The sequence below is a fragment of the Danio aesculapii genome, chromosome 9 (assembly GCF_903798145.1).
Source record: "Danio aesculapii chromosome 9, fDanAes4.1, whole genome shotgun sequence".
NCBI lineage: Eukaryota > Metazoa > Chordata > Actinopteri > Cypriniformes > Danionidae > Danio > Danio aesculapii.
This window is the reverse complement of record NC_079443.1, coordinates 40,088,458-40,232,636: the sequence shown is the minus strand read 5'-3', so window position 1 is coordinate 40,232,636 and position 144,179 is coordinate 40,088,458. Positions and strand designations below refer to the sequence as shown.

Sequence of the window (144,179 nt, the reverse complement as noted above, 5' to 3'; positions counted from 1 at the left end):
AAATATGTTAAAGCAACATGAAAATGTTTGTTGTCTTGACTTTGTCGATATTTTTTTACAGTGTAGTATAACTGATACCAATTTATAAAATACTAAATGTTACCAGGTGCAAGATTTTACATCTGAGTAAAGAATTACATGAGTTGATTTAGATTTAGAATTACAAGATAATAAAATTTTTCATTTTGTGTTCTCTTATTGTAAAGCACGTTGTGACTCAATGCTTGGGTTTTGCTATATAAATAAACCTTTACTTATTCAAATACTCATAGTAAAAACTTTTATGAAAAAAAAATTATACTTTAATTAACTATGCATATATGCACTGTAAATGTGATTTATTTAAATAACTTTAAAGTGAGTAAACCTGTTGACATAAAAGGGATAAGTTAATTTTACGTAAACATGAGTAAACCCATTGTAACTGTGTAAGTTAACTTAATTTTTATACTTTTTCCACATTGTTACTTAATAATTTTAAAGCAATGGGTTTACCTATTTTAAGTAAAGTTAATCAATCGCTTTAAAAGCTTTAAATTTACTATTATTATTTCCTTTTAACCTATTATTATCACTTTTATAAGGAGTTCAAACACAGTTGTGTGGCAACCGTCTGTGAATATTACCAGCTCCTAATTGTACAAATTTATTTACATTTTTTTTATATAATCAGCAGAAACACTTTGACATTCTCCCTTTGTATGTATCATCAGAGGGGGAAAGCCCTGAGTGACAATCTCTCTCTCTCTCATTAGCATAGCACATTAGTCTTGTTTTTAAACCTGCCACTATACTAACACACAGGTGTTTGTAGCTCCGCCCTCCTTTGTAAAGACCACAGTCTCATTTGAATTTAGCAGCGGTAACCAAAATGCCACAATTTGGATCAAAACCAAAAAGGGGCAGTTCAAAAAAGTTATAAAACATTAATTGTGGGGTATTTTGAGCTGAAACGTCACATACACACTCTAGGGACATCAGAGACTTATTTTACATCTTTTAAAAAGGTGCATAACAGGACCCCCTTAAGTAAAGTCAACTAATCTCTTTTTACAATGTGGTTTAACACCCTATGAAACGTTAATAGCATGTATTGAATTTATCCACCACCAGCAATGTAACATTTTAAATGCTTTTAATCCAAACAGGAAGTCTGTTTTCACTTCAAGATCCTGTGCATTGTTGAAAACTATAAGCACAAATGTGAGCTTAACCACGCTGCTGATGGAATACTAATCACTTCTCTTTTAGTCATGTCTAATTATTCATATTTTAAATAAAACAAGGGATGTAATACTACAGGCAGTTTGTCATATGAATGCAAAATGGCTCATTTTGGCTTTTTTTTTTTTTTTTGAGTCTTCACAGAAAATATAAGAGGGAAATTGTTGAGTAACATTTCTGGTTTTCCGAGACAAGGTGTGACTAATTAGGGTTTAAAATTCTTCAGAAGAGACGGTAATTTTGAACAGTCATTTGAGATAAGAGCGCAGAGAGAATAAGAAGTGAATTAGAAAGCGGACAGGAATGAAACCAAGCTGTGAGCGCCATTCATTTACAATAAGAGCCTTGCGTTTGTGTGGCTCTACAGTGATTTAAAGACACTCACATACAGCTGTCTCTGGCTTGTTTGTCTACATCAGTATCTATTGTGGGTTATATTGCACAGGATAAAATGCTTGACGTTCTCTTTCAAGACTGATTGCTCCTATTTATGGTATTATGAACAGCACGTTATTCATCTGAAAGGAAAAAAGATCCTTTGAAGACTAAAGTGATCATATTAAATTCAGTTTCAAATCAATTCTTTCTTTGAGCAGTTGATCAGGTTTTAAACTGATTAGTTGATCTGATTATAAATGCATTTGATTAACTGTAGATGGATATGTATAGTAATAAATACAATAATAGTCGTAATAATGAAGTAACCACTGAAAGGATTTCAAAAATTAAATCTTTTCAACTCAATATTAAATGATTTCTTACCATGTTAAAATGTTTTACAGCAGGAATAAAATCTGTTGAAAAGGAGAAGACTTTTTGTGCTGACTGGGAATCTAGATTGAAGAAAAGGCTGTGGAAAGTTTTGCTCAAAGTAAGACAGCGGCCCCTGAGTAAGGATAATGTTGCGCTATTACATAACATATAAAAATATATATGTTTTTCCTCACATTGTGTTCCAGTATTGACCACATGTGGGCCCACTCTCCACACTACTAATCAATATATGTGCCACACACATTTTAGAATATAGTACAAATGTCTGACACAAAAAACAGGCCTAAATATAATATAATATAATAAAATATAATATAATATAATATAATATAATATAATATAATAAGCTCAATTTTACAAGTTATTATTAATATGATTATTCAGAATTAGCTTGGTTAATTTAACAAAATAAATATAACAATGACTTCGCCTGCTCGTCTGAATAGACTCTTTAATTGTTTATTTATTTAAAAATAGAATTATACTTCTTGTGGAGTAGATGAATATTTTTATTAAACTATTAATAAAGTTGGTAGCAAGGAATCTTTTTTCGTTAAAGTGACTGTTTCTGTGAGGAAATACAAAGACAATCCAACATGGTTATAAAATTGCTTAATGACTAGCCTAACACAAAACAAACAAATAGTACTGTACCTAAAACACAGAAAAGCAAGGAAAATAGAGAATTTAGATAAAATAATGGCACGTTTCACTCATATCCATATGACTAATAAGAACCACTAAGTATTGATAAACACCTTAAAAGAGTCACAGCTTAAAACGCATTTAAGAAAATACTTGCATTACTCTCTCGTGTTGGACCAGTTTCTTTGATGCGTTGAAGATGGAGTCTTTTAAGAAGTCCTTTTGTCGTGCTTGGGTTCACAGTGCAGATGGGAGGATCCAGCATGGCGCAAACTTTTAAACTAAGTTTATGATTGCCAGAAAAAGAACAAAAAAAAGAAAACATGGACTCAGGCGAGTCATCCGGGTACAGAAACACGGTCCTCCCTGGAGGTGTTCTTTCAGGGACCTTCTTTTCAATTCAATTCAACTCACCTTTATTTGTATAGCGCTTATACAATGTAGATTGTGTCAAAGCGGCTTCACATAAAAGGTCACAGTAAATAGAAACAGTGTAGTTCAGTTTGTAGTGTTTAAGTTAAGTTCAGTTTAGCTCAGTTCAGTGTGGTTTAATAATCACTACTGAGAGTCCAAATATTGAAGAGCAAATCCAACGATGCGCAGCTCTATAGATCCTAAACCATGCAAGCCAGTGGCGACAGCGGAGAGGGAAAAAAACTTCACTAATGGCGGAAGTGAAGAAAAAACCCTTGACAGAAACCAGGCTCAGTTGGGCATGATCATTTTAATTTCTCCGCTGGCCAAACGTCTTGTGCAGAGCTGCAGTCTCAGTGGTTCGTACAGACCTTCTGTACGGTTTGTTTGCGTGGGTCAAATTTTACAGCAGGGCTGTCCAAACTCTGTCTGTTGTTTTGGTCACACCTATTCTCTGACCAGTGATGTGAGTGGAAAAGTATGAGCAGGAGATTTTCTTTGTCTCTGGACCACTTATATGCATAATGAGAATCCACCCTGACGAGACAGATAAACTTTAACTTTAAAGAATGTAAGGTGTAAGGGTCATTATCATGCGTTCTGCATCATGTGTTGTGAAGTAAAAGGAGGAGAACATTGATACCAAACATGACACTTTACAATTGCTACATTATATAAGACCATAAGAGGTCTGTTGGTGCATACGTATAATATTTTGACTACTTTTGCTATAGAACAGAACATATAGATTGCAAACAAACACATTATGTACATTTTGGAATGAGTTGTGGGTTCTAGTTAATTTGAATATTGGAGCATTTGTGTGTGGAGGTTCCCAAGATGGAGGGGGGTTTCCCTCTGGAATGTCTTTTAAAGGCCAAGCAAAATGAATCTGGCTAGCATCTTGGTAGATAAGATGTTACAGAGTGACTTTACTCTAAGACTTTTTGGCACTGGGTGTCATAAATGTCATATCGACTGGATTTAAAATGCTAAACTCTTTTTAGGAGAACAAATGGAATTTCCAGACTGTTAATATAATATAATATAATATAATATAATATAATATAATATAATGTAATGTAATGTAATGTAATGTAATGTAATGTAATGTAATGTAACGTAACGTAACATAATATAATATATTATAATATAATATAACGTAATATAATATAATATAATATAATATAATAATTTAATTTCATATTTCAAAATTTAAGATTATAGTCATATTTGATCAAATAAATAGGGTATATAATAATAAAACGCTGATAATATAATATAATGATAACATTTTTAAATCTAAACTAAAAACTGGAGTTGGAAATATTTTGTAATTACATCTTATATTTCAACATTTAAGATTATAGTATTTTTATTAGAAAATGCCACATACAATAATAAAAACAAAAACACAATAGAATAATAAAGGGTAGTAAAAACCTACTGGAACCAATTGTGTAGCTTTTGCTGAACATTTATTTAAAAAAAAAATGCAATAACCAAAATTAAATGTATTTAAATTTTTAATATAACAATATTACTTTTATTACCATTTATAACATTTAAACATTAAAAGGTACAGTGAAAAGAAAAAAGAAGAGAGAAAAACCCCAGTTATTACAGATTTAGCCCATGCAAGCGAATGAATGACCTGAGGGCTTCTTTCAAAGCAATGTCAACCATCATGGCAATATCATGAGATGAACACGCAAAGCATAATGTGTCATTTCCCTAAAGAAATTTGACATCTCTCTCGTTCCCAATCCAGGAACATAATGGCTGATGAATAAGAAGGCCATCATTTTCTCAGTTAACCTCAGTTGAAGCACCGAGCTCACAGGCGGCCCGCGCTGTGCTTCAGTCCTGCCTCATGGATAATTCATTAGCACAGCATGAGAAACCAATGTCAATTAACAGGCCATTTTTCCCTTTCTTCAGCCCACTGCAGGCCTCTTTCAGCCCAGGAAGGTGCCTTGCATTATTTAGTATGGCTGAGTAGGGCTGGACAATATCTTACCATTTACAATATAAGAGTAAAAAATCTCCCCACAATAAGAATTAGTCTTCCTGTGAAAATAATGATAAACCCTACAATCTCAAATCTACTATATGGAAGTGGTTTGGTCAGTGTGACAACAAAACTGGTTTGTGCAAAGAATAAATGTATTAGCACTTGTGCAATACAGTTTTGTGTGTCTATAAACAGAAAATCGACATACATTTACCGAAATCACTTTCACTTTCACTACATACAGTTACTGACATTTACTCCACTGCAAACAAAAAAGGGTTTCTATCTTGTTGTCATCTTGTTTCTAGTCCAAATATCTAAGGATTCTTAAATCAAGAAGCATTTTCTAAACAAGTACAAATATATTGTCTAAAAATATATTGTTGAATTTTTTCTTTAAAGCAAGCCAAATAATCTTGTTTTCGCTTTAACATAAGATAATTAGCTTAACCCACTGGCAGGTTATTTTGGTTGTGTCCAAATTCACTTCCTTTCAGTAAATAGTAGCTGTCCTAAAACTATTTAACAACACTCATTCTTGATTTTTGATCCTCTTCAAATGTTGGCAACTATATAGTTGAGTGTTTAAAACACTGTAACTTTTTTTTTTTGACCAGATGTGTTTTCTTGGAACAAATTTAGACTGGTTTCTGTGCAACATTTTATAAACAATGAACCAGGACTCAACATGCACAAGGTGCGTAGTCTTTTTTTTTTTTTTTTTAACACAGGATAACATACTGGCATGTATAATACAGCAGGTTTAGTCTAGAAAGACTTTGACTTGTTTTCTTGTCTATATATCTAAAAATCCTTAAATCAAGAAGCATTATCTAGAAAAGAAAAATGATTTGTTTAAAAAAAATAATTAGCAAAATTAAGTGAGTTTTTTCAAAAAAGAGCAAAATAACACACACACACACACGCATATATATATATATATATATATATATATATATATATATATATATATATATATATATTATTATATATATATATATATATATATATATATATATATATATATATATATATAAATAAATATTTTTTTTGACATGAGATTAGTTTGCTTAAATGTCCTACTGGCAGAATATTTTGCTTGTTTTAGGGAAAAACTCACTTTATTTTGCCTTATTATTTCTTAAAACAAGAAAAAATATATATTATTGTCTAGAAAATGGTACTTGATTTAAGAATTTTAGATATTTAGACTAGAAACAAGACAAAAAAATCACAATGCAGTGGTGAATGGGGACTGTTTTGACAACATTGGGCCCTACCCGGTGCAAAAACGTGTATGGCACGATTTCTAGCTATTTTCAAATCAGCGCAACTGTAATTTTCTTGTTTTGCACCACGTTGTTTAAAGAGGGAATAATATTACCTTGAAATGTTGTGATTGATCAATGAGTCAATGAGAATCAAGTATTCCAGAGCCATGTAGAGATTTTGGTCTACATTGACATGATAGCATCACACAGTTGCTGCAGATTTATCGGCTGCACATCCATGATGTGAATCTCCTGTTCCACTACATCTCAAAGGTACTCTACTGGATTGAGATCTGGTGACTGTCGAGGCTATTTGAGTACAGTGAACTCATTGTCATGCTCAAGAATCCAGTCTAAGATGATTTGTGCTTTATGACTGTCCTGCTGGAAGTAGCCATCAGAAGATGAGTACACTGTGGTCATAAAAGGATAGACATGGCCAGCAAAAATACTCAAGTAGGCTGTGGCGTTGACATTATGCTCAATTGGGACTAATGGGCTCAAAGTGTACCAAGAAAATATCCCCCACACCATTACACCACCACCACCAGCCTGAATCGTTGCTACAGGGTAGGATGGATCCATGCTTTCATGTTTTTGATGCCAAATTCTGACCGTACCATTTGAATGTCTCATCAGACCAGGCAACATTTTTCTCAGTTTCTTGTTCTTAGCTGACAGGAGTGGCACCCGGTTTGGTCTTCTGCTGCTGTAGCCCATCCGGTTCAAGGCTGGACATGTTGTGCATTACTTTGGTTGCAACAAGTGGTTATTTGAGTTACTGTTGCCTTTCTATCAGCTCGAACCAGTCTGGCCATTCTCCTCTGACCTCTGGCATCAGAAAGGCATTTGCGCCAACTGAACTTCTACACACTGGATATTTTTTTCTTTATCAGACGATTCTCTGTAAACCCTAGAGATGGTTGTGCATGAAAATCCCAGTAGATCAGCAGTTTCTGACATATTTAGACCAGACAGTCTGGCATTAACAAACATTCCACGCGGCTTAGTCCCCGCTTTATGAGGGCTCACTACATCAGAATGAACCTCCATTTACTCTGGCATATGTTTTACCTCACAAGATCCTACATTTGGCTTAAAAATAAATAAATTTCCTTTTTTGTCTCTCAGTGGATAAATATTTGAATTATCACTGATATTGGTATTGCTGTAAATAGCATAAAATGTTGTGATATAGTTTTAGGTCTGCACAGGGACAGAGACTCCTACAGCTGCCTGAGATCCACAGAGACGGCTGAAGGTTAGATCACCATCATCACCACATTCTCCTTAATGAGCTTCAGCTCAATTTGCTCCCACCTGTGGTGAGGCGGTGAGGGGGGCATTACGAGCCTCACTCAACCGTACTGGAGGCAAAAAAGAGATGCAATTATAGTAATTTCACTTGCTTTTTTTTTTTTTTTTTCCCCTCAGCCTTTTCTTAGGCAGTGCTAAACCACTGATTTCAGGCTGTTGCGCCTGAGAAAGCAGAGAACACAAAACACAACATCCCTTAAATTGAACATTGTATTTTAAGTTTTGTTCAATTTATGAGTCTTATTCTGTTTATTCACTTGGTCACAGGAGAAATAAATGTTCTAAAAGGCTCTTTTTACTTAAGTGTTTCACCCAAAAAATTAACATTTAATCACTATTAATAGTAATGTGTAGTAATGTGGCTCAGTGGCTAGTACTGTCACCTCACCGCAAGAAGGTTGCTGGTTCGAGTCCCAGCTGGCCATTCGGCATTTCTGTGGGGAGTTTGAATGTTCTCCCAGTGTTTGAGTGGGTTTCCTCCAGGTGCTCTGGTTTCCCCCACAGTTCAAAGACATTTGCCATAGGTGAATTGAATAAACTAAATTGTTAATAGTGTGTGTGTGTGTGTGTGTGTGTGTGTGTGTGTGTGTGTGTGTGTGTGTGTGTGTGTGTGTGAATGAGTGTTTATGGGTGTTTCCCAATGCTGGGTTGCGGCTGAAAGACATATGCTGGAATGGTTGGTAGTTCATTCCGCTGTGGCGACCTCTGAAATAGGGACTAAGCCAAATGAATGAATAAATAGTCACTATTTATTTCCAAACCCTTCAGTTTCTTTCTTTTGTTGAAGACAAAAGAAGATATTTTGAAGAAAGATGAATTTCTGTAACCATTTATTTCCATATACAAGAAACTAAAACTATGAAAGTCTGTCGTTACAGGTTTTAAGCCATCTTTAAAATATCATATCTTGTGTTCAACAGAAGAAACAAACTTTTGTTAGTTGTCATTTCAAATGATTTTAGGATGGCTCACCATTTATAGATTTTGTTTTCTTTGTGCTTGTCCTTTTCGCATTTGGATATTGGCATGTGCTCTTTTATATGGTAATAATATTAATTAAGGGTCGTTTACAAAGTGGAGATCTGACAGCAGTCAGCTGCGCTCAATTTTTAGATGATTTGTTACTGACTTTTGTAAAATTATCTTAGAACAAATTAGACTGGTTTCTGTGCAAGATTTTATAAACAAAGCACCAGGACTCAATATACACAAGATGCATGATGTTTTTTTACTGGCACGATGTAACGCCACACCACCAGAGGGAGCCCTTGCCCGACTTCTGACTCCGCTCTGCTCCCTCTGCGACTACTTCCTGTTTTCAATTCAATTCAATTCACCTTTATTTGTATAGCGCTTATACAATGTAGATTGTGTCAAAGCAGTTTCACATAAAAGGAGCAGCTTCACATAAAAGGCTGTTTGTGCTGTATTTCAGCGAGAGCTCAGGCCGTGCTACCCTATGAAGTATTACCAGTTTACCTGCCTTATCAAGTGTTGTTCCAAGTGACTTTCATGACTACTCCTGTGTATGACCTTGCCTGCCTTGATCACGTTCGTTCTCTGTCATTGCCCTCTTGATCTGTTTTGGACTGATTTTTGTGATATTTTACTTCTGCCTGCACTCTTACTATGTCGTCTGGATTTGACCCTGTGTTTGTTGATTGGTTTGGACTGCTTACATGTTGCCGACTCTCCGCCTGTTTACTCGTTGACGTCTCTGCCTAATCCCTTTAATAAACTTCTCCATATGGATTCTAACACCGCCTCAGCCGCCTCGTTACACACGACAGCAGTTTTAGTTTAGTTTATATCAATGCTTATATCAATGGTCTCAAACTCAATTCCTGGAGAGCCGCAGCTCTGCATAGTTTAGCTTCAACCACCTCCAACTGGCACCTGCCTAAAAGGCTGTTTCTCAATATGCGATCTTGCGTCTTCATATTCTCTAGTAACGTCATCATCAACTGACAAAGTTCAGTTACAAAACCCAAGACTGCAGGATGCGTGAAAATTGCGTATGTGTTCTTAATATCGAGGATGCACCGATGCAGACTTGAGCACCGAATTCGCTTTAGAAGTCCCAGCAGTCATTGCGACTGAATAAAGGAGGTGGGAGGTGCAGCATTTTATACAGATTTATTATTAAAGTTCAGAGATAAAACTTATTTGTCTCAGGAGTTTCCCTGAATGAGACGTTAAAAGTAAACATTACCATGAAAATCTTAATAAAGGCATAAACACATTAAGGGTGCTTATTTATGAAATTTGTATTAAAATCAGTTTGATTTGTATTGTGCCACTTAATATTTGTAAGGTCTTTGTGCATAGTATATATTGTGAAAAGGGAATGAAAAAAAAAACTTGTATGAATGTTATACTGTTAAATAATTTTTGTTAATAATGCGTGGATGTCATGTGATCATCAGGAAGAACGCAGCATCTCATTTCTCACATGACGCGTTCTCTGTCCTCGTGAGTTCGTTCTTCTGAGGTAACTTGGCCAGAACGGTCTCCAGAAGAACACAAGTCCGTTCTCTGCATTCTTAGAATTGAGAAACAGCCATTGTCTCTAGTAGTCTTGAAAACCTTGATTAGTTGGATCAGTTGTGTTTGATTAGGGTTGGAGAAAAACTGCAGAGCTGCGGCCCTCCAGGAATAGAGTTTGAGACCTGTGCAAAATAATCTCCCAATGGTGTAAGCAAAATAATCTTGTGTTTTTATTTTTGACATAAGATTATTATGCTTGTTTTAAGGAAAACTCACTTAATTTTGGCATATTATTTCTTAAAACAAGACAAAATGTTTTCCTTGTCTAGAAAATGCTTCTTAAATTAAGAATTGTTTGATATTTGGACAAAAAACAAGACACAAAAAAATCCAAGAAAAGCATTTATTGTAGTGGTGAATGTTTTATATATATATATATATATATATATATATATATATATATATATATATATATATATATATATATATATATATATATATATATTATTTTGTCATCTTCATTTTTTGTAATAAAAAAAGCTCTTTCATGTTTTGTACATTGTAATGATGTAAATTTACCCTGTTACTGTTTTTTTTTTTGTTTGTTTTTTGTTTTCACCCAAGATAATTATTATGGTTTTATTTAAAATAATCTATGAAGTATAATAAATCTCCATGCAGCTTGACTTGAATTCCATCCACTTCCAGGTCTTATGTACTCCATGCAAATATATTTTAATTTGTTTTAGTCAGGGGGTTTCGCACACACACATAAATAATATATAAATATAATAGCCTGCCAAGATGCTAGAAAGAGAAAAAAAATGAAATGAAACCATATGAATTAATGAATACATTAAAGTGACATGACTTCAATAAAAATATTAGAGTTACATGGCCCATGCATGATCCAAATTACCTAAAGCAGGGCAAAATCCACAGAATGTCAAATAGAGATTAAATATATATATACACATTTCTTGCCTCTGGCATATGCAGATGAATGACAGCACAATCTCCATCCTGAGGCTCCGTCTACATCTCCATAAGCACCTAGACCACATTTAATCACACACATACACACACGCACACACACACACACATTATATAGCCAACAGAGCCAGTCTCTTATTAATCTCAGGCTTCTCGCAGCAATATCTTGAGGCTGTACTGATAGCCATACTAACACATTTTACACAACATCTTTCATTCCTTCTGAGACTTGTCTCGATTGTCGAAATGCACTCTCCATCTCATTAAACAACTTTTAACTTAGATGTGAACCACAGTACAGTGGGATCAACATCAATCTAATATCATTCTAATCAATGCCACACTGCCTTTTCATAATATAATACACAACCGGGGCCTCTCTGAGGGTTACAAGCAACTCTGATCCCATTCCCTTAAAAGTAACAGCGCTCTCCTGATGGCCTTGTGTAGGTTTCTTATACAGTAATCTCCACCCTATCAAATTTCAACATTTAATTTTGCCAGCTAAATTCAATCAGACGTTCAGCCTTGTGTGACTAGCTAATCATGACCCCTGGAAGCTCGGCATACAGAGCTCTAATCTCGGAGGTCCTCGCTGAAGAATCAGCGCTAAAACTCATTCATGTATAATTAAAAGTTCTCCCCGCAAAACCGAATCTCAAGGCAAGCCGGGATCCTCTGAGAGGCTTGGTGTGGCGGAAAAAAACAGCACGCGCTGCCGTAATGTGTCGCGGTAATTATGTTCGGCAGCTTTTCTCTCCTCTATCGCTTTTCATTTTGGAGTGGTAATAATATGAAGAGGGTTAAGGATCCATTTTGACACTGTTGTCAGCAACGATGTGCCAAGTGCCCCTCAGGGTCTGCAAGTCATTACTCTGTACGCCCGTTCTGAGATGCTTTAGCTGCTGAACAATAGCCAGAGGACGTATAACATTTATGTGAGTGAAAACGCGTCTTATTTGTAGCATATGGCCGTCTTCCACTGTATTATTCCATTGCTTTTTTGAACTACTGTGTTTTTAATGATTCTGCAAATCTATATTCTGATCATATTGTTTACTTCTGAGTACATTTGACCAATGTGGTGTATACACTCACTGGCCACTTTATTAGGTACAGCTGACCAGCTGCTCCTGAACACAAATTTCTAATCAGCCAATCACATGGCAACAACTCAATGCATTTAAGCATGTAGACATGTTCATGACAATCTGCTGCAGTTCAAACTAAGCATCAGAATGGGGAAGGAAGGTAATTTAAGTGACTGAAAGTGGCATGATTGTTGGTGCCAGATGGGCTGGTCTGAGTGTTTCAGAAACTGCTGATCTACTGGTATTTTCACGCACAACCATCTCTAGTGTTTACAGAGAATGTCCGAAAAAGAGAAAATATAACTAGTGAGCGGCAGTTCTGTAGATGCAAATCCCTTGATGCCAGAGGTCAGAGAAGAATGGCCAGACTGGTTTGAGCTGATAGAAAGGCAACAGTAACTCAAATAACCACTCGTTACAACCGAGGTATGCAACCGATTTCTGCTGTGACATTCGGATGGTAGGGTCAGAATTTGGCATTAACAACATGAAAGCATGGATCCATTCTGCCTTGTATCAATGATTCAGGCTGGTGGTGGTGGTGTAATGGTGTTGGGGATAATTTTTGGCACACTTTGGGCCATTAATACCAATTGAGCATCGTGTCAATGCCACAGCCTACCTGAGTCTTGTTGCTGACCATGTCCATCCCTTTATGACCATAGTGTACCCATCTTCTGATGGCTACTTCCAGCAGGATAATGCGCCATGTTATAAAGCACGAATCATCTCAGACTGGTCTCTTGAACATGAGTTCATTGTACTCAAATGATTTCTACTGTATGTAATTATTAAAAAGTGATTAATTATTTTCAGTGAGAAGTCGAAGTATTTTATTCTGATGTGTTTTTCTTTTACAAGTAAAGTTCCAAGAAAGGAGCTGCATCTTGAAAATTGAAAATTATTAAAAGTGCAATATAATTCTGAAAAAATGTAGAAGCTGCATAATTAAAGTGTACCCTTTGAAGAGAGATAGAAAAAAAAAGGTTGAGAATAAGGTGCTCTTCTAAAGCAAAAATACCAATATGTTTGAGAAACTAAATTATGCTAAATGGACTATTTCTTTTAAATGAATGCTAGAGTCAGTTATTTGAAAATGTGTGTTCCGTGCCAAAATGTATGTCTTAGTTTTGGTATTTTAATTCTTAATTTAAATTATTTTAATTTAATTCTTAGTCTTCACAAATCAAAAGACATTCAGACACAAAACACAGATTTTCAAAGGAGAATGTCTGACTCTAGCATTGTTTTTCAGAATCAAAAAGTGTTCACTAGCATGTTACTTAAATAACTGTAAACATAACTGGAAATGTTATGCTTTAGACGAGTCAAAAATGTACATACAGCAGCATCTTATTCCCAACCTTAACATACAGCACCTTTCAAATCACTTATTCTCTTTATTTTGGAGATGAAATTGTTTGATGTAATTGTCTTTAATTATTAGTCTTCACAGACCAAAACTTAATCTGTAGTGCCACTTTTTTCCCAGAGCTGCAGCGTATAGCATATATATATTTCACTTTTTAGAGGTAAAGAAGAATACTAAAACACTTAACAAGAATCACATTGTGAAATGTCATAAAATAAAGACTAAAAATTGAGAAATGTTTCATCGACCAGATATTTTGAGAGTGTGTTTTGAGGATATCATCACTTCAAGTCAAATAATGATGAGAGCTGATACTAACAATGAGCAAGACGGACGTTTCAAGATAAAATGAACTCCCACAGCTAACTTGCAGCCAGATTTTGCAAGAAAAGTTCTTCAAACAGTGTTACAAGAGCAAATGTTGGGTCCCTTCATCTCCTACCCTGAAAGTTTAAAACCTTTTTTGATTATTATTCAGTCTTCATCTATAAGGTCTGCACGAGCTTTAAATCTAAGCCCTAGCCCGGCCCTGGCCCGAGACGCACAGGCTGTAGTCCTGCCCCTGTTTAACAGCTTATCAAATCTTTTGGCCTGAGTCCGACCCGAAGCCCATCTTTTTTTCCCGACAAACAGCTTATGCTGTTATAGCCATTAAAATGGACCCGATTTGTATTTAATAGAAAGCTGATGTTTTTTTATCTGAATAATTTACAGAAATGTGTTGTTGTTTTTTTATGTGAGTGTGTTTTTTAAGTGACATCAATATGAAAGCGGTATGTGGTCCAGTTTACTCAACTTGCAAGTTCTGCATTGTGCATAACCAGTTTCCTCATCATTTAAAGTTGTCACTATTTGAAAAGTTGACCAGAAGTTTGCCTTTCCTCTAGCGTTTTCACAGTTTTAAGTTCGCCATAGGCAATTTTTCTCTTTATGTTATCGATTGCACTCGATTGCTGGAAATCTCTATATGCAAGATATTAGTGGCGCTATCAGACCCCACATATTAGATCAGTGTTTCCCAACCCTGTTCCTGAAGGCACATCAACAGTACACATTTTCAACCTCTCCCTAATCAAACACACCTGAATCAACTTATCATAACATCAGAAGAGACTTCAACACCTGAAGTTAATGGGTCAGAAAAGGGAGACATCCAAAATATGTACTGTTGGTGTGCCTCCAGGAACAGGGTTGGGAAACACTGCATTAGATCAACTTTTTTTAGAATTTTTTTTTCTAAAGCAGGCCCGAAGCCGCATATGCATGCTAGCTATGATGTGAAAACGGGCCCGAAGCCCAGCCCTAGGGGCATAAAAAAGTCGGGCCACGACGGGCTCTGGGTCAAATACAGGGATCTACATTGGAGGACCAAAGGTTTGCTGATGATCCCCCAACTAATTTTAACTTTTAGCAGTTAAAAGTTAAAAGTGCTGTATGTAGGTTTGACACCCAGTGGTTGAACTAGGTATTGCACACCAATATTGCTTGACTGTCTAGCCCAGTGTTTCCCAACCCTGTTCCTGGAGGCACACTAACAGTACATATTTTCGGTGTTTCTCTTATCTGACCCATTAACTTCAGGTTTTGGAGCCTCTTCTAATGTTCTGATGAGTTGATTCAGGTGTGTTTGATTAGGGAGAGGTTGAAAATGTGGACTGTTGGTGTGCCTTTAGGAACAGGGTTGGGAAACACTGGTCTAGCCTAAAGGCTGATTTAATGCTGATTTAAATCGTGTTTTAAATAAAAGCAACGGCAATCGATAGAAGGAATATTTTCCATAATTAAAGAGTTTTTGTTCTAATTAAAACCTGACATTACTATTTTAGAAACGGCTTCTATTCTTTGCAGCTGAACAACAGAAAACTGACAATCATCACCTCAGGTACACCTCATGTGCTTTATTCAGTGTTAAATGCTAATTATGTGAGTTTGAATGCCATTTTATATGGGATTTACTGCCATACGACTAAAAGCAGCAGCAGATAGTTCACTTGCGGGGTGTGTGCCCCTTTAGAGCTTTATGTCTAGCAACGCCCCTGAACCTTACCATTTGGTTGAAGTGCAGTGTGTGCACTATTCTGTGCTTCTGAATGGCTGTATTCAAATCTCTGACATGTTCTGTCATGTGCCAACAGCCAAATTTCTTATCACTGCAAATCTCGTCACATAGCGTGTTGTTAGGACACGAGGTTACAATGGCTGCATTTATACTGCAGATATTGATGGTCAATTCTGGTTTTGTGACTGTATCTGATTTATGTGATGACCTGCTTACATCATCTTTTAAAAGTGACTCGTATCCGATTTTCTGCGTTTACACCGCACAAGGTGTAATGACACGGAAAATAAGAGCGGGCGTTGGCTGACAGCTGATAATAAGAGTGCTTTTTTTTTTCCTCCATTCCTGTATTTAATTTGTTCTCAGGGTTTCATTTTTTTGTTTTCTTCTTCACATGTTGTTTTGCTGCAGTTGATGACAGAAAAGTTCTCATTGGTCCATATTATCATAATTGTTTTAAACTATTAAGGATTATAATGTCATGTCCATAGCATGATTTATGCACATTTTGTATGCAATAGTTTTAAATCGTTTATGTGGCTGATGTTGTACCCGCGCTCTCTCGTTAATCTCTCTCGTTATCCTTAAATACTCGTGCTACATGACAGTATAAAAATCTTTTTTTGTCCTAGTATAAGATGTAAGATGTGGGACTCTGACTCTTTCATTTCAGAACAAACTTCAGCAGTTGACATCATTTGCTACAGTTTTTAATAACGTGCGACTCACATTGACAGGTGAAAATCCGATCTACCTGCTTACACTGCAGACACGAGGGCACGGATCTAATTCATATCAGATACATTTCCACTAATGAACAAGGCCTGAATCTGATTCGAGTAAATTGGAATCCATGAAATGTTTTCTGCTTACACGTACATGGGCCATATCGATCTGTGCCACGTAGGAGAAAAAAATTGGAATTAGGTCACTTGAACCATGCAGTGTAACCTGCTCACATAGTGTTTACGTTCGTAATGTTTATATCATTTGTTATTTAATAACCACCTCAACTCTGAATCTGAGGCTGTTACTGTCCACCGGAGGTCGCATTTTTGGTCTCGAACGCATCCGTTGAGAGCCTGCATGACTGAATGAATCACACCAATGAAACCCGGGGTGCTGAAATATAATTAGCTAAACTGGCATTGGGTGGGTTAAATGACCAAAGCAAAGACAACCTGATATTGCAAAGACATTGTTTTTCAGATAAACACGTATGTTCACTTAGCATGTTGAATAAATATCTGCAAACATATTATGGTATGTTTATACTTTAGAAGAGTTAAAAGCTTACATGCAGCACCTTTTTTTGCATCCCCAGTGAGCATTTCATGTCCAATGATTAATTTAGTAGTTTCTGTAGCATTGCATACTTTTTGTTGCCATAAGGTTAGCATAATATCTATTAGGTTTAAGGTTAGCATAATATCTTTGAAACCGGGACATGACAGCAGACAACCCACTAGATCATGTCATTCGCCAGTTATAAATATAGTTAGCAGTTGGCCGGTGGCGTGCAGGAATTGCAATTATTACTAAACCATACTTACATGCTATTTCAGACCGAATATTCAAAGTAGCGTGGTAAACAATATAGGGAGCGTATCACAGGTTGTCATTGTTCAAAAATGAACCAATGTGAATATAAAACCAACTTCACCTCAGTAAAGCAGGCTAGGTGGAATAGCGCTATTTACTGATGTTTGTTGTTAAACTAATCAAAATCTACATTATTGATGCTGTAAAAGGTCTATTGAAAAAAGTCACCTCAATCTTTCACCAGAAGATTTCAGTGGCTGAACAACACTTCTGTGCATATAACCCATTCTTAAGACAACAAAATCTAAATCAGCTTTGCGTGACTAAAATACTTTTAAAACAAAACGTTACCTGTCTAAAAGAAATACTTCAGCCATGGTGTCGTTCTTCCTCCAGCATGCAAAATTCACTCCAATATTGATTCAGGATTTTAACAAGTTTCGTGAATGTCCCATGCACACATGAACGCGTGGCCCACATACAGGTGTGCACGCTCAAATGGCGGATCTGCGTGAACAGAGCAGATGCACAAATCTACATTTGTTGACAGACAGTTTGGGCTACTTATCAGAATTATGGGAATTGTTGGGCCGACAATATTTAATTTGATGAACATTTTTTTGTCTTTTGCCTTACCCAGAATATAAAAATACATATAAATACATTTAGCTCATTTTCTTTCATCATTACTATTGGAATGTGAAGAGACTTTTAACCACAACAACAACAAATGTTTCTTAAGACAAGCACCTACTGCACCTTTAAATACTTTTTGTAATTTTACTAAATAGCTTAATTTTAAAAATGTTTTATTCTTAATTTTATTTTTATTTATTTTTGGTTAATTTTTTTTAAAAAGCCTGATTAGTGGTGATGCGCATACTACTGTATAGGACAATAATGTGGTTTTCACTTTGCCCTTTTAGAAAAAAAATACTAATAATCACTTTATTAATGATTTTATATACAACATTAATAGTGAATTACTACAATGCGCTTTGGAAAAAAGAATATGTTTAGAATATTGATGTAATAATTAAGCATGCACTGTATTAAAAATAATAAGTGAAAGTCTGGAAAAGTGAGAAAGGCTTATTAGCATATTATTCTCTCGTAGGCTCTTTTATAGACAAATTCTGGCTAATGCCAGGAGTTTTCTCTGGGATGTATTGAAATTGGATAGGCCTATTAGGTTCAGGCTGAGAGAGTTTGAGTTCAGCTTGTTTTTGAGCCTGGAGACGATTCCTCACGGGCTGTAAACGACAACGCGCTTTGTCCCGTCCTTTAGTTTTAATGGATGTAGGCAGGTTTGTAGGGTGGGGGGGGGGGGGGGTGCTATCAATGCAGTGCTGCCATCTGTAAAGAACTTAATCAGAGCCCTTGACTAAAACAAATTAACCTCCATTTGCTTAAAGAACACAACAAGACCTCGACAAACTCTTTACAAGGTAAACAGAGCACTTTGTGCGTTAGGTAAATTTGGCTGATTTAATTCTTTGGGGAATCAACTGTGTGGCTGCTGTGTTCTCTAACCCAGAGCGCATGAGGAACTAGCCTGAGGCGAAGCTCCAGAAAGTGTAAACCTGCACTAATGACTGAATAGAAAATGCACTGCCTGTTTCCTCACTATATATGAGCATTCATCGTACGAGTCAATCAAACTCCAGTTTCATACTGGAAACGATGACAAGAACCACAGTAAGCATCAATTTGTAAACGTTCGTACTTGAAGACTTTTAAATAAAACTGTTGAATTCTTCAGAACTCATTACTCACAGTATGTTGTCCCAAATCAGGTTAGTGTTATGGTTAATTATACACATTTTTTGTTACTTGAAATTATATGTACACCGTATAAAATAAGACTGCTTATCGTACCACAGGAATTAGAATGACTAAATTTCGTACTGGAAAACAGCACAATCTGTGCATTACAATAATCCTTTTATGTACTTTCCTTGGTGATGACGTATTTATTTTTAGTTGTGTAAGTCTAGGTATTTTTGAATGAAGATATGAGTTTGATCAAAGGTTTACGAGAACTGAATAGCTACAGTGCTTCACGTTTTTTTTTTTTTTTGTGAATTTCCAACCAAAAACTTGACAAAAGGTGGACTGGATTACATATTGGCAAAAATTGATCACACTGGATCAGAATGTTGTATGGCGGGGAGTGGTCATCCACACACTGCCTGTACTGTTGAATATATCACCACTGTTGAAGCAATCCATTCGAATTTTGTCACTCGATTGAATTGGCGTTATCAGGGGTTATCAGCTGATAGAGATGGCCCGGTAGAGGCCTCCTGTACATACTAGTAGGCTCAGAAGGCTGTAATCATCCATTCACATGGTTAATCATTTATAGATTACATACGGCTGTGGTCGGAAGTTAACAAGAATTAATTATATTATTTATTAAATTTCCCATTCATTGTATTTTATGAACGTCTACCCCAATACCCCGACCCTAAACCCAACCGTCACAGTAATGTAAAAACAGATCTGGAGTCTTCTCTATTAGTTTAGCTGATTAACCATGTGGATGGATGATTACAGCCTTCTGAGCCAACTAGTAGGTGCAGAAGGCCCCTACTGGCCGATATCTGTCAACTGATAACCACTGATAACGCCCATTTAATTGAATGATAACATTTGAATTACGTAGTCGAAGACATGGTACTGATACAAGAAGACGCAATACGCATCCATTGCACTACATGGTAGATTACTCTCTGGCAACTAATGACTCCGAGTTGCCAGATATACAGCCATAACGCACTGCTATGGGTGTGATATTGCGTTTAGAAAACAGTTCGATGGCATAATCTTAAGTATAAAAAGAAAATCAAACACAGAGTTTTGTACGAGGAACTACTTTCTTTTGCCACTCATTCACATCTTCAGCTGACGTCAGAACAGCAGAAACCGTTGCGACTTCACAAAGGTCATTTTAGAGCTAGTGTTTGAATGGTTTTGTAGCTTAATGAGTGATGACAAAACAGGCGAATTTAGCTCACATTTTAAGATTTTAAGGCTGAACGGCATGAAATGCCATCAGTCTACAGAGATTCTAAACAACTACATTCTTGACTTCTGCTTGTCACTGTAGGTGGGCAGAGTAATACACAAGGGCGAAGGGTGAAGAAGCTGTATGAGTGCTGTTATTTGCAGAAAATCGCATGGCTATCAGCCAATCAGAATTAAAAACCAGACAGAACTGTTGTAGAAATGTCTGTGTACGTATGTGTGTATATATAATAATTGAGTTTAAAGATAAAAAAAAAAAAAGCTTTGCTATTCTGTAAAAACAAATCCAGACATTAACAGTTTTCAGTTTTTTCCATTTATTTATTTATATCACTCGTATTAAGTGTAGTTAATTTAGTGATTTTCATACAACTTGCTAATTTAGCGATAACCAGAAGTCGAATAGTCTCCGAGCTGAAGTGCCGACTGCTCCAAACAGACTTGTGCAATTCGTTTGGATATCATGTACACAGATCAACTTAGCATCAGCCTCCACATAATCTACTGGATATAAAAGATTTCAGGAGAAATTAGAATGCATCAAAACTAAACACTTTATTTTCCAGATGAAAGTGTATCATGCCAATTACAGAATTACTCAAAGATAAATCTAAGAGTATAGATGGAGGTCCAAATTAAACATAGTGTTGAGCTTGAGAGCTCTACTATAGGCCGGTCTGAATACAGACTTGTGACGCTGAGACATTTAGTCTTTCTCTTTAAATAAGCTATGAGAGCAATGGATTAACCAGTGACTTAAAGATTTACTCATATGTTGGGATTTAATAAAAAGATATCAAAAATATTGAACAAAACCTTGTTACTAGTCACATTTGAGTATTTATCAATACCAGAGAGGAAGGAAAGTTCAGGGAAGAGGGCAAGAATGTCTATCCTGAGCCTTTTTCTTCAGATTCCAGAGTTTTTGTTGTTTTATTACATACATTTAAGTCGAAGTATAATCCATCCCTACAATAATAGGATGTTTTACAATGTCAAATAACTTGTTAATATAAAATACAATGGCGTACAGATCCCTCGTACTCATAATATGGCTGGATTTCAGAGATAAACTGTTGCTTTGTAATGAAAAGCACTCGTTCTTATGGTAATACCCAGCCTCCTCCTCCTTTACTAATTTAATTTGTATAGTCTTGGCTTTATTCAACACATCTTACCATGTTTAAATAAGTTCCACATACACAATTTCTGCAAACGTCCCACAAATTCAGACCCAAAAATCAAATAAATTTGATCTTGTCCTGATAACGGACAAACACCAATAGCACCTGTTGGCTCGGCTGCATGTTCAGATTACACGCAACCTGCATTAGGCTGTTTGTTTCAACAATATATTCTACCTCAAGGTAAAACAACTCCATTTGTCATCCATTTGTGCGGATGTAAAATCACAGAGCTGTTTTAATCCAACAGCTGCAAAATAGCATTGGGGTCAAAATGGGCACATTCAGCATAATGCCTTAACATGCCCTGCTGTAAATGAATGGCCATTAGCCAATACGAAATGGCTTAAATATGAGCTCTGTCGCTGCCACATGGGTGCCCCCTCATCTGGCTGGCATAAGGTGCCATCTGCCTGCTGGTGCTCCAGACCTGCGATTCACACTGATATAATGACACTCAACCTGTAACAGCTTAAATGGATTACTCCTGAACCCATAAGAATATAGAAATAGCTGCAATGTCACCAAAATATATACAGTAGTTTGTTGAGTACAGTAGTTTGCCTTGTTTTTAAAATAATGACTCATATTTTACTATGATTTACAGATGTCCACTAAAGTGTAACAATAGCTTATAAAGTCAAAAATCTGTCATATTTTTATAACGAAAATCATCGTCAGAAAGAGCTTTATTGCCAGGTGTGTTCACACATACGAGGAATTTGTTTTCGTGACAGAGCTTCTACAGTTCAACAGGATTACAGAGACAGGACAAATAATAAATATATTCTAAAAAATAGAAGTAAGTATTTTTAAGAATATATGTATTATTTGTTTTTTGTCCTGTCTCTGTATCATAAAATGAGATTTAAAAAATGTATTATAATATTTTATTTGTCTGCGCATTAGACTGTACCCTAACTACACACAAGGCAGCACCGCAACACATGTTAAAAGGTATCATTTTTGATGTTAAAAGTAGTTTTTGTCCTAACCATCTGTGATGGCGGCATAAGAAAAAAAAAGTCTATTTTACAAACAATTTTTTATTTCCACGAAGTTGCGGCAAACCAACAGCATTAAATACAATGTCAATGATAACCTCAGGTACAGATTATGTGCTTTATTTAGTGTGAAATGAGTGAGTTTGAACACCATTTTACAATAAAAGCAGCAGATTTACTTCATACCTTGAAAATAAAATAACTAGCAAACTGTTTGAAAATGAAAGTCAGTGTCTCGGTACAAACCAACAACATCAGTACTCAGCCTATGTCATTTTAATTATGTTAAATTGGTTTAATACGTATTAATTGTAACCCATTATAGCCATTTCATTGGAGGTGCAGTGACTGATCTGTAAATTAATGTCTAGAGTATTTAAATGTTTCTGTCATGTAGCGTTTGTGCTCCTCATTGCGATTGTTATGGCGGAAAACTAAACTCACTGTAATTTAGCAAGTACTGCTTCTGTTTGTTGATGCTTTTAGGCACAAATATAGTTGTTTAGATTTTAAATATGAGATTTATAAGGAGGGAATCTACCATTTTCAATGCTTCTTTTATATTACCATAGACACTTATTCTGGAATCTAGCAATGGCTCTGATGGATGTTTCTATAGTGGTTAAACATGAAATATAATTAATTTAGGATATCAATCTGATATTTGTTATGTAATTGACAGTTCGCAATACACTGTTCCTCCATCAGACACCAACCAATAAGTTATGAGTCCATTCTTAAGGCTTGAGATTGAAAGAAGGTGAACATGAGTTGCATGAAGACGGTGTTCCTTATTGCGATTGTTTTGGTGGAAAACGAAACTCACTGTAATTTAGCAAGTACCGCTGTTGTTTGTGGATGTTTTTAGGCACAAATGTGGTTGTTTAGATTTGAAATATGTGATTTTATAATGATAGTCTTGAGAAAAAAACATTTAAAATGCTTCAGTCTGCATACTTTAATATTACCATGGACACTTATTCTGGAATCTACCAATGGCTCTGATGCATGTTTTCCATAGTGGTTAAACATGAAATATTTAGGATATCAATCTGATATTTGTTATTTAACTGACAGTTTCCAGCACATTGTTCCTCCATCAGATGCAGACAAACACTGTTTTACGAAAATGGCGCTGTTATGAGTACATCCTAAAGACTGTTATATTGAAAGAAGGTTAATTTGTGTCCTGACAAATGCCTTTTAATTGCCAAAAGACAGTGCTTTCCTCAGCGAACATTCTAAATAATGCTTTATCACTTCGATACTGACTCGCTATACAGAGATATACAAACAGAATTTAGTTTTTACATCATTCGGCATTATAATTCTGAATAAACACATTTGTCTGCAAGATCCTCGGGTTGGGCATAATTTAGACATCACAATACTCTATATTATGCAATGAGGAAACAGATTATTAATTTATCAATTGTCCTAAAGTTGTTGTAAGTGCAATAAGGCTGATATAATTAAGCACAGGTCAACATAACTGTCTTTTTTGGCATGTATAATAATTCTTTAAGCTGAATGACATGTCAAAATAACTGATTTCATTGTCTACAGCAGTGGTTCTCAAACTGGGGGTCGCGACCCCTGCGGGGGTCGCAGAATAATTTCAAGGGGTCGCGAGAGTGATTTAAAAATTGTGTAATTTTCAGTGATTATAATAAATATTTTTCAGTATTACAAGTGAAAGCTAATATTTTCAGATTTTTTAAAAGATATTACTGATAAACTCATAAAATGTTTAGGATACATTCAAGCAGAATGAATCTTTGTACTTGAAACGCAGCCTTTAGGAACAGTTTAAAACTTGTCATGTCAACTTGCCGCAGTAAACAAAGCCTTCAACGCTTGCCCCGCCTTCACGCTCTTCTTATTGGCCCACTGCTCTAAGAACTGAACACGAATGATTGGTTAAAATCCGCTGTCAATCACTCAGTCAATGCCTCTTGTCTTCAGATGACAGGAGCGAAAATGTAAAGCGCTGCAGATGAGAATGGAAACAACACTGACAGATTTAGTTTTAGAATCCACATAAAGCTACAAATAATGGCACATCTGATTACTGATCATGTTGTGAATGTTAATCCACCATCTACACTTTTCGAAGAGTGGATAAAAGACTTTTATTGGCTTCAAGTCCGCTATGATAATAACTAAAGCATTCACTGTAAAGTCTGTGGGATGGAATTTTTAGGTAACTGTTTACCACATCTACACATTTTAAGCACGAGAGGTTCTGTTTAATCCTTTATTTAATCGCCAGATAATGTTAAAGTTATATGTAAAGTTTAACACCACGTACACCACCACAAAAGGGCTTGCACTGACTAAGAATAAAATAATATTGCAGCTCATGAAAAGACCGGTATTGCTATTAAAATGACATAGGCAAATAATAAGGTATGTCAAAAGCATCTGTGCAATATCAGACACCACTCGTGAGAACACAGCACAGTTATCAATAACAAATTCATTAATGAATTCATGTCAAGCAGTGTGTGCAGGGCCGGTGAGCGGTTCGTCCGTGATATCTTTTGGTCACTCAATTGTTATAAAATTTATTTTCTTGTGATAACAGGATTTCATTGAGACATATTTTCCTCACACATGCATATATATTTTTTTGCTTGTTAGTTTTGATTAGTGTTGATTTCAAATGCAATAAATCTGTTTATAAAACTTGTAGTAACAGTGCGATAATTGGTGGGAGCCACTAAATTTTGTCTGGTGCGCCTAAATGTTTAAAGTTAGGAGCACCAGTACTACCAAGCAAAAATGTTAATTTTGAGCCCTGTAATGTAAAGTAAATATAGTTAAAATATTGTGAACAGCTTAAAAAAAAGCTATTTTTATTGTTTGTATATGTTTTGGTAGTGGGGGGTCACGAGTTATTGACGATCTTACATTGGGGGTCGCTGGTTTAAAAGTTTGAGAGCCACTGGTCTACAGTACTATAAAAGGACTTCTTGCACTTTATTCCTTCACTCCCCCTATTCCAGTTTAGTTACTTCCTTTCTGCAGTCTCTCATCATTAAGATCTGTGACACGAATCCTACTTAACTCCCACACAAACACTGATGTGCTGGGATTTAATTGTGGCATCAATATGTAGACCACTAGATAATGTGCAACACTCTGGTGGGCTGTTTGCTCATAATATTAGCTTTTTTGCAATTAGCACAGCATTTAAGTGATGTTTAAAGCACTAAACATAATGCTCGTTCAGAGTAATGACCAACTGCTTGATATTTCTATTTCTATTACTGGCAGGCCAATAAAGCTGAATGAGGAATCTCCCAAGAAGATTTAAACGCTTCTCTCGTGAATGACATTAGTTTGAGGTTAGTGTAAGTGGATATTGTAGTGTTAGCATTTCGTTGATTAAGAGGCTGCTGTAAATTCCTTCACTTCCACTAATTTATCTTTGTAATTTGAGCGTAATTTCTTCCATTTGTGTGTGTGTGTTTTTCCAGTAAGAAGGAAAATATGAAAGAAGAATATGAAAGAGCTTCAATATTTTGCGCCTTTTATTGGATACTCCATCTCACTAAACATGTTAATTATAAATGACCTGTTCTTGAGGATCTGCTCTAGCGTAAAATAACTTCCTGGGATGTTTATTAATATTTATTGAGGAATGAAGTCTAGACTTTTCACTTTGGCAAGACGGGCACAAACACGGACAAATTCACAGAAATCATTTTCTTTTTGTGTAATCAAACGCATATCTGCTATTGTGTGCTGACAGCAGCAGATTCTCGCTCTCTTTGGTACATTGAACAGACAGTGCTGAGTGTTAAAAACAGCCGGAAAGCTTTAACTCCGTCTCAACCCACTCACACACTACTTTCAGCCCACTGGATTTTAAATACAAAGTAGTAGTATGGACATGATATATGACCGCTAGCTTCAGCTTTTTTTCATTTTACCATTAAGGAAAGGCTCTGATAATGCAAAATTTGAAGAGAAGTGGACAAATATTTATATATATCTGCAAGTGTGTTAATAACTGTAGCAGGTAGCAGTAATATAGATAAATCAGCAATGTTTTCCTACTAAAATGGGTTTTTATTATTTTGGTATGTGGTTAAACATTTGAAAAAATGTATACTGATATTAAGATTTTAAAAGAACTATTCATTAAATAATAAAAGTACATCCATGTTCAGTGTAATTAAAAATCCCCCTCAAAAAACAAACAAAAATGAAGCAGTAAATGTTTTTAATATCGCAATTCATATTTGTTCAGCATCATAGACTGATTTTGACTGATTTAATTTCAGTTAACTACATTTTAATGTATTTAAAAAAAAAATTATTAAAATAAAAAAAAAACTGCAATAATACACTCACTGGCCACTTTATTAGGTACATCATACTACAGTAGTACAGGGTACTTTTGCCTTTAGAACTGCCTTAATTCTTCATGATAGATTCAACAAGGTACTGGAAAGATTTTGATCTATATTGACATGATAGCATCACACAGTTGCTGCAGATTTGTCGGCTGCACATTCATGATGTGAATCTCCCGTTCCACCACATCCCAAAGGTACTCTATTGGATTTAGCTCTGGTGACTGTGGAGGCCATTAAAGTACAGTGAACTCATTGTCATGTTCAAGAAATCAGTTTGAGATGATTCATGCTTTATGACATGGTGTGTTATCCTATGGTGCGACATGGTCAGGTAGGGTGTCAGGTAGGGGTCAACAACACTCAGGTAGGGTGTGACATTGACATGATGCTCAATTGGTACTAATGGGCCCAAAGTGTGCCAAAAAATATCCCCCACACCATTATACTACCACCACCAGCCTGAACCGTTGATACAAGACAGGATGGATCCATGCTTTCATGTTGTTGACGCCAAATTCTGACCCTGCCATCCGAATGTCAAAACTTATCAGACCAGGCAACGTTTTTACAATTTTGGTGAGCCTGTGCAAATTATAGCATCAGTTTCCTGTTCTTAGCTGACATGAGTGACACCCTGTGTGGTCTTCTGCTGCTGTAGCCCATCCGCCTCAAGGTTTGATTTGTTGCTCGTTCAGAGATGCTCTTCTTTCTATCAGCTCGAACCAGACTGGCCATTCACTGACATCAACAAGGGATTTGCGCCACTTTCTTTCTGATAACAGAACATTTCTGATTAGAAATTTCCGTTAACAAGCAGTTAGACAGGTGTACCTAATAAAGTGGACGGTGAGTGTACTGTATATCACAATACTGCTGTTTTAATTCTTTTTTAATATATATAAATAAAATAGATGAAAGTTAATTAGATATTTTTTAAGGTTACAAAAAGGATGTAGATATTCTCCAAACTCAACTACTATTTATTTAACTATGATCTAGATATTTTTAAATGTATTAAAAAAAGCTTAGACGGAGCATACATACAGTATGTTGGGTCCTTTATTGGATACAAAAAAATTAAGCAGTACAATGTATGTTTTCAACATCGATAATAATAAATATTTTTGAGCATTAATCAAGGATCATGTGACACTGAAAACTGTAGAAATGGTTACTGAAAACACATCTATGAATCACAGAAATGAATTACATTTTAAAATCTATTAAAATAGAAAATGCAGCTATTACAGTAATAATACTGCTGTGTTTGTTTGTTTTTACCACATTTTTCACTGTTAATAAACGCTCTGTTCCACACAATTCCTTCATGTTGTCCCAACAGAAATTAATTGAGAAATTTAAAAAAATCAAGAATTGTGTTGATTCAACTCATCTTAAATACGTAGTTTGAACAAGTAGCAAAAAAAATGTGTGTTTATCAAATTAATTCAGCCTTAATAAGTTAAGGCCTGTACCAAGAAGCCAGATTAGCCAGTTAAGTTTCAGTTTAGCCTGCACCAATTCTAGGTTTTAGGTACCATAAAGGTAGCTCAGCTGCTCCATAATAATATCATGTCAACTAAGAGTGATTAAAGTCTAGCTGCCTTCCAAAAACTCAAGATTGGTTCAAAGTAAACTGAAACTTAGCTAGCCAGCTAATCTACCTTAATGGCCAGAAGAGATATTTTCACAAATATTAAAATTCAGAAATGATAGAAATGCTAAATATATAATATAAAGAACAGTTGCTACAAAGTGTGGATCTTGAAATCTGAACTAGTGTCTTGGGTGGGCCTGCAGAAAAAGCCTGTCAAGTGAGATTCATGGTTGTAAAAGCACTTGTATCTGTTCAACCTGCCCCTGATGGATAACAGCACCTCAGGTAACTTTTAACTTTGAGTCTCCTGCCTGTTTTCCAGATTAGAAGTTAACCACGCAGTGCAGCTCTCTGACAGTCTGGGCTCGCGTTGGCGGTAGTGGAACAGGCTGGTGGCATCTAACTCACTTGAATACCTGATAGCTTCTGCAAACAGCTTTACTACCTGTAGAAAAGAGAAAAACGCATTTAATGCAAGAACAAAAATGAGCCGTGATGCATTTAAGAGAAAAGTCTGACCTGGAAGTTTGTGATGAGAGGTACTCCGTAATCCACTGCCATTCTGCGGATCTGGAAGTTGTCTTTGAGGAACTTGCTGTTGTTATTTGGCAAATTGACCACAAGGTCAATGTGTCCTTCACTGATAAGTCTATTCAAAGCATAAACATATAAGGAATCAGTAAGTGAAATTTAATACTCTTTAAGAATCTTTCCATTTATTTTAAAAACTCATCGCCAGTTTACAAAGGTTTCAACCAGTAACCTTGGATACATTCACCGGCCACTTTATTAGGCACAACTTACTAATACCGGGTTGGACCCACTTTTGCCTTCAGAATGCCTTAATAGAACAAGATTAAACAAGGTACTGGAAATATTCCTCTGAGATTTTGGTCCATATTAACATGATAGCATCACACAGTTGCTGCAGATTTGTAGGCTGCACATCCATGATGCGAATCACCCAATCCACCACATCCCGAAGGTGCTCTATTGGATTGAGGTTTGGTAATTGTGGAGGCCATTTGAGTACAGTGAACTCATTGCCATGTTAAACAAACCAGTCTGAGATGATTTGCACTTTATGACATTGTGCGTTATCCTGCTGGAGGTAACCATCAGAAGATGGGTAAACTGGACATGGTTAGCAACAATACTTTGGTTGGCTGTGGTGTTGACACGATGCTCAATTGGTACCAATTGGGATCCATGCTTTCATGTTGTTGATGCCAAATTTTGACCTTACCATTCAAATGTCTCAGCAGAAATCAAGACTCATCAGAACAGCCAACGTTTTTCCAATCTTCTATTGTCCAATTTCGATGAGCCTGTGCCAATTGTAGCCTCACTTTTCTGTTCTTAGGTGACAGGAGTGGAACCTGGTGTGGTCTTCTGCTGCTGTAGCCCATCCTCTTCAATGCTGTGCGTTTAGAGACGCTCTTCTGCATACCTCAGTTGTAACGAGTGGCTATTTCAGTTGCCTTTCTATCAGCTGGAACCAGGCTGGCCATTCTCCTCTGACCTCCGGCATCAACAAGGCATTTGTGTCTACAGAACTCGCGCTCACTGGATATTTTCTCTTTTTTGGAACATTGTCTTTAAACCCTATGATGTTCGGTTTGAACTGCAGCAGATTGTCTTGACCATGTCTCCATGCCTAAATGCATTGAGTTGCTGCCATGTGATTGGCAGAAATTTGCGTTAACAAGCAGTTGGGCAGGTGTACCTGATAAAGTGACCGGTGAGTGTATTTACTAAATACTGATTGTAAGAAATGAATCCTAATCTAAAATAATTTTCATATACTGAATAAATATGCTTATCCAGGAGGTGCTGCCTTTAGAACAGCAGAAATAAGGGTGTTGCCTTGGTTACTGCAGTAAACAAAGTAGCATGGTGTCAAATCTGGTAAAATCTAGATAGGATATGCGGCCGGCCAGAACTGCGATATGCACAACAATGTAGCAGCATTTTTTTCTAACACTGTATAACAATAATTTATATTTTTACAGTACTGTGACGGTTGGGGTAGACTTAGATTACCTTACTGGGTAATCTAACAGATACTCTGTACAACTACTGTTTTTACGTTACTGTGACGGTTGGGTTTAGGGTTGGAGTGGGGGTAGATGTTAATAAAATACAATTTATTGGGAAATTTAATAAATAATGTAAATCATTTGCGTTAACATCTGGCCGCAACCGTATCTGATCTAGCCACAACCGTCATATCTAGCAGGATTTTACTGATATATTCACAATATTCGCAAATTAAATTCAGGCAAACTTTAGCATACAAAAGTGAAAAAACAATCATTTTAGATTTTGTACAATCAAAAAGGATACAAAATTGAATATCTTGTAAACTAACATTTAAGGCTTTTTAATACTTTTTAAGGCTCTTAACTTTCTCAACTGATTTATTAGCTTTTAATACTTTTGAAGAGACCCTGATAAAACAAAAGTGATTCACTACAAAAATTGTAAACACAAACTGTTTGGCCTTCATGAAGCAATCTAAAATTAACCAGCTTTTATTATGCTACTAAAAAAAACTCAAATCCCATGCTTGCGTGCATATAATTTAAAACAATTTTTTAAGAAGTGCTTTAGTCAATATTTAGTATGTACGCCCCTTTTATATTAGCATCAAAAATAGTAGAACTCAACAGCAAATAATAATCTGTGAACATTAGCCTCAAATAATGCATGTGAAGTTGTATTTTTGAGCTTTGAGTAATTAGTTATGAATGTGATCAGCTACATCTGTGATGTGAATTTAGTAAACATGTCTTACTACACCAAAGTGGTCCTTCTACAGCAACCCTTGAGGACAGACACTCTTAAAGCATCTCAGCATGCAGTGTCTTTGTGCTACAATAAAGCCATGCAGCAGAGCAGAATGCGAAAATAAGTGACACAACTGAACATCTCCAATTCTCTGTTAATAGGCTAGACTCCTTGGGTCTCACAATAATAGCTTTGTGGATAAATATTAAATAGTAAATAAATAAAGGTAAAAACTGTAAGAAAGAAAGAAAAGATTTTTGTTAGTGCTGGGCAAAATTTATCAACGCAATTAATCGCAATTAAATTAAATTAAAAGTGCATGTATATATTTGAGAAAATGTTTATTTATATTTAGATATATATACAAACATGGTACAAATGTGATATCAATTTAAATATCTATGTAAGATTATATATACACAACAGTTCTGTCTGGCTCTTGAATCTGATTGGCCGATAGCCGTGCAGTATTCTGCAAATAACAGCACTGGTCCAGACTCTTCACCCTTGTGTATTACTCCACCCACACACAGCAACAAGCAGAGGACAGTCTACAGTTTGACAAATATTGCTGCTGTTGGACAACATAATGTACTTTTGAGGCTTTTTTAGTCGAGAATGTAGTTGTTTAGATTGTAACTATGCAGTTTATAATGATAGTGTCTATTTTAAAATATTTATGATTTATGAGAGACAGCGTGTCAGCGGCTATTAACCTGTTATGGAGCAGAGCAAAGGCGGTTGACGTTGTTCATCTACAAGATGGTGACAGAGACTGCATAATATATCTTAGAGGAGAAAAACTCAGTGTAATTTTAAACCACAGCTGATCAAATCATTATAAAGCTGGTAAGTGACTTTCTAAGTCGATCTCTTTCATTTGTGTTGTAGTGCTGGCTTACACGATATAACTGTAGTGTATTGAGTGTAAAATGGGACTCTCATATTAGGAATGTATGTATTTTGTGTTGGCCACTCTAAGTATAACCCTGAGTTACTTTTTGGTTGGCCATCTGTTTCTAATGTGTCTCCTGTTTTCGTTCCTGCAGACTAGTTCAGTAAACAGAAAGAAAGAAGAAATGCCCACATGTGTTTAACATTCTATTTATCATAAACAACATTAATCTGGTTTATGATGTTTCTGCATAGGTTTCTCCATGTGTGGTGAGTTTGACACTTTTGTGAAGCCACAAAGTTTACACTGCTTTGGCTTTTTCGGGGTTAATTATTGTGATCTCCCAATTGCAACAGAAAAATACTGGGAAATCTTTGTAGACTGATGGCATTTCATGCCGTTCAGCCTTATAATCTTAAAATGTGAGCAAAATCAGCTGTTTTGTCATCACTTTAGAAATTACGCATTCAATCATTCAAATAGTAGCTCTAAAGTGAAGTTGGTGAACTGGCAATGGTTTCTGCTGTTTTAACACTCAGCTGCAGATGTAAATGAATGGGGGAAGAAAATAGTTCCTCAAACAAAAGGATTTTTAGACTGTCCGTGTTTGATTTTCTTTTTTATATACACGATTATAGCATCGTACTGTTGTATAAACACAGTATCACACTTGTAGTAGTGCGATATGGCTGTATATCGTCACTGGTTGGACACTAGAAGTTAGTTTTGTTTCTATGTGTAGGTATTACTGTTACATAATAAATTCATAATGTATAATACATTATACACACATATATTATGTCAAAGCAGAGTTTTATTCTGGATGCGATTAATCTATGCCCAGCAGTCATTTTATACATGAGTTGTCCAGATTTCTAGATAATGGATAGGTCAGATATTGACAGTGCTCCCATTATCAGTACAAAGTTTTAATGGAAGTAAACTCTGTGGCATTGCATAAAGCTGTTGAAAAAATTGCTACAATAAATAAACACTGCAATCAAAGCTAGTGTTTTTTTTTCACTATGATCCTGAGAAGAACTGCTTTGTAAGTAAGATCATGGTTTACATCAGTATATTAAGAATGTTTTAAGTGTAAAATCAGTATCTAGACTAAATGACAATATTGCAGTTTAGAATATCATTTCATATGTTTACTTAGGACAGATTAAAGCACAAACGTTGTTTGCACTGAATGTTTTCTTTGCAAATGAAAGTGTACTATATGAAGACACTAAAATAGGATCTTTCATCTTTGATCCAAGTATATATCTTCATTTTTTTCAACATTTTTATTCTTAATGATGTGACTTTTGAACAGTAGCAAAATATGTTGTACAAGTGACATCAACACAAACTGCCAAACTTTAATATTTACAGAGGTTTTTCTTAACCCTTTTTTTCCCCCTACAATTGACGATATCTTGTCAATTCAAAAAACATGCTTCCTAACAACTGGGTTTTATGGCAATCTGTGTTCTAGGTGTAAATAAGTATACACTGGAAATCTTGAAAGTACATTTTTGTCAAAAATCTTGTGGCACCTTTAAAAAAAGCATTGAGCTTCTAGTGTGGTGGGAACAAATCAATCAATCGCTTTTTATATTTCTCATATTTACTTTTCATAAAGATTTAAAATTTCAATTGAAACCTTTAATTGATGCATCGAACAAAAATACTGAAATAGAGAAAGTACTTGCCTGCTGATGCTGGGTAAGTGTGTGTTATTGGTTTCAACGCTCGGCCAGGCAACAGGGATTGTTGGAACATCATTAGCATTGAGCCAAGCTGATGTTCCCTCTGTGGCATACAGCTAAATACAGAGACAGATTCATTCTTTATTAATGCAGCACATAATTCAGCAAAGAAAGAGTCAACAGATGATTTTGTAAAACCAAACCCAAATGCTGATGGAAACGACTTACCTTAAAGCCCTCCTCATGAAGCTGATGAGCAGTGGACAGAAAGTTGGGCCTGAATGAATGCTAAAAACAAAATCACAAAATAAAAATGAGAAAGCAAGTGGAAAAAAAGATGTAAGCTAAAAGTTCAGGTGATTTGTGTGGATGGACGCCAAACAGGAAACTATTTTTAGAAGCCTTGCATCACTCAAGCAGAATTTGCTATGCTTTCACCCTTATTTCATGAAACTTGCTGAAATAAAATACTGTTCCACAAGTACATGTAATACAGTGATTCAGTACATTTTTGATGGAATAACTTTACCCCTCTGAATGCATGCAAATCTGCTTATTTTTACTAGTTCAGGATTGTTATATGATCATGTACAGCCTCAGGGAAATTTACATTATTGAATTAAACCAGGGGCAGATTAAGTGATTTTGGGGCCCTTAGCAATTCCAGTCACGAGGCCCTTTTGTACTTTAATTTTTTATTATTTTTTTCTTATATTATTCAATCTTTTCTTCTACATTTTATCTTAAATTTAATTCAACTTAATTGATCTTATTTTCTTAAAATGAATTCACAACTAAAAATATTAAATGAATGGTTTCTTAAAACTGCTGGACTGGTCCACGATTGAAGGTGGGGGACACAGATGTAATAATTACATTCAAGTTAAGCTTTTTAGACCATCACCGTACAAAATATGATAGAAAACAATGTTATACATAATTTATAGGTATCATTTCTAATTCTAGGTATTTATTTGGGGCCCCTCAGATTTTCTGGGGCCCTAAACAGCCACTTACATTGCTTACTGGTTAAATGCGCCCCTGAATAACTACTGAGAGATTTCAGCTGTTGTCTGGGCTTTCACTGCTTGTTTACATCTCTCTCTCTTCATGTGTTCAATACCTTTTCCCTGTGCCATTTAATTTTGTTACCCATAACTTCATTTCTAAACCAATTAGCTTTGTTTCTTTGCATATTTCGATTTTTTAAGTCAACAGCACCTTTACAAAAATGTTTTCTGAGAAAAATGATGTTCAATACTTTTCCCCACTGTATAAACAGAGCACACAATTTTTAAAACAGAAAGTTTTACATTTCTAAAAGGATAAAGCTCCTCTCAGTTTTCCATAGGCACAATGTTTTGTGGTTCATCTTCTTTGGGTGTAACTGTGTGATGTTCACACATAATTTGAAGCCTTGACAATGACACTGGAATTCAGAGGCTTTGTTTTATGTTTTGCTGTAATATCATCGTCAACATGCCCTCTTTCATTTCCTCCTGTGCTCTCTCAGATGTTTACGATTCATGGCCACTCTCGGCGTGGAAATCAAACATCTTGTCAGGGTCATTGACAATGCTCAGACAGCATTGTGTTCTAATGGAGTCTCGGGTACAAACGCAAGCATGAAATTCCCATTCGAAACAAAAGCCGGGTTTTTGTAGATGCTACCTGCCTGATGGCTGTACCTGGGGACTGCAGATCTGACATGCCTTTTAAAGCCTGATTACCAGCCCGTGGTTAAGTCTCCGTGAACACAGAGCTGTGTTATTGATCTGGAAGTGCTTAGAGGAAGACTTTTCTTCTAGAAATAGTCTCCAGCTCCGTGTCCGTCCACACAAACTGACTGACCTTTTGGCTTTGATCTTTTATTTCTAGATATTTTTTTCCCAGCTTTCTCATTTTTGTTTTTCGTTGCAAGCATAAAATACAGTGGGGAAAATTTGTATTGAACTATTTTTCTCAGAAAACATATTTCTAAAAGTGTTGTTGACTTGAAATGTTTCCGGATGTTGGTAACAACCAATGGAATCCATATATGCAAAGAAATGAAGTTATGTGTAATAAAATGAAATGATGCAGGGAAAGAGTATTGAACACATGAAAAAAGGGAGGTGTAGAAATGCAGTGAAAGCCCAGGCAGCAGCGAAATCTGTCAGTTATTCTTGAGCAATCCTCTGCCCTTCATCATTGCAAATTAAAATGAGCTGCTTCAGTCCAACATCTCCACTATCAGGATGATGAAGATGAAACCAGGGTGGACATTTCAGCAAGACAATGATCCAAACTACAGCCAAGGAAACTCTCAATACTTTCAGAGAGAGAAAATCAAGCTGTAGAATGGCCCAGCCAATTACCTGACTTGAATCCAATCGAAAATACTAATTAAAGATCAAAGTTGATAGACCATCAAGATTTTTACACTGTTAAAGTCTGTGAAAAATAATCACACCTGAGCAATTCATGTGACTTCATTCTCCATTTAAGAGGCGTCTATAAGCTGCCATCACCAACAAAGCCTTTTATATAAAGTATTAAATACGTTTCAGTAATTCAGTACTTTCTCCTCGAGTTGTTTTATTGTTATCACACACAACCCATTTTTTTTCAGATTTTTTGGTTGTTTTATTTTTATTTTTTTTTTGTCTGTTTTTTTTTTACCAAAATATAGTTTGATTCTATGTTAACAGCTACTTTAGAAATATTATTCCCTGGAAAAAAAACATGATGTGTTCAATACTTTTTTCCCCCACTATATATTTCACATGGTAATTTGTACAATATATATATATATATATATTTTTTTTTTTTTTTTTTTTTTGCTGCTTGTTCTAACTATTTAGTTAAATTAAGCTGAAACAACACAATTGTTTTAGATTGTTTTTAGGACAGTTGAATTATTTTGCTCAATCAACTTAAAATTGATAAAAACATTAAGTTAACTTAATTGAACTCAGCATTTTTGACTGTGTGATGAAACGATAATTACACCATTGTCACAAATTAATCATGCATTAAATCTAAAAAGTAAAACTAAATTGGCAAATAAATGATAAACATTTACCAGAATGAAAAATAACAAAACAAGAAAACATCTAATAATAATAAATAGAAATAAATAACATAAAACAAATTAATTCATTCATTTTTCGTCAATTTAGTCCCTTATTTATCAAGGGGTCGCCACAGCGGAATGAACCACCAAATATTCCAGCATATGTTTTACGCAGTGGATGCCCTTCCAGCCGCAACCCAGTAGTGGGAAACACCCATATACTCTCACATTCACTCACACACTCATACACTATGGCCAATTTTGTTGTACCCAATTCACTTATAGCGCATGTCTTTGGACTGCGCAGCACCCAGAGGAAACCCAGGCAAACACTAGGAGAGCATGCAAATTCCACACAGAAATGCCAACTGGTCCAACTGGAACTCGACCTTCTTGCAGTGAGGCGACTGTGCTTACCACTGAGCCTCCATAAATTAAATACATTAAAAAATAAATGAATACTAAAATGATATAAACATTAGAAAGTAGCATAGTTTCTCTATGATAACACTTGTTCTGCAACTAATTTCCTCTTTTACCATTCATTTTTATAGAATAATCAATACTAGAGCTGCTTACGTGGCTTGGCATTTAATGAGGAAATAGCTTGGATCAGCTCCAAGCAGAACTGTGAATACAGACATTATATGCATTATAAGCTGACTGTGATCATTTAGGCCTGTCGAGAATGATTAATCGCCTGATCATGGTTATTTGATCTAGCTGCAGTTATTTGAGATAACCACCGTAATTGTGCAGTTTAAATTTCAATCACACTTTTCCACCCAAGTAAGAGAAATGTAAGGACTTTAAGGCATGCTATCAAATATGCAATATGTTTTCAGCGTGGTATACTGTGGGGTTTCGTAATATGGCAGGGAGCAAAGTTCCTGTACCTTCTATTCTATAGAAAAAGCAGGAAGAACTTTCTAAATTAATAACATAAAAGATTAATAAACTGTTAGATACAGTAAGTTGTAAACAGTATACAGATATAGTAACTTGACTTCTAGTTGATCATTTGGAAAAGTGGCAGAAGGTAGATTTCACTGATGAATCATCTGTTGAACTGCATCCCAATTATCACAAATACTGCAGAAGACCTATTGGAACCAGTATGGACCGAAGATCTTACAGAAATCAGTCAAGTTTGGTGATGGAAAAATCATGGTTTGAGGTTACATTCAGTATGGGGGTGTGCGAGAGATCTGCAGAGTAGATGGTAACATCAACAGCCTGAGGTATCAAGACATTTGTGCTGCCCGTTACATTACAAACCACAGGATAGCATGCCTACTCATACTTCAGCCTCCACATCAAAGTTCCTGAAAGCAAAGAAGATCAAGGTGCTCCAGGATTGGCCAGCCCAGTCACCAGACATAAACATTATTGAGCATGTCTGGGGTAAGATGAAGACATTGAAGATGAATCCAAAGAATCTTGATGAAATCTGGGAGTCCTGCAAGAACGCTTTCTTTGCCATTCCAGATGACTTTATTAATAACATATTTGAGTCATTGCAGAGATGTCTGGATGCCAAGCTCATGATAGTCATACACAATGTTAATTCTTATTCCACAGTACGATGACTTTATATTCTATACTGTACATTATTTCTGTTTAGTGACAAGACTTTTGTCTAAGCAAAGTCAGAGCTTACTGTTCTAATTAAATAATTAAAAATCAAGGCACGATCATATTCTATTCTGGTAAAATAAGCGTAATCTAGAGGCCTTTACCTTTCATATTAGCCACTTCTGATACCAAATGATCAATTAGGAATCAAGTTATTATTTGTTGTTCCTAAAACTTGGATAGGTGAGAAGACTTTTATCAGGTAGTGCATACTTTATTTCAGACTTTTTGCATTTGGGACTCTGGTTAGTGCAAAAAGTATAATTTCCCTTTTCCTCACCAACTTTGCAACTGAATGTAGTTGATTAATATGTTTCTGATGACACTACATTTGAGCTAATAAATGTGCACTAAATATTTTCAAAAAAATTCCTTCAAAATATTATAAGGTTTTAAACTTTTATCACCGTATGAGGAAATTACAGCCAGAAATGTTCCTGTTCTACTCAGTAAATCAGAGAGGATGTAATGCAGACAGTCTCTTAAATATTCAACCCTGAAGGAAAGAGAAGAAAAAAGTTTCCTTCTTACTTGTATCCCAATGAGAATCCCCTTCTGGGGAAGCTTGAATCCTGTAGAGAGCATGGCCTTCAGGAAGGCAGAGTAGATGTTCGGTCCAAAGCAAGCCACCTGCAGAGAGCAAAAGAAAGCGCTAAGAAAAAAAAACAGAGCAGGAAAGAAATAGCTTGATCCTTACCATCACAAGCAAATATTCATTGCAGCATGCAGAAACTCCAGGATAAATTATTCATTCATCTCCATTAGCGCAATATTCAAAGCCAAGGTGAAATAAATCAGACATATTAAAGATGTTTCTGAATGAAGGTAGACTGGTGCGATATTACAATTATGAAAAAAGGACAGAATGGGGCCATCATAAAATCTGGGATGGAGATATTGTACTTCCTGCTCTAAAGCTGAAAAATAAGAAACACTCCTCCTGCTTCATTGTCTGGTTTCTATGGTTTTCCCGTTGCCAAGGAGAGCAGGTAACAGAAAAATACTCCACGCTGAATTTGTAGCAAGGACACAAAACTACATGTACATGGAACTAATAGGACTACAACCGGTGAGCATTTATTCCCTAATGCTGAAGCCGCTTCTCAGTAAACTGATAACAACATAAGCTGGAGACTATTGTGATGGATAAAATGGCCAATCAATGTGTCTGAAGCACCTCTATACTGTACCTCTCCAGTAGAGGCCATCTCGCAGCGCAGGACAGGGTCTGCTTCTCTCAGCCGAGGCCAGGAAAACATTGGAGCCTAGCAGTGAATAGAAAAACAAAGCCTTTTAAAATGCATTTTTACATAATCCATAAATATACGTTTTTATTGTTTGATTAATCAGCATTAAAAACGTGATTTAAATAAACATTTATAAAATAATCTATTTATTTATGCATTTAATTATTTTTATTAAATGCATTCATTTATTGCTTTAATAAATGCCATTTAAAATATAACTTGCATAAACACATTTAAATATGTCTATTTATTTGTCTTTTTAAATAATGATTTATTTATACATATTTTAATGATTAAATTATTAAATTGATCATTTGATTCTATTAACCATACACACTGCTATTAAAAAGCTAGAAATCCTTTATTAATTAAATCTCTTATTCTCAAAACAAAACAAACAGTAACAACTTGTAAATATTTTTACAATCTATGTATATATATATATATATATATATATATATATATATATATATATATATATATATATATATATATAGTATCTACACAGTTGAAGTCAGAACTATTAGCCCCCTGTGAAATTTGTTTTATTTTTTTAATATTTCCCAAATAATGTTTAACAGAGCAAGGAAATTTTCACAGTATGTCCGATAATAATTTTTTTCTTCTAGAGAAAGTCTGACTTGTTTTATTTCGGCTAGAGTAAACACAGTTTTAAATTTTTCTAAATCCATTTTAAAAACTATTAGCCCCTTTAAGCTACATATTTTTTCGATAGTCTACTGAACACCCATCATTATAAAATAACTTGCCTAAACTAATTAACATAGTTAAGCCTTTAAATGTCTCGTTAAGCTGTAGAGAAGTATATTGAAAATATCCTGTAAAACATTATTTAGAAAATGTTTAGAAAAAAAAAAATCCTCTCTCCGTTTAACAGAAATTGGGGGGGAAAAAAATGGGGCTAATAATTCTGCCTTCAACTGTGTGTGTGTGTTTGTGTGTGTGTGTGTGTGTGTGTGTGTGTGTGTGTGTGTGTGTGTGTGTGGTGTGTGTGTGTGTGTGTGTATGTATATATAATATATATATATATATATATATTATATATATATAGATATATATTATATATATATATATATATATATGTTATACATTGATAAAATTTTGTCACGCTCATGTGAAGACTTAACTAGGTTATGTTAACTAGGAAAGTTAGAATAAGTTGTTGTATAACTCATTTGTTGTGTAAACAGCCAAAAAATATATATTAATATTTCTTGAGGAGGCTAATAATACTGACCTCAAAATTATTATTATTATTTTTTTATTATTAAAAACGGGTTTAATTCAAGACAAACTATAAGAAATAAGACTTTTAAATAAGACAAATTATTTTAGTTTAATAGGAAATACTGCAAAAATGTCCTTGGTTTGTTAAAGACCCCTTCGGAAACAAAAAAATCAACTTAAACGGTAGCTTTTAAAGTTTACATGGGTTAAAATGTGCCTTGATGTACTTGAATGTAAAATGTGTTATCATACTATAATGCAAAGTTACTTGCCAAATAAATTAACATGGAAGATTATGAAAAAAAATGACTTCAAATTGTTTAAGTAATTAGCTTTGTTTGTCAAAGTGGTGCCCCTAAAATTACAACTGCCCCTGCTGCTGTCTGGTCTAGAACTGGCCACTGATTAGGAGACATCCGCATCCATTTATTCAGGAAAAACCCATAGAAATGCTGTTTCTTTCTTCGTTTGCACTTATCTGTGAAGAATTATTTCTCAATGTTTACCACAAATCCTGGGAATGAAGAAAATGTATACAAGCCTAATGAAAGTCTAAATGCGTCCATTTTAGTATAAGGTTAATGGTTGCAGGAGCATTTGACAGGTTAGGGTGACTCTCACCAATCAAGGAGAACTTCTCGTGTGAGAAAACTAGAAACCTGCTACAGACTACACCACTGCCCCCCACAGGCCAAAACATGAGCAGGAGGAAAACAAAAACTCAAAGGACAACATGCAGTGATTTAAACCAAAAGAATCATGCTGTTATACGTTCATGAATTTGGAGAATCTAAAAAAGATATCTGAATAATGTTATAAACCATGTCACTGGTTTTATTCTTAAAATATCCTTCTTTGCACAGGTTTGGAACCAACTGGGGGTGAATAAATGGTGAATGTATATAATTTTGGGTGAATAGTTTCATTAAGGAGGTCTCCAGTTTTGATTTGTTTTTCCCTTTGGAAATAGGCTCATTTTCAAGTCACCTGAAGTCAAACAATTGAGTTTACCATTTACGAATCCATTCAGCTGATCAGCAGGTCAGTCATGAGACACTTTAGCTTAGCTTAGCATAAATCATTAAATTGGATTAGACCGATAGCTTCTCACTCAACTTTTTTAAAAAGAAGAGTCTAGACAGTCTTCCAATTTAAAGCTTCTGTTATTTAGTAACTTGTAAATGTTTTTTTTTAAGTGGTGTGTTCCTTTAAGCCAGGGGCGTCCCAACTCGGTCATGCAGGGCCGTTGTCCTGCATAGTTTAGCTCCATCTTCCTACAACACACCTGCCTGGATGTTTCTAGTAAACCTAGAAAGAGCTTGATTAGCTGGTTCAGGTGTGTTTAATTGGGGTTGGAACCAGGGGCGTTGCTAGACATACAGCTCTACTGGGGCACGTACCCCCTTCCCCCCATATATATATATATATATATATATATATATATATATATATATATATATGTGTGTGTAGTGTATTTATAGTGTATGTATATTTCATAGGTAACATATGTATATTGTATTTATTATAAATAAAAGTATTCTTATTATTATACAATTATTCTTCTAAATAATCTTAAATGTAAATGAAAAACAGTGTTAAGACAACTGGAGTGATATGCTAAGATCATTTAAGAATTACTTTTGCATAAATATTAATTTCATTGAATGAAAATTCTATAGACAATTCTCTATAGACAAAAAAAGATGTGTTATAGGATTATCTGTTGTACACTTGACACATGGCAGATAATTAGGTTTGTTAAGTCTTACCTCCCTGACTCCTCATCCCTCCTTTTTGCTTCATACAAAAAAAATCTATCAGAAGGCATGCTTAGTAAGATCACCATCATATTGTTTAAACTTTAGTTTTGTCCACTTGCAAAACAAAAAAGACTGTTACGCTGGTTTTACAACGCATGAGCGGCGCGTAACAAGCAGCCTGCTTTTTTGGCGCGCATGTTAACTACCGGGCATCTCAGAAGAAGAGCAGTGCGCGCGAGATGAGCGCGTGCGAGAGGCGCGCGTGTTCTCTGCGCACACGTGGAGATGCGCCAGTTTGCTTTTTGATTACAGTGCTTTCACCAGCGTTGGTTCGGTTGCACATAGAGAATAACGTCTCTATTTCGGAATTACCACTCTTAATAAATACACTTGCATATGAAGTAAATCATATCTCAATGCATTTACTGGGGCACTGGAGATTTTTACTGGGGCACGTGCCCCAGTGAATTGGGTCTAGCGACGCCCCTGGTTGGAACTAAAATATGCAGGACAACTGCCCTCCAGGACCGAGTTTGGACACCCCTGCTTTAAGCAAACCTCGTTTTTAAAAGGAAAGACTTTCTGTTTTCGGTTGTAATGAGTATTAGCATACAGAACATGTTTCGGACAGGACCAACAGGGGAGCGGATTGACTTCCATTCAAGCAGTTTTCGAGTGACGCTATGAGCTGATTGCCCTGTGAGAACTGACGTCCTTATCCCTCCAATTAAAGGCAGACAGCTCCCATTACCAGCACAGGGGACACGGGACGCAGATTAGCACACAACCTCGGCCTTTGATGCAGGAACTCATCCTTGAAGCCATCTAATCAGCCCTGGATAAGCCAGCCTCACTTACGCATGTAAATGCGAGAGCAGGCCGCACCGATGGGAATAAACACAAACAGCTTTGATTCCCTGTGTTATTGATGCATTGTTGGTTGTTAATATGGCATAAATCCCAGCATGCACCTCTGCCAGGCTGAACCGTGGAGGTGAAGGACACTACTAGTTTTCAAATACTACTACTAGTACTTTTATTCCAAACCGGGAACGGTTCCAGAGAGAGTTCATCGTCACAGCAGATGTATTATTTACCACTGAACCCCCCAAGGATCCAGACTACCCTGCGAGGAGAATCCCAGAGCAAGTAGCAAAGAGTGGTCTTCCCTATTACCAATTTATAGAGCTTCCTTTAAAGGCCAGCAGTTGGCATGGAAACCAGGCCTACCACATCCCGATGGGTCGCTGAATACATTACACAAGGAAATTGCAAATATTGTACACTGACAAGTGTATCACATAACACCAGTGAGAAAAATCAGTATTAGCTTCTTTTTTTTTTATCTCTGCGGACGTGTTTCCCAAAAAACTCTGGTTAATGCGAGAAGCAGAGGTTCTCAAACAAGGATAATGAGCACTTTCATGAAGCACAAAGGCAAAGTGTGTCCATGCACTTTGAACAACTCTTACACGCCGACCTTCATCTGAGGAAAGCAGTAAAGACTTCACATTGGGGACTTGTTAGGCAAGGCAGAGCAGTATTTCTGAGATGAAGCCCAGCTTGACAAAAGAGGAGGAAACATGAAACATGACAATTCATCAGTTTGGACTTATATTTTCGCCCACAGAGCTTCTGCTCACTTGATATTTTCCATTCTCTTTAAACCCTAGAGATGGTTGTGCATGAAAATCCCAGAAGATCAATAGTTTCTGAAAAGCTCAGAGCAGTTCGTCTGGCACCAACAACCATGGCATCTTCAAAGGCACTTAAATCATCCTTTTTCCCCCATTTTGATGCTCAGTTTGAACTTGATCATCTTTACCATTGGTGCATTCAAGTCATGACAGAAAAGATTGTGTTTATGAGTTTAAAGCACATAAACACTCCACAAAAAGTCATTTTTTGAGTGGAACTTAAATTAGCTGACATATTTTTTTTTTTTTGTCATTTACTAAATAACTATTTAACATGCAACTACAAATTGTTACTTTGTTGAGTGGTTCTAATATAATATATGACAGTCCAGTTCACAGAAGCTTAATTACTAGAGTTGGGTAGTGAAACCCGGTGCAATAGCTATGTAACTGGTATGCACCAGACCGAATCACAATAGGAATTTCGATACCACTGGTGCTGCGACAAGGACATACGCATCATCTAGGGGTACATCAATAGCTCACATAGGTACGTGTTATGTCACACCATCTCTAAACATTCATTGATTCATTTTCTTTTCGACTTAGTCCCTTTACTAATCTGAGGTCGCCACAGCAGAATGAACTGCCAACTTATCCAGCATATGTTTTACGCAGTGGATGCCTTTCCAGCTGCAACCCATCACTGGAAAACATCTCTAAACATTTAATTCTAAACAACTTTGAGGGATACAGACACTATCGCCGATGTTAGGTGTTTGTTCTTGTTGCCATCTGCCACTTTTACCAAGTACGTTTACATGGACAGCAATACTCTGATTTCAATATGATTAAGACAATACTCTTGATTAAGAGTCTACCATATAAACAGAGATTTTTGATTACCTTAAATGAAACGCAGCATTTTTTTTCTTTTCATTCGGGTGCGGTCTCAAATTCCATTAAAACTACACTTTTGCACTAGTCCTTGCTTCATATTCTTATCCAATACCTCAGTTTGTCACGTGGCATGAACAATGTTGCTGAATGAAAGTGAAAGTGCCGAACTGCAGTTAAAGTCAAAAAATTTAAAATTAAACACCGAAATTACATGAAACTCCAGAGGAACTGTGGATAGCATGGTGATGCAGTGATGTTAATCAATCTATGTTTAACTCAAGGTAACCTAATGCGTTACTTATTACAAAAAGTAACTAAGTAACACAACTAGTTACTTTTTTAGGGTGTAACTCAATATTATGCATTACTTTAAAAAGTAACTTTTACCCCAACACTGATGGTGAGAGTATTACTGTTTAATGTATTAATAGAGCTCTCTTGTACTCACCAGTTGCAGTTAGTTTATCAAAAATAAAAAATTTCTATGTAAATACTTTAAAAAAAAGTTAATTCTTGTGATGTCACTGCAGCCATTATCATAGTTTTAAGAGTCACTTCATATTTGTGAGCCTGGACCAAAAAGGATTGTAATAATAAGTAAAAATCATGTCCCATGATGGTATTTTCTAAGGCTACATTCACACTGCAGCAAATGTGGGCCGAATCTGTTTTTTTCGTCCACATGTCACTCGGGTCTTGACAGTGTGAACATCCCATACCACATGGAATCTGATCTTTTCATTTCAGATTTGTGCCACTTTCATATGTAGTCTTAAATCAGAAACAGATCTGATGTTTTGCAATGTGACTGCAGTGTGAACGGTTATGTCGGATTTCATGTGACTTTTACATAATCATAATCCAGTGTTTTCAATCACAAGGGACTTATTTTAGGTTTCAAATGGCAAAAACACATTAGTAGCAGCAGGACAACCTTTACAGTTCATGAAATAAACCATGGTTATCTGTGAAAAGGGCAATAATCATATTAAGCATAACCTGACCACGTGCTTACTTCATACAGTATACACACTGTGTCCATAATTAGACATTGGTGCTGTCCGTAACTATACTTTTGCGTATGCGTGTCAGTTTAGGACCATGATCTGTTCACACTGCAAATCTGATATTGGCCACATTTATAACAACAACGTGTACAGCTATGCAAAAATTCTGATTTGAGCACTAAACCTCGCAGTGTAAATACAGCAAAACTCAATTTTTTGTAATGTTCATTGCTAAGCACTTCATTTAGGCAACTTTAAATGAGATTTTTCCAACACAATCTCATGGCAATTCATAACTTTTTGATTTAGTGGCTAATTCGTATGAATTCGTACAATATATTACGATTTGCTCATCCCCCAATGATGGTTGGGTTTAGGTGCCACGCCTCCTTTTTAAAATCGTACAATTTCATACGACTGAACTTGTGCGAATTCGTTCGAATTAGCCACTAAACTGACAAAACGTAAAATACTTTTTTTTTTTTTCTCTCGTGAGATCAGGCTGGATTTTTCTCATTATTTCGATTCCAGATCTCCAAATAATTGTACCTCTGAAAAATATTCCCCAATCCTATCAAAGTATACATTAATGGAAAACTTACTGATTCAGCTTTCAGTTTTGACACTTAAAACTTATGTTATCATACTGAGTACGTTAATATGGACACCAATAATCCGATTTTAATATGATTAAGACAATACTTTGATTAAGAGTCTATGATGTAGACAACAATTTTTGATTACCTTAATCCGACTAAAGTCATAATTGAACTAAACAGAAATCGAATTAAGGCGTGTGGAGTATGCTGATTTTAGTTTACATTATCTAAGTGCAGTACAGACATGTAAACACTTTAATCAAACCATTACTGTACCATCATGCAGGATTTTTGCCGCATTTTGCGACAGGATAGTCTACACACAGCTTTTTGACTACTCTCTGCACCTACAGAGTCAGTGAAGGACCACAGAGACCTGCATCGGCAAATGCAGAGGTTTTTTGCCCATACTGCGTGCAATATCAAATTCCAGCAATTCATACTCGCTTCCAACATCTCGTTTGTCACAGAGGGCATGCATGAAACATTCCTGCATGAAAATGAAAGCACCAAATTGCGGTTAGAGTTGACAAATTAAAAATGAAACACCCAAAATTACATGAAACTCATGAGGAAATGTAGATAGCGTGGTGACGCAATGATGTTAGTCGAATTATGTGCTATAAGATGTAAAACAGGATCATGAAAGGAACATTCAAAAAGCAACTCATATAAACACCTTAATCATATTATTGTCTTATTCAGATTAAGGCAAATCTTTTGATGATTACTGATGTCCATATAATTGTAGTGACTGTGATCTAGATTTTCTAAATATTATTCCTTATCGATATTGATAACAGTTGTGCTGCTTACTTTTTTCTTTGATATTCTTTGATGGATACAAACTTGTAAAAGAATTGCATTTATTTGAAACCCCAAATCTGTTATAATGTTAATTTTTGTATTATTCAAGACATTACTTTCCTCTGGGAAACTAAAGAAAGAGATCACGAAGATGCATTTGAAGAAGAGAGAGTGAATGAATCTTTAATCTTGCGAGAGAGTGTAAATCCCCTATACGTTTCCCTTCAACGGAAACATCCAGTTGCCTGTTTAAAATTCTTCTCAGCACTAAATGAGGTATTTAAAACTTTGAGATTGGCAGGAGACAGGGATTATTCCCTTGTGATTGGCTCTTCTTTTGCGGCTATTGCACTGAAACTCCTTGATCATTTCACAGGAAATGACTTTGGGAGAATAGAGACACCATTCAGGCGGCAAGTGTCTTAGACTCACGTAACAACTCTGACTCCTGAACCTGTGATTCAAACCAGCTCTAACACTCCAGTAATTTAATTGTACAATCAATCACTTTAAAAGCCGATTAACTGGCTCACTCAGGAAGGAGTAACTAGTTATTTGATAAGACAAATAAACCAAACAGGAGTACAAATTATCTACAGCAGTATAGTCTGCGAATGTGTTGAATATCTTATTCCATAAGGACAGACTGGAAATATTTGTCTTTTATTTTTGAAATAGAGAACGATATTGATATTTTATTATAAAAAAAAAGATTAATGCAACATTATATTTTATTAAACTAAAAATATATATATTTCTTAAGAATTAAATGCATGGAATTTAGCAAATATAGTGAAAAAAAAGGTTTTTATAACAAAGGTTTCTATTTTAAGCAAATGATGTTCATTTGAACTCTACTCATCAATAAGTCCTTTAAAACTATATCATTGTTTCACAAAAATACTAAGCAGCACAACTCTTGAATATTGATTAGTTCAAAATATGATTTCTAAAAAATTCACGTGACACTGAAGATTGGAAAAGTGCCTGCTATAGAAAAAGAGCTTTCCATCTTAAGAATAAATGCTTTTTAGAATATTTTTACACATTTTATAAATACAAAACTGTTATTCTAATTTGTAATTAATTTGTAAAACTGTAATTTCTATAATAATATTTTGCATTATAATAATATTTTGGTGTTCTTAATTCATGGTTCCCACTATTTTATAAACAGCAGATTCAAGAACTTTTTAAAGCACCATTAATTCAAATCAAGCCCCGTTGTAATTCACACCACTAGCATATATAGCACCATGAAAGTCCTTCTGTATTTAACATTTCACTTACACTTAAGATTTATATAATAATATAGTTTTTATTGTGCTCCGGGCCAAACGACTAATATTGCCTTGGTGAAAGGATCAGAAACCTCCGACCCCAACACAGTGGATCTAGAGAAGAGAAACTAGAGAAAAAATTAGACTTTCTAGAGGTTCATCTGATCAGTTTAAGTAAATATGGGACCCGTTTTTGAACTATATCCAAGAGCAAGTCCTTGTTCCAGCTAATTGACTCTTTTCTTTCCTAAGTTCAAAGTAGAGTGTATTGTGTGATACAGATTGTACAATTGTAGTTTTTGTTAAGCCACATTATGTACTCTTTTATTTGTTGGTACGTTTTTTATTTCATTGTATGTGCTTAATTTAATGCTATCTATTAGGGCTGCACGAATAATCGAAAAAAAGATCACGATCTCAATTTGACCCCCCACGCGATCTTAATCCAGCATCTCTATGAGTCAGCCAATTATATTTTCAAGTTCGTAAGAAGCGTAAAGGAGGTCGCACAAGTCTTCACAATGTTTTATATACGTTGCTCACCAACGTTGACACTTCCAAATGGTGTTAAAAATGTCACATACTGTATTTATGAGGTATAATTCTCCTAAAATCTAATTTCTGTCTTCATGTAATGACGTATTCAGGGCTGCAAAACACACGTGAGCTGACGCACTGTTTGTTTACTACCGAGAGCACTTTTGTTAAACCAAAAGCACGCACATATTTAAACGATCATATCGCATTCTAGAGATATTATTATGACAAGCATTTGTTATAGGTCCACTATAACTACTCTAGTCTATATAATGCAAGAGGGAATCTTATAATGACAAATGTCTCATTTTACCAGTAAAAAAAAGGTCTACTAATGTTGTCAATGACAGATTGCAAGCATACATCTCAAACATAACAATTTTACTTCAGAACTAAGAATATTTGTTTTCTGATTCATCACATTACGGTGAATTAACAACCAGGATGTATTTCAAGTCTATTTAAGTCCACCATTCCATGTCCATATAAAATGTGGCATTTTAACCAACAGTAGACTTACACATAGGCCTAATAATATTATTGTTGTTATACCATATGTTTGAGAATAACAAAAATAATAGCCTACTCTCATTAACCTTTATTTTACATCTACAGAATCGTGAAAAAAATTGTAATCTTGATTTTAAGCAAAAAAAAAAAATCATGATTCTCATTTTAGCCAAAATCGTGCAGCCCTAGTATCTATCATTTTAAAAACATATTGTATTTGTCCTTTGAATACTGGAAATATTCCATTTTTGTTTCTGAAATATTGATAAAATGTGCATATTTTGTAACAGTTCTTCTACAGAATTTAAATTTAAGATTTTTAAATGAAGAATTTCTCTTTTTTTGTTCTGTTTTTGACAGCACAATTGCTGAAATAACACCATAAACAAACTTAATTTCTAATTTATTTCAAGCACTTTCAAGGACCTGTTTGTTTTTAAATACTTTCCAGGCCTTTAATCCTAATGTCTGAATTCATGTCCTTTCAAGAAGCGTGGTAATTAAATAATTGTACTCTATGCTGGATATACGTTTAAAAAAAGTTTTTGTATATACTTTACGCACATACCTTAATGCCAACAAAGTCCACTGGAATGATTGGGTTTTCGAGAGAGGGCAGACGAGACTCATCCATCCCCTCACCCACCATCACCCTGGTGGCCACATCAATGAAGTCCACACCAATAGTTTTAGAGACGAAAGGGAAGGATCGAGAGGCACGCAGGTTACACTCGATCACCTGAAACAGAGACATATGATTTGAGTTACCAGCAGCTATATTATAACTAAAGCTGGATGATTCATTTCTTCCTTACTATGAAGTAATGTTTTTCAATTGAAAACATGTTTATAAAGTGAATGAAGTAAAAATATGGCAAAACGATTACTCTGGATCTGAAATGTGTCTAAATATTATTAGTCTACTTGCCATGAAAAATGTATGATCTAATCACATCATTCTAAGTTACAGTACAGACATTTTCAAGAAGAACCGAGCAGCAATAACTTACCATTACATCATTGCCTTTCACTAAAAATTGAGTGTTAAATGGCCCCGAAATCTCAAATGCCTTCGCAATTTTCTGAGTCGCAGTCTTCACCTAAAATAAAATGTATATATTTATAAAAAGGACAAGCAATAACTCAAAATCTTTACATAAGCACAAGCAGAACACATAGATCATAGTCCGAGTAATGCATGTCCTGTCAAATAAACACCAATCAAGTATACAGCTTGAAACATTACACACCAAGCACTAAAAGTTTGGTATCAACTCTGATAAACTGAGAGCGGATGAAAAGAGCAGCCTGTGACTGACTGCCAGCCCTCTGAGAGACTGTTGGTAAGTTAGCAGGGAATAAACACGCTTTGTCAGATGTGTTTTAAGTAGCAGACTGCACAAACTATTTTTGACAGGCCCCTTGATTCAGCTTGAAGGAGAATGAAAAGTCACATCTGCGGCTCGTGATAAAGCACAATCAAGACACACTATTCTGAAGAGAAAAAACTTTAGATTAAAAATGACACTGGTATTTTTTTAGACTAGCTGCAGATTTTGTTTCTGTTCAGACTGTAGTGTTTGTGCCAGCACATAGATTGTCATTGTAACAATACCGCCAACCTGATTTCACCAAGTAGGACATGTTCCTGGATTAACGTCTATGTTGATCCTGGAACAACATTCCAATCAGCCAATCGGAATTAAAGGATTTGTTTACCATTTATGTTAAGTTTAGGTTATGGTTAGGTTTAATGCACTTCTATGATCGTTATCCAACTTATTCCCCTCTGATTTTGGGAATATTTACAGTTATGGTTGGGGTTTAGGGGTAGAGAATAGGTATGGATTATGTTTTCCAACGAATGTTCCAGGATCAACATAGATGTTAATCCAGGATCGCGAGGATGTGCGTAATAATACAAAAATATTCTGTTGAATCGTTTCTTCATGAGAACAGTAGACAAACTGTTAAAAACTTAAAAAATAAGTGTGTTTGTTTAAAGAAAACACCTGATATTAAAACCTGGTATACCATCAACAGCAAATAACTGAAAAAAGGAAAAAGAAAGAAACTGATATGCAAACAGGCAGGTTGTGTTTTAACAATAACCATTTTTGTAAAGACAGATTCGTCATGTCCATTGACTCATCCATGCAGAAAAACTACATTAGCCAAAATGCTGCTCAGAAAATGCCACCAATGAGTGCCATAGTGAACAAAGCACGTTAAAATATATCCTAAGCTCCACCCTCTTCTGTGAAGCACTGCAAATGATGTAATCTAGTCTCAAAATACTTTGTATACAGTGGTCCCTTGTGCAGTTCAACGTGGTTCACCTTTCGTAGCCTTGCAGTTTCACAGATTTTTTTTGTGCAACTTGACATGCTTTTTTGACATCCTAATTGGCTGCAGACCATTGTCAATCAATCTCCTCCATGTCTCCTTTACAGTACAGAATGCGTTCAGTTTGCCAAATTAACATAAATCTTCAATCGCTAGCAGTGTGAGTTTCAACAAGGATGCAAAAAGGGTTGTAACTGTTCTCAGCAAGACCATCGTAAAGGGGGTCACACACCAGATGTGCCGTGCCACAATGTGCTTTGAATGTACACACACTGGCTGCGTTCGAAATCGCATACTTCCATACTATATAGTACGCTAAAATCAGTATGTGAGTCGAGTTGTATTTCTAAATTCATAGAATTCGAAAATCAGTATGCAAGAAGTATCCGAATGACCTACTACTTCTGGCGAGATTCTGATGTCCTGTTAGAGAATTCATGAATGGGAGTGAAGCGATGCAACTCGTGGGTAGGTCACGTGATCATGACAAAATGGCGGATGTAGTACGTCCAAGTTCCATTCATAGTGCTCACATTCATACTGTATAGAACGTCTTTTTCTAATGGCTGAGTAGTTTGTTTAAATTCAAATGCAGTACCTACCGAAAAGAAAGTGGTTTCAAATGCAGCCAATGTTTATATATTTGCTGTGCCACAGAACGCCATCTGAATAATTTCATTTTAAATAACACACGAGTGTGCATCTTGTGCACTTTCCCCTTAAGCATGGAGGCTGTTTTCGCTTTGTGGATCAGTGACTGCAGGAAAAAGAACATAACACTGGATGCCAACATTATCTGCACAAAAGCTTTATGAACCTTTTGCTGACAGCGATGAATGTTTGCGCATGACAGCAGGTTTTGATCTATGGTTTCATTATGTAATTCTGGCCTATTTTTCTACAAAAGTTTGAACTTTGAGAGTGTTTAAACAAGAAAAAAAAGTGTGAAAATATTAATGCCTGTCTGAGAAAAGTGTTTAAAGACTGTAGTGAGGGGATTTACAGACTTAAAACATCTAAAATTGTAAAAAAATACAGTGCCTATTGCAGGCTATTTTTAGAACGTAACCCTCGCGATAAACGACCACTGTGAATGCATAAACACAACCAAGAGATTGTAGTCCTTTCCCTTATCAATACTGTTAAAGGGATAGTTCAGCCAAAAATAAAACTTTACTCATCATTTACTCACCCTCAGATGTTTCCAAACCTTTATAAGGTTTTATTCTGTTGAACACTAAAGAAGATGTTTAAAGAAGAAGAAAGCTGAAAACCCATAACCATTCAATTCTGTAGTAGAAAAACAAATACAATGGATGTCAATGGTTACAAGTGTCCAACATTCTTTAAAATATCTTCTTTTGTCTTCACAGAAAAAAAGAAACTCATAAACGTTTGGAATAAGTGAATGGTGAGTAAATGATGACACAATTCAGATTTTTGGGTGAATTATCCCTTTAAATACACAGTCTTGTATCTCTATCTTTAATTTACATATACAGCACATCTCCACTTTAAATCAAAGTTCATAATGGTGTGATTTACTTTGTAGATGTTTGGTTTAGTTCATGGCTTTTAATATAAAGTAATTATATTAATATATCCAGAACAAGTGCTGCTGAAAAAGTCAGCTAATTCACCCTATTACAAAAACATTTATGAAGGTGTTTTGTAGGAGCCTTGTGAAAAATGTGGACAGGCAAAAACATTGATGTGTGTGAATGAATAAGGTGCAAACCAGAAAGGACACAGCAAGCTTTTGTGAATGAAAATGAGGCTGGCACCTTCTCCAGAGCCCCCTGGCTGATGGTCTGGGTGGGCAGCATGAGTGTGGCGTCTCCTGAGTGCACTCCTGCATCCTCCACATGCTCTGTGATAGCATGAGCCAGAACCTGGAACCACAATTATACATAAAAAAGAGCTATCATTTACAGCAACTCGTGTTTAGACATGCTTTGTGAAAATCATGGATTGCCTCATATGTAACACTAGTGCTATACCCACACATTAACAGACCTAGAAGTTACCACATTTATTCATTTTGAAAAATTCTTCATAACTTTTTAAGACAGTAGTACAAGGGCTCCCGTTTTAAGCCAAAAATCCAGCCTGATCTCATGAGGAAACGTAACTATTTTACATTTTGTCAGTTTAGTGGGTAATTCGTGGGAGTTCAGTCATAGAAAAATGTACGTTTTTTTTAAAGGACACGTGGCACTTAAACCGAACTGTTACTGCGGAGGAAGTAGGGCCAGACAGAATCTGCTGACATCTTTTGCTATTTCTGCGCAGTATTTAGTAAAGAATCTGCGGATTTATGCTGAATGATTTTGAGAGTATCATAACTAAAAACTTAATTTATGAAAAACTTTATTAACTTAAATGTTTATAATGCAAATCCAGTTCGATCCACTTATTTGTTAAACAAAGCAAGTCCCTTATTTAATAAATCTACTAAAATACAGAAAACATTACAAACTGTATTGTAAATAAATCATGTGAACATTTTCATATTAGTCAATAATATTACTGAAATTAATATAAAAACTTAATGAATATAAATGTACATAAATTTACACAAGTAAATAAATAGACTCAATGGCTGGCTAAAAATCCACGTGGGCTAAGTGATAAGCAAATCATACAAAATTGTACGAATGAGATCGTAGGAATTCATATAAATTAGCCACTAAAAAAGTTACGAATTGCCGTAAAATTGTGTTGAAATATTAAATTTCCTAACTTTCATTGTCTGAAAAGCTGAATTTCCATGACACAATAAAAAAAATAAAAATAAACAGGTCACTGTTGCGCATTAATACTAATTACATTAATAAAATGGTTTGGTCGGCACCAATAGCCTGGTTAGTGCGTTGACACATAGCTCGATACCCGGCTCGAGATCCCTCCCCTATCTCTGCTCCCCACACTTTCCTGTCTTTTATACTTATAATAAAATGGTTTAAGCGCAAATATAATTTACCTCGACTTTCATAGCCACTATGAGAACAATAGATTTTGAAAATCATCTAGCAACTGTTTGTGTGGCTGCGAAATGCTCCCACTCTTATATTTGACAGGTTGAAAGTCATTTACAAACATTACATTTAGCATTTGTGTCATTCATTGTAACACTCAGTCTTTAAAGTGGTCATTTGAAGCCAAAGCTCCTATGATTTAGATTATCCTGACATATTAGCCATAGTGAACAGGTATAGTCTGGTGACTGCATTGAGTTCAGTGACTGCCAGCCAATGAGTTTGAAAGGGATCAAATGAATCTGAAATATAGCCTGACCATAACAGTAATAGTTATAGGAACATTACATTTTGATAACTGGAAACTACAATTTTAAGCTACAAACAAAGAAACAAATCTTAAAATGATCTGCGTTTAAATTTCAGGAATATACCTCTTAAAATTTCACGATATTCCAGAAATTCCAGGACTCATGGGAACCATGCATCGTCACATATTAATGTTTTATATCAGCAGAAAAAGCACACATGCACTGATTTGATAAATTATGAAAATAACAGATCGAAATCCTGCAACAAAAGTATCTGTCTAGTTTCTTCACTGAGTCGAGTAGCTCTAGACCTCAGCCCTGCTTCTCAGATGAAAGTCAGAATGACTGTTGACAGATGAATATGACAACTTTCGGCTGCAATGAACATAACAGGTTTTACCTCAGAGAAGCAAGTACATATTGCATGTTCTATTGCGTTTCTGTTTACCTTGACTTGTCACAGCTTGAGTGTTTTTGTGTGTGCCTTTGTGTGTGTGCATGTGTGTGGGTTGAAGTGACCTGCCATGCTTGTAACTTTTAACAAACATTTGAGCATGCAGTTTTGCACAAGAGCTTACCATCAGTATACATTATATTTAAGTTTGTCAGCAAATGACAGTTCTTTGACATTTTTAAAACTTTCAAAGCTTAATGTTGGTTGATGTTCATTGCCATTTTATGCTCAAGTGCAACAAGGATGTTCTCTTTTTAATTTTGTTTGATCAGGATCAGAACAAGAGCACTCAGTTTTCGTTTTTGGGAGAAATACCCATTTAAAATTCAGTCATTCATTTTCCTTTCGGCTTAGTACGTTTATCAATCTGGGGTCGTCACAGCAGAATGAACCACCAACTCAACTCATCCAGCATATGTTTTATGCAGCGGATGCCCTTCCAGCTGCAACCCATCACTGGGAAACATTTAAACTTTAAGCTTAGAAATATCATTAAGTCTTTGAGTATATACTAGTTTGTGAAAAATGTTACATTTTCTAAGTGAGTTTTGCTTTGTTTAGCCACTTTATTAGGTACACCTGTCCAACTGCTCGTTAACGCAAATTATTAATCAGCCAATCACATGGCAACAACTCTGTGCATTTAAGCATGTAGACATGATCAAGATGATCTGCTGCAGTTCAAACTAAGCATCAGAATCGGGAAGAAAGATGATTTAAGTGACTTTGAATGTGGCATGGTTGTTGGTGCCAGACAGGCTGGTCTGAGTATTTTAGAAACTGCTGATCTACTGGGATTTTCACACACAACCATCTTTAGGGTTTACAGAGAATGGTCTGAAAAAGTGAAAATATCCAGTGAGTGGCCGTTCTGTGGGCGCAAATGCCTTATTGATGCCACAGGTCAGAGGAGAATGGCCAGACTGGTTCAAGCTGATCAAAAGGCAACAGCAACTCAAATAACCACTCGTTACAACTGAGGTATGCCCAAGAGCAACTCTGAATGCACAACATGTCTAACCTTGAGGAGGATGGGCTACAACAGCAGAAGAACACACCGGGTGCCACTCCTGTCAGCTAAGAACAGGAAACTGAGGACAATTGGACAATAGAAGATTGGAAAAACTTTGCCTGGTCTGATGAGTCTCGATTTCTGATGCGACAATTAGATGGTAGGATCAAAATTTAAGCAACATGTACGCATAGATCCATCCTGACTTGTATCAACGGTTTAGGCTGGTGACGGTGGTGTAATGGTGTGGGAGATATTTTCTTGGCACACTTTGGGCCCATTAGTACCAATTGAGCATTTTGTCAACACCACAGCCTACTTGAGTATTGTTGCTGACCATGTCCATCCCTTTATGATCACAGTGTACCCATCTTCTGATGGCTCTATGTCATAAAGCGTGAATCATCTTAAGCTGGTTTCTTGAACATGACAATGAGTTCACTGTACTCAAATGGCCTCCACAGTCACCAGAACTCAATCCAATAGAGCACCTTTGGGATGTGGTGGAACGGGAGATTCAAATCATGGATGTTCAGCTGACAAATCTGCAGCAACTGCGTGATGCCATCATGTCAATATGGAACAAAATCTCTGAGGAATATTTCCGGTACCTTGTTGAATCTATGCCACGATGGATTAGCTCAAATCAAAAAGGCAAAAGGGGGTTCAACCCGTTACTAATAGGGTGTAGCCTATTAAAGTGGCCGATGAGTGTACATTTGATAGCAATTTCTAATACAGTTTCAGTGTTCAGCCAATCAAAAGGCATAAATGCAATTCTGTGTCACAACACATTTTTCTATTAATGTAGTTCAGACCAAAACAGGCAACATTTAAGATTATACCCAGTGTAATGCAAAAAATAAACATGACTTCATACTTTTAATTGTACTCTGCACAGAGATTAGGTGAGAAATAAAGGATGAAACAAAAGAGCCAGAACATATTGCAAGCAATTTTCCAGATGGAGGCAGCCTGAGCATTCTCTTATTTATTTATTTTTTTAATTTGTTTGTCTTCTTTTTTGTTATGTGTGGGTGTGTGGGATAGATTAATGTTCTAAAAACACACGCAAGAAACTGCATCCTCTACACACTCAAATCCCTGCAACATGGATTTTTTTTATTCACCAAAACAATTTCAGACTATTTCAAATTTAAATCAAACCTTCCACATTCTGCTTTCAGTTTTAGACAGATTTCTGTTCAACGCCTGTTGGAAAACAGTTCTAGCATCTCTCTTACCTTGCCCATCCTGGCCACCGCATCAACCTCCACCTCTCTGGCACCTCGGATGAATTTGGTGATGACCACTGGATGATCCTGTTTTAGAGAAAAGGCTGTAAATGCTTGCTAAGAAATGTTTTCTAATAATACTACAAGGAAACTTAAAGCATTAAATTGAAAACACATTCAAAGAGTTGTTTTAGTTAAGCCCCTTTGTTAAGCTGTACATTTCTGAAGTGCTTTGCTGAATTACTAACCGTCTCTTACAGCCTCACTAACACGCTAATCAAGTTATATATATATATATATATATATATATATATATATATATATATATATATATATATATATATATATATATTGATACAGATTTTTGCAAAAAAAAAAAAAAATATATATATATAACAGCTGTTAAATTTAGTGGATGTTTTCATCCTTAACACAACAAAAGGCAGTAAATTTAGTGAACAGGTCACAAGAATTAATTAACAAAAACAGTGAAAAATAGCTACAATTGTTACAGAAAATGTTAATGTTAGTAAAAAAAAATAAACTTTATTATTTATCTAAATATTCTTACAATACATTTTAAAAGTTTAAATAACAAATACATTTTCACATTATTTTGGAGTGCCTATGCTAGCTATATGGAAATATACATAACTGATGTGCTCTGGTGTACTGTAGAACTGAATTTAAAGACCTCATGAAATCTGCGTTCTGTCTATAAGTCAGTAAAATGCACAATTTCATTGATTAACATTTTTACAAATTGTCTGTCTCATTTGGCAAAATGGACTAAAATCTTGACCAAAGCATGTTTAAAATCAATTCAATAAATGATGAGACCTTTACATTAATAGTGGCAAATTTTTTTGTATAACATACATAAAGTTAAAACAAAATTACTGTAAATGTTTGCTTATGCAATCAAAATTGGTCTGTTGATGGAGAACATGATGATAAAGTGATTTTGCTGGAAACTACTGAACTCTCTTAAATGAAAAACAGTAAGGGGCAACAGGAACACAAGATGAAAATCAATACTGGCCCTGAGATACAGGATAACTGGAGCTGCTTCAAATGTGCTTTGTTTGCCTTTTTTTAAAGTGTTTTGGGGCATTTAGTTTTAACAGGATATATTTGAGAAAATAATTTCAAGAGCATTAATGTGAGATAATGAGCAAAACTTGGTGCACATTCATGTCTGATCCATTGCTTGATTCATTCGACAAACCCAAAAAACTGGAGTTTTTTTGTGTCGCAAAAATCTTCAGAGCTCACCTGCGAAACCTGTGTGGCTTCCTCCAAGAAACGTTTCATCTCATCCTCACCATAAACCACATTCATAGCCGAGCCACTGGAAACAGAGTAAGAGTCTCATCATTCATCACTTTGACACTTAAATGAACCCATCAGAAATAATATAAGACAAAAAAATGCTTCAACGGTTGTAGAGTCAAACAGAACAGAAAGGAAGATATGCAGAAAGGAGGAGGCAAAAAGCCGACTAGAGAAATATATTTGGGTCAGCTGCTCCTCTAGGCGATCAGCAATGAATTTGTCTCATATTAAGAGAGGGGATTTTTTTTTTTCACTGATTTTATGAGTGATTTTAAAGGCATCAGCCCTGCAGCGTACATTGGTGGTATCGCTAGATGTCAATGACTGACAGAAAGTCAGAAAGTAATTATTTGTTTCATTAGTCAATGTATTTACTAACATGAACTAATTATGAACAAAGACTATAGAATACACAAGGCATGTCACTCGTATAGTTTTGAATGGATAATTCAATTCAACATATTGTACTAGTAGAAAAGCCTATCATAGATCGCTATAGACTGCCGTTTCTGCTATAGACTGCAGCTCTGCACAAGACGTTTGGCCAGAGGAGAAATGGTCGTGCCCAACTGAGCCTGGTTTCTCTAAAGGTTTTTTAATTCTTCACTTTCTGACTGAACTCGTACGATTTTGCCACTAAACTGACAAAACGTAAAATACTTACGTTTTCTCGTGAGATCAGGCTGGTATTTCACAATATTGCTGTTATGATCACCAGCAGTGCTGCTCTTTAAGGCTGCTGGACAACACACATTCAACTGTACTACAATGCCATCATGCACTTCACTCGCACACCTGGCCTAGATCCCCAAAGATTGCAAACAGACAAAGCTGAAGCTGTTCAGGACTCTCAAACACACACAGTGCTTAGTCTTGTTTAGCTGTATTGTGAACATTAAGACACGTTTTCCTTGCCTTGTTTTATTGTTTATTCCTGTCTGCTGCCTGCCATTTTGACCATCCACCTGTTTACTGACCACGACTCTGGATTTTCTGTACACATCTATTTGCCCCTGTGTTGATCGTTCCTTGCCTGACCATTCTTGTTAATAAACCTGCATTTGAATCTGCACTTCCTTGTCAGCGTCCCATCACTTTAAAAGTGCTCTCTTTTTGTTTTGTTTTCTGTTTGTTTTTACGTTTGATCACATATGTACTTTTCCAAATGCTTGAAATTGTAAATTATTTGTGCCACAACTTTAAGGCAAATCTGATTAAGCTGTAAAGCCATCAGCACTACAGTACATCTATTTTTTACAATGCATAATTAAACAGATTTATTCATGCAGAATAAATGATCTATTTAAAATTTATGATTTTATCTCGAACACCCAGAATTTATTATGAACACCCAGCAGATGGAAGGTGAGTAAATCACTTTATCAAACTGCAAAAGGCAAACACTTCAAACTATGTGGTCATTAATGGCAAGTGCATTGTGTCAAACCACACATATCAAAGAGAAATTCATTTCGACTAAATAAAGGCAGATGCCAGCTGCTTACCATCGTGCAATAGAATCAACAGTCAGCAATATGTTTCACTAACACATCAGAGTAAAGTGAACACAAAAAAAACGGAGGGAACTATACAGAGATGGCCCTATGTGTACAGTATCTCTCTACCATAAACTGTTCCACCATGGTCAGATGAACTGGCAGAGTTTCTGTCAGGGCTGAAGTTGCTGAGAGTCTGAGCCTGAGGCACGAGTTAAGGCAATTTAATGAAGCCAAACCACAGCTGGCACCAAACACAGAGAGGGATGGAACCATACAGAGCAATAAATATTCAAATAAATGAAAGAAGTTAAAAAAAATCTGTTTTTTGGCAGTTGGAATTTTCTTAAAAACTAAAAGCAAACCACTTTTACTGCTGAGACTGTACTGTGTGTGGGTGTTTGTTTGTACCATATAAAGATTTTGAGAAAGATAAATGGATGTGCTAAAGCTTGTTTAATTTAGCTTTAGTTCCATGTATTGTGAATCTAGTTTCAAGAAAACCAAATTAAAATGTGCGTTCTGTACTTTCCACTTCCTCAACACTTGTCACTTCTGTGGGGGGAAAAGAAAAGAAACTAAACTGTCTTAAAGTAGACAGTAGCCTTTAAGTCAATATCTAATGAAGACAAATAGAAAAATGCTCCAGTGATGAAAGAGATTTTACAAGTGAAATGTGTAATGGTAAAAAAGCTGAATTTACAGCTATTACATGGTGGCTTGGTTTCATTTTCCCATTGAGGCATACAATCTAAAAGCCTGCTGTCTGGTTTTGTGGAAATTAGCTGGTCAAGTCATGTTTCTTAGAAAGCAAAAGAGATGCATCTTACCCAGTATCTCTACAGGTCACTATTAAGAATGTCTGAAGTGGATTTTCTTTGCTCTTGATAAATCTGCAGTTGATTTCTTCACATTCTTTTTAGTTTAGTTTAGAGTAAGCTACTTTGTAATATTGGATATATTCCCAAGTATTAATTAACTGGATCAAAAACAAAAATACTGCCATTATTTGACTAACTTTGTGTGGTTCCTTTATGTTGTGTCGTTTTTAAGATTGATGTCATGTTGAGTTTTTCAATTAAATTAAAAATCATAGTAAGTAAAGGGAATGATATGAGAGCTTTCTTAAAAAATATTTTGATGGTCCATTTAAACATTCTGATGACTATAAAGTACCTTTGGAACTGTGTCAGCTAACTTGCATAGACAGTGCATCAGGAAAGTATTTATAGCGCTTCACTTTTTCCACATTTTTTAATGCTACAGCCTTATTCCAAAATGGAATAAATTCATTTATTTCCTCAAAATTCTACACACAATACCCCATAGTGATTGTTGCAAATTTATTAAAAATAAAAAAACGGAAAAATCACATGTACAGAAGTATTCACAGCCTTTGCCGTGAAGCTCTAAATTGAGCTCAGGCACATTCTGTTTCCACTGATCATTCTTGAGATGTTTCAGCAGCTTTATTGGAGTTCACCTGTGGTAAATTCAGTAGATTGGACATGATTTGAAAAGGCATACACCTGTCTTTATAAGGTCCCAGGGTTGACCGTGCATGTCAAAGCACAAACCAAGCATGAAGATAAAGGAATTGTCTGTAGACCTCTGAGACAGGATTGTCTCGAGGCACAAGGCTGGGAAAGGTTACAGAAACATTTCTGCTGCTCTGAAAGTTCCAATGAGTGGCCATCCATAAGGGGATGATGTTTGGAACCACCAGGACTCATCCTAGATACTGGCCGGTCATCTAAGCTGAGTGATTCAGGGGAGAAGGGCCTTAGTCAGGGAGGTGTTAAAAACCCGATAGTCACTCTGTCTGAGCTCCAGCGTTCTTCTGTGGGGTTAGGAGAACCTTACAGAAGGATGACCATCTGTGCAGCAACTCACCAATCAGGCCTGTATGGTAGAGAGGCCAGACGGAAGCCACTCCCCACCTGGAATTTGCCAAACGGCATCTGAAGGACCCTCAGACCATAAGAAACAAAATTCTCTGGTCTGATGAGACTAAAATTAAACTTTTTGGAGTGAATGCCAGGTGTTATGTTTGGTGAAAACCAGGCACCGCTCATCACCAGGCTAATACCATCCCTGCATCATGCTGTGGGGATGTTTTTTAGCAACAGGAACTGGATGACTATTCTGCATAGAGGGAAAGATTAATGCAGCAATGTACAGAGACATCCTGAATGAAAACCTGCCTCAAAGTGCTCTTGACCTCAGACTGGGGCGACAGTTCATCTTCCAGCAGGACAATGACCCAAAGCACACCGCCAAATATCAATGGGGTGGCTTCACAACAACTTTGTGAATGTCCTTGAGTGGCCCAGCCAGAGCCCAGACCTAAATCCTATTGAACATCTCTGGAGAGATTTGAAAATGGCTGTACACAGTCGCTTCCCATCCAACCTGATAGAGCTTGAGATGTACTGCAAAGAGGAATTGCAAAAATTCCCAAAGACAGGTGTGCCAAGCTTGTGGCATCATATTCAAAAAGACTTGAGGACAAAGTATTGGGCAAAGGCTGTGAATACTTGTACATGTGATTTTTCTGGTTTTTTATTTTTAATAAATTTGCAACAATTTCAAAAAAAAAAATTTCACATTGTCATTATGGGGTATTGTGTGTAGAATTTACATGAGGAAATATATGAATTTAATTCCTTTTGGAATAAGGCTGGAACATAAAAAAATGTGGAAAAGTGAAGCACTATGGATACTTTCCGGATGCACTGTACTTATACATAAACTTTTAGAGTATAAACAGAGTATTACATGTTAGTTGAATACTTTACAAAGTTATTAAAGAGTGGCTCAATACTGGATACTAGAATCATGTTTTTTTTTTTCACTAGAGCTTTTGACAAAATAGTATTTGCTGCAATCTTTTTCAGTTATTTTATTTATTTAAATTTAATTGAAATCTAAGTTTGAATAAATGATAATAACACATACAGAAATAATAATTCTGGTTGAAAAGAATAAACACTGAAGCTGTTTTAGCCGTACATAATGACTGCTCCCTCTGGATCAAATGTAGATTTGAATGTACCAGTGTAATGATCAAAATTTCATACACATTAGAAAATCTCTGTCATTTACTATTTAGATTACAAGGGCATTTAGGCTTTCGAGATTTCAATCTTTTTAACAATTAATTGCAAAGCCCTAACTTAGTCAACAAAATGTCCAAAGGTTACCATCATTTATTTTATTTGTTGGGCTTAACAGGATTATTAAATTGACTTTTTTTCTTCACCAAATCACTGCTCCAATCACTGTAGTTTTTGAGGTGGCAGCTCAAAAAAATGGAAAAATTATTAGAGAAATAAACTTTTGGTCTTTTTATCACACATGAGTGTGGTATGACACCAAAAAAAAAAAAAAAATGTTTTTTTTTGTTTTTGTTTTTTTTCAATCTTAAAGAGCACCTATGATGGAAATTCAACGTTCAGTCATATTGGAGTGATATAAAAAGAACAAGTCTCCTTTTTTAAATTTCCTGATGTTAAAACAAGATCCAATTCCTAGTCATTTTGAGGCCCACCACAATGTGACGTAGGAGTTTGGTTTTCCCCACCCACTGAATTGATTGACAGGAGCGTATTAAAACATGTCTCCGTAGTAACGTGTATAAACATGTCCACAGAACAGGATTTGCAAAGAAACTGGGATTAAAAGATCTGTTCCAACTCTCTGTGATGAGCTGCACCTCAAGAATGAGTTGTACAAGATTACTATGTTTTTAAAACAGTGCATGTTTGAAATAAAGACTGTAAAATAGCTATATAATTCTGTAATCACCACCATCTAGTGTCATTACAACAATATACAAGATATCTGATGGGTATTTTGAGCTGGAACTTTACAGACACATTCTGGAGACAACAAAGGCTTATCTTACATCTTGAAAAGGAGGTAAATTAGGAGTCCTTTAAGCAAAAAATATAAACTTAAAATAGCTGATTTATTCTACAAAGAAATTAAAGTTTTTGATGGTAATTTGTGATTTAATGTCAATATTTAATGTCAACTTTGAGTCAACTGTTACACAGTCTGCACAGAAACATCTTGCTCTGTAAAACAGATATCCAAAGGCATCATATGGAATATCCATTGTTAAACTAATCATCCATACTGTACACATGTCCTGAACTAACCGTTCCCCTTGTACTCACCTCAGGACGTAGGATGGCCGCAGGAGGCAAGGGTAGCCCACATTACTGGCAAACGAAACCGCATCTTCCTGAAAAAGACAGCAAGTTAGATATCCCTTCGCAATAAGCAACATCACATCACCTAGTCTGTGTTTCAGATGAGGTCAGACGTCTTGTGCTCTTTTCTTCATTTGTGTCCCAGGCGTGGGCAAAGAGCCAGGCAATTACCACTGACCACATTTATTCACCTTACTTTTAATGCTTTGTGAACTACTTCACAGAGAGAAAACCATTAGATCAAACAACTGCCAACCTGAGTTATTAGCAAATGATCGGAAGATATTCGACTTGAGCTAAACTATACAATTTTTTATTGAAGAATAATATAATAAAGTAAGAATTATATTAAAGGGGGCCTATTATGCAATTCTGTGCATTAAGTCTGTGAATATAACCAACTTTTCTGGCTGTCCGATTAATTGAAATCGTATTGAAATTGCAATTTGAATATATATGATTTCTAAATCGCCTTACAGCTCATTTTTTTTGCGCGCTTCAGTCCTGAATGATACTCCTCCCGCAGTATGCTGTTTAAACCAATCATAGCTCAGTGTGCCTAAACAGTTCGCGAGAACAGGAGACTAAATAGGCTGCATAAACAGGTATGATGAGTTCAGCAAAGGAGGACTTGGTTAAAGACTATAGATTACAAAAGACATGTCACTTGTATCGTTTTGTATGGGGAAAGTGTAACGGTTAATATGGCGAATAAAACCCGCTTTCAAGTACAGGAGCCAATCATCCATCGCTATATGGCGAATAAAGCCTGCCTTTTAGTAAAGAAGCCAAACATCAACCGCTAAAGACTAATGATACTCTGGGAGTGGGGCTCAGACGTGAGTTTCTGCAAATTTTGTGTGATTTGGACGTTTAGAAATGAAACTTATGATTCAAAGTTGTTGTTTAATTTTATTGGGTTCCTAATATGAAATTCAATCATAAGCAGTTTTGGAAAATTTTATGTTTTCCCAGTCAAACAGAATGCCCAAGCATACTGACCAAGAGGCGTTTCAAAGATGGACGCCCAGTGAAATGACTTGTCTTAAAGGGACTTTGAATTGGTGCCCAAAAATAGTCATCATCTGTGGTGTGGGATTACTTTGGATACAGGAAGGCTGATGTATCGCAGAACCAGGTAATTTGTAAAGAAAAAAAAAAAAGAAAAGTGTGGAAAGGGCAAGCGTCATTCCTTTTTCTCAAAGGAGGGCAAACTAGCAGAACAATGCTGCAGTTCCAATACAAGTTGTATTTATGGAGAAAATGAAAAAGCATTGGGTGTTTGTCTGAGGTAATTAGTCTACCGAAATGTGTATATACCATACAAAGTATGAAGCTGATCGATCAGTTCTTGTTACATAACTCGTGGTGTGGCATTCTGAAAAGTTAATTCTGTTCACCTGGAAAACACAAGTGTGTCACTGCCAATATGTGCGCAAGCCGCACGCCTCCATTGGAAATAACAGTCTTGTACGCGCAAAAGACGCGATATGCAAACGGCCTATTTCACGGCAGCATCACATCAAAGATGATCTATGCATGGTACACTTAACTACTTCTGATATATGGTCAAGCAGAACAACGAAGCCTTACTTAAGTTTGATGGCGCAAACACACACAGACACAGACAGTAGTCTATTTATTTGTTTTGCCATAGGTCTTTTATAGAGACAATTTGTTACACCTTTACTAGGAGATTTTTTTGTTTTGTTTTATGTCTGTTTTAAAGACACGTTACAGGTCTTTAATAAAGATCTAAGTGTTTTTCTTTGGAAATATGTTTCAGATAAATGTCTGTAAAACATAGAAATCGCAATATTGTTCAAGAAAATCGTGATAGGTTTCTTTTGCCCATATCGCACAGCCAGCCCTACCAGCTTTTAATGTTAATAATGTATTAATTGTATTTTTTATAATCACACTTCATAAAAACAATATGTCTGGGAACACAATCTCATTTGAATTTAAAGTGACAGTCACCAAAGGGGCACAATTAGGATCAAAGTCTAAAATGGGCAGTTTCAAAGAGTTATAAAATGTTATCTGTATGGTATTTTAAGCTAAAACTTCACATACACACTCTAGAGACATCAGAGACTTATTTTACATCTTGTAAAAAGGGACAATATTAATATAATTAAATCTATAATAAAATATTGATATAATATTATAAATATTCCAAAGCAGCCCTAAGAATCCAGTCTTCACATATTTATTGTTTACTATATATATCTGACAATGTTTTGAAGTCAAACCTTTTGAATTAGCAGAATTGATCACTGCACCGCCTGCTTTGATGTCAGTACCAACAGTTCTATCCAAGCCGTTATACGTGACAGATGTGCAATGCACTTCATCAAACAGTTGTGGTTAGTTAGCATCTTCAACAATGTATCATAAGATAGTGCTTATGCAGCAAGATAAGTTGATTAGGAAATGCACCCTAGGTTAGGAATAAATGGAAATGCTGTGTGACATGAGGAAGCAACGGAACACTGTCCATCTAGCCAGAAACAGCACACTGAACAAACCGAAGAATCCCAAAAGATTCTGCTGATCTCTACTGCTCTTCTGGCTTGCTTTAACAACAGGGAGACCATTAAAATGCTGGATGTACCCTCGGCAGCAAGACCAAGACCAGTGGAGGGTGAGTGGGCAGCGCCGTGGGGCAGAATGCCCTCTCTCTCCCCCTTCATCACACCGACTTCAGCTCTTCGCTTCCATGGCCCGCGGCAAGAAGGCTGGATGTAGCTAACGGACGAGTGAGCATGCTTCCAGTCAACATGTTTCTGCACTTCTAATGTTTGCTGTTTGAAAGCACTCTGCTACCTCTAGAGGATTCGGGGTGAACACAGCATTTGTAAAAGTGAAGAGTCTAGAAATGTACAGTAACTATATGGGTGATTTCTTGAAAGCAGGGAATGAATGGAGCAATGAATGATTCATTAAATGAGAAAATGCATAAGAGAAGCAGGTGGTGTTCATTATCACTGCAAAATTTCATCTACTCAACTGACCTTCTTACCATTTCTTTTTTCCTGGAACGTGACGTGCATCGTAAAGATGAAAGAAGAGAATATAATTATTCATGGTTATACTAAAAGCATGTTATTTAATTATTTAACTGAATTGCATCATGGTTTCCTTTATCTTTTGTTTATTTTATTATTACGTTATATTCGATTATTTGGGTTTCCCTTCTCAATATTGTTTTTAATGCTTGAATTTATAATTATGTTTGATTCAGATTGTCAGTAGCTAATTTTGTTTTCTGCTGATAGATTGGAACAGTTGATGTCTTTATGAATGTTTATATATTATATACAGTACCTCTGATGGATAAGCATCAATAAAAAAGCTCAAACTAAAAGAATTTAAAATTAAGAACCAGACCTCCATCTCTATTGAAATGAACCACAGATAACGAGACAGATTTACTTCCAGTATGCCAATGACAAATCTTGGGTGGTGAAAAAAATACTATTTTTGGTTTGTGAAAATGACCTTCCATGCAGTGTGCAACACAGCTCAAATTGAATAAAAACATCCAGCTGAGGGTTAAATCTGAAAGTGCACATTGTTTAAAAATATTGATTATTTACAGTAATAAAAGATTAGATTCAGAGTTGTTTAAGTGATTCGACCATTTTCGGATTGACGTTGACACAAAACAATTCAAACGCCAGCAGAGTGCGAGTGTGTGTGGGACAGATCATGGCTGAAGATGAGTGAACATTAATGAGTGAACGTTCGGGTGATTAATGCAATAATCTTCCCTGCAACTGGGGATTCGTCGACCGTTTGTTAAAGGAAGGATCAGAAAAAGACGATGTATGGGACTTTGACAGTTCAAGGATCAGTTTCTTCCTCTATTTCACAAGTGTAAGTAAGTGTGATTAAAATGGTTGCCTCCTTGTTTTCTCTAGCTTAAAAATGTTTTCAATTGTGTTTAGTTACTTGTATCTGGTTAACTCTTTATATTCTCATAACACGTCTAAAACCATGTTAAAAACGAGGCGTGTGCCGGTTTGTTTACGGAATTACATGCGTTTGTGAGCTCGCGATTCTATGCCGTTTGTCATTGCTATGGCTACGGTTCCTACACACATGTGGCAGTCAAGTTTCAGAATAGTTCAGCTTTTGCCGCTGTGTGGATTAATACTGAATGTGTGTCACTGTTTTTACTTTTGGTTAAGAATAGAGCAATATGCTGGTGTTTGACTGCATTGCTTTAATGCACTCCTGCATACGGCTCACACATATACTCTGCACTCTAACTACTTCAACAATGTTGATAAGCCTCTGTGGGCGTTTCTCTCTGTCTCTCTGTCTCGTCGCAGTCGACCAATCGCAGCAGACTGGGTCATTGGACAAATCATCACAGATTAGCATCGCACTAAGGAGGGGTTTGGGAACAAATGAATCGCTGAACAAATCATATGGGAGTCAGTGGGATAATTAATTAAAAATAAATACATATTACAAGACAATGAAGGTGTTTTTTGACCTTGCATGTATATCAGCCTGTTGTTGGAGACCCCTAAAACCAAAATATGACACTATAAAAAGACATGTACAAGTTACAAGCATTTGCATTTATAGAATTCTCCCTTTAGATGCAAAGTGTATGGGAGGACAGTTTCTGTCAATTTATTAGGGTTTCTTGTAGTCACAATAATTTGTATCATTCATTGTTCAGCAAGTGTAACTGTGCTTAGCTTACCAGTGAGCTGAGAGCCCTCCACGGTGCCTGGCCAACACCCAGATCGTCCAGTATGGAAGAGAATACAGATCTTTCTTCTGCACGATCAATTTGAGCAGGGTTGGTTCCCAAAATCTTCACCCCGTTCAGGTGCAGGGGCATGGCCAGATTATTGGGGATCTGTCCACCCACAGATACAATACAGCCGGTGCAGCCCTGTGGAGGGATGGAAACTTTCTTTTATGAAACTGACTATCCACATGAATTCTGATCCACACTGCAGTTTATTCTGGTCAAGAACTGCCCACACAGACTGTGGGTAAAAAAGTCTGACCAGCATGCTAAGTGACCATAAACTGAACAATAGAGAAGCAAAGGGAAAAAAACACTTATAAAATAAAGATCAAGCATAAAAAAATACATAAATATTTTTGTCAACAATGGGCTATATGCAGAGCTAGTGTTTTTTAGCCAATCATAAACTTCCGGTGAAAGCTTAATATGACTATTTTCAATTTCACATGGTTGCTTTTACAGCATCAATGTTGTAATGTAATTACAGTTTTAATTACAGACTTAAGCATTTAGTTGTTCACGCGTAAAACGAGATGAAAGACCGTGTAACCACTAACGTCAGGATCAGTAGGTGAGCACAGAAACTCCATTGAAAATACTGGGGTAAAATAAACTCATATTTTAAAGACATGGTGGGGGGAAATGGAATTTAATGCAGTGCTTCTTGTCGTGTCTGAGACCCACTTTATATTGTATACCTATCAGGAAGTGAAGATCGCTGATTTTTAAAGAAATCAGATCTAAAGTAGATAGCATGACTAAAACAAGGCTAAACTGTCAGTGAAAATCAAATAAACATCTAAGAATAGGCCAAAGCTAGACTAGTCATCAAATATACAGATTAGACAGACTTTACATGTGTAGTCATTCATTTCTGTTTATTTGATGACTAGTTTTGGCCTATTCTTAAACGTCAATTAGATTTTCACTGACAGTCCAAGTTTAGTCTAGTTTTAGCCAAGATGACTATGTCTAGACGTCTATTAGACATCTTTTAAAAAACAAAAAATGCTTGCTTGGTAATCGTGGCAATTTTATAATGGAAAGACGGTTCACCGAAAGCACTGATCCCCCTCCTCACAGACCAATATAAAATATGCTCCTGCAGACTAGTAGCTTGCATAAACTAAATTTAAAACGCATATAATTAATGATGAGGATGTCAAAAACTTTAAATTTAACTTCATATTTAAAATGACTATAAAATGGTGCTTAAAAACCAGTGGTTAATTTGAAATGTAGATCAATGCCGAAAAGACTTTATTTTAAACAGAGTACAATGTCTAAAACAAAACAGGCTATAATTATAGGCTATAGATGATATCAAGAGTTCAAATCGGCCAGTTGACAAAAAAGAAGATGAAACAATCATTCAAACTCATTTAACAAGTATTTTAGGAGCAAAAAAATTAATAATAATAAAAATTTTAAAAAGACCGATACACGTTTTCTTAGCATAAATTTAGATTCACCTCCTTAACAGATTTACAATGAAGAAAACATTTATACATAAAGATTGTAATAAAATGTAAAAAAAAAAAAGTTTTGAGAGTACATGCACACTAGTGATGCGCGATCCGCGGGTGCTCCGGATAATCCGCGGGTTGGGCAAGTCGGGTAATAAAAAATACGTTATGATTAATTGCGGGTCGGTTGCGGGTGGATATAGCGGGACATGGCAGTGGACCAGCGAAAAAGCAGAGAGTGGGCTTTGCAGAATGGGAAGATGAGACACCCAAAATAATGGATTAGCCCACAGTTCAAAGTTTCAGTTAGAGGAATCAGAGGAAAATCTGCTATCGTTCTGGGAGAAACAAGATCGCATATTTACATGACTGCAGCGCCTTGCGAGGAGAATCTTGTTCATTCCTACAAGCGAGCGAGCGAACGCTCAATTCAGTGCAGCTGGCCGCATTTTGGAGGCGAGGCGGAATCGCCCGAATCCAGGCACAGTATATGCAATTCTGTTTTTGCAAAGTGCGAAGATAAAGGCCAAGTAAACATAACATAGCTGCTGTTTAGGCTGAAGTGGCACCCTTTTTGTTATCTTGTTCCTGTATCTGTAAAAGCTTAAATGTCAAATTTTTACTTTCAGTATCTATTTGAAAATGAAGAAAATGTTGTCTAAAGACAAACTTTTTTTTATAAATAAACGTTTATTTAAAAACGTTTATGATTAACGTAGTATTTTACTATCAGAGATGCGCAGATTAAAGCTCACTGAATCTGCTGTTAATATACACGGTGACCAGAGCCGGCGCATCCATAGATAGAGAGAGGCAGAATAGAGAGGGCGGTGTCCGCGATCCCCCAGCCCTCTCTTTCGTCTGTGACAATCCCCCCACCGCCCCGGTCCTCACTTTATAAAATACCATAACCTTTTCTGGAACCTTTTTTCTGATTTATCGCTGAGGGTTGCTATGTATATACCATAGACTGTAAAAGATATGGACGCAGTATCTGTGACGTCACCCATAGGTTTCTGAAGAACGCAAAAGAAGCTACAAGTAGGCGTGGCCAACCATTGATACCAAACAAGCGCTAAGACGTGGAGCGTCAGCGGAGCTACAGACACTTGCTTGCATTTTGCTTAGACAGGCTTTCTTTGGGAGAAACCCTTAACACTTCATTACCTGCGACTCATTTGTGTTATGACCACATGTGCTTGTTTGTACAATATGTCAATAAAGTGTTTAGTCCTTTAAAAACACTGTTGTAATACATTGAGCCACTAAGCATTGTTCTTATGACATTTTTCTACAGGAGGATAACGCAAATTACTTCCAAACACTTCAAATATAGTCTGTCTTAGTAAATGCAAGGCTATTTATGAAATCCAGGCATAACACTGTATGACAACATTTCAGATAATTATTCTATAGTCTACAGCTAATCAATCTGTCAGATTCTTGAGTGCATTCAAGTTCTAAAGCAAATTATAAATGACAAATGATCTTAAATAAAACAAATACATGTATAGAGATGGTATAAGTATATAATTTCACTCACCTGGGAAGTTTGGTTTATTTATAAACTAATTTCGAAAAGATCATGTGCTTATGATTGAACATGGCTAGTACCGCATCAGCTCTGTATATTGCACCAATCAGATGAATACAGACACACTATAAATAACCAGAGTTTTCCACTCCAGTCATCTTCATCTTGAAGAATTCCCCCTTCCACCCCTACTCCTCCACTTCTCTAATAGGGTGGCGCTGCGGCCCAGTGGTTAGCACTGTTGCCTCACAGCAAGAACTCCGCTGGTTCTGCCCCTCACCAGGCCAGTCAGCATTTCTGTGCAGAGTTCGCATGTTCTCCCCGTGTTCGCGTGGGTTTCACGCGGGTTTCTCAGTTTCGGGTTTCACCATAAGTAAACTGGCTACTCCAAAATAACATCTTAAGACAACTTCTAACCAGACATATCTCAGCATGTTCACAAGCAGAGGAGTTCTCAAGACCTACCCAAGTTCAAACTCCCCTCTCGCCCTTCAAACGGGAGGGAGCACCGGGCTCGAGGATATTCTAAGCTCAGGGATCTCTCCCGGGACAGCATGCCAAATAAGCTTTATTATCAATCATCAGCAAGTGTGAACTCTTGAAGGAGGCCATGTAAATGGTTTGTGAACACAATTAAGTGCACACAGCATGCCATATCATCAAGAAATAACTCCAAAAAGCAACTGACTGTGTAAAGCTACATAAAACAAAACAAAAATACAATGTATATGCTGAGTTCAGCGGCTAATCAGCCGGAACCTGATGAGGTGAAGTGACGGCAACCAGCAAGACCTAGCTGTCACTCAAGTGGCCACGCCCTTAATTATGCAGACTTAATATATCTTAATATAAACTAAACTGATGAGTTATAAAAAAAATTCACCCCCTTACAGTTGTCATGAAGGGTAATATTAGCTATATGAACCAAAATCTTTCCTTGTACCAGGCTGTAAACATCTTTTTTTCTGCTGTAAATTTGGCCATTTTAACTGTGGGGACAATAAAAATTTGCTTTATTATGGAGCCAGGACAATGATGCTTTTTTCTGTTCCACTCTTTATAAGCATTGCTCAATGTAGACTTTTATCAACTGGTGTTTTTTCTCATCATATCGCAGATGAACTGTGGTTCCCGAAGCTGTTGGGACATGACATGGCGTTATTTTACACTGGCAAATCCCATTCATCATATTCCTATGGCAACCGCATGTATGCCCACTTCGCCATTCATAAGCAATCTCTGCTCTTCCCTTCAGGCTGATGTGATCATGCTAACATGATGATAATAAACCCCTACACAGCACCTGGGATTTTATTACAACCTCTGAGCAAAACAACAAACAACTTGATCAACCCATGCGTTAATCACCACTTTAACTAGCTTATAATGTGACTTAATGGAAAAGTCAATGGCTGTTAGAGAGGTCAGGTTTTGCATCATCAAAGTGGCTCTGTCTCTATAAAGGGGGATAGAAATGAGCTTGCTTATATGCTCAGAGGCATTTCCTGGTTTACCTCTTGAGATAATGACATCTTCATAAAACAAGGTTCCCATTCTAAGCCAAATATCAAATTCTCAGAGTTTCACTGACTAAAAAGATGCATTTACATGACCTATGTTAAACATTTGTCAGACAAACAGGAAAAATTATCTATTATCGTGACAGATAACAAATTTCTTTAAATATACAGTTGGGTGCATAAATATTTGGACATCAACACAATTCTAACGTTTTGGCTCTATACACCAACACAATGGATTTGAAATAAAATGAACAAGATGTGCTTTAACTGCAGACTGTCAGCTTTAATTTGAGTATGTACATCCTAATCAGATAAATGCTGTAGGAATTACAACAGTTTGCATATGTGCCTCCCACTTGTTTAGGGACCAAACATAATGGGACAGAATAATAATCATAAATCAAACTTTCACTTTTTAATACTTGGTTGCAAATCATTTACAGTCAATAACAGCCTGGAGTCTGGAATGCATCGACATCACCAGACGCTGACCAATTGTCCAATTACCAATTTTTTTTCAGCATTCGCATGATGTCATGTTACATCTGTTTCAGACACAGTGCTAAAGTCTGAAACAGCTGGAAAGTAATATTGAATTGTTTTTTTTTTTTGTGGTCAATCTTTTCAGTTAGCATATAACATTAATACAACACTAATTAAAACATGAAATAATCATTCATTTACACAAATTTAAGAGTTTAAATATGACTAAATACCAATTACAGAGGCAAACTTTTTACCTAACCTAATTAGCTAACATTATTGGTGTATACTACTTTTTATAAGACTGATGACCTGTATGACCAGTGGGACTTGTTTAACTTAAGTGATTACCAGTTGACGTGCAAGAAAGAAATAAAATGACACTGAAAAATGCGCTAAAAAACCCAAAATAAATCGAAAGTAAAATAAAAAATAAATAAATCCCTCATATTCAGTGACTTGGATAAAAAAAAAATTTAGAATTCCCTCTTAATAATAGACCTCTTAAAAACTCCACGATATTCAAGAAATTCCATTACCCATGGGAACCCTGCAAAATCTGCATTTCTCTTTACAGAACATTCTAGCCACACAGATTTAGTCTTTTACTCCAAGGTTGTTAAGGTACAGTGTTGGGAGTAATGCGTTACAAAAGTAATGTATTACAGTAATGTATTACATTTTCCAGTAACGCAGTAGTGTAAGGCATTACTTATACATTTTCAGTAATATTTTACTCGGTACATGTTCAGTAACGCGTGCGTTACAACAAACTTTTCGCCCGCAAGACATTACCAAATAAAAAATACCGCAAGTAAGTTCTATTTTCTGTTCGTGGTTAGTGAATATATGCGCGTGTTGTCATTAATCTCCCTCTGGCTATTGGAACTTTTTTTACTTTGAACGCGGAATGATTTCAGTCTCTGAGCTCGAGGTCCGAGGCTATTGGCTCAGCCCGGTTCACAGTAAGGTCAAGCCCTGACGTGCAGCGGAAGAGCGGCAAAATAGATGAGCAGAAGACAGTACATTCACGAGATGGACGTATGTGCATATGGCGTTATTTCACTGACAACAGTCGTAAGCGCAGTTTTACAAGAGCGCATTAATGTAATTCTCTGTTCGTGGACAACTCGACCGCAATTTTTTTTTTCGCAGTCGCATGCACTCAAAACACGACTGCTCACGTGCGAATGATCTGCTCTGGCTCCGTCAGATGATGCAGACTCACATTTTGTGCCTCATGTTTCCTCTTCTTTTCGTGCTTTTGCTCTCCAGAGATCCTCCTGTTCAATTGGTTATCCCAAGAATGTTGATATGGTTTATATATTGCTACAGTATTTATTAGCAATACACGAAACACTAAAAGGTTATGATAAATTCTATAATAAATACTTGTGTTTTTGAGTGTTAGATATACTGCCTATGTTTTAGGCTAGTATTAGTTACAATTTGTTAATGAATGCTTCTTTTCTCTGTGTCTTAAGTGTTTGAAATTGGAAATATTTCATCATATAACAAACAACAAAAAAGGTTATATTGGATTAGATTAAAAATGTTATATGTAAGTCTATTTTAGTATTTTGGTTATTGTTAATAAATAGTGTACAAATATAAATTATATCAAAAAGCATGAAAGGAAAAGGGAACACAAGACACAAATTGTGAGTCTGCATATAATCTCACTGAGCGAGTAGTGTACTGTGAGGGCACAAGAAATTTTGTGCGTGAGCAGTGCATATTTTAAGGGAGCATGAGAAAATTTACACGCGAGCAGCGTGAAATCGGTGCACGAGCATTATATTGAGAAAGCTATGTTCATCATGCTCACTTTGTGCATGACAGTTTTGTGTTGTGAACCTGAATTTAAAGTGAATAGAATAATGGCAAGATTAAGAAAAAAATGCATCTCGTCATGGCATTGGAGTTTACATATAGGCCTGTTGTGTCTAATATGAAAATAGCCAAGCTATTCACAGATATTGCCAGATAATCACTTTACCTTTACCATACTTTCAACAGACTTTGATCATTTGTGATTCTGGCTCTTATCCTTTCTTGTATTGTCTTGAGCCTTCACGTTGCCAAATATATACTATATTGTTAGTACCCTGGATAGGTCACCGTCATTCTGCTACATCATATCGCTTTCTACTGGATGTAAAATGCTCTGCAGTACATTTAGTCATTTTAGAATGTTAAGTTCTAATTCTGTAGTTATTTTGGTGAAAGTAACTAAAAAGTAATATAAGAGTAATGTAACATATTACAATTTTGAGACAGTAATATTGTAAGGTAAGGGATTACTTTTAAATCACAGTAATAAGTAATCTGTAATGTATTACAGTTTGGAAGTAACTTGCACAACACTGTTAAGGTATAGTATATAATTTCGAGCTACTAATCAGTGAGATTTTAACTTGCACTAAATATAACTCATGGAATCAGAAACCGCAATAAAATAAATTAAAATTGACTGCTGATTCCAATACAAAGGTGTCTATTGCATAATCAAATTTAGTTTATGAATAACACTTTCTATAATAGATAGTTTTATAACAATACAGATATTACCAACAATAAATTATATTTAAAACTGGATATAAAAACGAAGATTTCTTTTGCTTAAATTTTTTTTTAAATTTTAAATAATGCACTCTTAAAATGAACTCATTCAAAGAAATCCTTCTAGTTAAAAACCGTTATTGTTATTATATGTTATTGCAATACGGGCATTTTGGAGCAACTTCTCCTTTAAGTAAATGACCATGAGTGAGTCCAATTCCACATCTTGTCTAAATAATCTCATCATGCCTTGAAAAAAACAAATAATGACATTTTCTAAGGGCTGGATTTCAAAAAGCGTATTATTTGATCTCATTCTACTAGACATTTCTGTAGAATAGCTTTAAATAGGTGGTTTGAAGTCTGAAGGTGTGATTTTGCACGCCTTAATTATTCCTGCAAAAGCTGTTTTGGAAACTCTGTCTCCCTCAAATTATTAATAATTATTCCTATCATAACAACCACAACACAGTAATTTGTTATTCTTTATCTTTGCTATTAAAATAACAAATAGGCAAATAACAAACCCTATAAAGAACAAAACAGAAGACAGCAGCTGGTTTATTATATTGAGACCTGATGTACGGATGTAATAAAATCTGTATACTATTTAACTACTATTATTATTATTATTTATTATTTATATATTATTTTAAAAGGTAATCAAAATAGTAGGCTACTGTTCTTAAAGTAAAAAGTAAACTGCTGTACTTAAATGTAACGTATTAACAAATAGTAACCTTTCAAAACCTGGAAAGATTACTTGGGCCTCATAAATATAGACTATATGTCATCATATTCATATATACACCAATATTCAAATACATTAATATATAAACCATTTTTGATAAATCTTAAAATATGTTGCATGTACACATGACATATTTGTATATCTTTGAAATCTAAACATTAACTTTTATTTTATGATTTGGAACTACATATTTAAATTAGAAATTAGATCTGCTTACTGCTCGCCCTTTACAGTACGTCTGTCAGAAAAGTGAGTGATATGCATAAATACACTGCTTGACCAATTCATACGTGATTTATTCATTCATAAGTGTGGAATTTCCGTGATTTGAGATCTTATCTTAAGTGGACAGTGAAGTTTGTGTTAACCGCACACAGAGACTAACTTTAATTAGGCTATATTCTAGCTCCAAGCTTCAAGCAAGGCAAAGTTGCTTGTGTCTATGTTCTGTGTCCCGCGACGTTTGAATCACAGATAAATTAGCCTAAATCTGAGGTGACAAATTAATCGAAAGCCACGCTGCTTTAGAAAACAAATAACTTTATATATTGAAAACATGCATTATTTTACACAACTACGAACACACATTTAACACATTTATGCTAATTATTTTACCAATGATGCAGCATGGGGAGAGTCTTGAGTTTGCAGTAACTGAAATGCCAACACAACTGCACTGGTCTGCAAAAGCGCTTCTCTAGCGTGTATCTGCTCTGCCGCTTTCTCTGGCCATGTGCCAATGCAGGTTGATTTTTAGCATCTGATGACGTAATAAACGAAAGTAATCATTCTATGCACAGCAATGTGATCGAACGCTTCAGGAACAGCCGGTGCTGATCACATCAGTGTAATTGTTCCCGTCAAAGGGTTAAAAGTGTGATATTATTTTTTTTTCTTTCATTATTCAGTATTTCTTGTGTTAGACTGTATTGTGCCGCACTTTCCTGCAGTAACGTACAAGATCACTTTAATTCACTCACGCATTCTCAGTAGCCACATCTGTATAATACAGAGAAAAATGTCTATTTTCAGACTTTCCAAAAAAATGCTTAGAATCAGATGCTGTAATTCATTTTGAAATGCCTATGGAGAAAATGAATGGGAAATCATTTCTAGAGCACATCACCGTTGTGCTTGAAATATGATGAGACTTTAAAAAAACCAGCCCAAGCATTCAATGCTCCGTATGCAGTGGAAACACATGATCTTGTGTTTGTACAGAACGCTGTTGCACAAACCTTCTAACGCTGATGGCAACAGCTGTGGAGTTTGTCCTGCTGAGATATTCATATTAAGACCAGTGGACCGGTCGCCTCTTGTCTACAGTCACGCATTGAGCATCGAAAAAAGAAATTGAGGAATTGTTCGCACTCTACAGATAGTTTGTGGCCTGTTTTTATAGCAGACGCTGCTATTTCTTTCCACAGCAAGAATAAAATAGTATAATACGCTGACTTACTTACCTCCAGACACAAGATAAAGAGTTTGGAACATTGTATTAAACAGGTTATTTTCTTGAGGCAGCCAACAAAATTGGAGAAAATCTTTTTTTTTCAGTTTGAAAGCATGCAGCATGATAAAAGATCAGGATTCTTATGTGGGATTGAAGAGTAGTGAATAGAAACAGGTCGAAATTGATGAGATTGTATTTGTTTCAAATTAGGCTTAACATCTCACATACTACATAAATGTACTATACCCTATAGAAAACTTAAAGTCCCCATAGCTCCCATCCACCAAATCAAAACCATTATTGTTTTTGCTAACTGAAATTGTTAACTTCTTCTACTCATTTAAATTTAAAGGATTAGATGTAATATGTTTCTAATGTGAAAATCTGAAACATTAGCTGCAACCCAATTCGCATACTATTAGTCCTAAATAGTATTTGAAAATAGAATTAGTATGCCCCAAATCGTAGTATGTTGATAAGTGTATGCCAAAGATTCCTGGATGGTTTACTATTTCGGGTAAAAATTCGAAGTGTAGAAGCGTCTATACTCTAACCGCTGATATAGCCCACAATACATTGCGCGTTGGACGTGAATTTGATTAGAACTACAAAAGCAGGTGTAAATAAACTCCAAACATGATTGACGCGCGAGACCAACCCTTAAGTAGAAAGGCTTTGGTAAAAATGTTTGTATGACTGTTAATTAATATCTAGCCCACTGAAAAATATTTAAATCGCATTTTCTGTGTTATTTTTCATCTGCAACAACAATACTGAACTTATTTAAAGATGTGTTTGGACATTAACGTCTGAATGCATAATTATCCAAAGACCTGAGGAGATTTCTCTGCATGAAAGACTCGCGAATGACAAATTATCCTTCTGCTGCTTCTCCAGTAAGGTAGGAAATTAAATATGACAGAAATGTAGATGATGTGTTGATGATTGACAGGGGGCATAACTAAGCAACATGACAATCTGTTAATGAGGAAGTAGTAAGTCCTAAAGCTTGCATACTCTTCTGTTACACACTTAAAAGTATATATTTTTCCATCACAAAAAAATACATATTTTTGGGGTGTAGTTTAAGTATGTGAATTGGGATGCAGCGACAGATTTGACTAAGTAAATTTAAGTTGAAATACTAATTTCTGACATCAAAATATAAATAATAAGTTTCAATAGTATAAATAAACAAAACATAAAAGTACATTAAAAAACACATTAATAAAAAATGCTACTTCAAAACATGACAAATATCCTATAAAATCACTGCACAAAAGGAAAGACTTAATATGTATAGAATTCTAATGCATATAATCAAATCCAGCTCTCTAATCCTTCTATAAATGAAACAAAAATATTTTTAAGTTATCATAAAGGGATCATTCAAAAAGGCTGATTCACTCATTCAGTCTTTATGAATGGATCATTGAATCACTGGCTTACTTGATTCATCAAAACAGACTCATTCAGAAATGAAACACAGCCGACTTTAATTGAGGTGCCATTCTGTTGGTCTCATCCAGCTTTGTTTCAAAGTATTTTTGTTGGAAAAACACATTATTCATCTCATTCACATGCTAATATTTAAGAAAAGGGCATTTCTGCTTGTGTGACACTCATTATGTTATATATTATCAATATAAAAAGTACGGATGCACCGATCCCAATACTTGGATCGGATATCGGTTCAATACTGCATATTGCTGGTATGGGTAACGGCCAGCTGGTACCGATACAAATCCAATCTTGCATGTGCTCTATATTGTGTGTAATTTATAAGCCAACAAAAGCCATGAAGGTAGAAAGTTGTCATGTAGGCCTACTATATGCCAAATGTTCTGAAGCCATTATATAGTTTAACGTGAAGTACAGATGAATATTCACGTGCCTAAGATCATGTTCAGTTCAGCGCTTCCCTTTGCTGCGCCTGTCAATCATTCAGTCAAACTGCTTGCTGCATTCATGACAACATGAAAAATATTCTCCAAGACTATTTGTTCCTGTTAATATAAGTAATCAATGAAGAAATGCATTTAGTTTTGCATTAAATGGCTTTATTTTGACCTGCAATAAGGAGTTCATTACAGTTTCTCAATCATGTTGCGCTGTGTCTGTTAGATCCGCAGATCGCATTCGCAACACTGGAGTAGAGTGGGTTATTACCTGCTCTTCACACACAAAGTAGGCCTACCTGAAATTTAAAACTAGAAAAGGCTCAATAATACATTGGACAGATCCTCGGTACACTGATTTCTTCCCTTTGTGCTGCTCAGTTTTGAAAGTGTCCGCAGATACCGGAGGGCTGTGCGCTGTGTCTCAGTAATACATCAAGCGCTTCATTCACACACCGGCTGCTCAGACACTATGTGCTCCTCTCCATAAAATTATTCTGTAATATTAAAAGTTTCTCTCATCCTTCCGACTAAGGTTATTCTTCCGGGGGGAATACTTTCAGTGCTGTCAATAGTTTGTAAAGCCTGGATCATTGTGGTCAAAGTAGTTGATTAAATTAACAAAAGTGAAACTGACGGGTGCATATGGATTGTCATTAACAGGAAATTATTTAGCCTTATCTAGGCTACTCCAAAACTGTGAATATTTCACTGTAATTTTATTTATATCAATATTTTATTTAACAGAGCAGTTTGTGTTTTGATTAGGGTCAATAGGATTAGCCTACAGACTACAAAGAAAAATCTTAATATTAAAAAAGGAAACATTAGCTGGACCAACACAGATTAATGTCATAATAAATGCTCAAATAATGTAGCCTAGTTTACAGCAAGCATCACGATTGTGTGGTCTGTCATATACAGTAGGCCTAGGGGTCTGTTAATTTTACTAAAGAAGATATATTATTTGAGTTTAGCACCAGAAATATAGAAACTGTATTATGGTTAAAAAAAAACATTTAAAAAAAAACCAACAGAGTATCGGAATCAGATCTGTATTGGTCGATACTTAGAATTTTGGTTTCGTGATCGGATCGGTTCCAAAAAAAATGGTATTGGTGCATCCCTAATTAAAAATTACTTTCGTAACTTGAATCGCATGGTCATTCTAATTCTTTTTGCAAAATGAGAGACATGCTCCATACCGGCAGCTCACACATCATTCAAACAACTATTATGATCATTGTAGATTATGAATATTGCACAACACTTAATATTTACTCACAATTACACTTTAACACGGACATCATAAAATCACATGTAACCCTGTCCCTGTAATACATATTTTACATGTAATTTTCAGAAATCTGACCACATGATAACAATGCCCTTGTCAAACATGAAAGTCAATAACACCTTTCAGTTAAAGTAAACGCACCAGATGCCCAGACTGAGCTTTGACCTCTCACCTCCTGCTGTGTGATGTCCAGGATGCGCTCCAGGGTTAATTCCTCAAAGTACAGACGGTCACACTCATCAAAGTCCGTGCTGACCGTCTCCGGGTTATGGTTCACCACCACTGTACGCTTGCCCATCTGTCTGAGGGCACGAATGCTTGACACGGCACACCAGTCAAACTCCACACTGCTGCCTGTGGGGGAGAGGAGTCAAACGCTGGCCTGACACACTCCTGCACTAATTGCTCATTAAAACTAATGAAGACAGTACATTAATGGGTTGGTGTGAATTGAAAAAAAAATCACAGGATTATTGGGGTAAAAAAAAAAGATTTCAGCTTACCGATGTGATATGGACCGCAACCAACAACCATGGTGCCATGGTCCTTAAAATCCAAATCATGCTCCTGTCGACAAGGACAAAACTAACTTTGGTTAATTACTGAATTTATTCTCTCATCAGTTTATTTTTTAGCTGTATTTTTAATTTTGATTTGTTTTTATTAAGCCTGCAGCTATTATTTTTCCACTTTATTATCCAATTATTATTATTATGAATTATTAAACATTATTAAATTATTTAAAATACAGTTGAAGTCAAATGTATTAGATCTCCTGTAATTATTATTATCCAAATATTTGCCAAATTATGTTTAACAGAGCAACGAATTTGTCACAGCATTTCCTATAATTTTCTTTTTCTGGAGAAAGTCTTTATTTATTTCAATTCGGCTAGAAGAAAAGAAGTTTTTAATTTTCAATATTATAAGCCCTCTTAAGCAATATTTGTTTTGACTGTCTACAGAACAAACCATCATTATACAATGACTTGCATAATTACCCTAACTTGCCTAATTAACCTAGTGAAGCCTTTACATTGCACTTTAGCTGAAAACTAGTATCTTGAAAAATATCTAGTAAAATATTCTTTACCTTCACTATTCTAAAACAAATCTTAGTAAATTCTATCCCTCTGTTTTCTCCACATGCGACAAGTGTAAACGCTGATTTATACTTTTGCCTGGTGCTGCATCGTGCACCTCACGAAACGGACGGTTTTAAAAATTGATGCGTTCGCCAATTAGATATTCTTTGACAGGGGGCAGTCAAAAGAAACTGACCGTAAAATCAGATGAATAAACAGAGAAGTAGAAAAACTCTGAAACTAGGTCATATCATTAAGATCGTTAAGATTTTTTTATAAATTATTTTAATGATTATAAGGATTTTTATAACCATTCTAGATTTTTTATTAATCTTTGATGCATAACTTGCTAAAAAATACAGATGTTTTTTTTAGATTCAGCCCACTCCACAATTCACACATTACTGTCTGGCTAGTTTCTGTCCTCTACCTATATGCTAAAAAGGCAATAATGGTCCAACATACCTACCATTATCACCAATAAAGCCTAGAAAGGCATCAGTATATTGTAAACCAATAAGTTCAAATATTCCTTTCCAGTTTGCAAAGAAATAATTTGTTCTTAATTATATTAATGATAATCCTTAATTATAGTTTTGTAACTATTAAATTGTTTTAAATTTAAAATTGTAATATATACATCAGTGTAAAACCTATAAATGGTGGAAAAACATATTCTGTAATTGTGTACCTGGATCTCCACTTTTGCCATGGCCTCTTTTGGCTTTAACAAATTTATCCCTCAGGTTTTTCCAAACATTTTAACAAAAACTTTCCTCCTTTCCCACTGCTGTTGCAATTTCTAGCCAAGTATTATTAGTCACCTGGTTATCATTAAAAAAAACCTCTTCAAAGTGATTCATATTCAACTCAAATGAAATGTGATGCCATGCAAACTGTTCGCTCTAGACTCTAGAACCTCCGCAAACTCAGCGATGACATCACATTCGCTGTGCGCACTCAATCGAACTAGTGAACGCTTAAAGCTGCTGAGGGTACCTTAGCACATCTTTTTTGGTCCTGTGTTCAAATTCAGAGTTTTTGTTTAGAAATATTTCAGTTCTTTGCTAAGGTTTACGATTGTGTTTAACTCCCTGACCCAATGATAACAATTTTTGGTTGGTCAGATTTTCTGGAGACTTTTAACCGAAATGCATAGTTACGTGTTCAGCATGGCATAATCATAGCAAGTTATCCTTTGTATCTGGAAGAAAAATGTTTGGGCTCTCTTTTCTGACTGGCTCCTTGGACTTACCTCCACTTTACATTTAGAAGATTATTTGATACCTCTGGGAACTCTGCAAAACTTGATAAAATGTGGGATCCAGTCTTTTTTTTCTAACACAACATAAAGACTAATAATGTTGTTTAATTTCTGAAGATTTGTAAGGTCTTCTCTTTACATTCATTGCTGGGTCATTTTGTAGGTCACATATGTCTTGTATGTCACCATTTTCCTTTGTTTCATACTTTATTTTACATTTTGCACAGATTATTGTTACATGATGGGTTTGTCTGTCTGTTCTTTGTTATTCTATGTGTGAAATCAGTTAGTAACTAAGTATTTATTTAGAACATTTCTAATAGTTACTAATTATTAGAAATTAGTTATTAAAAGTATTATGTTTAAAAATAAATCTTATTTTGCGTTAAACAGAACTTGGGGAAAACAACATAAAGGGGGGCTAATAGTTATGATTTTACTGTATTGTTAAAATATTTTATAATAGATAATAATGGACTGAAATCAGTAATTTTCTCTTCATAAACTTACTCCTACGATTTTTTTTCATTTACTAAATACATCTTATTAATTGTCTGAATACTGTGCATGTACTACAAGTAATACATGAAAATTGGCAAAGCTGTAGATGTTAATAGTCAGGCTGAAAAAGCTTTCATTTTACACTAAAATCACTGAGAAAAATTCAGTAGAAAGACTGGACAGGAACAAAAACTGGCTGACAAATCAAGACCTAACATATGGTCTGGACAGAGTGGTTTACCTGACCATGGTAAGTGCAATACAAATAGTTGGTGGCTGCAGGGTATTCAGCAGCAAGTGTATCGATCTGAAAAAGAGCACAAGATCCATTTATCATGTAGCAAAGGTCACTATGACTGCTGGATCTCAGGTCCAGTTTCCACCTGGTATAAACATGCATTTTCAGTTATCCAATCACAGGTTTTCAGCCAAGATACTTTACAATTTCTACTTTGTATTTACATAAGTTGACTAGTCTCTCATGATCACTTGCATTTAGGTTTTAATGACTTTGTATATTTCATTCTAACACTGTTATTTTATTCAAATTACAAAATACAAAAGAGGGTGACACGGTGGCTCAGTGGTTAGTACTGTCACCACACAGCAAGAAGGTCGCTGGTTCGAGTCCCGGCTGGGTAAGTTGGCATTTCTGTGTGGAGTTTGCATGTTCTCCCCGTGTTCATGTGAGTTTCCTCTGGGTGCTCCGGTTTCCCCCACAGTCCAAACACATGTGGTATAGGTGAATTGAATAAACTAAATTGGCCATAGTGTATGAGTGTGAATAAGTGTGTATGGATGTTTCCCAGAACTGGATTGCAGCTGGAAGGGCATCCTCAGTGTAAAAAATATCCTGGATAAATTGGCGGTTCATTCTGCTGTGGTGACCCCTGATGAATAAATGGACTAAGCTGAAGGAAAATAAATGAATGAATTACAAAAGAGTTCTGAGTATTGACCTCATGAACAGTATTTCAACATCCATTACTTATGCATGAATACCTTTGAACGTGCCTCTGTTGTCTAGCAACTTTCTGCAAACCTTTTACCCCAGACATGTCTTTTAATGCAACATTTTCACAATGATAATTGCAAGAGCTGTTCAAGATAATCCTGTATTGTTACATTCCAATGTTGACAATACAACTTTTTCCATTGGTAAATGCCTTAGCTGACAACTAAAATCAGAGGCATGTAAAAATGCTTATTTTTATGAACAAAAGCCACATTTTAAATAACTAACTCGTACAAAGTAATGTAACTAACTTGTAATTATTGTTAAACCTGCTCATGTGTGCACAGTTAGATTTTTCTAACCATGCATGCTATGTATGAGCAGCTTGCACATGCCCTTTGAATAATTTTTAACACTACTTAATTTGTGATTAAAAGTGAGAAGAGAATAAAGGACATCTGCTACTGTATTTTAAACAGATAAAAGACATTTGCATTGATAACTTTTGAGAAAGAACTATTGATGTTATCAAAAAAGACATGTCATTTATTCCATATTGTGACTTATGGCCAGTTTCCACTCAGTAGTACGGTATGATATGGTTCGGTACACTTTTATGGCCATTTCCACTGTCAAAGGGTACCTAGCACAACAAAAGGGTACCAAAAGGCGGAGCCAGACGTGCAGCTGAAAGCTACTGGTTTACAGAGATACGTCACTACCTTGTGCACGAGCAGGAGAATGAAATCAAAGAAAGCGCCATATTTAAATACACAGCCGAGACATTACACCGTAATGATATATACAAATAATAACGAGCCATGGTCGACCCGAGCTCAAACAAACCTTGTCGTCATCTTGATGAACAGTCAAAAAGCCAAGAAGAGCAGAATCAACCCTGTGCCCCATAGTTGTTTACAAGGCTGTCTAAAGCATGAGTGGTTTTGCTTTCTCACATATCACTCACCTAGCATCTATTTTTGAACTAACGAACTTCTTAAGCTGATGATAATAACGTACGTGTGATTATTGAAGTGCTTCTGACACCCTTTTAAAAACGGACAAACGCGAGAGTGAAGCTCGAAAAAACAAAGGAGCAAATGATTCTTTCAGCAGCCTGAAACATAAACAAACTGCCATGTTTAACTATTATCATCACCTTTTGAGCTATTATGAACTCAGAATGACAAATTTGCTTGTGCTGGTAAAGATTAAAGATGCAGATGAGAGGTTTGCACTGACTGTAGGCTATATGTTGTGTGTATTTGAAGCCAAATAAGGACTAAATGAATGTTGTGTGTAGTTTTTCTGTAATTGGTGACATATCAGACTGTAATGGTCAGTATGTGTTCATTTATGGTGCATTTATTTATTTAACTTATAAAATAGCAGACAGTCATTGCATATCATTGATCTGCAGTTATAATCAAATCATGTTCATAGAAAGGTTAGTAATGAACATTTATACACATGTATTTATGTGTATAAACATCTGTTTTGTGAGAAGAGCTTCTCATATGATATGGGAACGACTATACAGCTTTACTGTGAACTTTCCTCGAGTGAGAATGGCGTTGACTAAAACTTTCTGTTGTACACCACGCCAACCAAAATAGTACCATTGGTACATTTTTGGCAGCGGAAAGGCAAGCCTGATAAAGGTCACCCATACCGGACCACACTGTACCACTAAGTGGAAATGGGCAATTAGAAAGTACATTGTCGGCATTATTGCTGTAAAAGTCTACCTCCATCTAGCATTGTCCACTCGTGATAGGACAGACATAAAAATCCAGCATAATACCAGGTGTAAAGAGGGCCTCAGTCACAATGAGTACAAACCTGTTTGACCCAAGGTCGGATGTTCTGGTTTAGCCTCAGCACTCGAGCTTCTCCCTCTGAGATGTCCATAGCCTGGCCAACCTGACGGTCTGAGAAACCATCCATCTTGGCCTTCAGTAGTAGATCTCTTGGTACTGTGGCACTGAAGGAAAAAGCATTTAGAAACTCAACACAATGCACTGACCTGAAAAGTTACTAAGCAGAATCTTAACTACGTATTGTTGCTCTGAACTGCTTGGTTACAAACTGTAGAACTTTCTGATCTTGTTTTAAAATATTTTTTGTAAAGACATGCAAAATTATCAGAGGGAAAATGTTTTTGAGATAAATAGCAAACCATAGACCTTTGATCATCACAGAGTTCAAGCCTCAGTGTACATTGGAGGAAAGGGAATCTCCAAAATAAATCCTTGCTAAAAATGCTTAATACTTGTTTTCACATCAATATACAACATTTGAACTAAGATCAAAGGGAAACTGAATTAAAACTTGTTATTTTTTTTCTTCCTTGATATTGATGCTTTATTAGCCATGCATGGACATGAAGCAATTCAGGTGATCAAAACATCGGTTCAACTTTTTGATCTATGTTACTTTAAAAAATATATATTACTCTTTAATTTTTTATCAATGTATGCAAGAAGCCCTTAGTGCATTTATCACCATGGCAAATAGCATTAAAATCAGCAGGAGTGTGAGACAGTAGCAAAGGACAAACCGTGACAAGTACTCCACACCATCCCACACACCAAAAGTGACACTTTACTCCATATTGTGCTTAGAAAGGTCAGTACTCGACTGAAAGTAGCCAAGTAATTAAAGGGAGAGTTCACCCTAAAAAAGTTAAAGTGAATTATGAATTACAAATAATGTTCAGTTTCTTGCACAAACTATTTATTTCACTTCATAAGACCTTATTGTGTCATAAGGAGCCATAGGTTTGTTTGTTTGTGAATTTAAATGAATTTACTTATGTCACAATTCAGATTCTTCTGGAAATTGTGAGTTTGCTAACAGTTCTGACATTGTTTCTCACAATTCAGAGAAAAAAGGAACAATTGTGAAGTAAAAACTCTAAACAATTATATACTGTAAGCTTCCAATCATTTCTATCATACATCAATAAATTTCCAATTTTAAATAATACAACACAACAAATACTATCACACATTGTATAGCATATATAATTTCAGTAATTTAATGAAAGATTAGCTATTTTTGGCAGCTTTAATCGTAAAAAAAAATTACTTATTAAAAATTACTCATCAAAATACCCATAAAAATCACTTATTGACTGAGGAACTTTACTATCATAATAAGAATATATTTCTTAAAGGGGTGGTCCATTACAATATCATATTTTAAACTTTTGTAGATATGTAATGTAACTGTGTGATCATAACATCTCTGAATGTAATAATCTCAATTTTCAATGCAAAGGGAGACATTGGCTTTTATAGGGTTAGCTTAGCAAAGCCTACAATGAATGTTATAGCAGAGAAAGGTAAAATGTTGTCTAAACATTGCTATTTCCACAGAGCTTGTTCTGTTCTATGTAGGCTTCCAAAGGACACGACACAGAGAGAGAAGTGCTTACAGTTTAATTTTAATTTTGTCCCAGAGAATTATAAAAAATATATAGCTAGCATTTGACAAAGGAGAGCTTCCAGAATCTCTCCCAGTTCAGTGCTGGGTTCGGCTATAAACTTCTCAAAGGAGCAGCTTCAACAAGCAGAAGCTGTGGATTGTGAGCTACAACCTGTAAGTATTTTTATTTGTTAAAATTGATCTATTACATGCACAGTTTCTAGCATTAATGGTTTGTTGTAGCGAGGATGTAAACAACGGTATATGCTGTTTGGCACCGCTAACAATTTTGCTAAAAATTCATATTTATCCATCAAGCCTCTGTAAACACCCACAATCTTCAGCAGCGCTGCAGTGTCTCTCTATGCGGCCGATTTCCCTGTGTTCTACATCTCAAATAACAAACTCGCAAAATATATGTGAACTCTCATATTAATTACACATGCTTGTAACCCGAATATATGTAAAAGACACTTGTTAGATTTTATTTTAGAGAGCAGGCATGAGGTTCAGCTTTGTGCTCTTTATTTTCTGATTCAGGCACAAACTGATATGGCTAACAGCTACTGTTTACACAGCGCAAAAGTGCATGCTTGTAGGGGCTTGACGCCTTTCCAGGTGACGTGGAGCCAATCAGCGAATGACAGCACATTATGTCAGCTGACCAATCAGAGCCTTTCGGAGGAACTAGGAAATAGGTCATTTTTATGTTAACTGAGTAGCAGTATATAATCAAAGTAAGATATTTAAAAAATAACATGAGTTTCTAAATGAAGTATGAGCGCACATTGCTTTGCATCTTATAAACACAACCAGGCCTTAAAATAGACTGTGGACCACCCCTTTAAATGCAATGATTTTGCTGATCTATGTTAATAGCGCAGGCTGGGGATTTAAATTTCTACAAATTCCCATGATCAATCGCATGCACCACAAAACAATGCACATTCATGGCATACATACTTATTCAAACACCTAATCGGCTACACCGATTAAATGGATTTTCAACAATACATCTTTGATTAATCACTGGCATCTGTAATATCAATTATTTACCATGGTTTGATTTTTACCATTAAATGCTGGTTGTTTATACCAGTGTTTCCCAACCCTGTTCCTGAAGGCACACCAACAGTACACATTTTTAACCTTTCTCTAACCAAACACATCTAAATCAACTCACCAGATCATTAGTAGAGACTCCAAAACCTAAAGTTAATGGGACAGATAAGGGAGAAATATGTAGTGTTGGTGTGCCTTCAGGAACAGGTTTCGGAAACACTGGTTTGCACATATCGTTGACACACATCTGTCTTCAAACCTATGAAAAAGTGAATGCTATGTACCAGTTCCCCTTTTAAAAGAATAGTTCACCCTAAAATTAAAATGGACTCACAATTACCCACCCTCAAGAGGTTCTAAACTGTCATACATTTGTTTCTTTTGTTCGACAATGAAAAAAAAATACTTTGAAGAAAGCTGCATCCACTGACCATAGTACATAGGTTAGATTTCTTCAAAATATCTTATTTTGTGTTCAACACAAGACAGAAAGTCAAATGGGTTTAGAACAAGTAAAAGATAAGTAAACGAAGTCTGAACTTTCAGTTTAGGGTGACCTATTGCTTATACTCGAAATATGTCGGAATGTGACCATTACGCGCTCTCACCTTTTATACTGACCCAGACGCTGCTCCATCTCAGTAATGTGCTTGAGTTTGTGCAGAAACCACTTGTCTATGGCAGTCAGGTCATGGATCTGATCAACGGTCACGCCACTGTGCAGGGCCTTAAGAAACAAAACAATCCCCACAATGGCTAAAATCAGCGGACGCTACAATAAATGGCTCGAACATAAACAGGCTTTTCTAATAAATGACCGTGATCTACAAGAAATTGTTAGGTCATTGTTAAATGAGAAATAATGACTCCTGATTGTTGGCTGTTAGCCTGCGGTGTCCCTTGAATACAGAACAGAGCCCAGCGAGCTGTAACTCATTGTTGCTGTAGCGCCGTGGAGGGGGTCGAGGCCCCTGGCCAATCAGGACGCTGCACTTAATAGCCTGTCTGCTTAATAGGAGGCATAACCTGCTCTGAATACAATTATGTGCCTGGAGACTAACATGCAACTCCAGTCGTACAACAGCGAGACCAACCTTGAGAGTTATTCATGTCTCCTGTCTTTAAAGGATTTAGCCTATTATTCCTTAATAAATCTGCCAGCATCGGTGCGTTCATTTGACACCCGCATGACGCATTTTTTGACAAGGAGCAGGTTTTCTTCACTTGAGGCAGACCATTTCCAATCATTGTCAAGGAGATGTGGAAGGGTTTTGTGTTATCCTGAAGGGGTTTGTTTTGAGATAACGACCAGCTGACTATACATTACCATAATACTACACTCACAGTTACTAACAAAACAAATAAATAATTGATCTAAGCTGAAACAGGAGAAGCAGCAGAGGAATTAGAAACTAGAAAATTGGTTGGCAGCCACAATGGGTCAATTATTCACTTTATTGTAGAATTAATAAAACATAATGCAGCAACTGGCCAATCAAAATAAAGGCCAGTCAGAATCAATCTTTAAAGCTGTGGTTTAATTAATCGTATGCTACCACAGCATATCAATCTTATTTAGAAAATGTACAGTTTCTATTTCCTAGGGCAGGTTTTCTTGGCCTTCAGGAATCAATTCTGATCAGAATATTACACTAAATGTTTTAGGCCTTGCACAATTCATAATGTATCATTGTGTGTGTGGGGGGGGGGGGTTGTTTTGTTTTTTTGCATTCCAGGACCATTTGGACCTTGCTTTCCACAGGTTTGAAATATACTTGCGTGGTAGCTGGATTGAAACACACCTTTTACTCACAGCACATAAATGGTTAACTACATGCGACAAACAAAAAATTAATTATGTAATTTTTAACAATATTTTTTATTTATTATTTTATTTACTGTTATACACAGTTTTTTTTTCAGTGGTTAAAGATTTAGAAGAAAAAAATATAAAAAAAAAACACTCAGTCCATATTTCTTACTGTAATGCTATTCAGGAGCCATGTGTACCCATTGACAGGTAAAAACCCTCTGCTAATATTTTGTTCAGTATGGACAGAGCATTTTAGATGTATAAAATATGAAATATATAAACATCAAATTAATACAATATACAGCAAATGAGAAATAAATGACTTAAAAAGGAATAAAAACAGACAATATCTCTAAAAATTAGAATAATTTACAAGAATAAAAAGTGTCGATTATTTAAATAAGGCAAACGAGTTGATTAATGTTATGTATGTGTTGTTTGTGCACTGTTTGTGTTTCTCTCTCTCTCTCTCTCTCTCTCTCTCTCTCTCTCTCTCTTCAGGGTATATGCAGGAATCCTAAAGGTAATTTCAATACCTTTTTAAGACTTTTTAAAGACATCATCGCCACTTCAAGTTCTAATCAGTATCAAACGTTAATAAACAGTTGTTAATAAACAGTTGTAGTTAAATAAATCAATGAAGCACAACCACGCAACAGAACTCAGATAAGCTCGGAAGAAACAAAGCTTTAATAATATATTATGCGGTTGTTTTCAGCGACAGGATTCAGCCACTGTTTAAAATGTTCTTTCTCTAACCAGGAGTATGCAAACTTACATTTTCCCATTTTGCCGTCTGTTTCGCTCTATAGTTTCGCTACATGTGGAGAGCGTCACATCACATTCCTGTGTCTGTCGCAAATTACGTGACCAGTGTTGCCACCTCAGCAATTTTGTTGCTAGATTTAGAAACTTTTCATACTACCCTAACAACTTTTTTTTTTTCAAAAAGTACCTAGCAACAAATTTAACAATTTTTAACATTCATTTGGCTGCTTTTAGCAATTTTTAAAAAGTGACTTAAAAGAGCAGTGGCTGCAGGCTTCACTCAGTAGAGTAAATTGCTAGCTCAGATTGTTTTTCATAACTGTTAATTTACTGATATTTGTTATTTTACTGATATTTTGGTAATTTAGGTAGCAATAAATTACCAAATAATAAAATAAACCTTGCTTTCCATAGGTTTGAAATAGGTTTTTTTTTTTTTGCTACACTCATTTAGCGATGTCATGTTCCGGGAAAACTGAAATTGTGTGGTGGACATCGTATTTATTTACTTGTTTTCTTCTGGAAATTATTTATTTACAAAGTAAGCACTGGTCTAAATTAAATTTTAAAAAATTTATTACTGAAGCTAAGGTGGTGCAGTGGGTAAGCCTCGGCTGGGCCAGTTGGCATTTCTGTGTGAAGTTTGAATGTTCTCCCCATGTTTGTGTGGGATTTTCTGGGTGCTCCCGTTTCCCCCACAAGTCCAAAGACATGTGTTATAAGCTAAATTGTCCATAGTGTGTGTGTGTGTGTGTGTGTGCGTGTGTGTGTGTGTGTGTGCGTGTGTGTGTGTGTGTGTGAATGAGAGTGTAAGTGTGTTTCCCAGGGATGGGTTGCAGCTGGAAGGGCATTCGCTGCGTAAAACATATGCTGGATAAGTTGGCAGTTCATTCCGCTGCGGCGACCCCTGATTAATAAAAGGACTTAGCCGAAAAGAAAATGAATGAATGAATTACCGATGTTAAACTTCTGAAAAGTAAAATCAACATACCATCCAAACTGCACTTAAAGTGTTACGAATGATGTAAAAATTGCAGTCTCATTGATTCATAAATCATGAGCCTGAATTAAACATGACATTTATATTGAGTTGAGCACATTCGGAATCTATCATCTTGTCTGTACTGCACATCTGGGTCACATACCTGGGCGAGAGAGAAAATGCGAGTACTTGAAGGCATGGAAAGCTCTTGCTGCAGGTCCTGCTGCTCTGCCCAGGCTTTTTTCAGAGGCAGACGTGGTACAAAGCCGTCCACTGAGGGATGGCACATCCGCAAAGCCTTTTGGATGCTCTCCTCGAAGCTTCGCCCCACTGCCATGACCTGGAAAAAAGACAAGAATTATGGAATGTAGACAAAAGCTCTGCCATTACTGTAAATCAACAGCACTGAATTAAAGGGGTCTTGAACTGAGAAATCAAAATGCCCATGATCTTTTGACATATGAGAGTTCCCGGTGCTATAAAGAACATCCTGTATAGTTCAGTACTCAGAATTTCTCATTAGTCTAGAGAGAGCTTATATTGGAGCCAATCTGCCTAAATGACAGGTTGTGGAATGTGCCACTTTATTACATAAGAGTGTGTCTAAACTCCGCCTCCACAGAGAATCAATAGGTGCATTTGACTTCATCCAGCGCTGCGCAGACAGATCGAATCTGTCTTAAAATGGTGCATGCCGGTCATAAATTTTGTCCGGCTTGACACTGCGCAGATGGCACATGACTGTCACATGTGGCATCAAAGTACCGCGACAGCGCTCTGAGATCAGATAATTGATTCAGCCGGTGCAGCATCTGAAGAGTGACTGCAGGAGCTGTGATGACAACACCAATATTACATGATTAGCTGAGTTCACCACATGACAACAATCACGTGTGTTTCGCGTTCATTACTGTATAACTACCATCTCACAAAATTCAAAACAAACAATTAACTTTTTATATCATCTCCATCTTGTACACATCATGCTTATTAAAAGACTACAAATATTTTACTGCAGTATCATCTTTTAATTCATTTGTTTATAATGACTAGATTATTTGCATAGGTTTATTTTCAGCCTTTTTTATACAGACTACTGTATTCAGCTCCATGAACGATTTAAATTATATATTTTACTGAATAACCTAAATATTAACTCAAATAAGTATTACAGACTTAAAATAATCATCGATCTTGCCACCCTAAGGGTTTCTTAACAAATTAAGTTTAAAAACTATTTTATTAAATAATTATAAAATCATTTATATGATTATAAAATATTTAAATTCCTGTCTAGGCGTTTATGCACAAGTTTTAAAAGTGACATTGATGTATCTGCTCTTTCTGGGAAATTTCTACATAAAGTGTAGCTCACTTATTGTGGGAATGTCCTTTTGTTAAATCTTTTCAGATTAAAGTGCTTTTTTTTAAATTCTTTAATTATCCAAAATAATCTTAATCATTATTTAAGACTTAATCAAAACACATTGTTTTGGGTTTTACACTAATATCTATTAGAAAGTTTTATATTTATAAACGTGAATAAATTTAAACCCCTTTTTAGCATATTCAAACAAGAAGTATTAGCCTAAAGAGTGATGTTTAAACTTTTTATTCAATAGGCCTATTTTATAGGCTCCGTTTTCAACTCCGTCCCCGCCTGTGCTCGGCTAATCTTGTTGATCACGGGATTAATTTTATCTCATTTTATTTTATTTTTTAATTTAATTTTATTATTTTTTCAATAAAAAACTATTTGACTGGATTTTCAGAACAAAAAAAATGACTGATGCTGAGCCAAATCAATTTTGGATCCAACGGTAATGTTGTGCCAAAGAAGTGTAACTATTTTATATAATAACTGTTCACTAAAGCTAACAGATTTTAAATTTACTGAGCGTTTACCTTTAGTCATTTAGCAGATTAAAACTTAAAATTAAGAAACAATCAACTGTCGATTTATGCATTTCTAACCTAAACCACAGTAGAATTAGCATTATTAATGTTTAAATATGCAAAACTGTTATCCAAACATACCACTGGCTGTTTACTTCCTATAATCCACCATGCCTATTCAGTTTGTTCTTATGAGAGAAGCCAATTACTTTAAAATAGCCTATTACTTCTGTATTAGGTTTTGGATGCAATAAAATCTTGATAGGGTTATAAATGAAGCTCAGAGAACAGTTCAAAATAATATATATATTTTTAAAAGGCAGCCCGTGACCCCTTTAACCGTGACACAGACTTTCGTGAAATTAGCAAGGAAGAATCTAAATAATAATTTGGTACTGCATTGGTTTAATTAGAGCAATAAATCGTCAGTGTTTATACCTCTCCAACACTCTTCATGGCGCTGCCGATCTCTCGAGACATCCCGTGGAAGCGATCCAGATCCCAACGAGGAATTTTGGTGACAATGTAATCCAAACTGGGCTCAAAGCAGGCAGTGGTCTGCTCCGAAACAGCGTTCTTTATCTCTGGCAGAGGGATGCCCAGTGCTAGTTTAGCAGCGACAAATGCTAATGGGTAGCTAATGAGAAAGAGTCAGAAAGCAGCAATATTATAACAGATACCATTTTCCTCAGAAATCAAACTAAAGAGCAACTTAAAAAAAGGTCATAAGACTCAAAAATGACATCACAATTGTTTCTGTAAGAGGAAAAAAATCTGACTTAAGACTATAAATGTATATCTCATATATCTTATATGTTCTAAATGTGCATTATTTTAGCTAAATTTAAAATTAAATGGTTTAGTTTAATGCTGTTATTGATAATTCCATTAAAATATGCATAACTATATAATAATTTTAAAATAATTATATCATTTCAAATAATTAAAAAATATATAAAAATATAATAACATTATAATTAAACTGTAAAGTATCATGTCCAAAAAATATTGACATTGTTAATTACAATTCTGTTTATGACAATTCATTAAAAGAACAGAATCCATGATAGTGACAAATTGTGAAAATTTTAAAATATAATTTGTGAAATTTTAAAATGTAGTTTTCAGTAATTATTGCTCAGAGGTAAGCATCTCTCTCTTACTCTCTCTCTCTCTCTCTTACACTCTCAAAAATAAAGTTACAAAATCTGTCACTGGGGCGGTACCTTTTCAAAAGGTTAATTTTTGTTGCTAACAGGTCCTTAAAAGGTGCAAAAATAATACCTAAAAAGTACAAATGTGTACCACACAGTAACTTAAAGGCACAAAAAAAGGTTAACCTTAAAGGTACAAAGGTGTACCCTAAAGGTACTAATGTCTACCAGTATAGTACAAAAGTGTACCTTTTGAAAAGGTACCACCCCAGTGACAGATTTTGTACCTTTATTTCTAAAGAGTGTATATACACTATATATATATATATACATATATATATATATATATATATATATATATATATATATATATATATATATATATATATATATATATATATATATATATACTATATATATACTGTACACTATATATATACACTATATATATATATATACACTATATATATATATATACACTATATATATATATATATATATATATATATATATATATATATATATATATATATATATATATACACTATATATATATATATATATATATATATATATATATATATATATATATATATATATATATTCTAAATATACACTTAAATATATACATGATCAAACATAATTTAATTTTAATCTATTTGCATCCCTCTCAAAGAGAATCTAAGTAGAGCCATCATAGAGTTAATAGTTAAATTAATTTACTTTAATAAAATTACTTAAACGTTCTTCTTGCCAAAAGATCATTAAAGCTGACCACAACACAATTTAAACAGCAATTCTCTCCAAAAATCCCTCCATAAGGATTTTCTGAAAGAATTAATAATTGCCCCACAAGGTATTCAAACTATTTTTGCCTCTTAACAACTAATCTTTTTATAAGACAACAAAATCTGTTCTGTTGATTCCACACATTTTGTTCGTCTTCTTACGGAGTGTGTGGCATCGAAACTTTCAAAGGATATGGACTGATTTCACACTCAACAGACAGGGTGGTGGGTGGGTGTTTTTAGACTCTGGCTCTTGGCATACACAACTTTGGCTGCACTCACTTCTCAATATTTTGGTGACGAAAAACGCAAACCTGAAGATGGTGTGAAACTGACACCTTCGGCTGATCACCAGGAAACGTCTGTTTCGCAGGTAAATCTCAAAACAAGCCAAAGAAATATACACTCTCTGGCATGTGCTCAGCCGAGGATAAAAAAGAAGAAAGATTCAAAGATCATCTGGTTTGATGATGATGACGATTCTTTCTCCCTTTGATTTTGACAAACCCTTCCCTCAAGTTTATTATAGTTAACAAAAACGAATGAAAAAACGAAATCTAGAATTGAACAAATACACATTGTACACATTTGTACCCAATAATATGTTTTATTTCTGTATTAGTGATCATGATCGTGAACAAATTACTCTTTTTAACAGGATTTTCAAAGTGAACTGGTTGAACTAATTCACCAAAACTAACTGAATCATTTAAAATGATTTGCGTCTCCGTTAAGCATTTATCCACAAACAACTTACTTCTTAAATGTCTGATGGGCTTAAATGGGAGGATCTGGCGAAACGTAAGTTTATTTCACAACAAAAAGTAGTAATGGAATTTAAATAAGTGAATCATGCTTTAGTTTGCAAAACGTAATTGTAAGAAACTTTTCAGACCATGTTGATGTTTTAACTGAATGAAATTATGATTGCTGACTACATATTTTTAGTATGTTGAGTCCAAAAATTATCCTATCTTTAGTTTAGTTTTAGAAACTTGCACCTAACAAATATCATTATTTACAAAAAAAAACAACAAACAAAAAATTCAAACTAATACTAAAACTAAGCCATTTCAAAATATAAAAACTAGTAATTCTACCTATAAAAACAAATTAAAACTAACTGAATTTGAAAACAAAAAGTCAAAACGAAATAAGAACTAAAACAAATGAAAAATACAAAACTATTATAACCTTGCCCCTCCCCACTCCAAAAAAAAAAAAAAACCTTCAGATTTACTCAAATTACAGGGGAGGTCACCCCATTGAGGTCAGTATATATAAAAATCTTTTGGAAAAATCACATCGCAGACTCTTAAATCTGTAACATACAATCTTAAATGAATTCATATACAATGCAGTGAGTTCATTTCAGCTGAGATCCAAAAAATTCCATTATCTTATAAATATTTCTATCAGCTGATCCATCAGTGGATTGTTCTTACTGTATATATGTGCTTATAGACAGATCCACTAATAGATGTGGCTTTCAAATGTATCTGTGTAAGTGGTTTTCAAACACTCCTGTGTCTGTGTAAGTGGTTTGTGATGCTATAATCATAGTAGCCAATCACAAACATCTCTGTTGAGGTAGGGAACACAATGACCAATCAGCAGTGCTTAAAAATCCACTCAACAGCACTCAAAAGGAAAGCGGGAAATGCTGGTATCTCATATTTTTTACATTTCGACCATGTTGAAATGTATTCTTTTGTTAATGATATTTTATGTATGATACTTTGTTCGAAAATAAATAAATCAAATCAAATCAAAAAATCAAATGTTACCAAAATCAATACTTTTTGACAACTCTAACATCTTGCGAGTCAGAACATGAAGCACCATAAAAGTTACATTTAAATTTTTCCTTAAAACCTTTTTTTTTTTTACTATTTAGACATTTTAAAATCCAGTAAAAACCCTAACTACTTCGAAGTTGCAGAACTCACCCTGTGGCTTTGGACGCCAGCGCTGAGCTTCTGGAAAGGCGAGCATTGACCTCAATGATACAGTACTCCAGGGAGGACGGATGCAGAGCGTACTGGATATTACACTCTCCCACAATACCCAGATGACGCACCACCTTAATAGCGGTCTCTCTCAGCATGTGGTACTCCTCATTGGACAGAGTCTGACTCGGTGCAACCACAATGGAGTCACCTTTGGGATGAGTAGAAAGGGCTGTTAGCTGAAGCTCTTGAAGATTTACAATGCATGCCCTCATGTCATGTTACTAGTGTTTAAATTCACACAGTATGAATATGGATTTGTGTATACAAGGTCAAACTAGGATGATCAACACGGTGAAAGGAATTCCCGTTTAACATTAATACAAAAACGGAATATACATTTTTAAAGGTTTTTAAACAGGTAAATCCATTTGAAAAAACATTCTCAGAATATTATAATAAAATAGAATTTTATATAGAAATGTATTTACATTTATATTTGTTACATATGTAACAAAATATTTATGTCAATTTATAATAATATAAATAATAAAATTAATAAATAATTAATTGAAAGTACTTCTATTTCAATTGTATAATTTAGTAATTTAATATTCATCTTGATTATAATGGGAGTTAATTAAATAGGTACTTCCAATTTACAATCTAAATGAATAGATGTTCATTTAGTAATATTAAAATATTTTATTTTTAACATACTGTAACTTGTAAAACAAATAATTTTGAAATAATGCAACTATTCCAGACAAAACAATGACCTGACCTGTGTGAAAGTGGACACTACCTGACAAAAGTCTTGTCGCCTATCCAAGTTGTAGGAACAACAAATAAATAACTTGACTTCTAGTTAATCATTTGGTATCGGAAGTGGCTTATATGAAAGACAAAGGCCTCGAGATAATGCTTATTTTACTAAATTAAATATGATCATGCCTTGATTTTTAATTATTTAATTAGAACAGTAAGGTCTGACTTTGCTTAGACAAAAGTCTTGTCACAAAAATAATGTACATTATTAATAAAGTCATGTTACCATCCACTCTGCAGATCTCTCGCACGCCCCCATACTAAATGTAACACCAAACCATGATTGTTCCTTTACCAAACTTGACTGATTTCTTTTAGAATCTTCGGTCCATGCTGGTTCCAATAGGTGTTTTACAGTATTTGTGATGATTGGGATGCAGTTCAACAGATCAGCCACTTTTCCAAATGATCAACTATAAGTCAAGTAATTATTTGTTGCTCTTACAACTGGGAGCAACAACTTTTGTCAGGTAGTGTGTGTTCTCCATTTAAAAAGGTACCTGTGTGGATGCCCAGTGGGTCAAAGTTCTCCATATTGCAGACTGTGACACAGTTATCAGCAATATCTCTCACCACTTCATATTCTACTTCCTTCCAGCCCAGCAGAGATTTTTCCACCAGGATCTGGCTGCTCATAGCCAAGGCCTGCAAACAGAATGAACTTAGTCTACTTTTATCATGCCACACCATCTCAAAAGCGGCTACATCAATAGGAATTCAATTTACCTTGATCTTCTTGAGATAAAAGCATGTACTATTAACACAAACTAAAGCATTCAGATCTCAGTTTCATACCCAGTGATAAAAAGACATTTATTGAGACTCTTAATTAGCAAAGCTGTGAGTTTAATAATGGGAACTATATTGAACCTGACAAAAAAAGGTCAATAAAAATCATTTAATATATTTGAAAGAAAACAGTCAATTATCATAATCATTCAGATGAAAAGTAATGGAATAATTTCCTTAAACTCTGAATTTATTCATGTTTTAAACAATATTTTTAATCATTTATTAAAAAAATAATATGCAGAACAAACTAATGAATCTTCTGATGAAAGATTATGATCTGTCACGATCAAGGATGTCATGAGGATGTATGAACAATCCAGCAATATAATTTTATTTTTACATTGAGATTGGTAGCTCTATGAGTCAAATCTGTTGGCTTTACCAATCATTGTTGCATTATATACCAATGGTGACATTTAAAAATGGGAATGTGTCCCATTTTGAATGCATGTAACTTAAGAATCAAATCTCCCATCAAATTTTCAACAAACTATTATTTTACCATCCTAACTATTAAAATTATGCTTGCTTATTCTTCAGAGATTTGGGGATTTTAATGTAGCATGGTGTGAGGCCTCATTTACACTAATATGTTTTAGTTTGAAAATGATCCACATCCACACTGGCATTTCACCCAGCATTTCTGAACAACTCTCCGTCCACACTATACTGCTGAAAACGCACATCACGTGACCACACACACACTCTGGCATGCACTGCAGCAACGAGAGCTGTGTGAATGTGATAACCTGATGTGAATGAGGTTATAAAGTACACTGTTCCCTTTGAAGATTTACCCGACGTGTCCTCTGGAGTTTGTTTTCCATATCAAACTTGCGAAGTCTGAACTTACAAGCAAAGGATGCTACACTGAACTTTGTTTAGGCTACTTAATATTGAGGAAAAAGCCCCAATCAGACAGGTGAATGTCTGCAGCCCTGCCTCTGTTTTCAGATGTTTCCGTTTTTCCCCATCCACACTGACACAGAGCAGCAGCATTTTAAAATGAAAACGGCCTCTTCAGCGTTTCCAAAACACTCCGTTTTTGGGGCTCGAAAACTCCGACGTAGTGTGGACGGATGGCGTAACCATAGCAAAACTTATGCGTTTTAAAACTAAAACGTATTAGTGTAAATGGGGCCTAAGTATTACACAATAGTCAAAAACCAAATGTCATCTACAGCAGATATTCAATATCTAAATATCTAAAATATCTATAACTTTTGGATTATAATTCTTAATAAACCTTTGTAATCATAAGTAAACATTTGTCATATAAATTTTAATTTGTAAAACCCTATAGAAGGTTCTATCCCAGGGAAATGGAAACAAAATGCAACTGAAAGACTTCAAATTGTTAAATCAAGACCATTTCATTTGTTAAAAACCAATATGAGTCACTTTACATACAGGTACAGCTGATAAGCACTGTATTTCATGAGGAATGCCTGTACTTGTCTGGACTAGAAATGAAGCTTGATTCACTATGAAACAAAATGTCTTCAGAGTCACATGATCATTCTAATCCCATCATGTTGTGTGATGTTTTACAGTGCTTACCTTGTGAGCGGTGTCCTCTAGCTTCTTTCTATTAGCACACAGGCCTGAGCCAAGGCCACCCAGGGCATAAGCTGATCTCAGCATGACAGGATAGCCAATCTCATCTGCTGCCTTCAATGCATCTGCCACCTTCCAGACAAAAACAATCACCAGAACATCATAAACCAACAAATATCTATTCAAATATTGTCCAAAGATTAAATACACACTGAAAGGTTTCTCTGTTATTTTAAATGAAGTAACATTTAACATCTCAAAGTTTCACAAAGCATCTCTCTCACCGTTTTAACAGCGAAACTGGGTGCAATCTTTTCATTGATTTCCATTAGTTTATCTGAAAAGAGCTGCCGGTCCTCAGTGGCCATTATGGACTCCACAGGTGTGCCCAAAACCTTCACTCCATACTTCTCCAGGACGCCACTCTGAAAGAGCTCCACGCCTGACCCCCCCCACACACGCACAGCCACATAAAACATCATCAATCATTTTTTACAGCGTTGTCTCGTAGGGAAATCTGACATATGGTCATATATAAACATGTTCAGTTAAGTCAGAATTATTAGCCCCCTTTGATTTTTTTTTTTTTCCTTTTTTTAAATTTAAAAAATTTAACCTAATTAACCTAGTTAAGCCTTTAAATGTCACAAAGCTATAGAAGTGTCTTTAAAAATATCTAGTAAAATATTATTTACTGTCATCATGCCAAAGATAAAATAAATCAGTTATTAGAAATGAGTTATTAAAACTATTATGATTAGAAATGTGTTGAAAAAAATCTTCTCTCTGTTAAACAGAAATTGGGGAAAAAATAAACAGGGAGGCTAATAATTCTGACTTCAACTGTATATAGCTAATATATTTCAATATATACAGTATGCATATAGTTGTAATTGTAATGGTTGAAAAAAATATGCAAACACAGCCATTTTTGCAACATTTTAAAATATTTGTGGCTTTTATTGCACATATTTTGTTGATTTTACAAAATCAACACTTTTATGTTATGTACAGTTGAAGTCAGAATTATTAGCCCTCCTGAATTATTAGCCCCACTGTATATTTTTTAATAGTTTTAATAACTTATTTTTGATAACTGATTTCTTTTATCTTTGCCATGATTACAGTACATAATATTTTACTAGATATTTGTCAAGATACTTGTATTCACCTTAAAGTGCAATTTAAAGGCTTAACTCGGTTATTTAGGCAAGTTAGAGTAATTAGGTAAATCATTGTATGATGGTTAGTTCTGTAGACTATCAAAAAAATATTGCTTAAAGGGGCTAATAATGTTGATCATAAATTGGTAAAAAAAAAAATTTAAACTGCCTTTATTCTAGCCAAAATGAAACAAATAAGACTTTCTCCAGAAGAAAGAATATTATAGGAAATACTGTGAAACTTCCCTTGCTCTGTTAAACATCGTTTGGGAAATATTTCAAAAAGAAAAAAAAAGAAAAAAAATAAAAAATTCACAAAGTTTTAACAGAATTATATACAGTTACAACTGTATGTAATTTGCATTTAATGCTATATATCAGATTTCTATATGGGGTTAAAGGAGTGATATGTTGCAAGTTCGTGTTATACTGTGTCTTTGGAGTTTTACAAACTGTTTGTGCATAAAAAAGATCTGAAAGTCTCGAAGGCTAAACCTTCAAACTTAAGACTCACCCATGACTTCCTAAAACACCTTATCCCAACAAGGCCCTCATGAATCCATGTCCCTCGGTGTGAAGATTGTCAACACACCACTCAAATGTATACGCAAAGAAGGAAGGTATAGTTTCCATTGAGAATGTTGAGGAAACGCTGTGTGTTTTGATATGAAAGTAAAACTACTTTCTTTAAACAACAAAACCTTCCCAATTTGTTCTGTTTAAGTCAACACTGTAAAAAATGCTGGGTTCCACACAATTCTTTGATGTTGTCCCAACACAAATCGATTAAGTTCACTGTTTTTAATAATTTAAGTCGACTTAATAAAATAAATCAATTAAGTTGTCCCAAAAAACCTTAAGAATTGTGTAGATTCAGTTTGTTTTAAATAAGTACTTTGAAAAAGCAGCTAATAAACTGAATCAATCAGCTTGGCTATCTGCATTTTCTGGATCATATTCAGCTTTTATTACATTAGGTACTAAGGTTGTCACATTTCTGTCACAAGCTTGAAATATTTGATCAATAACCATGCCTGGATAGCTGACCAATCAGAGCACATTGCACATATCAGCACATTGAGCTTTGTAAAAATGAATGTGTTTCTGAAAGTCAGGGCAGACACAAGCAATGACAACATCCTGTATGTGGAAGATGTTTTTTTTGTTTTGTTTTTTACTTTAAACCTTGTAAAGACATTGCATTACACTACCAAAGATGATTATTTTTTATTTTTTGCAACAAAATATGACCCTGTTGAATTCTGGAAAGTTTAAATGCTCACCGCAGTTGAGAGCCGTCTGTCCTCCCATGGAGAGCAGGATACCGTCGGGTCGCTCTACATTGATCACCTGTGTCACAAACTCTGGAGTGACAGGCAGAAAGTACACGGAGTCTGCCTGCTTGGTGCCAACCTCATTAGTCTGCACTGAGGCAATGTTAGGGTTAATCAGCACCGTTTGCAGGTTTTCCTCCTGCAGACAGAAACACAAATCAAGAAATACTGCTGTGAGAAAGAACACCTGTACTTTTGCTTCAAGTAGGTCAGTGGTTTTCAAACTGTGGTACAAGACATGACTCTGGAAAAGTACAACCCTAGAGATACAGTGGCGTGTGTGTGTGTGTGTGTGTGTGTGTGTGTGTGTGTGTGTGCATGTGTGTGTGCGTGTGTGTGTGTGTGTGTGTGTGTGTGTGTTTGAGATGCACTAAAAGGATTTTTTTGCCTTGTTTTATTAAAAAACAATTGGCTTTATATTTTGCAATATATTTGTAGCTTTTTTTATTCATTAAAATAGGTCACCGTTTTGATAACATTTGAAATTATAGATAGTTTACATAGTAAACGCATGCATTAAGCTACTGTATATTAGTTTATTGTTGCATCATAAAATCATTTTCACTCAACATGGACTGTTCATAGATATATACACTAGATATCGCATACAGACCCTGACCATGCGTCAATAGCCCCGCCACATTTGTACAGTGCTCCCAGGACACTAGTATAACTGCACCAGTCAAGACTAAAGCTGGACTGAAGATGCTGGACTTTTGCGCTGCATACAGGTGTAGTAATGAGCAAACAAAGAAAACAACGCATAAAGGCAGAATATTTCATAGGTAAGATTTTGTTTTTTACATTTGTGTTATGAATTTTTGTGCTCAACAAGTATTGATGATAAAACAGTCTCTTACTGCCCTGACCATGAGACAAAGTAGCACCAACTTGCACTAAATAATAGGCTTATGCTAGTTTTATTGAATAAAATAGGCAAACAATATAAATGAAATATGACAACAAAATGCTGCGGTGCTAGAAACTTGTATTATTGTCGGCTAAGTAAACGAGTCGTTCATAACAGAGATTCATTCACAAACGAATCACTCCCTCCTTTAGAATTAGAAATGAAAGCGGAGGGGGGTGTTTCTGGACATGGATTAGATCAAATTTAACAGGGAGGGAGGATAATACATTTCCATGCACACAAACACATCCTCTTTGTCGGCAATGTCCATGTGATCACTAATCCATCCCTGTAGAAAAGTTACGTAAAATTATAAATTTCGTAATTTAAAAAAAAAATTTGTATAAATGTGTATATATGTCTGGCTCTGGATGGCCAGTCCTCCACTACACCTTGGTCCCACATTCATTTAAAAGAAGCGTATTAAAACGGCGGATTTCTCTAATGACGCATTCCTTCCAATAGACAACAATAGCTTAGGCGATATCTAATGTAAATATCTAAGTAGTTTGTTAATAAAGCAGTCAACATTTGAAGGCACTACCAATATTTTCTACAAGTTCTACAGCATTTAAAACTAAGTTTTACATATTGTGGTACCAATACCTGATTTCATAGCTCTGCATGTGTAATAACAGTAACATCACAGGAAATAACTTTTATAAATGCACATTTGATAGTGGCTGGAGATGAGAGCAGAAAGAGCGTGAATTGTGATCCAGATGTAATCCACTTGGGCTACCAAAATTTTGTCAGATTGACAAAAAAACTTGCAAAACACGAGCATTTAATACCGAGTTCAGACTGCATGATTTTAGCCCTGATTTTGACTTGTCGACAGGTTTTGAGAAATCGCGGACACATGCCTGAAATCACAGGCAAATCGGTGCTCGTTCATGTGAGTAACAATCACACAGTGTGAACTATCAAAAACCCGATCTTAGAGAATCACCGATACCTGTGAGATATTTGGCATGCTAAATATCTGGACCTGTCGGCGATTCAAATCATGTCATGTGAAATGTGTTCTGATTGAAAACAACATCTGTGATTACCTACAGCCAATGAGAGAGCAGCATCCACTAGTATGGGTATGTGAAGGTCAGCGAGAGATTGGGGGAGAAGTCAAAAGCGCTCATTTTCAGTTCATTTGGACCCAAGAAATGGAGGAAAAACTAGTGTAAATTTGGCAGGAGCACCCGCGCTGTTTGACGTAACCCAAGCTTTTGAGTATATATAAGCCTGGAAAATGGCATGCCAAAATTCCATAACTTTTCCAGGCTTTCCATGACGTATGAACCCTGTATATACAGTATATACATATATAGAGAGCAAATTTAAAAAATAAATTATTGCAAAATTCATATTAATTTACATATGTCATTTTGTCTATAATACAGCCTAAAGATTGCCATGCAATTGTTTTTTGGGCTTTGTTATGCTATTGTCCCAGCTATCTTAGCAGAAAGTATTCAACAGTCAACCAGCTTCCACACATAGCATTTCTGCTAGTCCATTGACCACAAACTAGACTGGGACTGCATCAGAAATTGTATACATTTCTATTATATAACATGCAAAAAACAGGATGTCACAATACAAGTACTGTATGTATGAATTCACAGTACTCATATCAGAGTGAAAAAAACTGCCCTGTTGACCTACTACATCCAGCAAGACTCTGAAATGAGCATTTGATGGACACTTTACCATCAAATGGACCATGAAAGAGAATTTGAGAAAAATATCTCATATATGATGCTAAATGCTAAAAATGAGTTGCAGTATGAATGTACAAATATGGCACTTGGACGAACTGATATGATCAAAGGAACTATTTGCCAGAAATATCTGAAATGGATTGGATAATGTCAAGAGATCCAATCAGCAAAGATTATCAACACATCTTACCCTCATAGCTTTGACAGCCTGAGATCCAGAGTAGTCAAACTCTCCAGCCTGACCAATGGACAGGCCTCCAGACCCCAAGACCAGTACTTTGGATACCTTTTTAAAGCAAGAACAACTGACAAGTGTGAGCACTCAAACACAAACATGCCACATCGAAGAAAGGACTTCCAAATTGTGTAGTTTGTCTCCCCCACCTGGATTCTGGGAGGAACAGCAGGTTTCTTGGGCATCACGGATGCGATGCTCCCCTCCTTCCCCTTCCTTATCAGAGAGATGAAAGCATCAAACAGGAACTAAAAAAGATAATTGGAGAAAGTGCTCAAGTACACTGGCTGGTTTTTAATGAAATAATCAGTACCCCGCTGTGCAGGGCAGCCAAGTACGAGTCCCTACGGAGGTTTCAACACAACAAGATCAAGAGAGGACATTCAGCCATGAAAAACAGAAAGATCAGACTCTTCAGGATCCTCTGACAGTGCCGCGGTACCTCTGTGTCTGTGGGTCCTCCCTTGGCCTCAGGGTGGAACTGTGCTGTGAACACAGGCTTGGTGTTATGCATAATGCCCTGGAAGAGAAATAGAGAAAACAGTGTTAACCCAGATTCATGTAAAAAAAAAAAAGAAAAAACAAAGGTTTTTACGAATAGAAATCTATATATGTACTGTGTGTATGTATACAGCCCAACTAGACAGATGCCATAGTAGCCAAACACAATGTTGAGTTGTGTTACTTTAAAAGAGGTAAAGCACAAACATGAAGGCATTACTTAAAAACCTTCTGGCCACTTTTACATTTATTTTCAGCAGACAGTCATAGTTAAAAGGGCTATTTGTAAGAATGTTCATGTGTTGATGTTTAGTTTAAAAGGATGTGTGAACAGCTTGTAAGAAAAATAAAAAATAAATAAATAAAATGTATACATTGCAAATAGTCTATGAAAGCCTGTAGACTGATTTTTATGTGAAAGACTCAGCATTTTTAGGGAAAAACATGACAACCTGACTTCTAGTTGACCATTTGGTCTCAAAAGTGGCTTATATGAAAGGTAAAGGCCTCTAGATTACTCTTATTTTACCAAAATAAAATATGATCAGGCCTTGATTTTTAATTATTTAATTATGACAGTAAGATCTGACTTTGCTTAGACAAAAGTCTTGTCACTAATGTACAGTGAAATAATGTACAGTATATAATATAAAGTCTTGGGTATAGAATATAAAGTCTTGGTGCAGTGGAAAAAGAATTATTATTGTGTATGAATCCCATGAGCCTCAAGGACTGCATCCAATACATCTCTGCACTCAAATAACTTATTAATAAAGTCATCTGGAATGGCAAAGAAATCGTTCTTGCAGGACTCCCAGAGTTCATCAAGATTGTTTGAATTCATCTTCAATGCCTCCTTCTCCATCTTACCCCAGACATGCTCCATAATGTTCATGTCTGGTGACTGAGCTGGCCAATCCTGGAGCACCTTCTGTGCTTTCAGGAACTTTAATGTGGAGGCTGAAGTTTAAGGAGTACTATCCTGCTGAAGAATTTGGACAGATAATGGACAGATCAAATGTCTTGATACTTTGATGTTGCTATTCACTCTACAGATCTCTCGCACATCCCCATACTGAATATAACCCTTTCCTTCACTAACCTGACAAATTTCTATGAGAATCTTGGGTCTATGCTGGTTCCAATAAGTCTTCTGCAATATTTGTAATGATTGGGATGCAGTTCAACAGATGATTCCTCAGAAAAATCTACCTTCTGCCACTTTTCCAACTGATCAACTAGAAGTCAAGCTATTGATTGCTGCTCTTACAACTGGGATCGACGACAAGACTTGGGTCAGGTAGTGTACAATGTTCAAGACAATACTTAAAGAGTGTCAAGTGTGTCAGAAATAAAAGTGATTTCAAACTATGGTCTCACACAGCCAGATCTATATACAGTAGTCTACAGTCTCTATATTTCATAACAGTGCTCTTTTAATGACTTCATCTATCGCTATGATTAGAAGCCTTCAGTACTGTTGTTTTCTTATTGCTGTTGTACAAATTTTGTTATTTTGTTACTGAGAGGAATGCACACATATTTAAGACTGAAAACATATCATTCCCAGCAGGATGGGCAGCGTCTGGTGGTTTGTTAGGATCTTATCATCTTATTTTAATCAAAAATTGGAGAAAAAAAAACATTGCACTAAATATTAAATTACATTCAGTCTCTTTAGGTAGATTACATGTGCACAATTGCAAGTGACCACATAATAACCACCAGTGCTACTTATACCAAGCGATACTAAATTTTAAACACAGTCCATTTTAAGTGATACAACAGTTACAACTCTTTTCTGCTGTCTTTGAGCTTCAAAAAAAACTAACTTTCTTACTATTATTCACATTTTCACAAGTGTTAGATTGAAAAACATCAAGATATAAATGTGAGTAAAAGATGACAGAATTGTAATCTTTTAGAGTGAAACATCCCTCTTAGGCTAAATCAAGAGACACAGACCTCATTGGTTCCATCATTTGCGTTGATGAAGAGAGGACTCCAGCCTGGAGGAAGAGACTCGCTGTCTATGCCATACCCATGATTCTGAGCTGTGATGAAAGCCTGGCCTGTCATCACATTGACAACAGGCTGGTTTTGGCCCCTAAACCAAATGAGAACAAAGTCTTTTTAATTAGTGTCAAAAGATATATACCCTCTTCTTCAGCAATAGTAATTCTGCACTGCATTTGATTCGCAGATCCACAATAAGTCAAATATGACACATAATTATAACAATATGGTTTATATACAATAAAATATAATTCTATAAAACATAATCGAATAATAAGTTGTACCTGTTTCCCATTGGTAGTTTATAAGACTGTGCACCAGCCGCAAGGGCTGTAATTTGATTTCCCATACAAATACCAAAAACTGGCTGTGGACGGTCGCTTTCTAGTACCTGAAAGACAATATGATGACAGGGTGTGAATTATATGCATAATAAGACAATTTATGTTAATATATCCATATTAGTTTGTGGCTGAATTTCCTTTCACTTGTTTTTCAGTGTAAAAATGTTATTACTGTAAGCCACTTCACTTTAATGATGTGACATATTTCCAGGAAACCAGAGCCATAATTTGATTTAATATAATGTATAAATAGTGCTCAAATACATGTACAGTTTACACATTTTTATGTTAATTTGTTTACTTTCGCAGATTTCACCCCTACTCCTTTGTTTGTTTTGGTTTGCTCCTCTTTTGTTTTAAGTTATATTGGGACATACGAAAGTGAAAGATGGAGCAACACTGTTTTTTGACCGGAGTTCATTGTTATACTGCATGAGAATTTAGTAAACATCTTTAATTGGAACAAAATCCCGAGTCAATTTATTGCCCGGCTGGTTTCCTGAAAATATTTGATATTACATCCAGCATGTTAAAATTAAAACTGTGTCACAAAATACAAGTGTCAACCAAAAATTTTTATGTTTTTTTTTTTTATTATTTTGATTATTTATTTATTTTGGAATAATGCATACAGATAAATTGCTCAGTTGTTCACAATGATACTATTTATCTAACGTACCTTGCGAACATTGTGAATCAAGGTCTTAGCCAATGAAGGATCTCCTGGTCCATTGGAAATGAAGAGACCATCATACTCCAAACTCATCAGGTCTTGGTCCCACGGCACTAAATGGACCTCGGCTCCACGCTAGGATGTATAATATAAGTTTTGAAATATGACAAGCTGTAATGTCTATTGCTTTAAAATCGGTGTAAATTTTTTGTTGTACGATATATTGCACCAAAATATATTGTCATAAACGATGTTATTGTCATTTTAAAAACCATTTTATGCCACTCATATGCCAGAATGACAATATAATATCATCACAATGCAAGTTCACTCTTCCAAAGAACACATCATATTTTATTCTTAAGATTATTTAATTTATAGTCATTTTAATAATTTAATAATTAGACATTGGAATCAGAATGTGAAAACGCATATCCTGAATAAATATTAATAAATGTTAACAAAAAAGTGCATGGTAAATGTAACAGAGGCTGCGATAACTGCTACCAGATCTATTTTCAGTTGTCAGACACCCACATGAAAATACTACAGTCATTTATAATAAATACTACAGTGTTTTTTTTAACCATACTGACACTTCCAATAAAAATAGACACGTTGTGCAATCAGCTAAAATGTTTCTAGAATTGTTTTTTATGTATGGACGATATATACTGCATTACCAAAAATGATTGAGGTCATGTCCATGTGTTGTGCGGTAAGTCGATATAGTCACAGCCAAAATGCCTTACCTTTACGAGTAGTCTTATAATGTTGTGTTTGATTCCACAGTCAACAGCGACCACTTTGATGGGGTTACCTTTCCCAAACACTTGAATATCCTTAAGCAAGGTGAAAGATGGTGAACACTCACTGAAACTCCAATGCACAGCAGTGAACAATGATGAAAATGAAATATGCTGGTTACCTTGGTTGAGACCTCAGCTACAAGATTGCTCTGGTTTGGGTCCGTGATCTCCACTGGCTGTCCATCAAATTCAATCTTCCCCAAAACGGTACCCTTATTTGAGAAAAATCAATACATTTACAATATGTTTTGGATAAATTGTACATACTTAAAAGTAGTGTCAATGCACACCTTGTCTCTAATGATCTTTGTCAGCATCCTGGTATCTATGCCAAAAAGCGCTGGCACCTGCAGGCACAGGAAAAATTTGCATTTAATACATACTGAAAAAGTAAATGAAATTAAGATTATTTAATAAGAGAAACACACCTTTTCCTCTTGGAGCCACTGTGCTAGTGATTTCACAGAGTTCCAGTGGCTGTACTCAGCACTATAATCCTGAACCAGCAATCCTGACACCTTCCATTAATAAATATATTGAAACAAATTATTACTGAAGATGAGGGATAAACATACACAAGCAACTGTTTTGAATATTTTCCATGTTTTAATGTTCCACATTTTCTTATGCCCGGCAAAGCTGCATTTATTTTAACACAAAATAAAGTAAATATTATAACTTATTAAGAAATTAAATCAAGAAATTATAATATATAATTGATAATAATGGTATGGTGCTTAAAAATTATCATACAGTATATGTAGGAAACTGTGATGCACTTTACAAAGTCTTTTAGTAGTGGTTTAAAAACAAATTAGATGTCTTTACCATCACATAAGTAAAAATATTTTTAAAATATATTAATATAGAAACTAGTTGTTTTAATTTTATAACAATCACAATATCACATTATTCTTATAATAAATTATAGCCTACTGTTTTTGATCAAATATAGTTGAAGCCTGAATTATTAGCCCCTATTTATTTTTTCCCTAATTTCCGTTTAACGGAGAGACGATTTTTTCAACACGTTTCTAAACATAATAGTTTTAATGACTCATTTCTAATAACCGATTTCTTTAATCTTAGCCATGATGACAGTACATAATATTTGACTAGATATTTTTCAAGACACTTCTATACAGCTTAAAGTGACATTTAAAGCCTTAACTAGGTTAATTAGGTTAACTAGGCAGGTTAGGGTAATTAGGCAACTTATTGTATAACAATGGTTTGTTCTGTAGACAATCGGGGGGGAAATAGCTTAAAGGGGCTAATAATTTTGACCACATTTTTTTTTTTTTTTTTTAAAGTTAAAAGGTTTTATTCTAGCCGAAATAAAACAAATAAGACTTTCTCCAGAAGAAAAAAATATTATTAGACATACTGTGAAAGTTCTTTGCTCTGTTAAACATAATTTGGGAAATATTAAAAAAGAAAGAAAAAATTCAAACGGGGGCTAATAATTCTGGCTTCAATTGTACATTCAGCTTTGGTGAGCAGAAAAGTTTGCTTTTTTTAAGAGGTTTGGCCAACCATTTCATCCAAATATTGCATTTAAGGCATATATTTCATTAGTTTGTCCTTGTGCATCAACCGCATGATCTTGGTATTGCTTGTACTTTATGATCTACAGTACATGGCTCACCTGAATACGATCAGACTCCACATTTTTCTTCAGCCCCAGCTCATCCAGCTCCTGTGTATTGGGAACACCATAGTTTCCCACAATAGGGTAGGTTAGGGTCAGGATCTGCCCCCTGTAACTGGGGTCTGTAAGAGCTTCAGGATATCTGGAGATAACAGACAACATTTAAAGCTAATACCTGTATGATAGTAACCAAAAAACAAAATAACTAAGAGGGCAACTGTAAATATTGATTTAAAAGACTAAAGCGTTAGGACTCGTGTTAAAATTTTGAGAAGAGACTTTAAGTTTGAAAACTGTATTTGCAAAAATGTTGCAAGAATGCGGCGCCGCAGTGGCGCAGTAGGTAGTTCTGTTGCCTCACAGCAAGAAGGTCGCTGGTTCGAGCCTCGGCTGGTTCAGTTGGCGTTTCTGTGTGGAGTTTGCATGTTCTCAGTAAATATTGATTTAAAAGACTAAAGCGTTAGGACTCGTGTTAAAATTTTGAGAAGAGACTTTAAGTTTGGTTCTCCCTGTGTTCACGTGGGTTTCCTCTGGGTGCTCCGGTTTCTCCCACAGTCCAAAGACATGCAGTACAGGTGAATAGGGTAGGCTAAATTGTCCGTAGTGTATTAATGTGTATATGAGTGTGTATGGATGTTTCCCAGAGATGGGTTGCAGCTGGAAGGGCATCCGCTGCATAAAGCAAATGCTGGATAAATTGGCAGTTTAATCCGCTGTGGCAACCCCAGATTAATAAAGGTTTTAATCCGAAAAGAAAATGAATGAATGAATGTTGCAAGAATGGCTGGTAGACTGAAGCACTAGCTTAAAAGCTTAGCAGGAGTTCCAGCTAAACCATTTGGTCTCGAGATTTGTCATCTGGAAAGGTGTTTCTTCTGCACTTTCACTGCTGACAAAACAATATATTAATGCATGACCATATTCAGAGGATGCCTTCTCACCCAACTAGTCCTGTGTTGAAGACCAGCTCTCCAGCTGCAGACTGATCATGGCCAAAGGAGTAGCCCTTCATCTTCGTGCCATCTTCAAGCACCAGGTGTGCAGTCTGAGCCTAAAAAAAGTAGAATGAATTTAAAAGCAACAGATGTTTTCGTTAAGTGCAACAGGTATGTAATACTGTGATAAGTAATTATTTGAAAACAGATGTGTTAAAATAATCTGACACTGTAAAAAGGATTAGTTGACTTTAAAAAAAGGAAGTACAATTTGCATAATTATAAAAATGAAGTCAACTTAACAGTTCCAAGTTACAATGGGTTTACTTTATTTTTGTAAAGTCAACTTGTTGCTTTTAAGGCAATTGGTTTACTCGCTTTATGTAACTAATCACTTTTTACAGTGTACATGGAAGCGTCCACATTATCTAGAAGTACAAACAACATTAGACAAAGCCGCAAGCATTAAATAATTTAATAAACTTCTAAAATAAATTGTTGTATTCAAAGTTGTATACTAATAACATCTAATATGTTGATCTGTTTACTAGTGCAATTTGAGTATACTTCAACCACAGCGTGGCAAAAATTCTGGTTGCCTTAATTTTTTAAGCTAAATCAAATTAACCTTATGAGTTCATTAAACTTATATTTTGTTAAACTGACTTAAAACAGCTTGCATAACTTATAAAATTAAATTAAATTAGAACATAATTATATAACTTACTATAACTTACTAGTTACTGTAAACTAAAAACATATGCGGTCATGACTAATTGGTTATTTTTTTTACCGTGTTGTTCTTAGCCACATAGGACTACTGGATAAAATAAACATACAGTATTTTTGTAAATTGAAATACAACTTCCAGAATATTTGATTGTCATTTGACATAAAATGAATGATTAACCTCATCTTTCTTACCTTAAATCTACAAATTAAACGGTTGAACCAAATAACACACACACACACACCTTCAAGCTGAGCAGCCGCGTCGATGATCTCCAGCTTCTCCATCCCAGTCTTAGTGATTTGGCAACTCCACATATTGTTAATATTTTTGACATATTCTTTCCAGAACTGTTATATCCTTCTTTAAAATGCGTGTGACTAGATGTAGATACAAATGTAGAGAGTGTATTTTCTTTCAGGCACCGCTGTTTACCTGCTGACGCTGTGCGTAAAGTTTGACTGAGTATCTGTTGACAGAACAAACTTCTGACACGCTCAGCGCTTGCTCAACGAGCTGTGCTCTGATTGGTCAGTTTGACGTCGACGGCTAAAGATGTTCCATAATAGTATGATTCTCCGCGTTTCAAATCTGCAAATCCTGTTTGTGCCTCTTTTCTAAAACAGCGAATTAAAAATATGAATCTTATAATTATGCTAAAACAACTAATGTAGGCTAAGCTAATGTTTTATTATAGGATTTTAAATTTAACTGAAATAGCAGCGATGATGCTGATTAAAGTCCATTGCCAGGGGGGGTTCGAGTGGTTTTAAAGACCCATCTCTCACTTACAAAGCTCCAGAATGTATCCCATACACGAGCCCATTTGTCCTACTTTGACTGATATGTCATAATAAATTATGAAAATACACATTGAAGAAGTCTTTAAAACCAAGCAGAATCCTCTTTTGGCTGTTGCTTCAGCGATACTAAGGAAAGTTAAATGTGCTGACCAGTTTGTGTTTGCCTAATAAATGACAATAGTCTAGATTTTAATTAAAACTTGAACAGCATCCTTTTGTCTTATGATATGTGATGTAATAAATTTGCATTTCAAAAATAAGTATCATTCTCGTATTTTTTTCTTCTTAATCTTTAGGAAATGTTTATTGTACATCAAAAAGTGTGGTGGATGATCATCCGACAAGCCAATCCAGCAAAAATAATAATGCTTAAAAAGCATTTAAAACTCATAATTAAATTAAAAAAAATAATAATAGGCGAATAACTGCAAAAAGGTCTCTATTTTAAGAAAAAAGAACCACCCCTTTCACCAGGCTGCCTACGGTAACTACATAGACGCTTCCACATTATGTAGATGTAAATTACAACATTAGACAAAGCCGTAAGTATAAAATTATATATTTAACTTATAAAAAATTTAAGTTATATTCAAAGTTGTATACAGACTAAAAGCATCTTATATGTTAATCTGTCTACTAGTGAAGTTTGAGTAGACTTCAACCATAGTGTGTCACTGTGGGAGGGGGAAAACTGGATCCAGGATAAAAACAATGTAATATGCCATGCAATATGGCAACATAACATCATAGTTCTAGATGACAGACACCAAGAAATGTAGCTCAGACCATTAATCTTTAGTGATTTATGATAATGGAATAGCCATACAAGTCACAGCACTAAAATTAAAACATAAATTATTGATTGGGTATTTTAAAAGTAAAAACTCTAACATTCTAAGGAAGAAGCACACAGACTGATGAAACTACAGCGCTCCCAGACCATGCATTTGCAACTTCGCTACAGTGAGCAAATCCCTGCTCTTTTCCTCTTCTTCAGACAATAGCGAGAGCCCCTATCAGGGGATTAAAGTTAGTGCAGGACTTTGCTGAGCATGCTGGGAAAGCTCATAGCCAAGGCCGCCACTCTGGTGGATTCAGCAGTCTGTCAGAAACAGCACATAATGTGTAGCACCATTCAGCAAAAAACAATATGGATCAACTCTGTGTGACTTAAATGACCTCTGAGCTAACATGCCATGTGAAATGCCGAGTTGATTGGTCAAAACTATGGCAGGTCATCTGCAGTGACAACTTGAATACAAACTAGGTCAAGGTCTGTTTGACAGAATTTTCATGCATGAACTGGTGTGAACTGGCATGAACTGGTCCCACTAACAATTTATTTGTTAGTCACTAACAATTTATTTGTTAGTTATTTATTTATTTGTCTGTCTATCTATCTATCTATCTATCTATCTATCTATCTATCTATCTATCTATCTATCTATCTATCTATCTATAAAGCAAATCATGCATGTCAAAAAGCATTTGCAATTTGTTGGAATGAGAAACTGCTACTATGATGTGCACAAATGACCAATTGTTTTGAGAAATGCATTAACTGTTGTGCAAACGTAAATAGTGTTGTGAGAAATGCACCAAAGTGAAAACTGTAACTAGATTTAAATTACAACATTAGACAAAGCTGCAAGTTTAAAATAATACATTATTAATTCTAAAAAATGAAAGTTATATTTAAAGTTGTTTACTAATAACATCTAATATGTTAATCTGTTTACTAGTGCAATTTGAGTAGACTTCAACCATGGTGTGTCACAGCGGAAGAGGAAAAATTGGATCCAGGATAAAAACAGCATAATATGCTTTGAACGGGGAAAAAAAAAAGGGAAAAAGATATGCAGGTCATCTGCTGTGCCAACTTGAATACAAACTTGGCCAAGCTCTGTTTGACAGAATTTTCATGCATGAACTGGTCTAACTGATCGATCGATCTATCTATCTATCTATCTATCTATCTATCTATCTATCTATCTATCTATCTATCTATCTATCTATATATCTATCTATCTATCTATCTATCTATCTATATCCATCCATCCATCCATCCATCCAAAAAAAAGTTTGACTCAACTCAAAATTGTAAGCAACTTGCTGCAGAGTATTTTTGAGTTGACTCAACTTTCAACCTAATACTGCAATTGACTTGGTTTTAAGAAAAACTCAAAAATGTCCTGAAGCTGGATGCCTTAAAATTAAGTTGTCAACCTTTTTTACATTGTGTATATAATTTTTGAAAGACTAATTTACAGAACTTTTTATAGAGAAACTCGTGTAAATAGTGCTTTTTTTTATTATTACATTAAATTATTTATTTGGCAGACGGTTTAATCCAAAGACCAAAGAGACCAGAAAATGAGAAGAGTGCTATATGGGTTTCTGCAGGTTTCACCAAGTCAGTTTTACCTAATTGATAACCTGCAAAAGCGTGTCACTTGCTCAAAATGGAGAGCTCAATTCCTCAAAAGTATTGATGTCAATGAAAGTGTCAGTGTCATCAAGTTCAAAAGTTCTGACACCATTGTTGTTTGAACAAGATAGTCAAATGGCTTTGTCTTGTTTTCATTAGGGTGGTTTACTTTGTAAATTTTTTCCAATGCAAAAAAGTCAGATGTTGGTGAATGCTCAAGACAGCACTATATGCTATTTGCACAGCCATTTAAAAACTACAGTAAAGTCAGACATCACTGCATTTAGTGAGGTATCTGAGTACAAGACACTGCATATGTATGTTTCATATTTTTACTGCATATGCTCTTTACAATTCTAATTTATTCACAGCATTGTACAAAAGAATAAATACACCCTTATTTACAACAAACATAAACTGCCTTTGGGTAGAGCTGCGCACAACTGTGAACAATAGTGCAGTACATATTGGAACTGAACCTACAACATACATAGGTCTGTAAATCATTCATGAATTTTAAAGACATTTTCTGGAATTGTTTTTATAAAATGTGCTTGACAGATTTTGACAACTAGTTCAACATTTTTGTATGTAAAGACTCAAGTAGTGAAATGAGGACTCCTAGTTTTATATGGAATGATTATTCAGCATTCACCAGTTTAGTTAATTTAGTTAATAAAAAACAAAGGAAAATTAAGAGACGTTTAAAATGATTTAAGAACTACAAGAATTTTTTGTTTGTTTGTGAGTTTAAAACATTTTTGAGGCATTTAAGACATTTTAGGACTTAAGACCCTATGGACACCCTGTACAATACAAGAGAAAATGGTAGCAAACATTTTCTATTTTTATTTATTTTTTATTTTTTGCATAAATTAAAAAATATATATCAATACAAAGTTCTAGCAATACCAATGAATAATAAAAAAAGATGTATATTTAGCTTCTTGAAAATGTTGTAAATTGAGAAGTTATTGCATCAGGAAGGAATTTAAATATTCTGTTTTTTTTTGTTTTTTTTTAGAAACAATAACAAAATGTGTGGCATTTTAAAAATGTTATGTGTCAGTTTTCATCGATTAGAATTTAGCCGACAGACAACAGTGATGTAGTTAGCAGTGTATGCACATCAGTGCTTTCTGTTTGTCCTCCTAGACCTGAACAGACCTCAGTCGGTTTTATCTGTTTCTCTGGATTTAAGCCTAATAATCACAAAATTAGATCTTAAAAGAAAATACGTCTATGTTGTTTGTTTACTGGAACAATATTTTTAATAATGTAAACTGGACTCAGGTTTGGTCATTACCTCAACATTTTTTTTATTACAAAAAAAGGCTAAAGAAATATCATTTAAATTCCTTCATAGAGTTTATCCAACAAAACAAAATTGTTAATTTTAGAGTTAGAATGCTATTTTTGTGAAAGCTTTAATGAAACTATTTCACATGGATTTTGGTCTTGCCAAAATACTCAACATTTTTGGATTAATATTAAAGCTTTTATTGCTCTTAATATTTTAAAATCATTTTACCTTATCTTATATGATTTTGGGTTGTGACGTGTGATTTTGGGTTAATATATTAAGGATCGCTCTTTAAAAGATGCTGGTTTTATTATAAACTTTATTTTATTATTATGTAAATTTCACATACATAAATCCGAGTTTGCCAAAAGAAAACCTGTCTTCATGGTGCTAGAAAAAGAGATTCAAATGTATATAAAAGTGATTTCTAAGTCTAATAACATAAAAGCAATTAAAACAGTTTATTTATGCTCCTCCTTTAACATTTTTGTATATATGCATTTTCTGTGAAAAAAAAAAGTGCATTTAGTAACTCTTGTTAATAACTATTGGAAAAACATTACATTGTAAATATGTGTAATATATTTATATGTAATTTAATAATTATGAACCCTTTCCTCTGTTGTTTGCTTTCTTTTCTCATTTATTCCATTCTTGTTAAGGAATGTAATGTGATTTTGTTGTATAAGAAACCTCTATATTCTGGTTCTTGTTAATAATAATAAAACAAAAGTGATGTAGTTACAGCCTCTACCAGCAGTCGAATACTGTAAATGAAGTAACCAGTCAAATGGTCCATTGTTTGACACACTGCCCTCTAGTCGTCATACTATGCAAAACAGACTTCTGTTGAGATTAGGCATGTAAAAAAAAGCATGTAAACTACATTCGGTGATTAAACTGAAATTAGAAGTTGAATTATAATTAGGGGGGAAAATCCATTAAGATCAAGAACGGCGTATCTAGTGAGTTAAATGAGTTCCACTAAAGTAATACTCTAAAAGAACGTGTCCATAAACACAATGGGCTATAATGCACGCCAGTATCAGTAATCTGCGTCTTTAAAATAGTATGGGATCAAATCATGACGAAGTAATTCTCCTGTAAAATGATCTCCATGAGAAACTCAATGGAGAGATCATCCTTGTCTTAACAGTGTGCAATGCTTCTGTGGTGCTCCTTTTCTATTCTCAGAGCCTGTTGGCGTATTAAGACGGAAAATTGCTAAGTGATTAGAGGGAAGGTACGGGCTGCTTCTACAGAATTGCATAGCTTTCTTTTATAGCTCAGCAGTGAATACTCACACGACACAAATACGGTTAGTTTCTCCTTCTGGAGCCCATCCATTTTGGCTGGCATCCCATTTGCTGTTTTCAAAGATCCCAAGCCATATATACAAACGTCTGAAAATAACCAAGACCAAGAAGGTCTCTATCTAAACACTTATAAGGCGTGTCTCCTAGTTTGAATGGTGAGAGAATCAAATAAATGACCATTCATATTTGAGGTCTGAAAACAGTTGAAATTTTCTGCATATGCAGTTCTTGAAAAAAATAAGAGACCACTTCAAATATATTTCTGGTTCTCTGGATTTGCCATTAACAGGTTTGTGTTGATGTGCAGAGAAGGACAATAGCTCAATATGACATGCATTTCATCTGTTCAAATATAAAATGTGGGGAGGTTATGTATAGACATGTATATGTAAACTAGACTATGTATTTTTATAAGATATAAACGAGTTTATTTAATATTACAGTGTTTACAATCAGTAATATTGTGTTAAAGTACATATTTAAAAACATATGTACCTATTAAAGATTTGTCCATTTATTTGTGTTTTCATTACTTTTTAAATTATATTTTTAATTTGAAGATTAAATGTCCTTTAAATGTTCTTTTTTATACAATTAGTACAATGAGTTATATTTTTTTATAATTTTTACATGAATGTTAATTTTAGTAACAAAAACATTCCTCGTTTAATTTATATCTCATAATTTTAATATGTTCCTTGATTTTATGAAGCAAATCTTAAGTAAAAAATAATTCAACATGAGAATTAAAGGTACCAAATTTATTTATATACTATTTTACTTTGTATTATTAATATTTTTAAGTATATTTAGTTTAAGATGGTTTGCGTGAAAACTTAAGGTCTAAAATGATATTTTGTTCATTGTCCTATTGTTGATTCACCTAAATAAATAATCTAAAATCAAAGATAAATATATAAATAATTATAAGTTTATTTTTCAATTTACTATGCAAATAATATAATAAAAGTCTGAGTAATGTCAGCACACTCATCTTACACTGAAAAAATATCTTGCTGCCTTTTTTTAGTCATCACAACTTACATCAATCAAACTGACTAAAAATATTAAGTTAAACTCTACATGACTTAAAAAAAATAATTGAAACCTGATTAACTGATTCAAATATGTTAAAGCAACATAAAAATATTTCTTTTCTTAACATTTTGTCTTTAAATTTTTCCAGTGTATATATACAGTTGAAGTCAGAATTATTAGCCCCGCTTTGAATTTCTTTTTTAAATATTTCCCAAATTATGTTTAACAGAGCAAAGAAAGGAAATTTTCACAGTATAATATTTTTTTCTTCTAGAGAAAGTCTTATTTGTTTTATTTCGGCTAGAACAAAAGCAGTTTTAAATTTTTTGAAAACCATTTTAAAAGTCATTAATTAGCCCCTTTAAGCTATATATTTTTTGATAGTCTACAGAACAAACCATCATTATACATCAACTTGCCCTAACCTGCCTAGTTAAACTAATTAACTTAGTTAAGCTTTTAAATGTCACTTTAAGCTGTATAGAAGTGTCTATAGAAAATTATCTTGTAAAATATTATTTACTGTCATCATGGCAAAGATTTTATTAGAGTTATTAGAGTATTAGAGTTATTAGAAATCAGTTATTAGAAATGAGTTGTTAAAACGATTATGTTTAGAAATGAGTTGAAAAAATCTTCTCTCCATTAAACAGAAATTGGGGAATAAAATAAACAGGGAGGCTAATAATTCTGACTTCAACTGTATATTTGGGGCCTGACATTGTAAAACTTTTAATGCAATATTTTCACCAGTATTTATCACATCTCACTATGTTTAAAGCAGCACTAGAACATTCTAGCAGTCTCTAGAACATTCAAATATCCAGAAATGATGGGCGGTCCTCTCTAATGGTGCATGTTGGTGACCTCAGAGATTCCAAGCAAGTATAACAGGTATTCTTTTATAGTAAAAGGGCTGCTATGCAGACCCTCACTGGGAGTTGCAGCCACTTTCCAAGGCTGTGTGCGGCTTTGTTTAGCTCTACCCTTTATATTCTGTCTGAGATGTCTTTAAGGCATAGGCAGGTGACGCTGAATCCACCCTCATAAGGAACTGCAGCGCCCCCTCAGAGAGATCCCAAGAAAACTTCGCACCTCTTCAGAAAGGCCTATAAATAGGGCCCATCTGTCCGAGGACTAAGTTACAATCCCATTCCTTATGGAATAAGTAAGGAGTCCAGGAGGGTGAGCAGCACTGTTAGTTATGAGGACTCACATCAGAACCATTGAGGTCTGAACTATGCAGAATCTGTGACCTCTAAGTCAGAATGCTTCTGTTGCTCTGCCTTAAGGTTGTCCCAAAATAACACCAGGATTTCCTGCTGTATTCTTAAGACAGCAGCACCACATATCATTCACCCACTGCAGCTTGTCCTTTACTATCTATTGAGCTGTTAACCTGTGAGATAAATACATTATTAACTCTATTTCATCGCCAACCTGATTTCACTAAGTAGGACATGTTCCTGGATTAACATCTATGTTGATCCTGGAACAACATTCCAATCAGCCAATCAGAATTAAGGGATATGTTTACAGTTTATGTTAAATTTAGGCTTACGATTATGCATGATTGTTATCCAACTATTATTCCCCTCTAATTTTGGGAATATTTTACAGTTATAGCTTGGTTTAGGGATAGGGAATAGGTATGGTTTACATTTTCAGCCAAAAGTTATGTTCCAGGATTAACATAGATTAACATATTTCTACATATCAAAAAAAGTGCCTGCACTAGCATAAAAGTTAATGTGTATTAATTTCTTTGTTGAATAAAATATTAATGGTGTTTGAATTCTTATAACTAACATGCAAAAGATATAGCCATTTTTACAGTAATTTGCTGTAATCATGATGCCTGCCTTAATTTCACAATAAAACTCTGAATACATAAAATTTAACAGTTAAATCTGTTGTATAACAGTGTAGTGACCTCACTGAGAGAGGTAGAGATAGATGTACCCATTAAAAGCATCGCATGCTGTCTCAGCTTGCATCTGCACCCAGTCTGCAGCCAGAACTTTCTTCAGGAATGTCAACTGGTCCAGTTGGGACTCAAACCAGCAACCTTATTGCTGTCAGGCAACTGCGCTGCTCCCTTCATCTACTGTATATAGCCATATTAAAATTAATAAAATAAAAATGACAAAAATCACAATACTGTTACAAAAAATGTAACAAAACATGAAAATAATTACAAACTAGTGCACGAGTAATTTTAAATTGAAGTAAAAATAAATACGCAGAGAGACACAACTATACACAAATATCTATGAGCTACTTTTCACAGATGAGTTGTTGGTGCTTTTTTATTTCAATATACAAAAATTGCATATTATTAATAATAATATGCATTTTATTATTTACATGTATTATAATTACATATTGCATTTACATTAGCACATATATTCTATCGCACACTGAAATAAAGTCATCTGAAAGAAAACTATGAGAAATACAGTAGCTTTATTAGAGAGGTGGCCTATGAGCAGAGCTGTTCTTGAAAACAGTGACCCATATCTGTGTCTCTTAATGTTACAAGACACCAATGACTACTGCCTCAAATAGTCTTCTTATATTTTTAGACACAAGAAAGATGGCCTGCACTAATCCTCACTTTCCTTTGTGTTCTTTTGATCATTAATAGTTGATCATTTGAATTTCTAAAGTGATAAATCTTCCAACTCCACATGTAAAAGTGCTACAAGATTTACCTAATATTCACAGCTTGTTAAATACGCTATCGAAGAAAAACATCACCATTTCCTCGCCATCACAGGGAGAAGGGTTTCACCATGAGACCTTTTCACCTTTGCTTGGAGTGTCAGTCTCCTCCCTCACGGTTGGCACGTCCTTCATGTTGCTCTCTTTAAAAGATATTAAATGGATTCAGAGAAGTGCGTCACCCCTGCATGACACCCTGCTGGGTTTTTTATGTACGATGGACATAAGCTCCCTTACCTCATTAGTATAGCTAGTGATGTTTGAGGAGAGTCAGAAGTGGGATGTTTTTTATATCAGACTTGGAGTGACATGTTTACGATGCAGGACTTTTATCTTGAAGCTACCGTGATGTTTGATGTTTTGGGTTGCTGTGGAAAACAGGATATTACTGTAACGATCACATGATACAGTTTCATGGAAATAACATATGACTGAATGACGCAAAATGGGTCACGGGTGTTTATACTATCGGTTTACAATATAGCGTATCATCTTAATGTGTTTCAAGGAAGTGATATATTTAAACATCTTAAAGGGAAATTCATTCATTTTCTTTTCGGCTTAGTCCCTTTATTCATCAGGTCACCATAGCGGAATGGCCAACTTATCCAACATAGAGTATGTTTTTCACAGCAGATGCCCTTCTAGCTGCAACTCAGTACTGGGAAACATCCATACACACTCATTCACACACAGACACTACGGCCAATTTAGTTTATTCAATTCACCTATAGCGCATGTCTTTGGACTTTGGGGGAAACCGGAGCACCTGGAGGAAACTCAAGCCAACACAGGGAGAACATGCAAACTCCACACAGAAATGCCAACTGACCCAGCCAGGACTTGAACCAGTGACCTTCTTGCTGTGTGGCAACAGTGAAAAGGAAATTAAAATTCTAAAAAAATAAATTGATATCATTCAAAATCTTAATGACAGTTTTTTTTTCTGTGAAGCACAAGGGATTTTCAATTCCCATTGACTTCCATTATATTTTTTGACCATACAATGGAAGTCAATGGGAACCAAAACTGTTTGGTCACCAATAATCCTCAAAATATTTATAATCATAATAATTATAATGCCTGTCACCCAGTTATGGGATGACATATGAATGTTAGCCATATCATTTTAAGGGTGGACTCACTTTAAAGGGATAGTTCACCCAAAATTTAAAACGTACTTATTTACTCACCCCACAAGTGGTTTCAACCCTTTATGAGTTTCTTTATTCTGTTGAACAAAAATAAAGTACCAAAATCAAACAAAAAGCTTAAATAATGTGTCGGTGCTCTTTAGGTAAGATATTCATCAGAATAAACAACAAAAATCCATCCAAGGCACTCGAAATATATGGAAAAAAAATTAAAAGCCTTTATTCACATGGATTATCCTTAAAAACCAAAATGCTTTCATCAGAGTAACAGGGCGATGTGAATAAAGGCTTTTTACAATTTTTTCCAAATTTTTCGAGTGCCTTGGACTGATTTTTGCTGTTTAAAAAAATTACGTATTTTGAAAAATGTTAAAAACCTGACTTCTATAGTAAGAAAAACAAATATTACATTGTAAAACCCAACAGTCAACGTTATCAAATGAAATGAGTGTAGTTAACTCAAAATTTGCTGAAAGTTAATTCTACTCATTTGAAAAGAGTTTTGAACTCAGAGTTGAAGGTAATGAGTTAAATACCTCATTACTTCAACTTAAATGGAGTAAGTTCACAGTACTCATATAGATAACTTTTTAAACTCAAATGGTTTGTGGCAATCGGTTTCCTTAAACAGTTTGAGTTGCTTTAACTTATTGAGGTTTACAGTTCTCCATTAGTTTGAGTTCTCTTCAGTTATTGGGCTTCACTGTGCTCAAATTGCTTCGTGCTTAGATGGATTACGTTCACGGTACCCATTAGGATTACTTTTTGAATTGAAATGGTTTTCTGCAATCGGTTTCCTCAAATGGTTTGAGTTACCTTAACTTATTGGGTTTTACATGTAAATGGAAGTCAATGGTTACAGATATTCACCATTTTTCAAACCAACTTCTTTTTGCATTTAACAAAAAACCTAAACAGGTTTGCGGCAAGAGAATGAATGAATGAATAAATTAATAAATTAATTGCGTTGTGGGTGAACTATCCCTTTAAGCATCTTTAATAAGCACCAAATATATAAAAATGTCAATTTAGGAGGCCAAAAGATTATAAATCAATGATAAACATCTTTGGTTTCACCAAACCTACCCTGCTGGGTATCGTTGGGACATGTTGAGCCTTCCAACAAACTTAATGACTCCACTCCATCCCCAACAGCCTTGCCAAATAACCAAGTAGGCTAAAAGTGAGTTGGCTGGTAAAATCATTAAGAGTCAAAGGGGTTGTTGGTTCTGGTGGGCAGGTGGAGAGGGGCAGGTTCTTAGAGAAGGTGCTTCTAGATGGCAGGGGTGAGTCCTGATGACAGCTGAAGGGCTACAACTCAAGAGGGTCAGAGAAAGCGGGTCCAAGCAGGGGGTCGAGAAGGCTGAATGAATTTCTCTACGTTACTGGCCCTCCTCTGGGGGTGGGGAAAGTGCCAGCAAGACATATTTAGATGGGAGAGAGGGGGAAAAAAGTCACTGTGTGCGCTGTGTGAGGTAACGGGCATCAGCAGCTGAGCTCTCCTTTAGACTTCCAGACTCCACTAATTTGCTTTCCCAAGAGTCCGGGATGGGATGAACAAAGAGCGTTTAGTCCCTCATTGTCACTAGATCAGCTTTCATTCACTTGACAGTTTGATTTCTTTTGGCCTCCCGTCATTTCTCATACTGTCTTCACTTTGCTCACTATAACTTCCATGTATAACATGATGACGGAGACTGACGAATATGGATGCTGGAAGAGTTTCATCCGACGTCTCTCCTTGCTCAGATGACCCATAACTGAGAAAACCCCTGGGCTTCCAGGACATAAATGATTGGTCTGATGAAACAATTCGTATGCAGTGCGTGATGATTTTTAGCTTTAAATTAATTTGAATAGGCATTGCAGACCTGGACACATTCGTTCAATGGTTTTTTCTTTGATGTTACTACTTCCCATATTGTAGTATAAAAGAGAAAATAGCACATGAATTAGAAAACATGTTTTTATGTATATGCCAAATTTGACCGCTCCGGTCATTTTGACAAATCCATAGATGTGTCATCGCCTAAAGCCAAAATGTAATGAGTTTTTCAAGATGCTACAATACTGCGCTTGCTCTGAATGTATCTGAAAAGGCTGATGTCTAACTTAATTTCTATTGTCTTCACAAACAGTGACAACTTCTACAGAAGTTCCATGGACATTAAAGCTGCAATGTGATTGGTTATGAAAGGAGCACATGATCCATGTCATCTGCCTCCCGTTCTCCAATGGTACGTAAGTGTTACAGATTTGCATCTCCCAATAGAAGCAAAAACAATTCTGTAGCTGCCAGGAGGACAGGAAACTAATGAGGCATCTAGGGCAAAATTATTAGACCTGTGAAAATGTAATTATTCTTCAAATATTTCTCAGGTGCTGTTTAACATAGAAAAGTTTTTTTTTTAAATCATAATAATTAATTTATTTTATCTTTGCCATAAACACGGTACATAATATTTTACTAGTTATTTTACAAGATACTAGCATTCAGATTATTAATTGGTTATTGATTGTTAATTATGTTAACTAGGCAAGATTAATAATGGTTAATTGGGCAAGAATTGGACAACAGAGATTTGTTCTGTAGCCAATGAAAAAAATAAATAAATCCTAAAGGGGCCTAATAATATTGAACCTTCATTCAAAAATATATATATATATAAAAATAGGAAAATGTTTTGTAGTAACTTCCTGTCTGGTTTTTGTCGTGTCAGTTTCACTAAAGTGACAACATACCAGGGGAGTCTTACTTTTTTTTGGAGAAAGTGGTCAGATTCTAGCCATCTGTCCTGATATTTTTAGCCATCAGCTGGAGTCATTCCCCATTCTTTAAAACATTATTGTGAGGATGTAAGCATTTAGTTACAAAGAATATAATGACGCCATTATTAATTAGTTAGTCTAAAAACTTCTATTGCAAATTTCAAATAATAAAAACATTGTAACAAAATGTGTTTTTTTATTGGTTTCATTGTTCTTTGTATCTTTATCTATTTTAAACCTCTTCTAAATAAAAAAAAGTTATATATATATATATATATTTGTATTGACTGAAATGAATATTGTAGATAATCACAATGTTTATGCTTAATTAAACTAGTTAATCTTTAAAAATGTTGAGTTGTCTATGGTTGCATAGATAGTTTTATAGTCATAGATAGCCTGATATTATTTACACTTTTTACAGCGCCATGTTTAAATCAGTGCATGACGTCACTGTTTATTTTTTGAAAGCAAGTGTAAAGTATTAATTTAAATAGACGATACTCTCGTTACATCTATGAGTTCTCCACTGAAACATACCCTATATGCTAGATTGTTTTAACCTAGAGTTTGGTCAAATATGGATAAACTCAACAGTTTTTTGGTTAAAAATACCATTAAAGTTTAATTTAAAAATGTATGTTTGTCCATATGTGACCCAATATTGGGTAAAACCACAACAAAGGCAAAACTATTGAGTTATCAATATTACATTCAAAACCTTGAAGATAATTCGCGGTCTTCCCCTAAAAGTGAAATGACATTTACGACCCTTTCGTGTGCCCGCGCGAGCCCCCTTTCTCCATTTGAGGCGCGCGAACCCTCCCCTCTGTAAGTAGCGACCCAATCCGCTTAAGTATCAGACTGACATCAACTCTGAAGAAACTTATACGAGTATATAAACATCTTTCCTTTCCTTGAGAATGCTGAGTTTCCTCCAAGCTGTGGTCCACTCCCTGTGTCGTGTTCCTTCCCGGCGGACAAATAGACTAAAAAATGGCACCTAAGAAGGACGCTAAGAAGCCCGAGCCCCCCAAGAAGGCAGAGCCCGCACCTGCCCCCGCTCCCGCGCCAGCGCCCGAGCCCCCTAAAGCCGCCGCAGTAGACCTGTCCGGTGTGAAGGTAACAACCATTGCTGTTAACTATATCCAGACACATTCGCAGTGAATTGTTCATTGTATCTCTTTAGTCATTAATGTTTTTCAGTAAGTTGGAATTACACATTTAAAAAGATTACACGTTTACATTTAAAGATTTCATGAATAATTTAGTTCCAATGAGTGACTATTAATACAAAGTAATGTTCTGTAATGATTTAGTCTTAAAATGCATTTATTAAGCGTGTTTTCTCTGGAATTCCACTGAAGAATCAGTTTTGATTTTATTTTAAATTCAGTGATCAAATCATATTCAATTTCCTAATACTAAACATTAGAGGTCTGACGGATGTGCATCTCTTGCGTCCGTCGGTATAATTGACGTCGTTTGGACGTCCGTCAGATGTCTATGTCAGTTCATTATGGAATCTCAATGCCAATATCACCTTTATTGTTATGAGAAAGTGTGTGGTGGGTTGCATGCATTAGCAATGAAGAGGTCCATAATATTTGTATTTGTGTAAAGCATCTAAGAATTATAAAAATGACATTAGTTACACTCATTAATATTGTCCATTACACTCCAAGTATGCTAAGTTTCAAAACAAATTTGGGTAAAACATGGACAAACCCAACTGATGGGTTAAACTATTTAATATTTAACTTCAACCCTGTGGATAATTTATAATAAACTAATAACTAACTATATTTTATCTAGGTTTGGTTTGAAACAGCTTTTTTTTTTTTCAAAATTACACTGTAATGAAATGCAGAGCCATTACAAGGTTATTTGTAATAAGTTGTTGTTATAAGTTATTTGTAGTAAGTTATTGTTATAAGTTATTTATATATTTAATGCATCTAATTTTATTCATATTAAATTATGTTTTTGGTAACTTCTATTAAGCTGCCTAATATTGTTTTGTGATCTAAAAATGTTTATTATTGGCTCATTCAGCACCATGGATAGTTTCGCATAATTTCCATTTTTTTCTGCATAACTACAATCAATGCCACACCCCTTTTCTGATTGGCCCAGATCTGGAGATGGTTGACATGGCCAAAAATGGAGCTCCTTACTGTTCTAAGCAGCTGAGAGACTAAATTAAGCATCCCAAGATCTGCGACTCTCACTCTATAGTTTTGTAGTAAAGCAGCTGTTTGTGAACGACTCACCTGTCATAACGGTGTTAATGATGTGTTGGGCTTTCTCGTGTCCTGAAGCTCATTCCACGTCACCAGCAATGCTAAATTATGCAGAACAAAATGAACTTGCATCACTGATGAAGAATCTTTAAACTGACAGAATTGCTTTGACTCAAATTTACATATAGAAATGACACAGAACCTACCTGATATCACTTATTCTGTATATCATATCCAGTATAAGCCTTTATATCCAAGTATTCTAGAATGGAATTAAATTAAATGTTCCCAATATTGTTTGTGTAAGAAAACAACAGCTCTTTTATACAATTTGCATCCTTAAATCTCATTCAAATGGAGCTGACATGAACGTTTCAATGAACAGGATCTACTGATGTAATGTAATATCATGTTTGGTAATGACTTATGGGATAAATAAAACATACCTCTGTTTTTCTGCAGCTCGATTTCACCCAGGACCAGTTGGAAGGTAAGATTATTTGTCCTATGACACATTCTCACATATACATATGAACGTAAACAGGATGCAGTGCTTAAAATAAAGACAAAAAAAAATTAATCACACAAAAGAAAAGTCACACATTAAATTTCCTAACTAAACAATCTACTTCTAGGCTTGAATTCAGTGCCACACTCTAAAAATGTTGCATCGTTTAACCCCAAATTTGGTTAAAATATGGGCAAACACAACTGGGTTAAATGCATTCTAAACAAATTCAGCTCAAAACAACCCAAACTTTTTAATTAAAAGAAAGCTTAAAAAACGTTCAATGGTTTTACATAAGCGAGTTGTATCAGATTCCCAGTGTTCTAGGAGTTACTTCCATTGTGAAGGTCAAGCAAAATTCAATGCAACTGCACAGTTAATTGGCACCATTGTCCAGAGATTGCACCATTACAAGAAAGAATGTGTGCCTTTCTCAGTGTGGGGCAGCTTTCAGCAACCTGGGTGTGAGTTACTCTGCAGTCAGCATTCTGGCCTCACATGGCACAGCCTTTATATGGAGGGAGATATATTCTTGGGAGAGTGTATCAATTGCAAGTCGACTCTTTGAATGTCTTCCCCCGCCCTGCCATGTCACTGGTGGCAGCTGGCTTTTAGCGGAAATCAGATGAAGCTATTAATCTTATAGCATATCGTCTTCCAGTGAGCCAGTACACTCAGCCATGACGTTCATAGAAACCCTTTGCACTGATTAATACACAGTCTGCACATTTATGCATCTAAATGATTAATAGGCAGTGATTAGAACCTGTTATTCTGAGAGATTAAAATAAAATGCAACATATTGGTGAGGATCCTCAATGTACAGTTATTAGCCCCCATTTGAATTTCTTTTCTTTTTAAAATATTTCCCAAATGACGTTTAACAGAGCAAGGACATTTCCACAATATGTCTGATAATATGTTTTCTTCTAGAGAAAGTCTTATTTGTTAATAAAAGCAGTTTTTAATTAAAAAAAAATTAAGGTCAAAATTATTAGTCCCTTAAAGCTATATATTTTTTCAATAGTCTACAGAATAAACCATCATTACACAATAACTTGCCTAATTACCCTAACCTGCCTAGTTAACCTATTTAACCTTGTTAAGTCTTTAAATGTCACTAAGCTGTATATTAAAAAATATCTAGTAAAATATTATTTAATGTGTTGTAAATGTGATGAAAAAAATCTTCTCTCAGTTAAACAGAAATTGGGGAAAAAAATAAACGGGAGGGGGGGTAATAATTTTGACTTCAACTGTAGATACTGTACATATTGCACTACAATGGATATACCTGACCTATGGCAGACTGGTTTGTCTTAATATGAACAGTTTTACGGAATAGTTATTATAAAAATGTCAACAAAAATGTTAACAAACCATTAACTTAGACTTTTAGCTTAAAAAAACAACTAATTTGCTGCTTATTAAATCGCAAGGTAGAAGATGGGTTTATGTATTGGGTAATGGTAAGTGAAAATTAAATCACACTGAACTGAACTGAACTTCAACTCTGAAAACTGGACTGACAAAGTTTCAATTTACTAGAACTTCTATATTAAGCTGCTTTGACACAATCTACATTGTAAAAGCGCTATATGAATAAACTTGAATTGAATTGAATATATATGTATGTATATATGTATATATATATATATATATATATATATATATATATATATATATATATATATATATACATATATATACATATATATATATATATATACATATATATATATATATATATATATATATATATATATATATATATGTATATATATATATATATGTATATATATATATATGTATATATATATATATATATATATATGTATATATATATATATATGTATATATATGTATGTATATATATATGTATATATATATATGTATATATATGTATATATATATATATGTATATATATATATATATATATATATGTATATATATATATATATATATATATATACACATATTCAGTTGAAGTCAGAATTATTAGCCCCCCTGATTTTTTTTCAGCACATTTCTAAACATAATAGTTTTAATAACTCATTTCTAATAACTGATTTATTTTATCTTTGTCATGACGACAGTAAATAATATTTTACTAGATATTTTTCAAGACACTTCTATACAGCCTAAAGTGTCATTTAAAGGCTTAACTAGTTTATTAAGGTTAACTAGGCAGGTTAGGGTAATTAGGCAAATTATTGTATAATGATGGTTTGTTCTGTAGACTATTGAACAAATTATATAGCTTAAAGGGGCTAATAATTTTGACCTTAAAATGTTTTTATAAAATTAAAAACTGCTTTTATTCTAGCCAAAATGGAACAATTAAGACTTTCTCTAGAAGAAAAAATATTATCAGACATACTGTGAAAATTTACTTGCTCTGTTAATCATCATTTGGGAAATGTTTAAAAAAGAAAAAAAAAAAATCAATGGGGGGCTAATAAATATATTTAACTGTGTAGATTAAAGTAGATTAAAGATTATAAGTACTAATATATAGAATATAAGCACTATAAGTGCCAAAATCCTAAAATCTTAGTAATAAAGAGTTAATAAGCCAATAATTAATAGTGGGAGTTATCAAAAATTATTTTTTAAATATGTTTACTGAAAAGCTCATCGGGTAATCAAAATATGTCTATCATATATATATATATATATATATATATATATATATATATATTTTTTTTTTTTTTTTTTTTTTTTAAGTTTATTGTATCAGACTTTTATGAAACTTTATTAAGATGAGGAAAAAAATGCGGTAAACCAAACAATTTTGGTCACTTTTTATTTTATTGTACAGTTCACACTATTAACAGACTATTTACTTTTAGCTGCTTATTAATAGTTATTAAGGTAGTAGTTGGGTTTAGGATGTTGGGCAGGATAAGGGATGTAAAATAAAATCACTTACAAGTTCTAAAAAACAGTTAATATCATAATAATAGACAGGTAGTAAAGCCAGTAGTACTGTAAATTACCACCACAATATTTACTATAAAATATCAAAAATCCTTTAAACGTCTCTAATATATCACTAATATTAGTTTGCACTGTTAAGTAGAATTACAGAGAGGGCTACATTCAATTGAAATACAACATTGTCTCAACCATTGGTGTGATTTGCAGGTTTTGATTGAGGAAGTTGCTTGAAAATGTCTGGAGAAATCACACATTTCACCTTTAACTAAAACAATCTCCCTAATTCCAGATTACAGGGAGGCCTTCGGACTTTTTGACAGAGTTGGTGACAGCAAAGTAGCCTACAACCAGATTGCAGATATTATGCGTGCACTGGGACAGAACCCAACCAACAAAGAGGTTACAAAGATCTTGGGCAACCCCACCGCTGATGGTAAGGGAATTTTTCCTTCTTTTTAGCATTTTAATGAGCTACTCTGAAAGTACCTCTACATTATCATCAGCACTGTCAAGATATTTCACCATGACATTTTTTTAGATTATTTTTTTTTAACTAATTGGCAGAAGGCTGGTGTCATGACAGGTGCTTGCAGCATTATGTTTCACTTCATCTGCACTCTGTGACCTTTCTGTTCCCTTTTGACCCCGTTTTTTAGACATGGTAAACAAGAGAGTGGACTTTGAGGGTTTCCTGCCTATGCTGCAGGTTGTAATCAACAACCCAAACAAGGCAACATACGACGACTACGTTGAGGGTCTGCGTGTATTCGATAAGGAGGGCAATGGAACAGTAATGGGTGCTGAGCTGCGTATCGTCTTGTCAACACTTGGTAAGTGGCAAAATTAACAGGTTGAACGCTTTTACTAGTGGAGCCCTTCTGGTTCGATCTGATCTAAACCTCACTCCCATCTGAGTCAGTACAACACTGCTTCGAGCCTACAATATAGTGTGCCTATTGAGGCCAAGGGATTTAAGTAAATTCTCACATCTCCTACTTGTTAGCCTATATTAGGGTTGTCAAAAGTATTGAGATCGATAATTTAAAAATGTGCATTTCCCCATAACATTTCAGAGACGTTGAGCACATTCTTAAACACTGCTGCTTGGCCATTGTGTTCACATTCTCAGCAGAAATTACTGTGATTGGCTGTGAAGGTCATCGTTTCGCCACTTTCACCGCTGTTCACAGTGTGCAAGCACAAATACACAAACACTGCAGAGTTTCAAAGTTGCGTCAATCAGCTGGTCTGTCTATGAGCTGACATATGAGCGATCCGCTGATAGATCCACTGATCTACATGGCTTTGAAATGCTCCAGTGTCCGTGTATCTCTTCTTGCACTTTTTGCACTAAACAGCAATGATGAATGAACTGATGACCTTCACGGCCAATCAGAGTAATTTCTGCAATCAGTGGTGTTTAAGAACGCGCTCCCAGTGATAAAACGTTAGCAGAAAAGTAACGTTTTTAAAATTTCAGTACCGAATTGTACTGAACTCAATACTTTTGAAAATCCTAGCCTATAGTACACTCTCCCCTGTAAACATCGCTCCCATTGGTATCATGCCACCAACAAATCCCCTACTTGATGTAATCGCAGCAATGTGAGTCTATAGAGCTTGGCTTATGAGACCAGGTCTATCCGTATTTCTACTAGCTGGACTCTACTGCACTTGTCCATTCAAACCAGAGCTCTTTAACGCAGTTCATGGGTACCTATTTTCATGCTGAATTCATTTCAATCCTGCTTCATCTCATCAACTTGTATTTTTCAAGTGATTCTAAGAACCTTGATTGGCTGCATCAGTCGTGTTTACTTAAGGCTCAAGCTAAACTTTGCAGCAAAGTGGTTATGTGGTGGAAATTGCACACTTCCCTACTGAAAAATGTATGTAAGCCAATCAGTATGTCCAAATTCATAGTATGCAGAAAAAAACAGTAGGTGAGAAGTACCTGGATGCCCTAGTACTGTACATCCAATGGACACTTACAGTAACTCTTCCATGAGGCCACAAGAAAGACTTTATGAATGGGAGGGAAGAAAGGCAACTGATGTGGGTAGGGAATTTGATAATGACAACATGGCAAATGTTGTACAGTACATCCAAATTCCTTTCATATTACCCATATTTATATAGAATACACTTATTTTAATGGTCAAGAAGTACATTCATATTCAAATGTAGTACCTACCTGAATTTTGGATGCACTTTGTGATTCCAGGAGCAGTGTTAAAACCCTCAGCTCCAATCTTTGCTCCTATTTATGTCACAGTATCAACATAACCATACCTGCCAACACACCCATTTTTCTGGGGAGTCTCCCATACTTCAGATCCATCTCCCGCCACCCTCCCATTTTGTTATTTCTCCTGGAAAACTCCTGTAATTTCACCCCGCCCCCTAATCTTTTTGGTACAGTCTGTAACACCTCCAAGTTGCCAACTATGGTACAGTATCCGATCGCAGTAGCCATCCGAAAACCGGTCCATAATAGTAGTTACTAACACCACAGTACAGTTACTGTACTATATAATACTGTGCTATTTAGACAAACACACACCACCACCAAGACCCCCTCCTGCCCAGAATTTCAGAGACAAATGTTGGCAGGTATAAACATAACCCCCTCCTGTTTCTACCCATTAAACTGACCTCAACTATACTCACCCGCACAAAACCTCTCTCCCAACCATATAACCCCTACAGCTCTACTTGAATTCCTCACTCCGACAGGGATTCAAGACACGAAAGATTTCTGGCATGGGCGGCTTGTGTGCTAATGAGGAACGCTAAAGAGAGTAGCATCCAACGTTATCTTCTAATGTGACTTTTGAGATCAAGGGAGTGAAGTTTACTCACGCAGAGCGTACAGTATACACTCAAACCCTCGGGTTCTACTGACACTGCAACAAGTAGGATTCTAACCAGTGACTGAAAATGGATGGGTTACTTTAAATTCATTTACCCATGCATTAATGATTCCATAAAGAAGTTCCAAAGTTCAGATTCTACATAATTTTCAATACAAACTCCAGCCTTTAAGCAGGAAAAAATAAATATGGTCTCAGTTCACAGCTGATTACATTTCATACATACACATGAACAATTTTAAGTCATTCTGTTGCACTAGTCTTTCGGCTTCTTTAATGACTTGACCAATTTATTCCTTCTGTTTTTCCTACAGGTGAGAAAATGAGTGAAGCTGAGATTGATGCTCTCATGCAAGGCCAGGAGGATGAAAACGGCTGTGTCAACTATGAGGGTCAGTCCAGATTTTTTCATCGCCTGAATGCACATATATACAGTCATGCCGGCCTCCGATCCGTCCAACACAGGGTTATTCTGTAAGCGTAGTCCCATATACATTTCTGAAGATCACGGATTATGTAGCCCGATGTACGTACAGTATGGCTGCATTTTGTCTTTAAAATGAACGCTACGGGGTTGTATGACTGCTTTCCTTTTCGCGGTTACCATCTGACCGTTTACCTCCGTATGGCTGGCTTTCTTGCTGTTACCAGTTTGTCCAGTTAGCTCGCCATGTACATCGGCGAACTTGAGACGCAGAGAGGAGCTGACCACGATAACGTGATTCGAGTCTGGCGAAGAACGGTTCCAGAAAGCGGGAAAGACAAAAACAGAAGCCAAAAAATAAAATAAACAAGTAAATAACAGGGTGAAATGTGGTAAAATCTGAAAATGTGTTTAAAAGAAATCAGCCGAGGGCTTTTCTTTTTCTGGATTGCTTTTTAAAACTGTCGGTTGGGTTTAGGGAAGTGGGTGGACCGGTCAATTGGTGGTTTTGAAAACACTGTTGGATGGGTTTAGGGAAGGAAGAGGGTGGGTTAGTCGCTCAGTCAGTCGAGAGCAGCCTCTGGTGTATTTACGCCAGACAGGCAGGCACAAATAGCACCCGCTAGAGAAATTTGAGATCTCAAAATGTTTACACAGCTCCCTCTGGTGGATTCTTGATAACAAACTGCAAAGAACGTACCTTCTGAAACGTATTTGGCGCTCTGCAGAAATGTATATAGTGGTACGGTTTCAGAAGGAGCCTGGGTTGGATCCGTTTGACAAAGGTGTAGTGGTTATTCACAAATAACAATAAGCAATCATTTTGTGTCTTAATGGACAACAGCATGACACATCGAGACAGACTAGCATGTTTACATATTTTTCTGGTCCTCCACGATGGATTCCATTGCATCTATGACATTCACTGATAAGGTCTTCCATATGCAGGTTTCATGAATGGTGAAATGACAGAAATATGATCAGTGCTGTTAGTTGGAATTATGCAGTAGACTTTCATTTTAGGGCAGCCACTAAAATATATGCTGCCTGTGTGTATTGCCTATTATTTAGGACTTTGCTGTTTCTGGAAGTCAATCACTAGTTTTGCCTTATTAATGGCATCGATATGTACTATGACCACATATTGTGCCACAGAAACAATCATTAAAAATGTTGTGTAGTCTGAACATGGCATAAACAATTAACAATGACTATTCATTCATAATTAATAATGACTATCTATCTATAATTATTAACACCCCTGGGTCACCAACTTTGGGATTGTATCCGATCGCAGCGGCTTCCTGAAACCCGGTCCATAGTATAGTTACTAACACCACAGTACAGTACCTATACTAACGGAGTTCTCAATTGTGTTACACAACCCTCCACCCCCCTGGTTCTAGTGACACTACAACAAGTAAGATTCCAACCAGTGACTGAAAATGGAAGGGTTACTTTACCCATGCTTTAATGATTGCATAAGTTCTAAAATTCTGATTCTACATATTTAAAATCAATTAATAAACAATTAATAATCACTAACTTATAGTTTAATGTGTTCGTTGTTCTGCAATTTTTCAAGCCCTCCTCATATTTTCTGACTCTCTCCATTTTGAACAGCTTTCGTCAAACACATCATGTCTGTCTAAGTCAGAGCTGTGAGGAGACTGAAGCATTTCTCCAGATTCCATGATGTCAGGACATCCACACAATGTTTCCAAAACCAACTCAGAAATGGATGAAAGGGACACAGGATGTTAGTCATAAACAATTATTATTTTTTTTGTGTGTATGCTATTTTTTTCCACTTGACTCCTTTTTCTTTTGTCCATTCTTGGAATCCACTCAATTTTTTTCCAGCTAATTTTCTTGGTGTTGTTCGTGCTGAGACAAGCCTCTCCGTAGTGGAGCAGTTGTGAGGGGTGAGGTGGGTGTGTTGGGGCGGGGCATCATGGTAACTCAAATATATAAGGCACTCCCTATGACCTCTCACTTTCTGCATCCCAAAGTCAAAGGTGCTAAATATACTGCCATTAATGGACTGGCTGCAAAACCTCCTTCCCCTTTCCCCAGAGTCTTAATTTATTTTTCGCCTCTGTCAATTCTCATAATAAACTTTTGACAAAGTATTAGCCTTGTTGTGATTAATGTTTTCATACTAAGTGCACAGGGCTGAGGTGCAAGGGAGGGGTAAGTCGAACAGGTAGGTGAATGTGCTCATTTAAATAGCTAAGCAACATTTGCTATTTTATGGTGTGTTCACACTTGGAGCTTTGTGGTCAGGATCATTGTTCACGCTGTCATTTTTAGGTTTGAATCTAAAGATGCTTGCTGTTTTTGGTTGGTAAAGATGCTTTCGGTCCATGTTGCATTCATATTTATTATTTATATTATATTTAGTTATTTCATTTAAATAAACTGCAATGACAGAACTGAACTTAGCAAGTGTGAACACATCATACAGTATTTACAACTTGTATCACATCAATAATCTGTTGATTCATTTTTTTTTTTTAATCTCAAAGACAATAAAGCAGGATGGGACTTGGTAGGATTTTGTCCATCTGTACTTAATTGGACAAGGATAATGGGGAAGGTCATAATAAGAATATAAATGAGTTTTAAAAGAGTACCTTGGATTGATTTGGATTTAAATTAGTATTAGAATGTTTACATTCATCTGGAGTTTATACTATTTGTAAGACATGTACAAAAAATAGAAAAGAAAAAAAAAAAAATATATATATATATATATATACACACTGATAGATGCAAATGAATTGTGGCCTGAAGCCACACTTTCAGGAAATTTGAACAGGTATTACATGATTTAGAAAAAAATAAAAATAATAATATATTATTATTATATTATAATAATATATATATTGTAAAATCACTGTTAATGGTGCAGTCACATTTACTGTTTGTATAATATCATTATTACTTTTTTACTTATTACTTTATTACTTGTATACTATTATTATTAATATTTTCTTTATTAATATTTTAATCATTAAAGAAAATAAATAATAATCATAATACTGATATTGTTATTATTATTATTATTATTATTATTATTATTATTATTATAGTTAATAATGAAATTATTTGGACTTTTTGTGACATTCATTAATTTGCTAAGGATTTTGATCATTTTATGTTATAATATTATTCGTTTTTATTTAAGTTATTTATAATGCAATGCTGTTGTTTATAACAAAAATTCATACTCATCTTTTTGTAATTTTTTGTGTTTTAATAATATATTACAATATATTAATCCTAATGCTTCAATTAACAGTATATATTATCTTTTTATATTTTTTTAGATAATTGCTTTATATTATAATAATATATTACAATATATTAATTCTAATCCTTCACTTTAAACATTATCTTTTTGTATTTTCTTTTTGTAACGAAGCTAGCAATAATGTAGTCAATTTGTATTATTGTATGGTAATATTTTAAATAGTGGTTGTTTTTTTATTTTCTATGAATTAATAATGTTTTATGTATTTAATACCCAACCTCATGTGTACAATGAGAAACCCATGTATACATTTGTGTCTTAGGAACTTTACTCCCCTTCGCAAAATCATTGTACATTACACACACTTTTTTAAAAAACCTTCAAGAATTAAATATATCCAAACATCTACACAAAATCAACCACAAATCAGATCACACTAACATTTGGTTCATTTTCTGCTTTTTTTTTATTGTCATAACTGTTAAGGGCATTTATAATCCGTATCATACCAACAGGAGAAAAACTGCGTACATCTATGTGGCCTTTTAAATACATTTACAGCAGCTGAGGGAATGGGGGAAAGGGTGGATGGGTAAGGCTCAGAGGGGCCGAAAAACACAGAAGCCTACGAATGACAGCTGTTCTAGAGGAAAACGGGCAGGGAGAACCACAAATGACAAGGAGAAAAAATATACTGGTGTACCGTGTTCAAACTGATGCAAGCGCAGTGAGTATCCTTTTTTAAAAGTCTGGATTCGTGTATTTCTTTTTCCATGTCCTAACAAAGAAAACTAAGCATCCAAGAAGGAATCAGCAGACAGACAAGGGCCAAAACTCCCAAGAGGAAAACAAGGGCCGCAGAACCACCATTCACCCCAATCCGGCTGTTAATCGCGAAGCGGCTTCTGGGTCCAAGTGCTATATTAAACTGTATGGGGAGACTCATCAAATGGTAATAATAAACGTTTACGAAGCGATGTAATACTTTCAAAAATCTCGATCGCAATATATATCCATGCCTAATATCCGATGGCCAGAAAGTGAGACATTTTTTAGAAATTGTTACAGTTTTGGTAATTGTGATGCAGCAAGTCTGATGTGTACACTATGATTTTATATAAAATTCACTTTAATGTGTGATATGACGAAAAAGGGGTCATAAACGAATATTTTCTCATTTCAAACAAGTAGCGGCTTGGACCCGGAAACAGTATTTCATATGTCACGACTTAACAAGTGGATGGATTATTAAAGATGGCGGTTTATGGTTCAAGCAGATCTTACGTGATTCCCGTTAACCTGTAGTCCTCGAACATTTAATATTGTGAAATCACTGTTTAGTGTAAATGTGCAGTCACATTTACAGTCACTTGACAAAATTTTGCACGAGGTCGCAAGAAGCTCTCCAAGCAGATTTCACTCAAATTAGCTTCAGCG

At 35.2% G+C, this 144,179-nt stretch overlaps 3 protein-coding genes across 15 annotated transcripts in view; 1 reads left to right on the top strand and 2 right to left on the bottom strand.

Annotated features, from left to right (window-relative positions):
- Positions 1–28,171: 28,171 nt before the first annotated feature.
- cps1 (carbamoyl-phosphate synthase 1, mitochondrial) lies at positions 28,172–117,299 on the bottom strand. Its single transcript, XM_056464817.1, has 38 exons — positions 117,207–117,299; positions 116,239–116,348; positions 115,295–115,439; positions 114,075–114,164; positions 113,937–113,993; positions 113,766–113,858; positions 113,590–113,679; positions 112,844–112,972; positions 112,105–112,211; positions 111,770–111,911; positions 109,746–109,823; positions 109,453–109,551; positions 109,259–109,354; positions 106,387–106,576; positions 104,225–104,382; positions 103,944–104,072; positions 102,092–102,236; positions 100,764–100,974; positions 97,311–97,509; positions 95,140–95,316; positions 92,022–92,140; positions 88,765–88,906; positions 86,209–86,274; positions 83,621–83,684; positions 83,290–83,471; positions 70,097–70,291; positions 65,338–65,405; positions 59,601–59,676; positions 58,335–58,412; positions 54,120–54,227; positions 51,000–51,089; positions 50,558–50,728; positions 39,648–39,722; positions 38,989–39,087; positions 33,996–34,055; positions 33,771–33,883; positions 28,905–29,034; positions 28,172–28,830 (listed from the first exon to the last, which is right to left on the bottom strand). Exons 1-38 carry the CDS (start codon positions 117,297–117,299, stop codon positions 28,678–28,680), a joined length of 4,527 nt encoding a protein of 1,508 aa, XP_056320792.1. The 3' UTR covers positions 28,172–28,677.
- Positions 117,300–131,412: 14,113 nt separating this feature from the next.
- myl1 (myosin, light chain 1, alkali; skeletal, fast) lies at positions 131,413–141,618 on the top strand. The gene is made up of 6 exons (XM_056465704.1): positions 131,413–131,619; positions 133,203–133,230; positions 136,479–136,622; positions 136,846–137,019; positions 139,377–139,454; positions 141,110–141,618. The coding sequence occupies exons 1-6, from the start codon at positions 131,494–131,496 to the stop codon at positions 141,136–141,138; spliced, it is 579 nt and encodes a 192-aa protein (XP_056321679.1). The 5' UTR covers positions 131,413–131,493; the 3' UTR covers positions 141,139–141,618.
- Positions 141,619–143,184: 1,566 nt separating this feature from the next.
- The window catches only part of map2 (microtubule-associated protein 2), a 212,006-nt gene continuing 211,011 nt past the window's right edge, over positions 143,185–144,179 (bottom strand). For all 13 annotated transcript variants that reach the window (XM_056465691.1, XM_056465694.1, XM_056465693.1 and 10 more), the window contains one exon: positions 143,185–144,179. This exon is cut by the window's right edge and continues 988 nt beyond it. The gene's annotated coding sequence lies outside the window, so the exon portion shown is untranslated.

Excerpts from the sequence above, each read along its gene's own strand:
- cps1 (XM_056464817.1), bottom strand. The coding sequence starts at position 117,299 with ATGTCAAAAATATTAACAATATGTGGAGTTGCCAAATCACTAAGACTG. Across the intron at positions 113,859-113,936 it reads CAAAGATCATTAGAGACAAG|GGTACCGTTTTGGGGAAGAT; the intron begins GTGTGCATTGAC and ends TTCTCAAATAAG. Across the intron at positions 102,237-103,943 it reads TAGAGGACACCGCTCACAAG|GCCTTGGCTATGAGCAGCCA; the intron begins GTAAGCACTGTA and ends TTCTGTTTGCAG.
- myl1 (XM_056465704.1), top strand. The coding sequence starts at position 131,494 with ATGGCACCTAAGAAGGACGCTAAGAAGCCCGAGCCCCCCAAGAAGGCA. Across the intron at positions 137,020-139,376 it reads TATCGTCTTGTCAACACTTG|GTGAGAAAATGAGTGAAGCT; the intron begins GTAAGTGGCAAA and ends TTTTTCCTACAG. Across the intron at positions 139,455-141,109 it reads CGGCTGTGTCAACTATGAGG|CTTTCGTCAAACACATCATG; the intron begins GTCAGTCCAGAT and ends CATTTTGAACAG.